The following is a 137,228-nucleotide window of genomic DNA, read 5'->3' on the forward strand; positions in this document are numbered from 1 at the left end:
TAGTGTATCTTACTATTTATCTTATCTTATATTTGATTTAACAAAATATAAGATAATTGATACGATATTTATCATATCCTATTACCAATAAAATATAAGATATAATATATATTATCCCTTATTTTATTATATTTCATATTATATTGATCCCGCCAATTAAGTATAACCTTAAGTTCTAAATTTTCATAATCTCAATGCACATAAAAACCGAATTTTCATTTATCCAAAGCCAATGATATGTGTTGAATTTTAAATCTCAATTGTTGAAAGAGTAAGTTGGATCTATCACAATACAAAAATATGCTTTTTTTTTTGGATATTTATCGAAAAATACTAGTATACATTTTTAAGCTTCATCATTTGTACCTTATTTTTATTTATTTATTTTATTGTATTTTTATATAAATGTAAATTTCATAATGTTGAAATTTCTTATTTTATTAATATATATATATATATATATATATATATATATATATATATATAATATTAAAATATAAACAAATAAATCATACATGGAAAGAAAGAAAACATAACGATATTCATAGATTTCGTAAAAAATAAAAAACATTTCCCCAAGAGCTAATATGAGATAAATATATGTTATTAATTTTCTTAGCTAGCGAAATATAATTTTTAAGTTTTTGATTTTCACGGTCTTAATTAATATAAAAACAAAAGTTTCATTAATCAAAAGCCAATGATATGTCAATTATTGAAAAAGCAAGTTGGGTTCAATTATAACACATAAATATACTTTTTTTTTTTAGTATTTATTGAAAATATATTAGGGATACAAGTATATATTTTTAATTCTTATTATTTTTACCTTATTTTTATTTATTTATATTATTGTATCTAGGTTTTATTCATTTGTATTGATGTAAATTTTATCATAAATATTGAACGTTGGAATTTCTTGTTTTGTTAATGTATATAATATTAAAATATAAATAAACAGGTTAGAAAGCAAATGTGAGGAAATCCATCAGTTGGGTAGGAAAGGGAAAACATTTTTCCGTATTGTAGTGGTGGTTGTGATGATTTCATTTATGAATAAAATGAAAAACCCAATGGTAGATTGATAAAAAAGGAGTAGGTAGAATATTAAAGAATGAGAGCAGAAGAAAGCAGGGGATGAGATGACAGCTACAAGATGGTGGGGTTGAGGATGGGGCACAAAATGACAAGAAACAAACAGCACACATGTGAGGAGCAAAAGAAAAAAAAAAGGAAGGGAACAGAGAGAAAGGGAATGGAATCCCAACACGCAGCGCTCACTCGCTTGAGTGGGAGATAAAGACAATAACCCACAGATTCATATTCTGTGGAGAGTATCTTCCATATCCAAATCATCATCATCTCTTTAAATAACCCCCATTTTCTACCTTCTTCTCTCACCTCCCCACTTCTCCACCTCCCACATTATTCCAATTCACTTTCCTGTTACAATGCCATTCTCCCCTTGATTTTTCTTTCCATTTTTTTCGAGGGTTGTGAAACATTGCTTCTCCAGTTCTTCTCTGTCGGTGAGTTCTGGTTTCTAGCTCTTTTTTGTTTGTTTTTGTTTTGTTTTGTTTTTTTGGGTATTTGATTCGTACAAATGCACAACAAAATGGCATGCATTTGTTTTTTCATGATTTTTTTTTGCGTCATGCTCTCTTTGGTAACTAAGAAAAAGCCAGAAAAGAAAAAAAAAGTTTATCAATGCAACAATTTTATCATAGCTGTCCCATTCACTTTCCTATCACAACACCATTCTCCCATTCGCTTTTCTTTTCCATTTTCTTCGAGGCTTCTTCTTCTCTGTCGGTGGGTTCTGATTTTCAGCTCCTTTTGTTTGTTTTAGCTTTTTTGTTTTGGTGATTGGTTCTCATAAATGCATAACAAAATGAAATATTTTTGTTTTTTCATCGTTTATTTGCATCATGCTCTGTTTGGCAACAAAGAAAGGGCCAGAAAAGAAAACAATGCAGCAATTTTAATCTATTACAATGCTATTCTCCCTTTGATTCTTTTCCATTTTCTTCAAGGGTTGTGCAGCATTGCCTCTCCAGTTCTTCTTTGTCGGTGGGTTCGGAATTCCTATCCCTTTTGTTTGTTTGTAGCTTTGTTTTTTTTTTTTTTTGTTCTGGTATTTGATTCGTACAAATGAAGAACAAAATGGTATTTACTTGTTTTTTCATCAGGCTTTTGCATTATGCTCTGGTTGGTATCTAAGAAGAAGCCGGAAAAAAAAGTTTCTCTATTGTGATCAATGCAACAATTTTATTATAGTTTTCCCTTTCACTTTCCTATTACAATGCCATCCCCCCTTCAAATTTCTTTTCCATTTTTTTCAATACTTGTTTGGCATTGCCTCTCTGGTTCTTCTCTGTCCACAGGTTCTTGATTTTCTGCTTCTTTTGTTTGTTGTCTGTAGATTTTCTTTTGTTTTGTTATGTGATTCATACAAGGGCATGTGTTTGTTTTTCATCATTTATTTGCATTATGCTCCTTTTGGTAACTAAGAAAAAGCCAGAAAAGAAAAACAATGTAGTAATTTTCTCATAGCTTTCATGCACTTGCCTATTACTAATCCCTTCTCACCTCATTCATAAGGAAAATTATTTGGGCCTGGAATTATCTCATCATTATCCCTTGAAGGCTACCAAGTCAGGAGCAGGCTTAGGGAGCCCCATTGGGCCTAGTGCACCTTCGTGGTAAGCAAGGCCTACACTGCTATTGAGTATATGAGATGATTCAAGTGTCTTTGTTTAGCATGTAAATTAGAGACTCATGGCACTGAGATTGGCCAAATATCGTTGAGCTCATTTTGGTTATAATGAGAGGGAGAAGACTACTTAATAGGACACATGTAGCTGTTTAGCGTATTTTTCCAATGAATCACTTGAATGCACTCGTGATGGCATGTTATGGTCCCACATATACATATGGCATCATCTTATTGGTTCATGTACACATGACACCATCTTCTTGGTTTGTGCTATCTCATCAAGTTGGTTCTCATGCAAAATCCCCTATAAATAGACCTTAAGGACCATCATTTGAAAGTACTAAACATTTTGCTCTTTGGAGACTACAGTTAATTGCTTTTCCAATTTGCTCTATTCTCCACTTGAATTAGGACAACTTGCCATTTTGTTGCCCAACCTCCATACAAAATGAATCCAACATAAGCATTGTAAGACTTTAACATATTTCTTTGCCAATGGATTCTTGGTAGTCAGCTGAAGTATGAATTTTATTTTTTTTATTTTTTATTTTTTTTGTCAGAAACAAAAGATATATAATTGTGAAAAAAGTACGAGAGAAGGATGAGAGGTCCTTCCCACAAAATACATAATGTTGATCAAAGTAAGACTAAACACCTCCACTATACAAGGAAAACCATACACAAAGGCATAGGCTACTTAAGGATACATAAATCTCCAAACCAGACTCAATTCCTCTCATCCACCCCCCCTTTAAATTACCAACTGAAAGTCAATTAAGTTGAATAACATTGAGTAGAATGCCTTTAAAGGCAATGGTATAAGAAGTCCATAAGGAGGAATAGAAGTGAAGTAGATCTAACAGCATCTTTTCCGTTCTTCACTTTTCCTCAAAGATCCTAGCATGTTTTTCTCGCCACACAATCCAAAGTATAGTAAGGCAAGTGATTTGCCAAAGGGTCTTGCCTTTAATGGAACTCCTACTACCTCTAATTGAGGTAGTTATCATATCACATATACTTCTGGATGGAACCCAATCCATTTTAGCTAGATTGAAAAACTTGTGCCAAAACCCTAATGTTAAATGATAATGTAGAAAGAGATGGTCAATCAATTTTCCACTTCCCATGCATAAGATGCACCAATGAGACTGAGAAACTTGTAAGGCCTTCTCAACCGTGTCATGTATTTGGTGTTTACCTTTTTGTGTGCCACTAACCAAGCAAAGACCTTGACTTTTGAATGGGCTTTCAATTTCCATAAAAAATTGGCTAGAAAGAATGGGATTGGATAGGGCCAAGAATTTTTTTTTTTATGGAGAATAAACTTGAAGAGGATAAAGACCAAGTTCTTGAATCTGCAACATAAGAAGACAACTTAAACAAGTGCACAGAAGTGAGTGAGGACATGAGTATTTTAAGGTTTTCAATTTCTATATTAGTGAGATTGTGGTGGAAGTTAAGGTTTTAAGAAAGTGAAGAGCAATTACCAAGGATGACTAATATGGTGAGATTTTTCACTGTCATAACCCTATAAAAACATGAAAATTATGAACACAATGATCGATCTCCCCACCACAAATCTGCCCAGAAACGAATTCTCTCATCGTCACCCATTACAAAGTGAGTGTAAAGAAGAGTCGTGGAAAACTTGTGCAATGTCCTTCCAAGGGCATTTATGTGATCATCACAGAATATTGACGTCCTATCCATTAGGATGTGTCTCATAAATGCTTGAAATAACTTGATGCCAAAGGCCGTAACTTTCTTTAGGAAACCTTTAGAGCCACTTCCCTAAGAAAGCATGGCTGCTCATGGAAGTCTTCCCAATCCCCAAACCTCCTAACTCTTTTGGCCTACACACTATGTCCCAACTAATAAGATAATTTTTTTTTACCCTCCCTAGTCCCCGATCAAAGAAAATCCCTTTGCAATTTCTCAATCTTTAGGGTTAATGATGCTGTGATCTTGAAAAAAGATAAGAAATAGCTAGAGAACCTTTTTCCATCCATCCAGTCTTCTCGAGATTTTATCAACCATTAGATCTCAAAATCCGCTTGCCTTCGGATTTCCTCACAAAGGATGAGACCCAAATAAGATAAAGATCATTCTAAAACTTTACAGTCAAGCATTGAAGCCAACTTGGATACTAGATCTTGGTTTATATTAATACCCGAAAGAGCGTTGTTCTCTAAATTGATCTTAAGCCTTGATATTTGCCTAAGAACCAAAAGGATTAGCTTGAGTTTTTGTAGATTTTCTACAGAGGCTTAAAAAAAAAATGGTGATTTGCAAATTGTAAAAGAAACACTCTAGTCCTATCCTTCCTTTGTTTTGATCATCATCCTACTTAGGATGCAATGGTGAAAAGGAAAAGAGAATAAGGGTTTTTTGTTAAAATATATATATACCATGATAGCAACTCTAATAAATTTTACTTCTCTCTTAAATATTTGAATCATATTGGCCTAAGCAAAATATGTGAAATTCTCTCTCAACCCCTAATCTGTTGCGTGACTCTAAATTCTACAAACAACACAAGCACTTTATTATAGAATTCTCTGCTTATATTAAGAAATTCAAACCAGATCCTTGGAATAGTTTCTTTGAATTTCTTAAATTTGGCTGAAAAGGCAAAATGCAGTGTCAATCATAGGAAATAAACATTTATTAATCTAAATTGATGAATTTATGTTTATAATTCTTAATAAATTCTTGATTGTGATTGTACCATATACTAAATTCTGAACTTGCTCTTCTACCAGATTTTTGTGATGGGGAAGTTAGTCAAAAGCTTCTGCTTTCTTGTTTTCTTCGGAGTCCTTGTGGAGGGCTTGAATATATGGCCAATGCCAAATTCAGTAAACCATGGACATCAAATTATGTATCTTAGCAATGATTTTGCGCTGAAGAGTGATGGAAGCAAATATAATGATGCTTCTGGAATATTAAAGGATGCATTCTCAAGGTTACTTGATATTATTGAAGTGGATCATGTCATTGATAGTAATTTTTCTCACTTTGATCCTATGGCCATACTCCATGGAATTCATGTGATTGTTTGGTCACAAAACGATGAGGTATTTCTGTTTTTTCTATTGCTTAAGTTTTCTTTCAGAAATATTTTGGTTTAGAGTATCTCGGATTCTAAAAAAATGAAAAAACTCAAGTAAACTGAGTGCTACTATTACATTAAGCTCATTTGAGGAAAGTTGGTTGTTTTCTTGGTTCTAAACAATGAAAAATTTAAGGCCCAAAATTTTGATTACTTTCCTGCAGTTTCTTAGAAACCAAAAGAAGCAAGGTTTTGCTAACATTTTTGTATTGATATAAATTTTATTGTGAGATCTGCACCTTACTATTTGCTATAAGATCAGGCTATATTTGCTAACTTCGTACTGGTTGATGCTTGGGGGACAAAGATAAACCATTTTCATTGAAAAAACAAGAAGAAAAAATAGCTTTAACTGTGATATTAATTACTCAAGCATTTAGCTCAATTTGAATTGACTTGTATGCGAAGTGAATCCTATATAATTTTTCACAGACAAATGCAATTCTCTGAAATAAGGAAAAAATGTAAAAAGTTTTTAAGGAAATCAAAGTTTTGGTTGTTTAATAAAAAAATAATTCCCATTTGCTAAGAAGGTTTTGTTCTTCTTTCTTTTTCCTATATGACAATCTCTAAATGGAAGTGGAATATTCATGTTGATTTTTTATTTATTCCATAAAGAGGTCTCCAAAAAATTGAAGTTAAATGATGATCTGAAAACAACTTTTGAATAAGCACTTTTTCTTTGTGAATGAAGATAAGAGATTTGGTTTTTAGTTCTTGTACTGCATAGGAGTTTTACTGTTCATATATTTTCAATTTATGCTTACAAAAATTTAAAAATTGACTTGGTATGGGAACTGTAGTGATGTTTTGTACAATCTATTTGATGAGTACTTTTTGAAATGAGGAAATCAAACCCTGAGCTGAAGATTTGGAACAAAAATCTTTTCCTTAAGGAAAATAGTATTGTATGATTTCCTTTTTCATTAGAGCTTTATTTTCATATTGACATGTTTGTCTCTAAAAGTTGTTCAAAGTTTGTTTCAGTTTGCACTATTTTGTTTATTTTACTGAAGAAATGCCAATTCTACCAGTGAAATTTGTTGTGTGCTGTGCAGTTACAATATGGTGTTGATGAGTCATATAAGCTATCTATTCCTTCACATGGGACGCAGGTTTATGCTCATATTGAGGTAAGTGTAAGCCAATGTTGATTGAATCTAATCCCATGACCCTGGTTCCCAAGGCTTAGGGGTAACATGGTCAATAAATTTTTTTATAAGAATTGTTAGATAATGTATAGTTATTTAGGTTATTTACTTTTCCTTTTCCTTTTCTTTCTTTACTGTATTGTGGGTCCCACTAGCATGTATATATATATATACCCAAGTCCAATGTGTATTCTTCTAGTTTTTCAATAACAATAATTAGGGATTCTCCATTTTTTCTCTTTCTCTTCACATGGTATCAGAGCCTAGGAAGAAAAAAAAACCCTAATTATTTCCAGTTTATCTGTGAATCCATTCTGGTAAATCTTTTAGTGACCGTGTTTCATTCCGGTCACCCTTCCCATCTCCTAAAGCTTCCGATCAACCGTATCGCCGTCAGAAAACCCTCACAGCCGGAGACTTTTCTGGCGACTTTTCCGGCGAAGTCCTTTTCCGACACCGACCATACCATCAGGTGCGCAAGGAGGAGATCTTCAACTTTTCTCAAAGCACCGGAGGAAGAATCCCAGCTATGCGCCGGCCACGCTTGTCTCTTTTCCAGCGGCTTGAATCTCCTCCTTTCCGGCCACGTGCTTCCACCTCCAGCCTCACCTGATGCCGTCTAGCCACCCTCCATCTGCGCTTGTGTCATCTGAGCCCTAAAAGTGCATTTTTTTGGGGTTTTTTGTCTCCGCCGGCCCTCTAAACCGCCTTTACGGCGACCTCCGGTGACTTTCTCTCCACCCCAAGCCCTGCACGTGTCTTAGGAAGTCCGCGATAAGCCGTATTAGGGCTCTTTTCGATCTAAACGTATTTCATTCACCAGATAAGTAGATATGGCTACTAAAAGTTCCACTTTTTCCTCTGTCATATCTGGATCTCCTATGATTACTTCGGAGAAATTGGTTGGCAGTGAAAATTATTTGTCCTGGTCTGCCTCTGTGGAGCTTTGGTTTATGGGTCAAGGTTATGAGGATCACCTTGTTACGCAGGAGGCGGATATCCCTGAGGTTGACAGAGTACAATGGAGGAAGATAGATGCATAGTTATGTAGTGTGTTATGACAATCAGTTGATCCTAAGATTCTGCATCATCTTCGGGCCTACAAAACATGCTTTAAATTTTGGAATCAGGCGAAAGGGCTATACACGAATGATATCCAACGTCTTTATAAGGTGGCTTCTTCTATTGTCAATGTCAGACAACAAGACATGGATTTATCTACTTATATTGGCTAGATTGCCTCTCTTAAGGAGGAATTCTTGACCGTGATGCCTCTTACTACTGATGTTGGGGATCAACGCATACAGATTGACAAGTTCTTCATGGTTCTTACGCTTATTGGCCTCCGTCCAGATCTCGAGACCGTCCACGATCAGATTCTTGGCAGTTCGTCCGTTCCATCCTTGGATGATGCGTTTGCTCGCCTCCTCCGTATCTCCTCCGCTCAGACTTTGCCATCTAATAACACTTCAGATTTTTCTGTGTTAGTTTCTCAAACTAACTCTCGAGGAGGACGCAGTGGTAACCGAGGTAGAGGCCAACGTCCTCATTGCACCTATTGCAATAAGCTTGGCCACACTCGTGATCGGTGTTATCAGTTACATGGGCGGCCTCCTCGCACTGCCCACGTGACCCAGTCATCTGATCCTCAGTCGCCTCAGCCTCCCAGTTCCTCCACATCTCGGGGTATTTTCCTCACTGACAGTGAGTATGATGACTATCTCCGCTATTAGGCCACTAAGTCAGCTTCTGTTGCCCAGACTGGTAATGCTTCTGCTTGTCTTACCCACACATCTTCTCTTGAACCTTGGATTCTAGATTCTGGCGCTTCTGATCACATATCTGGTAATAAGGATCTTTTCTCTTCTATTACTACTACCTCTGCCTTACCTACTGTTACTTTAGCTAATGGTTCCCAAACTATGGCTAAAGGTTTTGGTTTCGCTCATCCTCTCCCTTCCCTACCTCTCCATTCTGTCCTTTATGCCCCTGAGTGTCCTTTTAATCTTATTTCCATCAGCAAAATAACTCGCACTCTTAACTGTTCTATCACTTTCTCTGATAAATTTGTGACCTTGCAGGATCGGAGTACGGGGAAGACGATTGGCATAGGACGTGAGTCTCAAGGCCTCTATCACCTCACCTCGCCTTCACCTGCAGTTTGCATTTCCACTGATGCTCCCCTCCTCATCCATAGTCGCCTGGGCCACCCTAGTCTATCCAAGTCCCAAAAAATGGTCCCTAGTTTTTCATCTTTGTCGTCGCTTGCGTGTGAGTCCTGTCAGCTTGGGAAATATACTCGTGTCTCGTTCCCAAAGCGTTTGAATAATCGGGCAAAGTCTCCTTTTGAACTTGTCCACACTGATGTTTGGGGTCCTTGTCGGACCGCGTCTACTTTAGGATTTCAGTATTTTGTCACTTTCATTGATGACTATTCTCGATGTACTTGGTTATTTTTAATGAAAAATCGAGCTGAGTTATTCTCTATTCTCCATAAATTTTATGCTGAAATCCAAACCCAGTTCAATATTTCTATTCGTGTGTTGCGCAGTGACAATGCCAGGGAATATTTTTCTGCACCATTTACTTCATTTATGTCTCAACATGGGATCATTCATCAGTCTTCTTGTGCTCATACTCCTCAACAAAATGGGGTAGCTGAACGTAAGAATCGACATCTTGTTGAGACAGCTCGTACTCTCCTTCTACATAGTCATGTTCCTTTTCGTTTTTGGGGGGACGCTGTTCTTACAGCATGTTATTTAATTAATCGTATGCCCTCATCTTTATTACACGATCAGATTCCTCATTCCCTTCTTTTCCCTGACCAACAACTTTATTTCCTTCCTTCTCGTGTTTTTGGTTGTACTTGCTTTGTTCATATTCTCACTCTTGGACAGGACAAACTTTCTGCCAGAGCCACAAAATGCATTTTTTTGGGATATTCCAGACTTCAAAAGAGTTATCGTTGTTATTCCTCTGAGACTCATCGCTACTTTCTCTTCGCTGAAGTCACTTTCTTTGAGGACTCACCGTTTTTATCCACCTCTGAGTCTTTTCCTGTTTCTGAAGTCTTACCCCTTCCCATTATCTCCCCACCTGATGCAGTGCCTTCTCGCCCACTTCAGGTTTATCATCGCCGTCATCGTGTCCCTGTTCCTCCTTTTTTGGCCGCGGTACCTGTTGACTCACCTCCTATCCCTTCGGCTTCTCCTGCCCCGGCTCTGTCTCCTTCTGCTGACTTACCCATTGCTCTTCGGAAAGGTAATCGATCTACTCGTAATCCTCATCCCATTTACAATTTTTTAAGTTACCATCGATTATCTTCACCCTATTCTGCATTTGTTTCTGCTATATCTTCTGTTTCTCTTCCCAAGAGCACCCCTGAGGCTCTTTCCCATCTAGGCTGATGACAGGCAATGGTAGATGAAATGGCTGCTTTACACTCCAATGACACTTGGGATCTTGTTGTTTTACCCTCTGGTAAATCTACAGTTGGTTGTCGTTGGGTTTACACAGTTAAGGTTGGCCCTGATGGTCAGGTTGATCGCCTTAAGGCCCGCTTGGTTGCTAAAGGCTATACTCAGGTTTATGGTTCTGATTATGGTGACACTTTCTTTTCTGTTGCTAAGATAGCTTCTGTTCGTCTATTGCTCTCCATGGCTGCTATGCGTTTTTGGCCTCTTTATCAGTTAGATATTAAAAATGCTTTCCTTCATGGGGATCTTGCTGAGGAAGTTTATATGGAGCAACCACTTGGTTTTGTTGCTCAGGGGGAGTCTGGTTTAGTGTGCAGGTTACGCCGTTCTCTATATGGCTTGAAACAATCTCTTCGAGCATGGTTTAGCCGTTTTAGTTCTATTGTTCAGGAGTTTGGCATGTTCCGCAGTACAACAGACCATTCCGTTTTCTATCATCATAACTCTTCGGGGCAGTGTATTTATCTGGTAGTTTATGTGGACGACATTGTCATTACAGGCAGTGATCAGAATGGTATTCAGAACCTAAACAACACCTTTTCACCCACTTTCAGACTAAAGACTTGGGGAAACTCAAGTATTTCTTAGGGATTGAGATAGCTCAATCCAGTTCCGGTGTGGTTCTTTCCCAAAGGAAGTATGCTTTAGACATCTTGGAAGAAACCGGTATGTTAGACTATAAACCGGTAGACACTCCTATGGATCCAAATGTCTAACTTATACCAGGACAAGGGGAGCCTTTAGGAGATCCTGGGAGATATCGACGACTTGTAGGTAAACTGAACTACCTCACCATTACTCGTCCAGACATTTCTTTTCCGGTAAGTGTTGTTAGTCAATTCCTACAGTCACCATGTGATAGCCATTGGGATGCTGTAATCCGCATTCTTCGATATATCAAAAGCACACCAGGCCAAGGTGTGTTGTACGAGAACAGATGTCATACCCAAGTTGTTGGTTACACAGATGCAGTTTGGGCTGGCTCACCCACAGATAGACGTTCCATTTTCGGGTATTGTGTTTTTATTGGAGGTAATCTAATATCTTGGAAGAGTAAGAAACAAGATGTAGTGGCCAGATCTAGTGCTGAAGTCGAGTATCGAGCTATGGTTTGGCAACATGTGAACTCATATGGCTGAAACATCTTTTTCGGGAGTTGAGATTTGGAAAGGATGAACAGATGAAGCTCATCTGTGACAACCAAGCCGCTTTGCATATTGCATCCAATCCAGTCTTCCATCAAAGGACCAAATACATTGAAGTTGACTGTCACTTCATTAGAGAGAAGATCGCATCAGGATGTGTGGCGACTAGTTTTGTCAATTCAAATGATCAACTAACATATATTTTTACTAAATCTCTCAGAGGTCCTAGAATTAAATACATTTGTAACAAGTTTGGTGCATATAACATATATGCTCCAGCTTGAGGGGGAGTGTTAGATAATGTATGGTTATTTAGGTTATTTACTTTTCCTTTTCCTTTTCTTTCTTTATTGTATTGTGGGTCCCACTAGCATGTATATATATACCCAAGTCCAATGTGTATTCTTCTAGTTTTTCAATAACAATAATTAGGGATTCTCCCTTTTCTCTCTCTCTCTCTTCACAAGAATATTAGCACATTGTATTTCTTGGTGCCATCATAGAATTCCATTTAGATACTCACTGTATTCAGGCGCATGAATAGTTTCAATTTATGTCATGGGGAGAACAATTCATAACCACTCATAAAAGGCAGATAACAACTAAGCCTGTTTATCTTGGAAGAGAAAGCGGGGGCCACCAGTACAACCCAGGCCTATAAAATATGAAATTCTGAAACATCCTTGTGTTCATGAAAGTTAAAAAAATACTTAAACTAAACCAAACCAACATCATGACCCTAAAGAAATGGCAAATTAAGACAACTCCTTCTAAACTCAATCATGCAAAGTTCCTAATGAGCCCTGTTGCATCAGACATATCAGATTTAAGGTTTGGACTTTGAAATCATCCCTACCATGCCTTTTAAACACTTTAAAAGGATGTTGCAGTTGATCTTGTTGTAATAGAAGAATGTCAAATTGCCTTTGGATGGTAATAGAGGACCCATTGAATACTTTGCACAAGTGTTTTCCTGGGTGCACTCATCAAGCAGTTTATATCATGTTCTTAGGTGATAGTTGTATTAGATTGGCATTGTGAGGTGATTTTTAATTTAATTAATGAGAGTTGTGTAACAAGGAATGAATTGTTAGTGTCTAACATCAAGACAAGGTCCAGTTAACTACATGGAAGAAAATGCAAAATATTTCTTAATTATGATCTGTCAGATTTTATTCGGATCTGTTGATTATTTTATTTTCCTTTGATCAACTCAATTTTATTATGGAAAATTGCAGGCACAGACAGTTTATGGGGTTCTACATGGGCTGCAGGTTAAGTTCTGTCACTTATGTGCAAAAGCTGTTGCTGGATTTGGCTAATGAATGAAAACATAACAAATCTTATGTAGTTGTTTTGCAATAACATTTCAGACTTTTAGTCAATTGTGCCGTTTTAACTTGACAAATAGAGCGATTGAAGTTCATCAAGTACCATGGTATATTATTGATCAGCCAAGATTCTTTTACCGAGGGCTCTTAATTGGTATGATGCATTTTATATTTCCTTGTTTTTCTTTTTTTTTTTTTGATAGGCAACGAGAAGTTATAGTTATATATATAGATATGAAAAAACACAGAAAGGCGCCCATAACAAGGTGCAACAAAGTACAAACTATCCACTGCTACTCATCTTCCCTGGACTAAAGAGAGATAGAAGAATTTAACAGAGAACTTGCCACTCTTGGAACCCTTCCACTCCAAACTATCAAACTCCTCTCTCCTAACTGAACAGGCTTGGAGTTTCTGAAAAAATTCTGTCACTCCTAGTTCTCAATCATGAAACTGTGTACAAAAGCGAGGGCTCCACCGACCATTCTCTCCACTGCTACTCATGCATCTTTGTCTATGGTTAAGGAGAACAAAGACAGAAAAAAATCTTCCAGAGATGAGTCACCACTTCATCTGTCTTTCCAAAACTAACCCTGTGCTTGACGAATTTCCATTTTTTCTAATTGCCTTCCTTACACCCACCCCTTAAGCATCTTTCATTTCCTGTGTTGTTATACGTTATTTAATGAACTTATTGTTGAAACATTTATTTCGTTTCAGGAATTGGTTGCATTTAACAATTTCTGATTAGTCTCTATTAATTATCATATTCCTTCCCAAGCAGGAACAAGTGAACAATAAGAACAACTTCAGTTGCATGCACATCCAGATTTAGTTTGATTGTTTTGTTTCTCTTTTGAGATTTCTTTCACAGTCATTCAGTAGCTGCAGTTTAATAATCTGTGCTGCTTTAATTTAAATTCACCCTTTACTGAATTATTGATGTATATTGGCTGTTCATTCTTATATTTTTCATTCTCTTTATATTTCTTAGGTCTATTGTTAGAATTGTAGGGTGCAAAGTCAGTGTTTATCGTGAGGTCATGAGTTGTTTTATTTTAATAGAAACAACCACCTTCATTTATCTTAAAAAGATAAGTACAAGAAAAAAGAACAATCCTTCCAGGATGTACAAAAAATGTTATAGGGGGAAGAAATAGAAAAAAGAGAAATAAGGCACACTCAAGGGGGAAAAATGTCTCCGACAAAGGAGGCCAAATGCATAGATCATTTTTTGGCTAACTGGTCTGCGACTTGGTTGGCTGACCAGAGAGGTCATGAGTTGTGAAGATGAGTGTACATCACTTTGAATACCGTCTTAAGTCCTTGGTTCTATATGAAGCTTATCTGTCAGAAAAGCAAATGTCAGCATACAACATTTAGGATAGAACATGAACATCTTGAAACATGAAAATTTTTGTCTAAGTCATGAATCAAATTGGTGCAGATACATCTCGACACTATCTGCCGTTGCCAATCATAAAGAACGTCATCGATTCTATGACCTATGCAAAGTTGGTATGCAATGCTTGACTTACTACACACACTTTTTGCTGTTTATTTACTGAAAGTGCTTCTGATCACAATTCAAAATGCCAGTATTGATTAGTTATTGAATGTTTCATGTGATTGATTTTTTTGATAAGTAATGTTTCATGTGATTGATACTAACTAGGTTTATTAGTTTGTAGGCTTTTCTTTAGAAATGAGAATGAGAGAAAAGAAGGGAATAAAGAAAAGGCTTTGAGAATGATTTGGGTTGTATGTCCGGCTTTCTATTTATATTATAAGAAATACAAATAACAAAAAAAAATAAAAAATGGAAAACCTAATTAAACATGAGGTTACCTGTGGGGCCAGCTTTGTGCAGTTACTATTTTATTTTCTTTTTTCTTCTTTTTACAAGAGTAAGAGAGAATTGGCTTTGGCTTGCATGCAATAGCAGGCTGACCCCCAACAACTTTGGTGTCTTTGTGTTGATATAGATGGTAATGACTTCTTGCTATGTTTTTTCATGATTGGTTTTCCTATGACATTTTATGACATGATTAGTAAACTTGTTTGGATAATCTTCCACAAATCTTGTTCTCTTGGTTAAAAACGAAAAATCACTTTTTAATGTAAATAACTAATCCCACGTACTTTGTATACTTCCTGTGTACCTTGATTTGCCATTTCTTTGGCTTGTGTTTATAATATTACATCATTATCTATCAATGTGTGTGTATGTATATATATGTATGTATATATGTATGTATGTATCTATAACTAACTTACCCTATTACACTAACAATGTGAATTTTAACTTTGCATGCTTTTTCCATTGTGATTAGTTAAGTGATTGTTGAATGAATTTCTTTTTTGAAACACAATACTTCATCAAAATTGACCTATATGGATCAATTCGATCTTGGTTTCATGCAGAATGTGTTGCACTGGCACATTGTAGATACACAATCTTTTCCTTTGGAGATACCTTCATTTCCAAAACTATGGAATGGTGCTTATTCCATCTCAGAACGATATACAATGGCCGATGCTGCTGAAATTGTGAGGCAAGTGATTTCTGATTTGTTTGCCAGTACATAGGTATTACTTCTCTATTTAGTTATCGTTTTCCTTAAAAATGTTGTTATCAATTTTTGCAGTTATGCTCAAAGACGAGGAATTAGTGTATTGGCTGAAATTGATGTTCCAGGACATGCTCTCTCATGGTACTAACAACCTGCATCTGTTCTTTTAGCAGATTTTTCATATGTTACCTCCTTTCTCAAATTATTTGATGTGATATAGTTGGCTTATTTCCTTTTAGTTTATTACCAGACATCGTCTCTCCTCTCTTGCTTCCACTTGCCTCCTTCCCTTTTTAGGTCATTGTAGAGAGGTTTTGAACTTCATGCCCTGCATTGCAATAGTAATAAGAGCTTTTCCTCTTCCCACTAAGATAAATTTGTTTAACAGATGATAAGCATGATTCAGATGTAATGCAAGAGTAACTAGAGCTTAGCTCTGTTCATAGTACGCCTATAAAAGGGTGAATGAACCACAATTATGGTCAAATATAACATTAGCCCACATAATTATGAACCTTAATTTGTGGAATCAGTCTAATGTTAGTGGAGTGTTTTCTTTTGAGGCTTCAAGGTAAGTGAATGGGGGAGAAGATGATAAGGTGATCTGGGGATTTAATCACATACAAGGTGATGACACAATGATGGCATTGTGGTGTGTTGGGGGTTTGCAGTGCAGTTTGGCAGGTTTGGTGGAAGTGCAGTGATGCTGGTCTTAAGATAATAGCAAAAATATATTAAAAAGAATATGATGTTGGTGTTGGTAAAACAACTCTAGGACGGTAACTTAGTAATAATATAGATGAGTAAGCATGCAGGTAAGGGGAAATTTCCCTAATTAATGTAAGAGAGATTCAGAGAACTAGAAATGAAATTGCAGGTTTACTAAAATATGGAAATTGTGAAATACAGGATTCATCCCTGCTCCATCCTAAGCAAATTTTCATGAAAGCATTTGCATTGTCTGTTATCAGCATGAGCCAAAAGAATGGCCATGAGAGGTGGTCGGTGCTGGTTTGCAGTGGAGTAAAAAACTTTCGACCTTTCTGTAGAGGAGGTTGGGGGAAAACTGAGAGGTGTTATTGTGGAAAAGGGCAGAGTTTTTTCTGATTGAATTAGGTTCGGGGATTTGAGTTTGCGACTCTTGTTGGAAAGGGTAGAAGATTGTTGCAGGGATGAGGATTTGGAAAGATGGAGCAAAGGTTGGGTGGAGGGGGGTAGGAGGTTCAAGTTGGAATGACGCTCGAATGGGGCAGGGAGGTTTTTACTTTGCTCTGTTGTGGCTTAAGAGGAGAAGAGGTTCTCATTGGTTTTCCCCAAAGGGAGGGGTTTTCATGGGGGTTGGTCAATTCTGGAGGAGAAGTTGCGTTTTTTAGGTGTAGCTCCCTCGACTTAGACCAGGAGAGTGGGCTTCCCTGCTAAGGTGAGGAGCACCTTTAGGAAGGAGACAACCCATGGGTCTTTTGCTGATGCTGTAAGGAAGGCTCATGGAGTGGTAGGCAAAGCGATTTGGGTTCGGATTGGAGAAAGTGTGGTGTGAGGCAAGGAGGAGTCACCACACAGTTGTTTGGTCTATTGGTTTGACGAGAGCTCAGAGCAGCCATATGATTTTTCCTTTTTGAAATGTTATGCGACTGTTCTATGATCTCTGAAAAAGGGGGAGGGTGAGTGGGGGGGCACGAGCGGGACATGAGGATTTCAGGTTTTGGAGGTACCTTGCTCTTGTTTCATTTTGAGATTCTTGCTGAGGCAGAAAGGGTGCTTGCAAGAGAATCTCGAAGGGTTAAGGAGAGAGTGCTGCACTTGGTGAGGTGGGCTCCTGAGGTTGGTTGTTTGGGTAAGGGGGGTCGTGCCAAGGAGATGCGGGCAAGGGTGTTGGGTTTCCTGTTACACCTATGGAGTTGGGTGGTGTTTAAGAAGATTGGGGATGTGGAGGGTTTGTTGTTGTGGATAAAGACACAACTCTAATGACTAATTTGCATTGGGCCAGGATTTTGGTGCATCCTGTTGGGAGTTCTTTACCTAGCTCATTGCAAGTGGTAGTGTGCAACTCCAGCTTCTCTTTACAACTGTAGTGGGAAGCTCTGCCGGGCTTTTCGTTTGTGGAGCCGAGAAGAAGAAACTGTGTGCCCAACAAGCAAGAGGTTGGGGGGAGAAGTGGAGGTTTCCTCATGTGCCGACGAAGCAAGTGGGAAGGGGCTGCAATCCTTGAGTACTGTAGCAGCTGTCGAGTCGCTCTGCTGCAGGTCTAAGGCGGTAGGGAGGGTGTTGCAGGCTTTAATGCAAAAGCTGTTGTAGTAGGTTTGACTTGTTGCAGGCCAAAGTTGGTAGGAGAGGCTATAGTGGACTTTGTAGCAATTTCTGCTGAGTGGGAAGGTGGGGGGTTTCCTAGGATGTGAAAAGAGGGCTACAACTGTTATGGGAGAAAGTGGGGTTGTTGGGCTTGATGTCTTTGTCAAGGCTGGTGGGGAGATACTTGGGCCTTCTTGTTTGGGCAGATAGGGGTTGGTAGAGGCTCGCAGTGGTGTATTTGGGAATGCTTCTTTTTTTCGAATTCAAGAGGGTTGGGTCCACTAAATTTGGGATTGGCCCAAGTTTGTACTAAAGCAAAGGTGGGAAGCAGTGTTTTAAAAACCGGACCGGACCGGCCGGTCCGACTTGTGACCTTTCTGGTCCGGTTCCCACTTTTAAGCCGATTATCAATTGGACCGGTGCTGAACCGGTTGGGCCGATGGTTGAACTGACGAACCGCTTGGGTCGGGCAGTTTTTGGAGAACTGAATGGTTCAACACCACAACCTTTATTTGACTAAGTGGGCCAATTTAGTCCACTCCCCTCACGACCCAACATTGCTGGCCTACCCCTTTTTTTTGGCAAAATGGACTAGATCCTCACCTTGGCCCAACATTCATTGCCCACACCCATCTTGCATAATGGGCCCTTTATCAAGGGCTGAACCATAAGCCCAACAACCACTTTGGCTTGATTGCCCAACATGAGTTACATGGGAAGAGGTTTATAAAGCACTTTATTTTCCCTCTTACTTCCAATGTGGGATAAGGTAAAGGGATTTAAAAGCAAAAATCAACAGGCTGCAGCAAGGGGTTTGAAGCGTGGACCACAAGCTTATAATGAGCATTACTACTCCACTATGCTGCATCCTTTTTTGTGTTAATTTTTAACAAAAAATAACTAAATAGCCTATTTCAAAAAATAATATATATATAAATCACATATGTTTTTTTTTTTTTTTTTCATTTTCAATTTGTTTTCATATTTAAATACGATTTTATTTATTTATTTACCATTTTGAATATATTTTCATATTTAAATATTGTATATATTTTGTTTAATAAATTTAAACCATTAATACATTTATATAAAAATGAATAAATAATATTATAAATATTATTTAATTTTTAATTATATATTTTAAATATTTTATAATTATTTTTAATTTTAATAAAATATATATTTATGACGTCACCGATTCGACCATTGGTCCGACCAGTGAACCGTGAACCGGTAACTTTTTCGGTTCAATACCTGGTTCGGTTCTGAAAACATTGGTGGGAAGGGCCTCAAAGAAGGATGGACCTTTAAGTGGAGCTTTGAAAGACGATGTGGGCTTGTGAAGGCTCAATTCTTCTGCCGAGAAGGTGCAGGAGGGGTGTGTTCTTCTCATGCGAGAGAGAAGAGAAGGGAATAGTTTTGGTGGTTCAGTTGGGAGAAGAGGGTAGGGTACGACCTCGGCTGAGGAGCCCAAAGTCGAGTCACTCATGGTCTTGATGTCCTCTTCTTGCATGAAGGGGGTAGCGAGCCTTTTCTTGTGGATTCATTATCTTCTTGAGTTGTGATTACTAATGAGGCACTTGTGGTGGAGGCGAATAGGCTTACGGGCTCTTCTCCCCTTTCCTTGGGTCTTCAAAGCCTTGGATGTCAGTTGCTAAAGATGGTGCTGCAAGATGGCAGCATGCTGGATCTCTTAAGGAAGGCTGTGAAGGAGCGCTCTGGTATAGAGATGGTTGCTAGGGCAGAGGAGTTGGAACTTTCAAGGGATGTGGAATTCGATGCCTTGGAGAGGGAGAATATTAATAGCCTTCCTAGTGGTTTTGTTGAGTTAAGTAATTGATTGGGGATGCCAATAGCAAGCTTTGAGAAGGAAATTTGTGCTCTAATAAGAAAAATGGAGTTAAGAAAAGGTCGGGGGATGAGGATGTTAGGGGTACGAAGGTCTTCTTCTCGTTTTGAGAGGGAAATCCGAAAGCTAGAGTGTTCCGTTAACTATAATAGCTCTCTGTTCATTGCTAAGGGAAAAAGGGAGTGGTGCTGGGGGTTGAGGGAATAGGGTGCTTCCGGTTGTAGGGTTTTTCTGTTGTTTTTGTTTTTTCTGTTGGTTAGGGCAGCTTGTTGTTAGGGTGGTGGGTATTTCTCTTCTTTTCCTTCTTTGGCTTGCTTTTGGGCCTAATTTGTATACTTTGTGTGTACTTTTTTTTGCCATTTTTCTCGTTTTTGCAAGCTCTTTAATTCATATTTTCTTACCTATCAAAAAAAAAAAAAAAAAAAGGGGTCATCTAGCTGGAGACAGAGCAATTCTTTCTCTATGAAGTTCTTTTACGCTTGCTTAGAGCTTAGGACTTCAGTCCCTTTCCCAAAAACTGTTGTCTAGAACTCTTGGGCTCCACCTAATGTGAGTTTCTTTACCTAGGAAGCTTCATGGGGTCAAGTTTATTTAGTTTACGCAAAAATATGTTCCTTTTACGGTTGAAAAACGTTGATGCTAACAATTTACATTGCGATATTCGTGAGTTACTAAACATCATTGTGTTTCCTTTCCTATGAGTGGTACAAGATCATCTTCTCCATTTTCTTTGATTCACTCTGATATTTGGGGACCATCTAAAATTCCTAATATTTTGGGTGCGAAGTGGTTTGTCGCATTTATTGATGATTGCATAAGGGTAACATGAGTTTTTCTCTTAAAATGAAAATCCAAAGTGAGTGAAGTTTTTCCAAATTTTTTCAAAATGATCAAAAACCAATTTGGGGTATGCATTAAGAGTTTAAGGAGTGATAATGCAGGGGACTATTTTAATCAAACCCTATCAACTTTTCTTCAAAAAGAAGGTATGGTTCATTATTCATCTTATGTAGATACTTCACAACAAAATGGAGTTGATGAATGGAAAAACAAACACTTACTCGAGGTTACACGAGCACTTTTGTTTCAAACACATGTTCCTAAATCTTATTAGGGAGAAGTCGTGTTGATGGCAGCATACTTGATAAACCGAATGCCCTCAAGGATTCTAGGGTTCAATAGTCCTGTGAGTGTTTTTTCCAACGATTTTCCAGATTCTCACATCACTTGTAAGCTTACTCCTAAAGTTTTTGGCTGTGTTAACTTTGTGCATATTCATGCCCATAATCGAGGAAAGCTTGACCAACGTGCCTTGAAGTGCATCTTTGTAGGATATTGCGCCACAAAAAAGGGATATAAATGCTATCACCCATTTTCATGGAAATTCTTTATCTCCATGGATGTTACCTTTGTTGAAAGACAATTTTTTTTCTTCACTCCTTATCTTCAGGGGCAGATGACCACTATAAAAGATAAGGATAAGGATCGGTTTTTGCTTGATCTTTCCCTTCCATCAGGTTCATCAGGTTTTACTACACCCCAACAGCTACTATCCTCCTTTGTGTTACCTGAGTCATTTCCTGCAACTCCAAGCAACAACTAGCCTAAAACAAAGCATGAAATAGATCCTGAAACAGAAATTCTAGCCTCGGTTCCTACTAATGCTCAACCACTCTAAGTGTACTCTATGCAAGTTCAAAAGTCCAATTTGCAACCAGGTATGGAAACACCCCCTACTATAAATGATTTAGATGTTCCCATAGCACTTAGAAAGGGAATTAGAAATTGCACTCAACATCCAATATCCCATTTTGTTTCTTTAGACAAATTATTTCTTCAATATAAGAGTTTTTCCACCCAAGTGAATTCTATTCAAATTCCTTAAACTCATCATAAGGCATTTAGGGATAAGAATTGGAAAAATGCTATGAATAAGGAAATGAAGGTGTTAAATAAAAATCAAACTTGGAAAATAGTGGACCTTTTAAAAGGAAAAAAGATTGTAGAGTGTAAATGGGTGTTTATTGTAAAATATAAAACTAATGGATCTCTAGAAAGATATAAGACAAGATTAGTAGCTAAGGGTTACACTCAAACTTATGGGGTTAATTATCAAGAAACTTTTGCACTTGTGGCAAAAATGAATACCTAACATGTGCTCTTATCTTTGGCAGCTAACTTTTTTTTTTTTTGATAAGTAAACAAGATATGCATTAGAAAAGGCTAAACGCCACAAAGCATACAGGGAGTATACAAAACGGCAAAAGCCTCAAAAAGAGAAAAAGGACCAAAGAGAACTACCTCCCCTTAAGTGGAAGCTATCCACTCCAAAAAACCTATAAGAGAGAAAGACTCCTCACCTAAATACACTTTGATTGGTATTTACAACAAGTTGATGTGAAAAATGCATTTTTACATGGTGATGTGGAAGAAGAAGGGTATATGAAGGCACCATCTTGTTTTGATCAAATTATTTGACATGAATAAAGTTTACAGGTTGAAAAAAAGCTTTGTATGGGTTGAAGTAGTCTCCAAGAGCGTGGTTCGGGAGATTTACTAAAGTAATGTTGAAGATGAAGTATAAACAAAGTCAAGTAGATCACACATTGTTTATTAAACACTTGGTTTCAAGGGGAGTTACAACATTGATTGTGTATGTTAATGACATAACTGTGACAAGTAATGATCCAATGGAAATGCAATTACTTAAAGACCAGTTGGCTAAAGAATTTGAAATAAAAGAACCCGGAAAGCTCAAGTATTTCCTAGGAATTGAAGTAGCTTGATCAAAAGTAGGAATATTTGTGTCACAACAAAGGTACGTACTTGATTTCCTTAAGGAATTCATAATGGTTTTTTTTTTTTTTTTTTTTCTGATGAGTCTCAAGGAATTTGGAATGTTAGGATGCAAGCCTATTGACACACCGATTGAACCAAATCATAAGCTAAGTAAGGCTAGTGATGATACATAGTGGATCGAGGGAGATATCATATGTTGGTTGGCAAGTTAATTTACCTTTCGCATACATGACCAGATATAGCATATGCTGTAAGTATGATAAGCCAATTCATGAAAAACCCAAAGGTTGCTCATTTTCAAGTTGCCTATAGAGTTCTCCAATATCTTGAGAGTACCTTAAGGAAAGGCCTAAGGAAAGGAATTTTGTTTAAAAAAGGTTCAAAGCTAAGCCTCGAAACATGCATAGATGTTGTTGACTAGGTTGGGTCGGTTGTGGATAAAAGGTTAACTTCAGGGTATTGCATGCTACTTAGAGGAAATTTAGTAACTTGGAGAAGTAAGCAGCAGCATGTGGTGACAAGGTCAAGTGCCGAGGCAAAGTTTAGAGCCATGGCTCATGTTATTTGTGAACTTTTGTGGTTGAAAATCATTCTTGATGATCTTAAAATTAAGTGGTAGGGACCAATGAAGCTGTACTATGACAATAAGTTGACCATCATTATTGTTCATAATCCGGTTCAATATGATTGAACTAAAAATGTTGAAGTTGATAGATACTTCATCAAAGAGAAGATTGAGAGTGGGTTGATATGTACACCATATGTCCCAACACATGGACAATTGGCAGATATTTTAACCAAGGGATTGACCAGCTCTTCATTCCAAAAAGTTACAAGCAAGTTGGGAGTGGATAATATCTATTCACCAGCTTGAGGGGAAGTGTTGGAGAATCTATGTGATTCTTTGACTTGCAAAAATCAATGTACAACTGTAAAGATTTTGGTAAAATAGAGTAGTTTCCTAATTGTAACGATTTCCTAATTTTCATGTAATTAGTAAATCTGTCCCTTGATTTTTGAGGATTAATAGGATTATGATAGGAGGTCAAACTCTCCTTAAATAGACTATAGGTAATCTATATATATATTTTCCTTTGTAAAGGATTATTCAATATAGTAGAAAATAATGTTTTTCCTTAGCATCTTTGTTCTTCCTTGTATAACCTTGAAATAATCTAACTGGTCTTTCATCATTTCTTTCCTTAGATTCAAACTTAGCCACCATAGGGTTGGAGTATCTAAAGACTCCCTCTTTCCCAAATCAGTTAAATCCTCCCCTTGACCTGAAATCCATAACCCCTTTCTTCTAATCATAACCTTTCTTCTTCCTTACTACTAATCTCCCCCTGAAGAGGAACTAGAGACACATTTCTAGAAAAATAAGACCCCCTTTTGTAGAATTGAACATCCATGGAGACATAGTCTTATAGTCTTTTTAGGAATTTGAGTAACTAAGAAAGACACATTTAAGAGCACGAGGATCGAACTTACCCCTTTGATGAGAGTGTATATGAGCCTAACATATACAACCAAAAACTTTAGAACAAAGATTCATAGCAGAAGGAGTATAGTGAAATTGTGATAATATTCGTAAAAGAGTTTGGTAATCAATGGCACGAGCAAACATTCGGTTAATGAGAAAGACAACAGTCATGACAGTCTCAGCTTAGAAACGTTTTGAAACATGTATAATAAAGCATAAAGCCTGGGCTACCTCTAGAATGTGGCGGTTTTTACGCTCTACTATGTCGTTCTGTTGTGGCTTGTATGTACACATTGTTTGGTGGGGGATTCCATTTTCTTTGAATAAATTGGCAAAGGACTGATTTACAAACTCATGACCATTGTCAAAGTGAAAAACCTTAACTTGAGTATTAAATTGTGTGGCAATCATTTTGGAAAATTGAGGAATAACATGTAAAACATCATTCTTAGACATAAGCAAATATACCTAGCTCACCTTAGTATAGTCATCAATAAAAGACACAAATTATTTATAACCCGAAGCAGAAGGAGTAGAAAAAGGACTCCAAACTTGTGTAAAAACTCGGGTAAAAGGAATTGAACTTTTATTGAGATTTATTTTGAAAGGTACACAATGATTTTTAGCATAAATGCATTGTTTACACCTTAAACTAGAAACTAAAATATTTCGAAACAACTGAGGAAATAAATGTTCCAAATAAGTGAAAGATGGGTGATCTAATTGGCAATGCCATAAAAGAATCTTTTCTCTATCATACATTTCTCTTGCTACTTGAAAAACACGGTCAGATTCAAATTGTAACTCCCTTACCCCCTCTAAGTAGTAAAGACCTCCCCTCTCCTTACCAATGCCAACCGTCATCTTTGCAAGATTGTCTTGAAATACATAGTGAGTAGAATTGAAGGTTACAAAACAATTAAGATGATTGGTAATCTTGCTAATAAAAAGAGGACTATTAGAGAGACTAGGCGCAAGTATGATAGAGGACATGGAGAGTGTGGGGGAAAGTGAGACATTCTCGACTCCTGAAATAAGTATCAGAGTCCCATTAGCAACCTGAACAGACTTAACAGATGAGGGTATTATAAAGTCAAGTAAGGAAGAATGACTAGTCATATAATTAGTGACCCTTAAATCAACAACCCAAGTGTTAGAATCAGAGACATCAAGATAACTCTTGATTGCATCCCATACCTCCTTAGCCTTTCCACATTGCACAAAGTGTGACATCAGCTGGTTAGTCATGGAATTGATGAGCTAAGACTTGACTAGAATGTCTTCGGCCTCCCATTCATCATAGTTTGGGTCACCCTCTGCAGGTCCAACCTTCCTTCCTTCGATATATCCCTTCTTTTTTTTGCCAACAATATGCATCTCCAAAATTTGAGACTAAACACGATAATTAGTACCGTCCAACTTAATAAAAATTGTTAGAGAGAAAGTCTCATGAATAGTCACGATGAATGTGTTTTTGCAGACATGATATGGAAACGAAGAGGGTGAAAAAAGGAATGTAAAAAGTGTTGGCTAGGCAACAACAAATTCTCTGCTATTGCTCCAATACCAACTTGATAAATTGCTAAATAAATATTTTCATATATCTCAAGAGTATTTATACAAGGTATATAAGGCTATTTTTGGATAGCCAATTATACAAAATAATAGACAACTATACAAAATATTATATAATTGTATGAATCACAACTATACAATCAATTATGACTGTATACACAGCTTTAAATCACAACTAATAACAGCTGTAAATCACAGCTACATAGCTAATCAGAGCTGTATATGCTGACTCACATCTTAGCCTTTCCCTTTTGTATCACCTTCTTTTCCCTATTTATAATATTTTCTATGTGCTTATCAAAAAAGGTTAGCAGCTAAAGATAAAAAAGGTTAAAAAAATATCCATTTTGGTTGTGGGAGCAAAAGTATGCTGCTAGTCAATATTGTAGTCTGTGTAAAGACTTTACCTGCTAATCTGGATTTATATCATAATTCTGTCATCCAACCTATGTTTCATTAGGTCTCACTTATATTCAATTGTTATTTTATTTTTTCCCCAGCACACAGGTCTTGTTGTTTCCCATTAATTTCATCTTTGCTCATTACTGTTTTATAGTAAAGGTGTTTGGCATGCCTTTGAGACCTTTTTGGGAGTAAAAGTTGAAGAGGTTAGGGCAACAAAGAATGCTATCCTGAAATAATGACTAATGAGATACATGTTTGAGATAAGGGTTTTAGTACAAGAACTGATTGGCTGTCAAATTAGTTAATATAACTAGAAAATGTATTTGTTTTTCTCTTCTTTATTCTTCATACACACAAATACTCATATAAAAATAAATACAAGCTCTAGGTTGTGGGTTGATTAACAAGACATCCATCCCTTTGCTAGTTTCTCTTTTCTTCTCTCTTCCTTTCAATCGAATAGACCAATATTTATCAGCATCATGAACCAAGATTGTGAATTGATGATACAATACTCATACATGCTAATGTAATTCCTATCACATAACCTTGTGTCTCTTGGCTATGTTGCACAAGTTTAAGTATGAGTGTTGAGTGTGGGCATGTGTCTAGGTGTCTATCCTTTATACATCCAAATTTTAGGATGTGGGGACTCAGTTAGAATGAATTACACCAGGACATGGCATAATAATAGCAGTTTAAAAAAATCAATTAGAATTTAATCAAATGCAAGGGTATCCTCAAAAAATCTTCTCCCTATTCTCTTTTATTCTCATTTTTTCTTTCTTATTGTTGAATATAATGTATTTATAGTATATAACCTTTCCTTGTTAATATAGGATACATGTATGGTAGTTAGGACTCCTAGCCTTGTATATATATATATTTCTCAATTGTAAGTAGATCATTACATTAATGAGAATTAAGGTTTTTCTTCTTTCTCTCTCTCTCAACATGGTATCAGAGCCAAGGAAGAAAACCTAATTCTTTCTTGTTTCCCGTGTCATCAACTCCGGGAAACCTTCCGGTGACCGTGTTTCATTCCGGTCACCTTCCCCATCTTCCAATACTTTCCGGTCATTTGGATCGTCGACAGAAACTACTCACCGCCGGTGAACTTTTCCGGCGAATTTTCCGGCGAGCTTTTCCGGCGACTTTTCCGGCGACGTATTTTTCCGACACCGACTATACCAGAAGGAGCGCCTGGAGGAGATCTACAACTTTTGTGAAGGCACCGGCACCAAAATCCCATCCACGCGCCGTCCACGCGCAAATTTCCGGCCGGCGACTGAATCTCACGCGCCGGCGCGTGAGGGCGCGTGAGGCCTTTTCCGGCGACGCGCCTCCTCCTCCAGCTTCGCCTGACGCCGACCAGCCTCCCTACCTCCCTGGTTCTCCCATCCGAGCCCTGCACATACCTCTTTTGGGGATTTTTGTCTCCGTCGGCCCTCCAAACAGCCTTTCCGGCGAAGCTCCGACTACTTTTTCTCCACTCCAATCCCTGCACGTGCCTTGGGAAGTGTTCATCTACCTTTCTGGTGGTACCACGCCGCGATCTGAGGCCGTCTCCCTTTTTCGGTGGTGCCACGCCGCAATCTGAAGCCGTATTAGGGCTCTCTTCGATCCAAACATACTTCATTCTTCAGATAAGTAGATATGACTACTAAAAATTCCATTTTTTCCGCTGTTATATCTGGATCTCCTATGATTACTTCGGAGAAATTGGTTGGCAATGACAATTATCTTTCCTGGTCTGCGTCTGTTGAACTTTGGTTTATGGGTCAAGGATATGAGGATCACTTGATTACACAGGAGGCAGATATCCCTGAGGTTGACCGCGTACAGTGGAGGAAGATAGATGCACAGTTATGTAGTGTATTATGGCAATCGGTTGATCCCAAGATTCTTCTTCATCTTCGGGCCTACAAAACTTGTTTTAAATTTTGGACTCAGGCCAAAGGATTATATACGAATGATATCCAGCGTCTTTATAAGGTGGCTTCTGCAATTGTCCATCTCAGCCAACAGGACTTGGATCTATCTACTTATATTGGCCAGATTGCCTCTCTTAAGGAGGAGTTCTTGACTGTGATGCCTCTTACTCCTGATGTTGGGGCTCAACAAACACAGCTTGACAAGTTCTTCATGGTTCTTACTCTTATTGGCCTCCGTCCGGATCTTGAGCCTGTCCGCGATCAGATTCTTGGTAGTTCATCAGTTCCGTCCTTGGATGATGTGTTTGCTCGCCTCCTCCGTATCTCCTCCACTCAGACTTTGCCATTTGATAGCACTTCAGATTCTTCTGTGTTAGTTTCTCAAACTAACTCTCGAGGAGGCCGTAGTGGTACCCGAGGTAGAGGTCAACGTCCTCATTGCACCTATTGCAATAAACTTGGCCACACTCGCGATCGTTGCTATCAGTTACATGGACGACCTCCTCGCACTGCCCATGTGGCCCAGTCCTCTGATTCTCCGCTGCCTCAAGCTCCGAGCTCTTCCGCATCTCAGGCTTCTGTTGCCTCTGTTGCCCAGCCTGGTAATGCCTCTGCCTGCCTTACCCACACATCTTCTCTTGGACCCTGGATTCTAGATTCTGGAGCTTCTGATCACTTATCTGGTAATAAGGATCTTTTCTCCTCTATTACTACTACCTCTGCTTTACCTAATGTTACCTTAGCTAATGGTTCTCAAACTGTGGCTAAAGGTATTGGTTTGGCCCTTCCTCTGCCTTCTCTACCTCTCACTTCTGTCCTTTATACTCCTGAATGTCCTTTTAATCTTATTTCCATCAGCAAAATCACTCGTACTCTTAATTGCTCTATTACCTTTTCTGATAAATTTGTGACCTTGCAGGACCGGAGTACGGGGAAGACGATTGGCATAGGACCTGAGTCTCAAGGCCTCATCACCTCACCTCGGATTCATCTCCTGCAGTTTGCATTTCCACTGATGCTCCTCTCCTCATTCACAATCGTCTGGGCCACCCTAGTCTCTCCAAGTTCCAGAAGATGGTCCCTCGTTTTTCCACTTTATCGTCGCTTCCGTGTGAGTCATGTCAGCTTGGGAAACATACTCGTGTCTCGTTCCCAAAGCGTTTGAATAATCGGGCAAAGTCTCCTTTTGAGCTTGTCCACACTGATGTTTGGGGTCCTTGTCGGACTGCGTCTACTTTAGGATTTCAGTATTTTGTCACTTTCATTGATGATTATTCTCGATGTACTTGGTTATTTTTAATGAAAAATCGAGCTGAGTTATTCTCTATTTTCCAGAAATTTTATGCTGAAATCCAAACCCAGTTCAATGTTTCTATTCGTGTGTTACGCAGTGACAATGCCAGGGAATATTTTTCAGCCCCATTTACTTCGTTTATGTCTCATCATGGGATTCTTCATCAGTCTTCTTGTGCTCATACTCCTCAACAAAATGGGGTAGCTGAACGCAAGAATCGACATCTTGTTGAGACAGCTCGTACTCTCCTCCTCCATAGCAATGTTCCTTTTCGTTTTTGGGGGGACGCTGTTCTTACCGCTTGTTATTTGATTAATCGTATGCCCTCCTCTGTCTTACATGATCAGATTCCTCACTCCCTTCTCTTCCCTGACCAACCACTTTATTTCCTTCCTCCTCGTGTCTTTGGTTGTACTTGCTTTGTTCATATTCTCACTCCTGGACAGGACAAGCTTTCCGCCAAAGCCATGAAGTGTCTCTTCTTGGGATACTCTAGACTTCAGAAGGGTTATCGTTGTTATTCCCTTGAGACTCATCGATACTTTATCTCCGCTGATGTCACCTTCTTTGAGGACTCACCATTCTTTTCCACCACTTCTGAGTCTCTTCCTGTTTCTGAAGTCTTGCCTATTCCCATTGTCTCCCCACCTGATGCTATGCCTCCTCGGCCACTTCAGGTTTATCATCGTCGCCCTCGTGTCGTTGCTCCTCTCCCTTTTGCTGAGGCACCTGCTGACTCACTTCCTATCCTTCGGCTTCACCTACCCCGGCTCTGCCTTCTCCTAATGACTTACCCATTGCTGTTCGGAAAGGTACTCGCTCTACTCGTAATCCTCATCCTATTTACAATTTTTTGAGTTATCATCGATTATCTTCACCCTATTCTGCTTTTGTTTCTGCTATATCCTCTGTTTCTCTTCCAAAGAGCACCCATGAAGCTCTTTCCCATCCAGGCTGGCGACAGGCAATGGTGGATGAAATGGCTGCTCTGCACTCTAATGGCACTTGGGATCTTGTTGTTTTACCCTCGGGTAAATCTACCGTTGGTTGTCGTTGGGTTTACGCAGTTAAGGTTGGTCCTGATGGTCAGGTTGATCGCCTTAAGGCCCGCTTAGTTGCTAAAGGCTATACTCAGGTTTATGGTTCTGATTATGGTGACACATTCTCTCCGGTTGCCAAGATTGCTTCTGTTCGTCTGCTTCTCTCCATGGCTGCCATGTGTTCTTGGCCTCTTTATCAATTGGATATTAAAAATGCTTTCCTTCATGGTGATCTTGCCGAGGAAGTTTATATGGAGCAACCTCCTGGTTTTGTTGCTCAGGGGGAGTCTGGTTTAGTATGCAGGTTACGCCGTTCTCTATATGGCTTGAAACAATCTCCTCGAGCATGGTTTAGCCGTTTTAGTTCTGTTGTTCAAGAGTTTGGCATGCTTCGCAGTACAGCAGACCATTCAGTTTTCTATCATCATAACTCTTTGGGGCAGTGTATTTATCTGGTTGTTTATGTGGACGACATCGTCATTACAGGCAGTGATCAGGATGGTATTCAGAAACTAAAGCAACACCTTTTTACCCACTTTCAGACCAAAGACTTGGGGAAACTCAAGTATTTCTTGGGAATTGAGATAGCTCAATCCAGTTCTGCTGTGGTCCTTTCCCAAAGGAAGTATGCTTTAGACATCCTGGAAGAAACTGGTATGTTAGACTGTAAACCGGTAGACACACCTATGGATCCGAATGTCAAACTTGTACCAGGACAGGGGGAGCCTTTAGGAGACCCCGGGAGATATCGACGGCTCGTAGGTAAATTGAACTATCTCACCATTACTCGTCCAGACATTTCTTTTCCTGTGAGTGTTGTTAGTCAATTCCTACAGTCACCATGTGATAGCCATTGGGATGCTGTAATCCGCATTCTTCGATATATCAAAAGTACACCAGGCCAAGGTGTGTTGTACGAGAACAGAGGTCATACTCAGGTTGTTGGTTACACAGATGCAGATTGGGCTGGCTCACCCACAGATAGACGTTCCACTTCAGGGTACTGTGTTTTTATTGGAGGTAATCTAATATCTTGGAAGAGTAAGAAACAAGATGTAGTGGCCAGATCTAGCGCTGAAGCCGAGTATCGAGCTATGGCTTTGGCAACATGTGAACTCATATGGTTGAGACATCTTCTTCTAGAGTTGAGATTTGGAAAGGATGAACAGATGAAACTCATATGTGATAACCAGGCCGCATTACATATTGCATCCAATCCAGTCTTTCATGAAAGGACCAAACATATTGAAGTTGACTGTCATTTCATTAGAGAGAAGATCGCATCAGGATGTGTTGCTACAAGTTTTGTTAATTCAAATGATCAACTAGCTGACATCTTCACTAAATCTCTCAGAGGTCCTAGGATTAAATATATTTGTAACAAGCTTGGTGCATATGACGTATATGCTCCAGCTTGAGGGGGAGTGTTGAATATAATGTATTTATAGTATATAACCTTTCCTTGTTAATATAGGATACATGTATGGTAGTTAGGACTCCTAGCCTTGTATATATATATATTTCTCAATTGTAAGTAGATCATTACATTAATGAGAATTAAGGTTTTTCTTCTTTCTCTCTCTCTCAACACTTATCACCAAATGTTTTAATAGAAGTTATCAAACTCTCTTTCTTCTATGTAATTACATGCTAAGGAAGTTGAAGGTAAAAAAAAGAAACCAATTGAAATTAAAAAATCATGTTTGAGGTAAGCTAGGAGTACCATTAAGGATCATACACCCATACTCATGTTGTATTGTTTTGACCCTAATACATTTTAAGTTGGAGAGTTGGGTATCATAACTCTTACTCTTAGGTAGGCTTGATCTTTGGAGTATTTGGGTAAAAGCATTGGCTTCCAACACTTTAGTTAGGAGTTATAGCAAGTCTATATTGGGGGGGAATGAGCTAACATTCAACTTTCCATGTCAAACTAATTAATGATTTTGTTTTGTAAAGTATTCTTATTGATTGAAGAGGTTATGTTGATGGCATAGTAAACATATGGCCTTATAACACCTTTGTATATAGCATGGATGCCTGGCCTTTTTAGGTGCTTTCAATATATTTGATCTTTGCCTATAAAAAAAGGGGCACTGTTCAAGTCAATGTATGAAAATGGGAGGTTGAGAATTCTCAACTGATGTCGTGGTTACTCTTTTCTGTGCAAATGGAAATTAGTTGTACCATTATGCTCCTGTGAATTGCTAAGAGGTTTGGATTGCAGTGGCTCAAACATATTCCTGGTGGGCAATACATTGTGTTTGTACGAGTTATGCCCAGATATTAGCAGGTCTATATGGTGTAATAAGTTCTTGTGTGCTTATTTTGCTTAAGTTATTGTAGGAAGACAAATCATTAAATGTCTTGGTATTCTCTTCTCTGTCCTATTTGCTGCCCATCAACTGCAAAAAAAAAAAAAAAAAAGAAAAAGAAAAAAGAAAAAGAAAAAAAAAAGAGCTATACCCTGTTTTTGAGTTTCTGCATGGTTATTGAGTATGAGCAGGCCAAGATCAAATACTAGAGAAGGAACTGCCTTTAAGGCTTTAGTAGGTTTGTCCCTCTCTCCAAGGGAAGGAAAGCCAAAGACAAGATTATGGTGTCATCTCATTCTAGTTATTCTCTTGATTGATCAGCTTTGATGTGTGTTTAATTAAAGGCATGGAGATGCTGGAAGTTGTAACTAAAATGATAAAGAGTATGTGGCTTCTAATAACGATTGAAATAAACCTATGTGGTTTCACCAGTGTGAATGTTATGTCAACCCAACCATATTAAGGTAAAATGTGGGACTTGCATCTAAAGCTTCAACTTCCATGTGCGCATCCACCTACCTGGGGTATTAATCCTTAGGTGCCTATCACTCAAAATGCTTCTTCTCAGCCACTTGCTGTGGACTTGTAGATTGATCAGTCTACTCTATGGTTACTCTCTAAGAAATAATATTGGCAGCCTAGACAGAATCTTGCTCAGCTAGAGATGTCAAGGATTGGTTTTGGAACAAGCTCTAGTCTTAGTGTATTTGTGCATGCTTATACCATATGGAATGCATCATTTTTGTTTTTTTATTTGCTATATGGGTCTTTCACATCTAGAGAAAGAATGTTTTCTTAATGGTTTTTCCATGAAGCTGTCTGAGTAGCTAACGATTCTTATATTATTTAAGGGGGACTGGCTACCCTTCTCTATGGCCATCTAAGGATTGTCAGCAGCCACTTGATGTCAGCAAAGAATTCACCTTTAAAGTAATAGATGGGATTCTTTCAGGTAATTTTACTATTTCTTTTTGGAGTTATGTTACTTTCTATGTCTGAAAGAATGAAAAAATCTAACTTGTTGCTGTACGTTTTCCTCTATCAATAAATTCTCTAATTATAGATATAAAAGGGAAACTGCTAATATCCTTTGAAATTTTCATGTTTCAGATTTCAGTAAGACCTTCAAATATAGATTTGTTCATTTGGGAGGTGATGAGGTTAATACAAGTAAGTGTAATAATTTTAACAATATTTATGTTGTACTACACTTACAATTATCATCATCATCATCAACATCAACAACATCAATTATCTATGAATATATTCTAGTATTCAACTGATCGGATGAGATAGCAGAATGCTTTTTCAAGTACATAGAGGAGGGATCCTGTTCTCTTCTTTCTGAAATCAAAATGATCCTAAGTCAATGTTTTAGTTGATGATGATCCTTGTGTTTGCAACTTAGATTCTTCTTATGAGGATGAATCTCTAAGATATACATCAAGAAAGGGAATTTGTATTAGTTACAATTAGAGTTGAATTAGTATTACTTGGAATTAAATCAGGATTAGTATTAGCTGGAATTAAATTAGTATTAGTATTAGTATTTGTTGGATTCAAATTAGGATTAACTAATTAGGTTATATTAGACAATTAGAATTAGAGTCATAATGAGTTATTATAATCCTAGTAAACTTCGGATTTCTTAGAGAAACCTATAAATAAGGCTAATCGATGTAAATCATGGTGGGAACTTTGCTTTGGAGAGAACGTTTGCGGAAGTGGTGAAGAGGCCGATATGTAGAGATAAAAACTCAGTCAAAGTGGAGGTATGACAGGAGGAAATCCATAGAAATTTGAGGAAATTGGAACATTGCATCATTGGGAGCTGGAACCCTAGGTCAGGTGGAGGAGAGGATTTGGAGAAATTGGGGAGATTATTGGCGAATTCTTGGGAGCTGAAAGGAAAATTAGGGCTGGCAAGATTGGAGAGAAATAGGGTTTTGTTGGAATTTAAACTATTGGATGAAGCCCAATGCGCTCTTTCTTAGGGGAGCGAACGATGGGAGGGCTTCTATTGAGATTTGAGCAATGGAGCCTAAGGACTGGCTGCCGGGAGGAGGAGGAACAAAGTAACGAAGTCTGGGTTAGAATTGTTGGGCTACCAGTCTCGTTGTGGGACCTGACCGTTTTGAGTAGGGTGGGGGATGAGTGTGGTGGCTTCATTGCCATTGACCCTCAGATGGCGAAGCTGGAAGAGCTCCAATGGGCTCGAATCTTGGTAAAGACGGACGAAGAATTTAAGCCGAGCATGCTGGAGATCGGGGTTGAGAAGGAAGTTTACTCCCTTGTCCTCTGGTGGGAGCTTAGACCGTCCGTGAAGAAGGCCAGGGTTGACAGTCGAAAAAGTGGGGAGGTCAGGGGTGATGACTACTCATGCGCCGGCTCACGCGTGGAGGAAGAATCAGTTTTTGAATGGCCTGAGGCGCTGCTTTTGTCAGATGAGGGGATGGGTGTGCAGGAGAGGGGCTTGGGCCGGGAGGTGATAGCAGACTGGGCCCAAGGATCAGTGACCATGGGCTCATTGAAGAGGGCTTGTGGGCCGCGTTTACAAAGTCAATCGATGGGCCTAAAGCTAAAGGGAGTGGTGGCTGAATTTGCTGGGTCAAAGGCTGGACTGTCTAAGAGATCGGCTTTGGATGGGGTTGGCCCAATGCTTGATCTGGATGGGGCTAGACCAGTCAAGCCCATGGCCCAAGCCAAAGTCAGAAGCCCCCAGGAGAAGGACTATCTCCTGGACTGCAGAATAGCTAGCAACGGGAGCCTCTCAGAGGGAGAGCACTTAGTTTACTGGGAGACAGAGGAACTAAGGAAGCAACAAGAGAAAGCTATTCTCTTAGCAACAAACAAGGCTCTGGTAGAGGAAGCCATGAGGTATGCTTCTGGTCTAAAAATAAAGGGGAAAAGGGTTTATGGGTCTTCTCATCTTATCCCTTATTCTTTTGATCGGGCTCTGGAGGGGGAGTCTTACGATCGCTTTGGGGTGCTAGGAGAGATAACTGAAGTTGGGCCCGGAGAGGATGGCAATGGATGCTGGGACTTGGTAGAATTCACTAATGCCAGTAACATGGTTAGGGGGGTGGAGTGGGATTCAGATATGTCAGAGCCTCAAGATATCAGGAGTGAGAAAGAGGATAGATGGGAGGAAAGTAGCTTGGCAAAGTTTAGTTACTTCTTGGGTTTTTCGACAGAGGGTCTGGAAAAGGAAATTCTGAGCTTTCTGATCAAAATAAGAAAGAGACGGGAGAGAATTCATAGCAAAGAGTTGTTGGAGAAGTCAAAATTCGAAAGGGAATTAAAGAGGCTGGAGTGCTCAGTTAATTATGAGAAGGGGAATAAGCAAAAAGGCCCTTCACAGGGCAAAGGGGATTAGATTGCAGTAGATTAATGAAGTTAAAGTTGTTAAGCTGGAATGTGAGGGGGGCAAATGACAGGTCCAAAGGGAAAATTATCAAGACATTCATAAGGAATCAAAAGGTTGACTTACTGTGCATTCAGGAGACAAAAATCCAACCAATGTCGGAGGGTGTGGTGAGAAGTTTAGGTTCGGGGAGATTCTTATATTAGAGGGCTTTGGATGCTGATGGGGCAGCGGGAGGCCTTTTGATTTGTTGGGATAAGAGGTCGTTGGAAATATTGAATTGGGAAGAGGGCCAATTCTCTCTATCATGCAGATTCAGGAATGTGGAAGATGGGGTTGTCTGGGTGTTCACGGGAGTCTATGGTCCTTTCACCAAAGAGGAAAGGGAATGCTTGTGGGAAGAAATTGGGACTATTAGAGGAATTTGGGAAGATCCTTGGTGCTTAGGGGGTGATTTTAATGTTACCCTCTTTCAAAGAGAAAGAAGCAGACAAGGGAGAATAACCCCGACCATGAGGAGGTTTGCTTATATTATTGATGATTTAGGACTGGTGGATCTTCCACTGCAAGGGGGAGTGTTTACTTGGAGCGGGGGCCTTAACAACCAGTCCTGGGCTAGATTGGACAGGTTTCTTGTGTCTCATAGTTGGTTAGATCAGTTTAGTGGTGTGCTTTGTCTTATTTCCGATCACTTCCCTCTTCTCCTGGAGGGTGGCGGGCTAAGAAGAGATCATTCTCCTTTCAGGTTTGAAAACATGTGGCTAAAGGTTGAGGGCTTTTTAGATCTTATCCGAAATTGGTGGAAGGGGATTGAGGTCAGAGGCACTGCTAGCTATAGACTGGCAGCAAAGATGAAGGGAATCAAACAGAAACTAAAAGTTTGGAATAGAGAGGTTTTTGGGAGTCTGGAATGCAATAAAATTTCAGCTTTGTAGCAGGTGGAATTTTGGGACCGGATGGAAAGTGAGAGAAGTTTGTCTTTGGAGGAAACAGAATTAAAAAAGGAAGCAAAGGAAAGCTATAAAAAATGGGTCCTCATGGAAGAAACCCATTGGAGACAACTCTCAAGGGAGATATGGCTTAAGGAAGGGGATAAAAATACGGGCTTTTTCCATCGTATGGCAAATGCCCATCGCAGCAATAACTCCCTGGACAAAATTAAAATTAATGGGGTGTTGCTCTCAGAGGAGCAGGAAGTGAGGGAAGGGGTTGCTAATGCTTATCGGCAGATGCTTTCTGAAGATTTGGGTTGGAAGGCGGATATTGGAAGACTTCAATTAGAACAAATCAGCCAGCAAGAAGCAGAGAATCTAGAGATTACTTTTCTGAAAATGAAGTCCAATCGGCTTTGATGGAGATGAATGAGGATAAAGCCCCTGGACTGGATGGTTTTACTATGGCGTTTTGGCAAAGCTGTTGGGAATTTGTTAAAGAGGAGATTTTGGAAATGTTTAAGGAGTTCCATGAGCAAAGCTCCTTTCTCAAGAGTTCAATAATACTTTCCTGGTTCTGATTCCTAAGAAATGTGGGGCTGTTGATCTTAGGGATTTTAGACCCATTAGCCTTTTGGGGGGCCTGTACAAGCTGTTGGCTAAAATGTTAGCAAACAGACTCAAGAGAGTGTTAGGCAAAGTGGTAGCCCCAACCCAGAATGCCTTTGTGATGGGAAGACAAATTCTTGATGTTTCTTTAATTGCGAATGAGGTGATAGACTCGTGGCAGAAAAGAAAAGAGAAAGGGCTCATATGCAAATTGGATATTGAGAAAGCGTATGACAGCATTAACTGGCAATTCTTGTTGAAGGCCTTACAAAAAATGGGATTTGGATCAAAGTGGTTGGGTTGGATGTGGAGTTGTTTATCTTCAGCCAAGTTCTCAGTACTGGTTAATGGGGTACTAGCTGGCTTCTTCCCGAGTTCTAAGGGGCTTCGCCAAGGAGATCCCCTATCTCCTTATCTTTTTATTTTGGGAATGGAAGTGCTAGATGCTCTAATTAAGAGGGTTGTTACTGGGGGTTTCCTTTCAGGGTGTAGTATTCGGGGTGGTAGAAGACCCAACCTAAAAATATCTCATCTATTCTTTGTTGATGACATAGTTGTGTTCTGTGAGGCTAATAAAGAGCATCTAACTCATTTAAGTTGGATTTTGTTTTGGTTTGAAGCTGCTTTAGGTCTAAGGATTAATTTGGACAAAAGTGAAATCATCCTAGTTGGTGTGGTGGAGGAGATTGATGAGCTGGCAGCGGAATTAGGGTGTAGGGTGGGTTCGTTGCCTTTACAGTATCTGGGCTTGCCATTAGGGGCTCCTAACAAGGCTCCTTCTGTGTGGGATGGGGTGGAAGAGAAAATGAGGAGGAGACTTGCGCTGTGGAAACGACAATATATTTCCAAATGTGGGAGAATCACTCTCAAAAAGAGCACCTTGGCTAGCATGCCAATCTATCATATGTCTCTATTCCGGATGCCTAAGACAGTTACTAGAAGATTAGAAAAAGTACAAAGAGATTTCCTTTGGGGAGGGGGAAACTTGGAAAGGAAAGCTCATCTAGTTAAGTGGGAGGTGGTTTGTGCGGACAAGAATAAGGGAGGGCTAGGCTTAAGGAAGCTAGCGCTCTTGAACAAAGCTTTGCTTGGTAAATGGATTTGGAGGTTTGCTTGTGAAAAAGACAATCTTTGGAAACAAGTGATAATGGCGAAATACGGGCAAGAAGGTCATGGTTGGAGAACAAAGAAGACTTATGGGGTGTTTGAAATAGGGGTGTGGAAGGAAATTTTGAAGGAAACTGATTGGTGTTGGGATAACATGGTGTTCATAACTGGGAAGGGTAGCAAAATCAGTTTTTGGACTGATGTTTGGTGCATTGGTACAGCGCTGTCCCAAAACTTCCCTCATCTATTTGCTCTGGCTTCCCATAGGAATGCTACGGTGGAGGAGATGTGGGATTAGAATTTCGGTCAAGGGGGTTGGAATCTAAGATTTCTGAGGGATTTTAATGATTGGGAGTTGGATATGATAGGGGACTTGCTCTATGTTCTGAGGAGTTACAGGCCCTCTTTGGAGGAAGACTCAGTTTGTTGGAAGGGAGGAAGAAACGAACAGTTTAGGGTCAAAGAAGCGTACAGCTTGTTGGTCAATCCCAATGACATTGTTTTTCCGTCAAGTTGTATTTGGGTGGCTACAGTTCTAACCAAGGTAGCGTTCTTTGCTTGGGAGGCTACGTGGGGGAGGGTACTTACTCTTGATAGGCTCCAGAAAAGAGGATGGTAGCTCCCTAATTGTTGCTTTCTGTGTGGGTGTGAAGAAGAAACTGTAAATCATATTCTTATACACTGTATAGTGGTCAGAGTCTTGTGGAATATTGTCCTTGGGTTATCAGGTGTGCAGTGGGTCTTTCCAGAAACTGTAAAGAAGGTCTTAACTAGCTGGAGGGGCCCTTTTGTGGGGAAGAAAAGGAAAAAGATATGGAAATCCATACCGTTGTGTATTTTTTGGACGGTTTGAAAGGAGATGAATAAACTAGCTTTTAGGGGGGGAGTGTTAGATATTCAAAATCTTAAGAATTCTTTTATTTGTAATTTATGGAGCTGGGCTAGATTGTATATTGGAGAGACACGTCTATCCCTTATAGGGTTCTTTGAGTGGTTAGCTTCCAATTAAGGGGTGGTGAGGCTCTGTTGGTTTTCTCTTTGTTTTGAGAGGTGTTAGTTGCTTTGTATACCCCCTGTATGTTTTGTAACTTTTCGCCTCTGTTTTTATACAAATTGCTTTACTTATAAAAAAAAAAAAGTATTGCAATCCTCAATGGTGAGACTCTATTGATTTTGTTCTTGGTGAGACTCCTAGAAGACCTTAGTGGGACTCTAAGGTTCCATTTCTTTGTCGTATCTTTTTTCTCTCTATTTTATTTTATCTTATTTTCATCTACTATAAATTTTATTCCTTGTTCCTTTCCTTACACCCTAAAAATAAAAATCTTAGCCCACCTATTTGAGTGTAGTCAACCATCCTAGGGTTGTCCTACATTAGTTTTGGTATTAGAGCAAAAGTTCTTGGCATGAAGGCATATGTAATTGAGGAGTGGAGCAATGTATGCAAACATGGTTGAAGGCTACAACTTTTTAATGCAATTGTTGGTGAACATACCAAGGCTAAACGAAGAGGAGGACTAACAATGTACTAGCATCTTTTGAACTCAGTTGCTTGCCAAGGGAGACTATGTACTTTGATTATTGATGGAGGTAGTTGTTTCGATCTAGATTTAGAGGAGCTTGTTGAGAAGCTTAATCTAAAGATAGAAGAACATCCAAATCCTTATCAAATAGCATAGGTAAATGACACATCTAATTTGGTGAGTTCTCGTTGTCTAGTTACATTTAATTTCAATAATAATTTTGAGTTATCAACATGGTATGATGTTTTGCCGATGAAAGTTGCCCATATTGTGCTTGGAACGCCATGACTTTTTGATGAAAGGGTTCAACATAATGGATATGAGAACACTTACACACTTGTGCGCAGTGGGCGTAAGAAGATCCTTCGTCCAATGAAGGAAATTCCACCAATTAAGCAACCAAAGGAAAAATTAGCATCCTTGAAATCAGAAGAGTCATCAAATGAAGAGTGTGGGAAGCAACTCTCCACAAGCTTGTTGATGACATATAATTATTTCGAGAACTATCAACTTGTTTTACAATACTGAGAAGTTTTTCAAAGTTTGATATTTGTTTTGCATGAAGTTGAAGAAATTCAAGAGATCTTGATATTTTGTCTAATCATGGTAATTAGTCGACGAAAGAAAAAAAGGGGTGTAAGACATTGCTTGGAATTTCAATTGATTGTGGAAGATCACTAAAACTCGAGGTCGAGTTTTCTTTCAAGTTGGGGGGAATTGATGAGGATGGATCTTTAAGATATACGTTAAGAAAGGGAATTTGTATTAGTTGTAATTAGAGTTGGATTAGTATTACTTGGAATAAAATTAGGATTAATATTACTTAGGATTAAATTTGTCTTAATATTTGTTGGAGTCAAATTAGGATTAACTAATTAGGTTATAAGACAATTAGAATTAAAGTCATAATAAGTTATTAGAATCCTAGAAGACTTCGGATTTCTTAGAGAAGCCTATAAATAAGGTTAATTTATGTAAATCAAAGTAATGAATTGATTAATGTTATTAATATAATGTTTTTTTTTTTATTGCAAGTGTTGCAATCCTTAATGGTGAGACTCCATTGATTTTGTTCTAGGTGAGACTCCTAGAAGACTTTAGTGAAACTCTAAGTTTTCCATATCTTCTTTCTCTTTATATTTTTTTTAATTTAATTTTCCTCTGCTATGAACTTTATTCCTTATTCCTCTCCTTATACCCTAAAAATAAAAACCCTAGCCTAAGTGTAGGCAACCATCCTAGGGTTGTCTTACATCAACCTATCTTGGATGAAAGGAAACATAGTGTTGGTTAGAGAAACACTCACATGAGGTGTTAGACTTCACAGAAATATCAATGTTAGATTTCTAGAAAAGGGGGTGGTCTTTGCCAAATAGATGCTTTTTGTGTCATGTTGAGGAAGAATCCATAAACCATCTCCTTGTCCATTGTGCAATGACAGGAGTCTTGTGGAAATTGTTGTTTGCTTTTTTTTTAAGGGTGTCTTGGGTGTTTCCATCGTCGGTTAGAGAAACTCTTTTAGGGTGGCATAGGTCGTTTGTGGCCAAGGAGCACAGGAAGGTGTGGACAACGGGACCATTATGTTTGTTTTGGATAGTGTGGAAGGCAAGAAATAGAATTGCCTTTGAATGGGAAGAACTCTCTATCCAAAGTCTAAAATGTTCTCTTGTTTCTTGTCTTTGGTTGAAAGCAAAGGGGTGTTTAGATGATGTTCCTCTAACTCTTTTTAGCTTTCTAGATTGGCTGGGCCCTTGGTGAGGGTGGGGTGGTTTTGTTCCTATGGTGGTGGTTGGTGGTAGCTATATACTTTTTGTATACCTTGGGCTTCTATTCTGGCAGTCCTTTTTAATATAGTTTTCTCTTTATCTATCAAAAAAAAAAAAAAAAAAGATTAGAAAAATCTTACCTATGTGAATATACACATTTGAAACCAGGAATTGCAGTCCTAAAAAGATGCATGTTCCAAAAGTTGTAGTTATGGTTGTTTTATTTTTCTTTTCCTTTTCTTTCCCCTTTTACAAGATAATTGTTTGTTTTTCTCCTAGAAATATTCTTTTCTTCAGATTGTTTTCCTCCATTAAAATAAATTGTTTGAATAAAAATGTTGTATCTCATTTCCATCATTTCTACTATGACCAAAAGCTCCCTTTCATGCTCTAGTAGAAATCGCTAGATGGCTAAGGTCTTTTGAATTGTTGTTCCTGGATAACATAAATGATTTGTTGATGCTGTATAAATATTTCCCCCTTTTCTTTTTTTGATCAGAATCAACATTTTATTTTGTTAATAATGAAACAAACGGTACAAGAAGGATGAGCCATCCTTCAAGAGAAAAATAAAATAATAGAACAACGAAAGAATTAAAAGCTAAAATCCCTACCAAAAAGCTAACAAAAACATTAAGTACCTTGATTTTCCTGTTTATCCAGTGTCTAGTTAGTCAAAAGGAATATCCATTGTGTAAGAACAATCCAACTCTCTAGAAAAATCAATTATTATTATTATTTTGATCAGTAATGATTTTGTGAATCCAACAATCCAGTCTCCAAGGTTCCAGCTTCTGGTGTGAGATCCATGAAATGACTAGAGATAAGTCTCCTTCAACAAAAGAAGTTATGAATACCCGGAGCTCCCTCCCAACAGGATCATTGAAAACTCCCACTCTGCCCTAGTGATTCTGATAGCTCCACCAATCACTATTTGTTCTGGGTTTCCCAACGAGAAACCATTAATTGAGCTTAAGGCAAGCCATTGAAGGGGGTTTCCACTCAGTACACCACTTCTAGAACAACGTAAAAATTCCAATTTGACATAATGACAGGCTTTTCTGGGGATGAATGCATGAAATATCCCAATGTGTCAGTAAAATTCCAAATTTCTCTCCATGTGGTAGTAGTAATGCAAAACAGTATAATGATAGCCTATTCTCTGAACCGAAATCTCATTCAAAAAAGGGAAAAAATAAAATAAAATGAAGGCATTCCTGATGTTTCTAGATTGGCTCAAAAGTAAAGAAGGCAGCTTAGATCCACATGAAAATATACAAGAAGTAAGGTAGACCAGAAGGATAACACACTAAATGTCGAGGTTTCATTGGTTTCTGTCTGAACCTGTACAGTGATGCTTTACTGATAAGCCAGAGTGTCAACATCCACTGTCCAACAATTAAATATAAACGTTGATTCTTTCCTGTCTGCAAACAAATCAGACTTAAAAGCTCCTTTATATCGATGTAGTTCCTTTTCATTTTTTATTCTGTATCACCTATATATGATATCACTACTTATTTTGTTTTAATTTTTGTATTTCATCTTCAAATGCAACCTGATAACTAAGTGAAGAGAATTCTCCTCGAAATTTCTTGCTTAATTTCAGGTTGCTGGACTGAAACTCCTCATATAAGGAAATGGTGAGAAATCCAAAATCTTGCTTATTCTCTCCTCTCTTCTTGTGTAAGTGAAATAAATACTATAATTAGTGCTGAGTTTATCCCCTTGTTTGAACAATTTGCTTGTATTTCTACAACCCTTTCTTAGATGAATATTGGAGTATGATGTGAATGCCACAACATGTGCTTTACATGCAATACACACACACAACACTTTTTCCTTTTTCTTTTGTTGCTCTTTCTTTGTTATGTGTATACAGGTGGGGTGTTGTTAAGGGACATGACTATCAGTGATATATGATATAATTGTATTAGCTGCCTTATAAAACTAACTCTTGGTTTTCCTATACATTTTGAGTAATTATTATAATATTTGGTTTGTAATTACAAGTAATACACCTATTTTTCCTTTAATTTATCTTTTTGATAAATAGTAAATTATATTAGGAAAAGGAACATAAAGGGTTAAACACCTTAGAGTTTTTTATCAAGACAACCAAGAAACGAAGCGCTAGAGAACAGAAGAGAGAAACAACCTTGGTGTGTGATGCACATAAAAAGGACAACCAACAATAATTATCTCTTTCTTAATCATTAGATGACATTCTTTTACTTGTCCCTTCAACAAATCTAGCAATGGTGCTCGCTCAAATAGGTGAGACTTGAATGCTTAAAACTAAGTAATGCTAAGGGCTTGTGTGAAAATGTTGATTCTGTGGCAAGTAAAGGTTGTGAGGTTATATCGATTTATCCCTTTTGTATAAAGCGTCCTTGAAAAGGAAGACAACTTTGCAAAGAAAATATAAGGGTTAACAAGTCTTTAATTTCTCTATTTTAAAGAATTATCTGAAAATTAAAATCCAAGATGGGGTGCCACACACAAAAGAGTAGAGCTTGAAAATAGGGATGTATAGGTTGATCTCCATCCTCATCGAATATCTCAAACTCAACTTTGGTGGATGTTAAACTATAAACTACCAACTTTCCATATAGGCCATAGTTATAGATTGTTCGGATAGAGCCCTTAAAAATATGACATGATGTAATAATAAATGAATTTTATTAATATTTATATTATAATTTTGATTTTCCATTCATTGTACTATTTATGCATTATGTATATTTAGTAAGCAGACTTACATTACTTGTATTATACATGTTTTAGGTGCATTATGAGTAACAAAAAAGATCCAAAGCATAGGTTTCTTGCAAGTTGATAAAATTTTCACAATTGGTTCATGGATTTAGGCAACAATCTATTTGAGGCTGTAATACACTACCTTCTAATTAGAGGGATGACTTGTCTTGGTCATCAGGATGAGTTTCCCATGATGAATGTAGTAGTGTGTATGTTACACTTTGGATAGGACCTATGGTGAGTCATGATATTGACTACTGGGTAGTCATGATTTTTCTAAGAAACTATGGTCCATGAACTTTCAACCTTAAGAGAATATTGATGGTCCATAAACTCTCAACCTTAAGAGAATATTGAAGTAACGCTAAGGTCTTCAACAACTTTGACTTATGGGTGAGGCCTTGAGGTGGTTATATATTCCATACAAATTGAGTTATTATTAATTAAGGTAAGCGGCAACATGTATTCTTAAGATAAACATCTTGATATTTCATGGGTTTGAAACAATGTCTTCTTAGGTGATACTAAGGACATATGATTATGAAATCTGTGGTCGTAGTAATTCATTAAATGGAATTTGACATATGCTTTTAGAGAGTTGAAGTAATATCAGTTGATCACATGATAGGGGGATCTAAGATTTAAGGATGGTAGAGGTAAGCTTGAGAGGTTGAGAACATTCACCTTGTTAGATTATGAATACCGGTTAATAGAGAGCTTGCATGCAGTCGTTAGTAGGTCATAGACCCGAACTTTATATCTTGATTTAATATTATATGATACTGATGTGCATTTGACTATCTGTAGTAGGATATTGAATCGACTTTAGAATTGGATTATGTGGGAGCCAATGTTTTTCTATGCATGTCAGTGGTCCTTGCTTGAGCTCATATTCCTTATGAAACATTATTTGAGAGATGTTTGAATTCTTTATTCGTATGTGTGCAAAAGGGTGTTTTGGTAAATATGTAGGTTTGCACAAAAGACTATGAATGATCTTTCTGGATTGGGTTAATTAATTAATTGGAGCCTAATAAGGTTAATTGTTAGTTACAACCCACTGGACTAGGTTAAGTGATTCAAGCCCAAGATGGAATCAAGTCACTTAAGTCTACAAGGATGTTTATATAAACCCTTTTAAGGGTTTAGGGTTAGACACTTGATTCATTTTTTCTTTCAAAGAGAGATTGCCAGCCTTCATCCCCAAGAGAGAATTCTACCATTCTCAAATGTCAAGGTAAAGGAAAGAGTCATTAAGTAGAAGATTGCAAGGTTTTTGAGATCCGCATCATCCTCGTCATTGAGTGGAACTAATTTGGGAATATTCAAATTATGGGTAATGTTTTTGGAGCACCTAGATCTATAGTTTTGTCTTAGTATTGCTTTTGTTGCTTAGATCTAGTATCTCTAGGAAGATAGTTGATTGCATGTCAACAATCCAAGGTGTAGGCTTTGAGGAAAATGAATTTTTATTAATCCTCTTTTTTGAATAAAACACGAAGGGTACTATATAAGTTTATATAGAAACTCCTTTAATTAGAAAATAGGAACTTCCCCAAAAAATAGAGACTTCTCTAGTTAGAAAATAGGAATTTTCCTAAAAAATAGAGACTCCTCTAACTAGAAAATAGGAACTTTCCCAAAAAATAGAGACTTCTCTAGTTAGAAAATAGGAATTTTCCTAAAAAATAGAGACTCTAATTAGAAATAGGAACTTCCCTAAAAAATAGAATAAGAAACTAATTATAAATAAATCTGAATTTTAAAAATAAATATCAGGATAAAATTTGAATTTATAAATAAATATCAGATTCTATTATTTTTCCTAAAAATAATAACAATATTCCTAGATTCTTGAAACTCCCCCTTAAGTTGGTGCATAGATATCTATCATGTCCAACTTGCTTGTTCGATTCGAAAATTGGTCTTTGAAGTCCCTTAGTTAGGATGCCAACTAGTTGTTGTGTAGTTGGAACAAATGGTGTGCATATAATACTAGCTTTGAATTTTTCCTTTATGAAATGTCTATCAATCTCCATGTGTTTAGTCCTATCATGCTAATTGGATTATGTGCAACACTAATTGTAACTTTGTTATTACAATAAAACTTTGAAGGGTAGATTGTTGGTTATCTCAGCTCTTTTAAGACATGGTTAAGCCACAACACTTCACAAACCCCATGTGCCATCATTCTAAATTCTACCTCCGCATTACTCATGACTACCACACTATGTTTTTTACTCCTCTAAGTAACCAAATTTCCCTAGATAAACGTGCAATACCTTGAGGTTGATCTCCTATCAGTCACTAAACCAGCTTTGTGATGACCCTCCCTTGCAAGCACCATCCCTGCAAGGTAGTGCCTCCTCTCTAGTCTAAGACTGAGATGGAGATACTATCCTATGAAGGGAAATTAACTTGTGACCAAATAAATTGTGTCAAAGCAGCACAAAGGAGCATATTAAAGGAACTATATAATCATTACTCTTCCGAGATACAAAACTTTTAGTACACCAAGGTGGGGCTTAAGGAACCAAAACTTGTACATACCTAAGGAAATGACTATATGCCAGCAGTCTATCCAAAAGAAGCAAAAAGAAAATGGCAACCATGACTATATGCCTTGTTGTCCGTTTGGAACTTGCTTAGTATCTAGTTCTACTAGGTCCTTATTTGAAAAATTTAGAGAACTACAAAGTGAGTATAACTCAGTGAATGATCATATAATGCAGTTTTTAGGATGGTCAGTCCAAGATAGAAAAAAGAGTTTCATCATGCATGGAACACTCAACGTAGATAATATATAGCATAACAATCAAGTAAGCATACAACATTGACAACTCGATGTATCATAAATCAAACACATGCATAATCCACGACTACGGTGCCACTCCAACTCTTGACACATCCCAATATCATGCTATATAACTGCTACAGTGCCCTTTCCTCCATCGACGTATACATATATGCATCCGCAGAGGACATATGTCTCATATATCATTGTGTCTTATAGACATAGTGCCCCTACATCTCTTGACATGCTTCTCATACAAATTGCTCCAATGCCCATTCATCTCTCAGCAGAAAAGTTAACTAAGTCAATAGGTTACGCTGTGCTCTTCCATTTCTATGACACTATATAGGTTTGGGGTATATTACAATCACATCCACAACAATAATGTAAAATACCACAATGATGGTACCTGTGATATTCAATGAATAATGCATACTAGGTAAGCTCCCAGGAAAGACTGGTGGGGTCATAATGGTCTCGCTTAAAACCCAACTTCCTTAGACAGAGCTTCCCTAAACCGTACCCATACCCTCATGATCACTGAACCATCTTAACTATTTATATACATACATATCAAGGAACACATATTTATTATGAACATAACATTTGACTAACACATTTTCAAAGCATATTTCATGATATTTAAAAAAAATGAAAACATATATAACATTTGAAACATGAGATATATAATTCTAAAACCATGTAAAATCATGCATTATAAGATCACTCACCTTTTGGACTGGAATTATCACATTACATCTGTTATGAGAACTCAAGGATCTAACCTTTGGAATAGTACCACTATAAGGGCTTTTTATACTTCTCTAATTTCCTTTCTTAGTAGGTGAATGCCCTGTTTATAGAAACTTAAGTAAGCAAGCTCATAGGTGACTTGTTGCTAGGTGTCGAACAAAGGGAAGTGATTAGTGTTCTCCTTATTCCATGGAGACGACATGTGACACGTGCTTAATCCTTGCAACAAATTGTTGGAGGTGACACATGTCACATGCTTAATCCTTGCAATTGCTTGGCAGGTGCAGCAACTTACTGGAGATGACATGTGACACGTGCTTAATCCTTGTAGATACTAGGCAAGTGCAACAACTTAGACACCTTGTGATTCGTTGCCTACCTTAGACACCTTATGCTTGGTTGCCTACCTTAAACACCTCGAGCTTGGTTGCCTACCTTAGACTTCTCGTGCTTGGTTGTTTGCTTTACTGATGCCTTATTCTTGGTAAGGGATAGGCAAGAAGGTGATGTTCTTGCTTAACAAGGGGGTAATTGAAAGGAAACTTAAAAAATATTGATATTAAAAACTAGGGATGTTACGAACTCGATCTACATCTGTGTATACTTCAACTCCTTGCTGCTGATTTTTCTTAAAAATAGTCCTTTTCATGGTGTATTCTTCAAGTACATTAAAATTCTATGAGCTACTTCGAGATGCACTTTAAAAGGTGAATGCATATATTGACTTACCGCACTAACTGCAAAGGCAATATCTGGTCAAGTATGAGATAGGTAAATCAACTTATCAGCTAATTTTTGGTACCTTGTAGTATCCATTGGAACCCCACTTTCTACCTTTCCAAGTTACATTGGGATCTATAAGGGTATCTAAAGGTCTACAACCACTCATTCCTGTTTCTTTTAGGAAATCAAGAATATGTTTTTGTTGTGAATCAACAATTTTCTACTTTGATCATGCTGCCTCCATTCCAAGAAAATATCTCAGGGCTTCAAGATCTTTAATTTCAAATTCAGCAGCTAGACACTTCTTGAAATGATTCATCTCAACTGTATTATCTCCGCTTATAATAATGTCATCCTCATAAACTATTAAAACTGTAACTTTACCTCTTGGAGAGTATTTTAGAAATAGGGTGTGATCTGTTTGTCCTTGACAAAAGCCTATTTTCTTCATAAAGCGGGTGAACCTCTCAATCCAAGTATGAAGAGATTGCTTAAGGCCATATAATGACTTTTGTAGTTTACAAACCTTTGAGCCAACCCTTTTTTCAAATTTGGGAGGTAGATCCATGTACACCTCCTCCTTTAGGTCTCCATTAAGGAAGACATTTTAACATCCAATTGTTGTAGTGGCTAGTCTAGATTTGTAGGAATTGATAAAGAAACTTTGATTATATTTAATTTTGCAATGGGAGAAAGTTTTCTGAGTATTCAATTCCATATATTTGTGTGAATCCCGTAGCAAAAAGGCACATCTTATATCATTGTAGAAAGCCATCATAATTATATTTGATAGTGAACACCCACTTGCAGTCAATTGTAGTCTTCCCTTTAGGTAGAGTTACCACCTCCTATGTCTTATTCTTCTCAAGGGCCCTCATTTCCTCAAGAACAGTTTTCTTCCACTTTGGAATATTTAGGGCATCCTGTACATTCTTCGGAATTTCTACACTAGAAAGTTGAGAGATAAATGTGACCATGGAAGATGGAAATTTCTTATAAGACACAAAATTGGACATAGAATGTTGAGTACAAGGCCTAACACCTTTTCAAAATGCAATAAGGACATCAAGATCACTAAGAAACTCTACATGTTTAATATTGGAAGAAAAACATGGTTTAGATGGAGGATTACCTTTCTTAAGTGGTGAGATTAATCTGTTCCCGGGACAGATTCATGGCCTTGCTATAAAGTAGGTTCCTCCATCATTTGAATATGGTTTCTCCTTGAGTATACACAAAGCTCATGATTGATTTTACTTGTATTTTCACTGAATTAAGTATTTTCATGATCATGATCATGTATTGGCATTGAGGCAGGTTGTCCAAAATTTTTAATAGCTAAATCATTTGTTTTTAGAGTTTGTCTACTACCAATAGATTCATCAAACACAGGTGGCTGTTTTTCTGGAGTTTCAGATTGTTATTGAACTAATGGTGGCTGAAACAGTGGTTGGTCTAACTCAAACACCTTGTTGGAAAATATGAACAACTTGTATGAAGACTTTCCAGCTAGGAAGGAAATATTTTTGAATTTAGTTGTTCCTTATTAGTTTAGTTGACTGATTCCTTTTTGTTAATAAAGATATCCTAGGATAGAAATACGCTCTTTTTTTTTTTTCTTTTTTCTTTTTTTTTTTGGGTCATTTTTAACCTCTTACAATTTGTATATATTTGGTGTAATTTCATTGAAATAATACGAGATAGAAATTCTCAAAAATCCAAAGTTAACGTGGTATCAGAGTAGGAAAACTCTCTGCCAAGATCCATCTTCCCACCATTGGGCCTTCATTGCTCAGCCATAAGCCTGCCCAGTCTTCATTTTTGAGCAGAAACCCCTTTAATTCCAGACCAACTTTTTTGCTATTGTTTTTTATTTCTCCATACCAGCCTTAATTGCAGGTAACTCAACTTTCTTTCATGCTTATAGGCTTCCAGACAAACTTTTTTTCTTCTCCACACGTCTGAAATTAGTACTCATATAACCAGCCAATTCACAACCCAGAGCACAACTCCCGATGACTATCAGAATATCTCTACTTCCTTCAAGCTCAATGGTGGAAATTATCTGTAGTGGTTTCAATTGGTGAAAACGTATATTAAAGGAAAGGGGAAGCTGAGTCATCTTCTTGTCCTACAATCAACTAGGATGATCCAAATTTTGTCTCTTGGGATGAAGAATATTCTCAGATTATGTCTTGGTTATGAAATTCCATGCAATCGGAAATTAGTCGTATTTGTATGTTTCTCTCCATGGCGAAGGAAATTGGGGATGCAATTCATCAAACCTACTTAAAGGTGCGGGATGCTGCTCAGATTTATCAAGCCTACTCAAGACAAAAATCGATGATGCCAAACAAGGTACCCTATCTATAACTGAGTATTATATTGTTATAAAGGGATTTTTTTTTTTTTGGATAAATAAACCTGAAGTATATTATCAAGAGGCAAACAACCACAAAGCATACAGGATGTATACAAGGTAGCTTAAACCTCTAAGAGCAAGCTTTGAAACAAAAAACCTCACCAGCCCTTAAGTGGAAGCTAACCACTCCAAAAAACCTATAAGAGACGAGGACTCCTCTCCAATATACACTCTAGCCCAACTCCACAAATTACATATAAAAGAATTTTTGAGTTTTTGTACTGCTAAAGAACCCCCTCTAAAACCTAATCTATTCATTTCCTTCCAAACTGTTCAAAAAATACACAACGGAATAAATTTCCAAATATTTTTCCATTTTTTGCCCACAAAGGGCCCCCACTCCAACTAAATAACACCTCTTTTACTATTTCAGGGAACACCCACTGAATGCCAAACAAGGCAAGGACAATCTCCCAAAGGACTTTGATCACTATACAGTGTAAAAGAATATGATTTACAGTTTCTTTTTCACAGCCACACAAAAAGCAACGATTTGGGATCTGCCACCCTCTTTTTTGGAGTCTATCTAGGGTAAGAACCTTCCCCCACGTAGCCTCCCAAGCAAAAAAGGCAACTTTGGTTGGGACTCTATCCACCCAAATGCAATTCTTCGGGAAGGAAATGTCATTGGGAGCAATCAGCAGATTGTACGCTTCCTTAACACCAAACTTTCCATTTCCCCCACCCTTCCAAGTAACTGAATCCTCCTCTAAAGTTAGCTTGTAGCCCCTCAAAATAGTTAGGGTTAATTGGTTAAAGGGGTCAAAATCACCCCCATATTTGCAAATATAACCCACTAGTCAAAAAGCAAAAAAGTTGACCCGATTGAGACAAAAATGCCCTTCTTCTTTTATCTCTCCAACACATACAACTTCTCCTCTTCTCCTTCATTTACAGAACGACTCCTCATATTTTCCAAAAAAATTCTCTCATCATCTTCTTCTACTTCATTATCTTCCTTTGGTGCATAAAACGAAAAGGTCATCTCCTCTTCCGCTTCATTTACAGAACGAGTCCTCATCTTTCATCATCTTCTTCTATTTTATTATCTTCCTTTGATGCACAAAACGAAAATCTCATATTTCCTTCAAAAACCCTAGAAATCCTCTGTTTCATTTCGAATCCTTGGAAAAATTGTTATTTTATTTTTTTCAAGTTATCTCATATTATATCTTCAAGCACGAAGGAAACAATGAGTTAATTGAGAGTGATAGGAGAAAAAGATTTTAAAAAGTGGCGAAAAGCAAAAATGTCAATTGCAAACAGAAGAAAAAAGTGAAGCAAAGGAAAGTGAAGCTATTGAGCAAAAATCCCAACTACTGTGAAACAGTGACTGTGAACTTAACTGTGGTTAAGTTCTTTATTAATGGAACTCAATTACTATTAAGTTCAAGTGAAAATTCGGACTGTGAACTTAATTGTGGTTAAGTTCTTTGTTAATGAAACTCAACTACTGTTAAGTTCAGGTGAAATATCTTACTGTGAACTTAACTATGGTTAAGTTCTTTGTTAATGCAACTCAACTACTGTTAAGTTCAGGTGAAAATTCTGACTGTGAACTTAATTGTGGTTAAGTTTTTTGTTAATGCAACTCAACTACTGTTAGTTCAGATGAAAATTCTTTGAACGAACTTTTTACTTGTTCAGAACTAACAATGAAGTCTCTATTTTTTACCTATAATGTTGAAGTGAGATTTTGAATTTTCAAGAAACAGAAAGAAATAAAATAATAATATAAAAAAAAATTGTTGGTTGCTTACATTTTTTTTTCATATTTTTGTGACCAAAAATGAAGAATAGATGAAACAATGGTAAGAAGTTAAACTTGATCTCCGCAGGAAAAGAGAGAGAAGAGCAACCAATGACCGAATAAAAAAATTAGAACCTAATCTACTATAAAACAAAGGGAAAGGGAAAGTTGTCTTGAAGGGAAAAATGAGGGGGGAAAAGGAAATGAGAAGTTGTATGTGTTGGAGAGAAAAAATAAGAAGGGCATTTTTGTTTCAATCGGGTCAATTTTTTTGCTTTTTGACTGGTGGGTTATATTTGAAATATGGGGGTTATTTTGACCCCTTTAACCAATTAACCCAAATAGTTAACAAATCTCCTACTAAATCCAGCTCCCAATCATTAAAAGCTCTAATGAATCGTAGATTCCATCCTCCCTGACCAAAAGTTGAATCCCACACTTCATCCACCGTTGCATTCCTATGGATAGCTAAAGCATATAATTGGGGAAAGCTTTGGGACTACGTCGCAATGCCACACTAATGATCAGTCCAGAATTTAATTTTAATACCATTACCAAATTTGAACTTTATATTTTCCCAACACCAATTTGTTTCCTTCAAAATCTCCTTCCAAACCCTCACTCCAAATGTCTCATTAGCCTCATTTGTCCTCCAACCAAGGCTCTCTTGCCCATACTTCACCGAAATCACCTTCTTCCAAAGGTTTTCCTTTTCACAGGCAAATCTCCATATCCATTTGCCAAGTAAGACCTTGTTCAAAAGAGCTAGCTTCCTTATGCCTAGACTACCCTTCTCCTTATCCACACACACCACCTCTCATTTAACTAAGTGGGCTTTCCTCTCCAAGTTTCCCCTTCCCCATAGAAAATCTCTTTGTAATTTTTCTAGTCTTCTTGCAACTACCTTGGGCATTCGGAAGAGAGACATCTGGTAGAGGGGCATACTAGCCATCGTGTTATAAAGGGATTATGACTTGAGTTGGATCATCGTCAAAGTTTTAAGATGGAATGCAATAAAGATGCAACAATATACCAAGAGTTTCTTGAGAAAAAGAGACTCTTTGATTTTTTGGCTGGTTTGAATGGTGAATTTGATCAAGTTAGGGTCTGGATTCTTGGGAGAGATCCATTGCTTTCATTGAATGAGACATTTGCTATTGTAAGAGGAGAAGAGGGATGAAGAAATGTAATGCTGAAAACTTTTGATTCTGTGGATGGCTCTGCACTGTCTACATCTAAGTCAAGTGTGAATGGCGGAGTCATGACTACCACTATTGCTGTTGCCAATGCTGCAAATTCAGGAAAGATGGAGGGACGAAAACCAAGTGAAAAGGACTCACTTTGGTGTAGCTACTACCACAAGAATCGTCACACCAGGGAAAACTGCTGGAAGCTACATGGCAAGCCTTCAAATTTCTTTGGAAAAAATAATGGCAATAGGGGAGGAAATTCATGTTACAAGCCCCAAAGTTGTGTTGCTGATATAGAAGCAAAACAGCTGAAAAATATTGCTATCAGAGAAATTTTCAACAACGAGGAGATAACCAGAGGGTTCTAGTCATTTTGCCCAAACAGGTAAGTATTCCCAAGCCCTAAGTGCCTTTAGAAGTCAGTATACAAGCACTTGGATCATAGATTCAGGGGCTTCAAACCATATGACCAGTTTCTCTAAGTCCTCCTCCACTTATTGTCCTTGTCTTGGAAACCAAAAAATAAAGATTGCTGATAGAACTTTAGTTAGTATAGCTGGTCGAGGAAATATTTCGATTTCACCATCCTTAACCTGGAAAAATGTCCTAAATGTTCCCCAATTGTTTGCAAATTTGTAATCAATTCCTCAAATTACCAAAGACCCTAATTGCTCAATGATATTTACATCTTCTAAATGTGTTTTTCAAGACTGTTTTACGGGAAGGATGATTGGGCATGCTAGTGAGAAAGAAGGGTTTTACTTTCTTGAAGCTAAAAGTGACGAGTATGATTCTATCCCTCTATCCTACTTGTCAGAAGAACACGCTATCAATAAGCCTCAAGTTTGGTTATCCCATTTTCGTCTTGGTCATCTATCTTTTTCTTCTTTAAAAAGGATGTTCCCTACTATGTTTGGAAAACTAGATATTCAAAGTTTTCATTGTTATGTGTGTGAATTCACTAAACACCATCATGTGTCATTCCCTTCAAGGACTAATAAATGTTATATTCCATTTAGCCTCATCCACACAGATGTTTGGGGGCTTACTCGAATTTGAAGTATTTATGGGGCAAAATGGTTTGTGTCTTTGATTGATGATTGCACAAGGGTTACATGGGTATTTCTTATGAAACACAAATCTAATGTTAGCACTATGCTTCCCATTTTTCATAAAATGGTAAAAACCTCAATTGAGCCAAATCACAAACTTGATGGAGATAAAGAAGATGTGTCGATAGATTGAGAGAGATATCAACAACTAGTGGGGAAGTTGATCTAATTATTGTATACTTGACCGGACATAGCTTATGCAATGAGTGTGGTGAGTCAGTTCATGCATAATCCCAAGGAGATACATATAGAAGCGATATTCAGAATTCTTCGTTATTTAAAATCAACACCAGATAAAGGCATTCAATTTCGAAAGGCAGAAGGAATCAGACTTGAAAGATATATAGATGCTAGTTGGGCTGGATCAGTTACAGATCGAAGATCAACCTTTGGTTATTGTACTTTCTTAGAAGGTAACTTGGTAACTTAGAGGAGTAAAAAGCAATCAATGGTAGCAAGATCAAGTGCAGAAGTAAAATTTCGATCCGTGGCATATGGAATATGTGAACTTCTTTGGATAAAAATTATACTCGCCGACCTTAGGGTTAGGTGGGAGGGGCCGATGAGACTTTACTATGATAACAAGTCAACCATTAACATAGCTCACAATCTAGTTCAACATGATCGTACTAAGCATGTAGAGGTGGATCAACATTTCATCAAAGAAAAATTGGAAAGTAGGCTAGTTTGCACCCCTTACAGTTCCACAAAAAAACCAATTGGTTGATATATTGACTAAGGGACTTACAACACATTTATTCTGTAACATCACAAGCAAATTGGGGATGAAGAACATTTATTCGTCAGCTTGATGGGGAGTGTTGGAAAATATGAACAACCTGTACGAAGACTTCCTAGCCAGGAAATATTTTTTAATTTAGTTTTTCCATATTAGTTTAGTTGATTGATTCTTTTTTGTAAATAGAGATATCCTAAGATAGAAATAAGCTCTTTTTTTTTTTTTTTTTTCATTTTTGACCTCTTACAATTTGTACATATTTGGTGTAATTCCATTGAAATAATACGAGAGAGAAATTCTCAAAAATCCCAAAGTCAACACACTTCATTAGGAATGAAATTTTGACTTTTATTCTCCCCCTTAGGATGATCATGGCTAAAATAGGGTTTAGTTTCAAAAAAGGTGACATCCATTGTTACAAACATTCTTTTGGAATGGGGATCAAAGCATTTATACCCTTTTTGTGTTGAAAATATTCAACAAATTTGCATTTGGATGCTCTAGAATCAAATTTTCCACGGGTATGATTACAGACATGAATGAATGCAGTGCAATAAAAAAATTCAAAGGTAAATTCATTGAAATTCATGAAGTAGGAAAACACATGTTGAAAAAATCTAGAAGAGTTTGATATTTTAAAACCCTAGTAGGCATCCTATTGATCAAATAGGTGGTGGTTAAAATAGCTTTGTCCTAAAGATATTTTGGAACTTTTGTTGAAAAGATGATTGATCTAATAACTTCTAAATGATGTCTATTGTTTCTTTTTGCAACCCCATTTTATTGAGGTGTATCAACACAAAAACTTTGGTGTATTATGCCATTTTCCAGAAAGTAGATTCCTTGCAATTGATTAAACTATTATGTTCCATTATTAGTTTTGAAAATTTGAATATTTGTTTGAAATTGTGTTTTGACCATTTTGTGAAAAATTTTAAACACTTGTGCTACTTCTAACTTTTCTTTTAGCAAATACACCCAAGAAACCTTTATATGATCATCTATAAAGGTGATAAACCACTTTTTTCTTGAAAAAGTGTCTAGCCTAGAAGGTCCGCAGACATTTTAGGGGCTTTAAGGGTTGTGAAGGAAAAAATACATGATAATGCTTTACAAGTTCACAAATTTCACAATGGAATGAGGATGGATCTTTATTAATAAACAACTTTGGAAATAGATGTTTTAGGTATTGAAAATTGGGATATTCTAACCTAAAATGCCATAACATTGTTTCATTCTCACTAACTAAAACAAATTCAAAACGAGGACTTTGAACTTATCTACTTGGTTCAATTCCATCTTCAAAGAAATAAAGTCTTCCAATTTGTCTAACACTGTCAATCATCTTCTCTTAGTTTAAATCCTAAAATTCACACTAAGATGAGAAAAAAATTAGTTTGACACTTTAAATTAGATGTTAATTTACTAATAGACAATAAATTGCAAGACAAATTAGGAATATGAAGAATATTATGGAGTGTAAGAAGTGGTGAAATTTTGATAGATTTTTTAATTTTAATTTTATTTTTATTTTTATTTTTTTTAACCGAGCAACCTTCCATGCCAAGCCCGAATCTCGAGGTGTTGATCGACTTGCAACAACCAACATCGGGTAAATTCAGGGCATCATCAATGGTAGGATTCGAACCTAGGACCATGTGGCCCTTACTGGGACCACACTTCCCAATGTTCACCTTTTGATAAACTGGGCTACCTAGCGGGTATTTTGATAGATTCTTTTAAGGGGATTGATTTAAAGAGACCTGAGATTGAAGAAGTTTGTATAGATGCTCTATTTGATCCTTAGTAAAAGGAGATGTTTCTAAGGAACGTTTTTGCCCTGTTCATCACTTTTGGCTTGGTAGGCACGACTCACCTCGCTAGGTTTCTTCTTCTAGTTTGATGACTTGTCGTGAATCTTCTAGTAGGTGTCACGAGTGTGGTTGGGTTTCTTATAGCAGTCACAACATGGTCTATCACCTTTTTTAGAATTCAATTTTTCTCCTTGATTAAACCCCTTAGTAATAAGGGCAAAACTATCAAATTCTATTCTAGTCCTTGGCGACTCAAGGTTCATCATAATGGATCTTCTAGACTCTTCTCTTCTAACTTTAGAAAAAACTTCTTGAAGAGATGACAATGGTTTTCTCCCTAGGATTTGATTTCTCACTTCATCAAGGCCTTTGTTGAGTCCCGCCAAGAAAACAAAGACTATCATTCTCTACTCATTTCATGTACCTTGCACTATCCCTGGGGTTTTCCCATTCCTTTTCATAACACAAATCTAACTCTTGCCATAAAATCAACATCTCGTTATAATACTCAATCACACCACGATCCCCTTGTTTGGATTGCACAACTTTGATTTTAAATCAAATATCAAAGCAGAATTATCTAGATTTGAGTTTGTTTCTTGAATTGCCTCAATACTTCGAAGAAACTGAGAATAATACAATTGTATATTCAATCGTATATATTTTACATAATCGGGTCCCTTTTTAACATATACACAGAGAGCAAAATATGAAAAATATAAAAATCAAACCAAACATTTAGCCTAAATATCAGATCTAATTGGGGCCTCAATCTTCTACCACAATATCCTCCAAATCACCCCCCAAATCATACGGGATTTCCACACTCCCCTCAAGTTGGATCATAGACATTAATCATGTCTAACTTGTAAATAAAATCTTCAAAGCTAGATTTCTGTAACCCCTTGGTGTATATATTTGCCAATTGTTCCCTTGTAGGGATATAAGTCGTGCAAATCGTCCCTTTCTCAATTTTCTCCAAAGTGTCTATCCACTTTTATATATTTGGTCTTGTCGTGCTGAACAGGATTATGAGAAATACTAATGGTGGCTTTGTTGTCGCAATAGAGTTTGATGGGGAGCTCTATTGTAATGTGTAGTTCTTCCAACAGTTTCTGCAACCATAGTCCTTCACACATACCTTGTGCAACTACTCTGAATTTAGTCTCAACACTGCTTCTGGCTACTACACTTTGCTTCTTACTTCTCCATGTTACTAGATTTCCCCAGACATAGGTACAGTAGCTGGTAGTAGACCTGCTGTTTTTTGTTGATCCCGCCTAATCTGCATTTGTATAGATCTCTACCTTCTTACTGTCACCCTTCTTAAAGAATAGTCCTCTCCCTGGAGAACCCTTTAGATATTTGAGGATCTTATACACTATTTCCAGGTGACTTTCCTTTGGTGAATGCATGTATTGGCTAACCACGCTTATGGTGAAAACAACGTCTGGTCTAGTGTGAGAAAGGTAGATCAATCTACCTACTAGTCACTGATATCTCTCTCTATCCACGGGTTTTCCGTCGCTTTCCATCCTTTTTCTTGACTTGATAGGGGTATCGCTTGGTTTGTAACCAAGCATGCCAGTCTCAGTTAGCAAGTCAAGTACATACTTTCTTTGGGAGATACTAATTCCCTTCCTTGATCCGACGACCTCCATTCCTAGGAAATACCGCATTTGACTCAGATCTTTTACCTCAAACTCTGTGGCTAAGACCTTCTTCAACCTCTCCACTTCTCCTGTGTTATCTCCAGTGAGAATGATGTCATCAACATGCACAATTAGGATTGTCATCCTTCCATTGTTGGATTGTTTGAAGAACATAGTATGATCCGACTGTCCCTGTTGGTATCCTTGGTTCTTAATCACATTTGCAAATATATCGAACCATGTTCTTGGATATTGCTTGAGACCATACAGAGATTTCTTCAATTTGCATACCCTGGTTTCTTCTTCTTCCTTACAAAACCCTGGTGGTAGCGTCATAAACACTTTTTCTAGCTCACCATTCAGAAAGGCATTCTTGATATCAAACTGATGGAGTGGCCAGTCTAGGTTTGCTGCCAAGGATAAGAGAACTCGTGTAGTGTTCAGCTTTGCCACTGATGCAAATTGTTAGAAAAATTAGGCTAATCCAACTTATGGTAATCACCCTAGAGGGGGGGGGGGGGGGTGAAAATGGTGATGGTCTCTTTTTTGTAAATTTAAAATATGTGAATATAAAAGACAATTATATGCAAGTATATAATAAAACAATATAAAGATAATTGCATATAGAGTAAAAGAATAGGGAAGAGAGAATGCAAACACGAGATTTTATAGTGGTTCGGCGCAACCAAACTTACATCCACTCCTCTAACTTCAATCCTAAGCTTGAGGTTCCACTAATTCAAGGCTTTCAAACCAAGCCTTTAAGTAATACAATTGGATTATGGTTCCAATCCACCATCTTGGATTTTTGGCTTCAATTACCTTTTACACTTCTCAAGAGATACCCCACTCTTGAACAACTTTTCAAATGATACCACACACTTGAAAAACTTCATCTCAAAGATTTACAAATAAATGATCTCACAAAATCCTAGTACAAAAACTTTAAGCTCAAATGATACAAAAAAAATAGGATTGAAAGGTGCACTAACGATATGCAAGTTTTAGAACAACGACGCACTCAAAACACTCTTCTGATGCTCAAATATATTCAAGAAAGGTTTGGGAAGGTTAAACTCTTAAACAATGAAGATTTGGAGCCTTTTTATAGAGGAAAAAAACCAAACTAGCCGTTGGGGGTTTGACTGGTTGAGCTGAGGGTTGACCAATTGACTAACCGTTAGCATTTAACGCTTGACAGATGATCGTGGGACCTCGATCGGTTGAGGTGGGGGTCGACCGGTTCCTCATTTGGTTCAACCGGTTGAGCCGTTTTTCAACTTAAAACTTTTTAAACAAGTTTGAAAAACATTTGACACAAGGTTTTAATTGAAAACATGAAATCATCCAATTTTAAAAATATTTAAAACAAAATAACTCTTGGATGATTTTGGTGCATAAGTAAAGAATTTAATGCATGAAAATCTTAGTGCACCAATAACCTTACAAAGAGATCTTATGAAGCTTTGGTCTTGAAAAACACTTCTCTTTAAGGTGGTCTTGTTCTTCATGATTTCTCCTTGGCTTGATTTGTCTTTGTGATTGCCACTTTGGAATTTGTCTTACCTAATCACACTTGAAATATAATCATTAGTTTTAAACCTTGTTTTGTTATCATCAAAACCGAGATTAACCAAACCTTGGTTTCACACAAATGTCTCGATGTAGTCGATGTCGTAGGTCTGAGTGAACCCCTTTGCAACTAGGCGGACTTTTTATCATTATACTGTGCCATCCGCCTTGTATTTCACTGTGAATACCCATTTATAGCCCACTGGTTTCTTCCCTCTTGGCAAACTCATCACTGCCCAAGTTCCATTTTTCCAATGCCCTTATTTCTTCCATCACTACCTCTCTCCATTTTGGAATCTCCAAGGCTTCTTGAATGTTTTTAGGAATCTGGATTCTGTCAAGGTTAGTTGAAAAGCACAACACTTTGCAAAAAGAACATTATAAGACACAAATTTCAAGATAGGATGGAGAGTACATGAACGAGGTTGCTTCCTAAGAGCAATGGGTAAGTCATCTGTTACCTGATCAGGATTGGAGCCAGACTCCTGAGGGATTGGAACTATCATCGGTTCTAACTCTTTTAGTGCTTCGGAGGTGAGTGTCTCATTGGACTTCAATTTTGGCCTCCTTGAGTAGACGAGTGTTTCCCTATTTGTCTATATTTCTGTATCTCCCCCTGAGTTCAAATGTCCTTTTGTATTAGGCGTAGGGTTAGATATAAGGCATGGAGTGGATTCGAACACAGCGACATCGAGGTAGTCTAAGGTTAAGGGTGGTCTAGCTTCACTCACGGACTCCCCTTGAAGCGAGTAGTAGGGAGTATGCTCAAATAAGGTGACATCTAGGCTAACATATAGTTTCTGTGAAATTGGGTCATAGCATTTGTAGCCCTTTCGTGTGGAAGAGTAGCCAAAAAAGACACATTCAAGTGCTCTAGGATCCAATTTGTTCCGCTTGGGTGCGTAAGTGTGGACAAACATAATGGACCCAAAGACACGAAGTGGAAGATGTGCACCGAGTCTAGAATGGGGAAAAAACTCTTGGAATTTCTGTAGAGGTGTGACAAAAAATAGGACCCGATTAGGCATTCGGTTAATAAGGTATGTGGTTGTCCAAATGGAGTCACCCCAAAATTGTGAGGGCATGTGAGAGGTAAACAGCAAGGCACGAGCAACTTCAAGAATATGTCTATTTTTCCGTTCTGCAACCCCATTTTGCTGAGGGGTGTCAACGCAAGAACTTTGATGGATAATACCATTTTCTTGTAGATAAGTGCCCAAGGAGTGATTGAAATACTTAGTACCATTATCAGTACATAGAATTTGAATTTTGGTATGAAACTAAGTTTGTATCATAGAGTGAAAGTTCATGAAGATTGATCGAACCTCAGTTTTATCAGTCAACAAATATACCTAACACAGGCGAGTGTGATCATCAATAAAAGTAATAAACCATTTTTTATGGGTCCTATTAGGGGTACGTGAGGGTCCCCATAAATCACTATGAATCAGAGTAAATGGTATGGATGGTTTATACTTAGATTTAGGAAAAGATGCACGATGGTGTTTGGCAAGGTCACACACATCACACTGAAAATCCCATGAAGCTTTATTTGAACATAGTGAAGGAAATAAATGTTGCAAGTACTGAAAACTAGGATGACCCATCCTTTTGTGCCATAACAAAAGTTCACTTTCCCAGGACTAGATGTAGAATTACAAACAGTAGGAGGACATTGTCCACTCGCATTAGCTTTGTCGAAGTAATAGAGCCCCTCACGTTCTTTAGCACTGCCAATTATCTTCCCCGATGATAGGTCTTGAAAGACACAATGAGAGGGTAGGAATTTAGCCGAGCAATTAGATTGTTTGGTTAACTGGCTAATAGACAACAAATTGCAAGATAAATTAGGAACGTGTAGGACAGGGTTGAGAGTAATAGACTCAAAAATACGAATACTCCCTTTGCCAACAACTGGGGATAAAGTACCATCTGCAATTTTTACTTTTAAATTACCGGTACAAGGAGAGGATGTAGAAAATAAATGATGAGCATCAGTCATATGATCAGATGCACCAGAGTCAATAATCCAAGGAGTAATATGAGACGTGGTGCTAAGTGCTTCAGAAAGGTACCTTTGTGGGCTAAAGAACTAGATGACAGAGTAGTAGAAGACTGATTTTGCTTGGAAATTAGAAAGAAGCTCATATAATTTTGCAAGTCGGTTGGAATTAAACCCCACACTAGAAGCTGACTAATGATTTTCTGTGGGTGTTTTGTTTGCCTGGGTTTCGGTGGAAGCTTGATGACCATGGGCTTTATTTGGGCTGTTTGGGCTTCCAATCTGCGGGTTTGCCATGTAAAGTCCAACAAGTGTCTTTAGTGTGGCCCATTTTCTTACAATGCTCATAGTAAGTCCTCTTAGACTGTCTTGGGCCAGATCCAGCATGAGGCCCACAGGTTACAAGTGCTGAAGCCTCGGGCCCAGAAGTGATATGTTCTTGTAGCATCATTTTCCTTCTGCTCTCATCACGTTGCACCTTAGAGAAGACCTCTCAGATGGAGGGCAGCAACCAGCGACTAAGAACTCTGCTCCTAACGTCGTCAAGCTCGCGGTTCAATGCCACTAGAAACTCGAAGACTCTCTCGTTCTCCATCTTCTGCTTGAATCACACATATCACCTGTGCACTCCCATTCCTCTTCGCAGCTGAGATCGAGTTCTTGCCACAAACCCAGCACCTCGGTGTAGTATTCTATGACTTCTCGATCTCTTTGCTTCATCTTCCGGAGCCGCGTCTTGAGTTTGAAAAATTGGGAAGCATTCTCGGCATCGGAGTATGTTTCCCATATCGCATCCCACACATCCTTTACCGTCGGGAGGAACATGTACGTTTTGCCAATAGTTGGCTTCATGGAGTTGATCAAGCATGAGGTGATGAACGAGTTTTCGGACCACCATTTCTGGGATGCTGCTGCATTAATCGGAGGTGGTTGTCGAGTCTCACCGGTAAGAAACCCGAGCTTTCCCTTTCCGTCAATAACAAGCTTGATTGTCTATGCCTACTCTCTGTAATTCTTATCGTTCAATTTTTCAACGGTAAGATGGAGTGGGGAGTTGTCGAATGCACCGACCGAGCCCATGGAGGAGATTATCTCCAACTCTCTTTCCTGGGTTGCCGATTGATTGGACTCATGGTTGTCTCCTTTTTGGGCAGCCATGGATTGATTAGGGTTTTAGAGCAATCCGTGCTTTGATACCATGAAGAAACTGAGAATAATACAATTGTATATTCAATCGTATATATTTTACATAATCGGGTCCTTATTTAACATATACACAGAGAGCAAAATATGGAAATATAAAAATCAAACCAAACATGTAGCCTAAATATCAAATCTAATTGGGGCCTCAATCTTCTACCACAATATCCTCCAAATCACCCCCCAAATCATATGGGATTTCCACACACTTCCTTGGTAGTTTTTATGAAGAGATGGGGATTCCCTATTTTTGGCTCCATTGAGTTGATAAGCCAGGTTATCATGGAATTTTCTGATCTTCATGCTGCCAACTTTGGATCACCTGCAATTAGTTTATTCACCTCACCAGTTAGGTGTCCAAGATTTCCTCTTTCATCGATTGCTAGTTTCATAGTCTACACCTATTCTAAATAATTCTTACCATTTAATTTATGAACTGTTAATTGAAGGGTAGAATTAAATGAGGAGATATCGGGTTATGAACTGTTAATTGAAGGGTAGAACTAAATGATGAGATATCAGGTCCATTTAGGGAAGCAACCAGATTTGTCTGGCCATCCCCTGTTGTAATTGAGAAAAATGAATTTTTGTTGGCCCCAGTCATAGTCGTCTTCACTATGGGAATTTTTTGATAAAGAGCCTAAGCTTTGATACCATGTAGGCTTTGAGGAAAATAAATTTTTATTAATTCTCTTTTATGAATAAAATACGAAGGATACAATATAAGTTTATATAGAGACTCCTCTAACTAGAAAATAGAAACTTCCCAAAAAAAAAAAAAAAGACTTCTCTAGCTAGAAAATAGGAACTTCCCTAAAAAATAGAGACTCCTCTAACTATAAAATACGAACTTCCCTAAAAAATAGAATAAGAAACTAACAATAACTAAATCTGAATTTTAAAAATAAATATCAGGGTAAAATCTTAATTTAAAAATAGATATCAAATTTTATCATTTTTCCTAAAAATAACAACAATATTCCTAGATTCTTGACATGGGGCTTGGAGTGGATTTTTCCAGATATTCCAACATAGATTATAGATAAATAGATGAGGACAATTCTCAAGACTTGAACTCAAGACCTCTAGTTAACCATAACTTTGATACCATGTTGAATTACCAACTTTCTTAAAAGCTTAAATTGACTAGACTAACAATGGATATTCATCAATGAACCCTTCCCATCTTGGCGTTCGTGGAGCCTTTGTTATTTGTCCCTTTCTTAGCCAGTAGGCTATGAATTGGAAATCGAGGCTAAGATGTTTCCTTGTTGGAAGGCTTGATGGAGGTGAAGACTACAGGGATTATCAACTTTCTGGTGGAAGGATGCAAGTGTTGTTATCTTATTGGTTTCTTCGAGGAAGAGGGCTATATGGAAATAGGATGCGTGAGTTTGGAATCTTTTTATGAATCCTAGATTCACCAATCAAGTAGTAGATCAGTTGGCCAAAAGTGGAGCTTCATTGCTTAATGCATTTGTTGGGGCTGCCTTGCTCGTTATTTATCAGGGTCTATTGTGTATTTGAGATTTATGATGTTGTAGTCTCACATTTTTGTGGGATGTTAGGATCCTTGCTTGTGTTGAAGGATAGCTCATCCTTACTGTATCCTGTTTTTTATTATTTTTATTATTTTTATTTTTATTTATTTATTTATTTATTTTATTTTGTGTGTGTGTGTTTTAACAATTGTTTGTTTCCTGTACAATATCCTTGGAAAATTTTCATCACCATTTCCTCTAAACTTTTTTGATTCAATTTTCTTGAGCGGGTTTGGAAAAATCATTCCCCACCAAATGCCATACTAACAGTTTGATGTAGGTTAAGACAACATGGTCTGGATACGTCTGGCGCTTATCAGTACTTTGTCTTGCGAGCGCAGAAAATAGCTTTATCCCATGGATATGAAATAATTAACTGGTATGAATCTTGGATATGATTTTTTATAACCCCTTGTCTGCATGGGCTTTACATCTTATCCATGAATGTGAAAAATAACAGGGAAGAGACCTTCAATGACTTTGGAAGTAAATTAAGCCGAAAGACTGTGGTGCACAACTGGTATGACCTTATTGTTACTTGCATAATATGCATTTTTCCTTATGGAATAAATTTTATTTTTTGTCACAAATATGCATTGCATTGGTGCAGCTTTATTTGAATTAGTGAATAAATTTATCATGATTTGGATATCTTTTTAATTTTTTAACTGTGGTAATCTTTTTTTTTTTTAAATAAGGGCCTCCTCTGAAATTGTGTTTCATAAAAAGGACAAAAACACATTTTCAGAGTCAGAAGAGCATGCAAACGCATTTAGCATTAATGATCTGGAAGCTGTGAAAATAGTAAATATCGTAAGAATGTGTTCTTGAGATATTTTCAATCAGCAATTACAATTAGTTTATATTACTAATCATATTCACTGAATATACTTATGTGAACATAGAGATACGCCAAATTCAGTTCCCTTCCATGTCCAACATAATATTTTGCCCAATTTCACCCACCACAAACACATCAGTGACTGATATTACACATCAGAAACAACCTCATGAAAGCTGTTCAAACTGTAACACGAGCTACAATCAAACATAAGCATAAACTAGACTGCATCTTTTGTCCAATTTTTAGCACTACAAATGTGTCAAACCTATTTAATACTGCACAGAGCAAGCATGCAGCAAACTTATCAACCTGTTCCATGTAAAAATTCCAACATGAAACATAAATTGGTAAACATCTCTGTCAATTTCAGCCACCTCAAGTGCATTAACGTGCTTAATATTACAATATCACAGAGACACATCCAACCTGCTCAACCTATTTAATGTTGCACATAAGCATAAACATGAAGTGGAGGACATCTCTACCTTCCTCTAGCTATGGAAAATACACATATCCCTGTTTCACATTGCCCATCTGACATGAACATAGGTAATATTGACATTAATTAACCTAAACAATATCATCCATTACGATGTTCCACATTCAACCTTCAATATTCAAAGGCAACCATAACAGTTATAAACTGTCTCATGTTTATAAAATCATGGAGGTTGCGAATCATTAATATATTAAGGAGTCACACTGAGTTACTCATAAATACGATCCAGAAAGCTTCTTGTGTTTAGGAGGCTACTCCTGTCTAAGAACTATGTTCCTCTGCCCATTCTGTCATATTCCTTGAAATAGAAATTACTTCTTTTTTTTTTTACTCAAAGTTCATAGAAAGTCGGAGGGTTGATATATTTCTGCTTGTTAAAGTAAGCTTGATTGTATTGCTCTTCAATTGATCAGTGGCAGTACAGTTAAAATACATAAAATCCTTTCAGTTCCCTGTTTAATAAGAAAAACATTTTATTGCAATATGGTTATGAACCAAATTGCTTTCAGTTATCCTTGTTACTAAGAAATTTATCCAATTTATAGCATTCTTATTTGTTATGGAACCATGCCTAGACTCCAAATATTATCACTGAATCATTCAGCATCTTATGTAAATGACCATTCTAATTCCTCGCTATATTATGTAAGAAACTAAAAGAGAAGACTGGTTACAGTCCTGAAATTCTCCTCTTCCAGCTTAGTATGAACTTATAATCTGATGTATTATTGTCTTCAGAAACTTTCAACGTTAAGTAGCACAATCTTTTTATAAAAAGTTAATTGAAGTATTATGGTCTGTGGTACTAATTTCAAAAAGGCAAAGACTTATGACAGATCATGAAATGATGCAGCATCTATGCCTTTACTATATTTTCCTTATATCCCAGGGTTTCAGGTAAGGCTAATTTCTTGCTTAGAATCTTTCTCTGGCAGGCTTGGGGGTGGTGTTGCTGAGAAAGTGGTTGCTGCTGGGCTAAGATGCATTGTAAGCAACCAGGACAAGTGGTATTTGGATCACTTGGATGCCCCATGGGAGGGTTTTTATATGAATGAACCACTCACAAATATCACAAATCACCAGCAACAAAAGTTAGTTCTTGGGGGTGAGGTATGCATGTGGGGTGAACACATTGATGCCTCAGATATTGAACAAACCATATGGCCACGTGCTGCCGCAGCTGCAGGTACTTATCATTTTATTTTAAGGTTAAAATCCATTGCTCATTATTTTATTTGTACCATATTTAGAATACCAAAAAATTCTGGCCCAACATTCATGGGAAGAACATCAAATAAAAGTTGTCTCCCTTTCAGCATTGCCTCAATAATCGGACTCAGTTATTGCTTAACCCTGCAAAAGCCATAATCTGGTACTTGGGGTGCCTTCTTGTGTTCTGCCATTCAGTTTGTATTTAGGGCCATGTTTTATTTTTGAGCCTTGTTAATCATCTCTAGTCTTGTTAATGTTACCTTGCTCGGTCTTTCTGGACTTTTCTGCCTTAAACTTTTGTTTTTATAGGCAAAAGGACATGATTAAAATGAAAAGCACCCCTTTGGGTATACTCTTGATTTATTTTCTTTACTCACACCTTTCTTTTATCTTTTTGTTTTTATGTTTCCAATGGATATAGAGCGACTGTGGAGCGCTTATGACAATCTAGCTAAGGATCCAAGCCAAGTTTTTGGGAGGTTGGCACACTTCAGGTGTTTGCTGAATCAAAGAGGAGTTGCTGCTGCTCCATTGGTTGGACCTGGTAGAGTTGCTCCTGAAGAGCCAGGCTCTTGCTATAAGCAGTAGCAAAAATGAATCATGAAATAATGGACTCTCCTCCTATAAAAAATAATGGACTCTCTTGATAAAATCAGGCTGGTGCACTGAATTTGAATAACGACTATAATCTGTTGAATAACCAATTGGCCATGTCGTTTGCCATGTAAACAACCCAAGTTTAGAGTTTATTTAATAAAGCAAATGGTTGGTTTCTCTTAAATTTCTCCTTCAAAATGCTGGAATTATATTTTTCCTCCAAGAAACAGAAACCATGGCTGGAGCATGCAAGAAAAAGAATGTGTGAACTGGAGTCTACCCCCATGGTTGTCAAAGAACAAACTCCTAATTTTGACGACAGTGGATCTGAGAATGAAAACCAGCTTAATGTAGGCCAAGGTGGTTAAATATGGTACTGACCTGACTTGCAGTAGATGAGCGTATGGCTAACAGGTCAAACCTGGCCTCTGTGTGTGCATGATATCACTAAAAAGGTGTTATGCAATAATGTTTTTTGACTCCAAGGAAGTCCCACAAGATTAAACATATTGATTGTCTTTGTACAACCAAGAGACTGAAGGCCACAACTTCAGGGTGCTTGTATGTAATGAACATCTCCGGCTATAAACATCATCAGACAATAGCTGGCATCTCAAGGCTTCCAAGGCGCTGGAGGTGGTGGGCTTGGTGGATAGAATGGTGGAACTGCTGAGAATATGGTGTTCTTGTCAATGCTCATGCCTCCGCTGCTAGTCAAGGACACAAGTGCAGCAACCAGCCCAGCATTTCCAGCTAATGTTGGCTCTGTGTAGTTGTAATTGGTGCGGATATCTTGGAAATTGTCTGTCCGAATAGGCCCTCCAACCATGGCTCCTGTGATGTTGTGAGGATTTGGGTTGCGACTATCACGCCACTTCCATCCACCTGTGCATGAGTACTTCTTGTTGTCATTGGGTATGGATGCTCCACGGTGATGCACATGTTTGGGGAATTTGGTTCCATAGCCCACCAAGTAGCTCATTTTCATGGGGTTTTCGCCTAGAATGTACTTGATCTGCTTGAATGCAATGTGAAAGAAACAAGCTAAGAAAAAGGGCATGTTAACATTAAATGAAGAGTACAAGAAAAGCAGCAAACCTGAGAGGTGGCAAAACTGCGTAGCGTTTCTGCTCTAATGAAATTGGGGCCACAGTACCAGCCTGGAATACTGGTTGCATTCATGTAATCAACAAAAAGAGATGCCAAGAAGGCAGCATTGGCCACATACTGTAGAGATTGTGGCTTCCCATGGTTCAATTGAATCAATCCTCCTGAATGTTTCCACAAACCACATGTCTCAGTAAAGTAATTTCATGAACAAAGTCATAAAGAAGTGAACTCTCATACCTTTAGTCCAATTGAAGACATGGAACTGTTGAAGATAGGAACACATGGTAAGACCAGTCACATTGTGATAGCTCTTCAACATGTCCTCATAAGGGTAGCCTGGGCTCAAGAATATCCTGAGTCTCGTCAACAGCAGCATGGCGGCTGGTAACTTGTTGTCCCAACTGGGCACACTCAAGTCTGGAATCATGTAAAATGCCTTGGAGTTCTTGGGCAGTCCTGAGTTGGTTGCCAGGGAGATGTAGCTTTTGTTTCCTGTGGCATAGAACAACCATGCAGCACCCCACATGTACTCATCAAAGTAGCCAGTGGAGTTGTAGAATGGTTCTATGTAAGGGTTCCCACGACAGTATGGCGTCCGTTTGCCAAAGTCCCTGGCAAAGGTAAAGAGTGTTTCAGCACCTTTGATGAGCTTTTTGGAGTAGGCTGTATTGTCCTGAAACACTATAGATGCGGCTGCCAGGGCTGCTGCCATTTCCCCAGCAAGGTCAGGCCCTGAGTTTGCAGTCTGGACTGGTCTATCATAGTCCATGTCCTCTGGTTTCATCCAGCAGTAATGATCATCTGGTTTTGAAGAATTAGCTACCGAGGCTCCAACCTAGCAATTGATGATCATCAAGGGCAAACAAATCAGGTGTTTGATGACTTCATTGATCCAGAGTACGTCATTAGTCCTAACTGTTAATCAGCTTACCTGGCTATAAATTTTGTCAATGTGGGAGGCAGAGGAATTGAAGGTCAAGAGTAAGTAATCAGTCCCCCACTTAATGAGGTCTCGAACATGGTTGTACTCATCAATGGCCTCATACTTGTGTCTGTATTCGATCACACTCCAACTCAGCATTGTCATAGCATATGCCATGGGGAAATGGAACTTGATATTGTCTCCAGCATCGTAGTAACCTCCAACAAGCCCACCCTTCACGTCAGTCAAATCTTTCCCATCCTCTAGCCCTGAATTCCCCCTCCATGCAATACCATTGCTCTTAGGCAGTTTCCCAGCTGCAGCCACACACCCAGTTCATTTCAGTACAATTATTCATCCATCATTTTGTGAATATGTTTCTGTCTATATAAATGACCACCACCCAGAAAAAGAAACAAATGTATAGGGAAGATGATTAACATAAAAAAATAAACTGCATGTTAGGCAAGGCAATAAGCATGTCCGTGATGATGAAGACATCAATCGCATATTTGGATTACTGCCTAATCACATGTTTTTATTCTATTGCTACAAAGTCAATATCCCATTTTTTGGTTTATATATATATATATGATTGACGAATTCAAAGGGTTGAGCAGACTAGATAGACCGCCAGGGTTGTCCTACCTAACCAGCAACATCTAAAGCCAGACCTTCTAACAAACAGAATCCATAGCTGGAGGCCTCTCAACAAACTTGTTAATCATACCAAAGGATAAACACAGAAACTTAAGTTTCCACCTACATGTTTTTGTCAATCGACTGTTAATTGTCTTTGTCCTTTGGCATACAGGGTGGCTCGTCTCTTCCAAAACTCAAGTTAATTAGCCGATATATTGACTGATCTTGAATATTTTAACAGAAAATAAATGGAGGCATCCTGCATCAAAGCAATCATGTTTGATGACTACCATAGAATTTGGCATAAGATTTAAACCCATGATGCCATTTGCATATCAAACTGACAACCTTCACACAGTTTAATCTACTTGAAATTCATTTCAAGCTTGATGATGATCCTTGTAATGTTTTACTTGTGTATTTGTTTTTTCTCATCACAGGCCAAGATAATATTTCAGTGGCCTAATAAATGGCAAAATCCTTGTCATTATATACAGCTAGGTACATGGCAACAAATAGCTACAGACATTTCAGTCAATATATCACAAATTGACAAGAGAATGAGGCTGGAGAGCAAGACAGATATGAATGGTGAGGGGGGCAAGGGCAAAATATGAACATAAGAGACATGAAATGCAGATATACTTAAGTTAAAAATAGAAAGATGATGCGACAGTTTGTAGGGTCTCATTGGTTCCAATTTTCCTAAAAGATAAACGGTGGAATTTGAATCCACACCAATGGACCCACACGGCGATTTTCCAACGGGTCATGGAAAAAAAGTGCAATGCAAGACCCTTCACACCAATTTATGGGTCATTGGAATTTTGATGGTGAAGAATAAACATAGGGAATAGAAAAGGGTGAGGGGGGTGTTTTGACTCATTCAATGAAATTGTGCAGAGAAAAGAGGAATTGGGAGAGACTTACACTTTTGGGCATTGAAGAAGAGGAGAGCTTTGTGGAGAGCAAGAGTGTAATTGTCTGGAGGAGGAGGATGGGACTTGTGCTGGGGCAAGGATTTGACAATGATGATGGGCAGTGCAATCACAACGAAAGAAATAACAAGAGACCAGATGGTATACTTCAAGGCCTTGTGGCTGCACATGATGCACCCCAAGTCCACATATTTCTTTTTGCTGTTGCCTTGATGAGGACCCAACAGCCAGCTTTGTTGGGTCTCATCCAGATGACGATGCTGATGCAGATGCTGCTGCCTCTCCCATTCCATGTTTCTGCTCCTCTCATCGTCTGTGCCTGAGTCCCCATTAATCTCCAATGACCCTCCCCAGTGATTTGCTGAGTGCATCTTTTTGTTTTGTTTTTTTTTTCTCTACCCCCTAAAATCAACTCATCAACTCTCTGGTTTTATACCAAAAAAGCAATGAGAATTGGGAGCCAACAACACCCCAGACTGAAACCAACAATTCAATGAAACCCCACAACCTGACCAGGAATGAGAGAGAGAGAGAGGAGGGGTTTTGATGGGATACCAAAGACCAAAGACCAAAAACCAAAGCAGAGAGGAAGAATTATTTGCACAAGTGTGTATATATAGTAAGTGGAGACCAAAAAAGTGGACAGGGAGGAAGAACTATATATACATGTGTCTATATATGACCAACCAGACCTGCAGAGCAAGCACCAATATTTGCAGAAACACTGTCTTGGTTTCCTCCCCTTTCTCTCTCTGCTGGATGTTTCATGCTTGGATACTATAAATAATATATGAGAGAGAGAGAGAGAGAGAGAGAGAGAGAGAGAGAGAGAGAGGAGGAAGAGGGAGGGAAAGAGAAAAGGTTGACTTAAATGAGAGAGATGGTTTTCCTTCTCATCTGATGGTTTTGGGAAAATGAAAACTGTATAATAAGGAAAATATACAAAAATGGTATAATACTCAAATGCCAAATTAAACTGCTTTTGGGAGTGATAAATACATCACAGTAGAGGCCTGGCTGGCTACAAGAGTTTTTAGGATATCATCCTTTCAATGAAATTTGTTATATGTGTAGGGTTTTAGCAATGAGATAAATAATGGCCTAATGGGGTTTAGTTGGTAATTCAGAAATCAAATACAGTGTGACAACATGTGATTTAGCAGGGGTCGTGAAGGCCTCAAAACTTCAACCAGCTGGCAGGGATTGGCCAGCTTGATTTCCCATCTCTCTCTCCCTCTCTCTCTCTCCCTCTCTCTCTCTCCCCTCTTCCCGTAAAGGATACGCTACCGTGTTCTATGCCATTCTTTGGTTTTCATTTTCCACTTGTGCTTTGAAAGAGGAGGTGAGGAGCCTGGGGACTCAAGTAACATCTACAGCTACCTTTAGGTCTTACTTGGGGAAGCTTCCTAAGCCTTAAAATTTTAATCTGGATATTTGAGGAGTCACTTGAGGCAGTTGGGAACTTGGGAGTGATCGGAGCGATGGGGAAGTGCTTCCTATTCATTGAAAGCATTTTCTTACAAAAATTAGGTATTTGGAATTAAAATCACTTTTCAAAATTTAGAAAATCATGTGAAATCATTTTTAAACACTCATTTAATTTGTGATTCTACTAAAATATCAAAAACATTATTAAGAGCTTTTTATTTATTTATTTATTTATTTATTTACATCAAGACATTTCTTGATTCAATCAAAATCACAATACCTATATTTTAATGAATCTTAAGACTTTAAAATATATTCACATTGTTAAAAGAAATCAATAGATTTATAAATAATGTCCAAAACATTTTTTCTTAATCAATATATAATATCATAATCATTTCCATAAATGCTCAATATCCTCATTATATCCAATAATTTTTTTAAAAAAAATCATCTATTAATTAAGTGACTGTGGTGTTTGTTTTTTTACTCAATTCTAAATAGAACCTTAATACTTAATAACGTTAAATATTAGATTGTTTATTTTTTTAGTATTTTATTTCTATTAAGTATTAAAAAGTAAAGAAAAACTAATATATTATTTTTTCTATTTAGAAAAAATTAAATATTTTGACTTTTTCTACTCAATAAAAAATTTATAATAAATCATAAAAAAAAATAAACAACCTAAATTTTAAAAACAAATTATTTAAAAAAAAAAAAAAAAAAAACACCCTCTCATTACCCAATTTTATAAAATTTACAAAAACCGATTGACTTGGGCAACCTGGCCCAAGGTAACATGCACACAAACCATGAGAGGAGACCAAACAAGTCCTTCAAGGTTTGTCCATCTCAAAAAATAGAACCAACCCATCACCCAAAAGTCATCATCCTCTTCTAGAATGGTGGTGGCTATTGTCATTATTAATTAATTACCCATGAGGAAGTTGAAGATGAAGATGAGGTGCACATTCCTATTAACCAAACACCCTCTTGGTGGAATCTTCATCCTTGTACAAGGACAGCCCACCGAGCCATTGCGGTTCACTATTGTATTATTATTATTTTTTCTTTTCAGACTACACCAAATGGAAGTGATGTCTTCATTTTTTTTTCATATAGAGACTGAGTCATTAGTGCTTTAATTTAAAAGCATTGACCAAGTTTTTTTAATTAAATGATGGCAGAAAAATGATGGCAGAAAAATGAAGAGAGGGGAGAGTTCGTTGGAACTGACTAAAGAGAAAAAGTCTAAGCTCCTTTGGCAATATTTTCAACACCCATATGTTGTTGATGATGAGGAGAGTGACGCTAGCAATCAACATTCTGCTTATTCATTCTACAAAACTAAGAGTTTTTTAATGGAAGTATTTTTTTTTTTTTAAAAAACGTTACAAGTGATTTTTCAAAACACCTGAAATTTTTTTAAAAAGAAGCAATATTTTAAGGTTAAAAACGTTTTTCAAAAACACTGTCAAATGAACAACCTTAACTTCATTTTAAAGATAAAACTCAATTCTATTTTAAAGGTGATTATATTATATTTATTATTTTAAAATGATGTAATAAAATGTTTTTATGGTTAATCAATTAATTTCTAATATAAAATATATTCACTTAGAATCATCTATAATATAATAAATAAACAAAATACTTTTTTATTCATTTCATTTTTCTATATTTTCTCCATATTAATTCATTTCTTTATTCTTGAGATTAATAAATTGAGAAAGGGTCAATTTTATAACTACTTTGCATTCACTAATACTTTCAATTGAAAACAAAAATTCATTTATTTATTTTTAATTAATCATTTTATTTTTGATAAAGTTCATGTTTAAAGCCTATAATTGAAATTACTATTTAAGGAAAAAAATTATATAATAAATATCCAAAATTTAAAAATAAAAACCTAAAAAGAACTGAAAAAATGAAAGGCAAAAAGTACTCTAAAGAAAGTAAATGAGATATTAAAAAAATATATAAAAAGGAATTAAGTTATTGCAAACAAAATTATCAAACAAACAAACAATAATTATTTGAATTAATTGGTTAAAATAGATAAAATAGTTATCTAAAATTGAATTTTTAATGACCCTTTTAATCAAATAACCCTAATTATTTGTTGCTTAGCTTGTAAGTGTGATTCTCCTTCCACGAATCTTGAAAAAGAAAAAAATGTTATTCGCAACATCCATTTTACTAAATGTAACAATTTTTTGTCATATTTTTTTTTTTCATATATACAATTTTTAATAAAGAACTCTCTCTAACCTTCTCTCAACATATTAAACCTAAAAATAAAAAATATATTTTTAAAAAAACCATTTCAATTCAATATTGTTTATTTTAAAATTTTAATAATAATTTTTATTTAAAAAAATTGAGTTATGAATTTCACATTAAAACATTGAATATAATAAAATCATTTTACATAATATACTATTAGTAAAAAAATCATTTTATAATTTATTATTTAAAGAAATTATTTTGTTTTAAAATATAATAAGAATATGAAAAAAATAAAAGAAATGAAAAGAAAAAAAAAAGTTTACGTGGGGTGCGGGGTTGGGTGGGTAGAGATGAAAAGGAAGATAAAAATAAAAGAAAAATAATGTTATAATGTGGGGTGGGGTTGGGAAAAAAAAGGGTGCAATTAGGACGTGAGGTTAGGAAGGAGAGAGGGGGGAAGAAATAAGAGATGGTAGTTTAGGAATGTAAAATGCTGCATTAGTAAAAGAGATGATTGTCTTTTGGACCAAACTGAATCCAAAAATTAATATTTGACCCATAAAAGTTATATAATTAATAGGAATGATATAAAATATGAAGAGATCAATATACCCTTAAAAACTATTTTCTACTATAATGTTTGAGAAACTTTTTTATCTTAATTTTTTTTAATAATTATTCTGAAAATTTATTATTTTTAGAAAACCAATTTTTTTAAAAATATATTATAAAAATATATCATTTAAAAAAATAATTTTGACATATTTTCAGTTAATTTTTATATACACAATTTTAAAATTTTATATTTTTTAAGAGGTTTGATTTTTAAATAATAATAATTTATTTTTATTTTTTGAAAAATGGTGTATGTTTTTCCAAATCACTAAATTATATTAAATTTTATTGAGGTTTGTAAAATGAATAAAATTTAAATTAATGTTTTTTTATTCTTTTTTTTTCATAGTCAATAAAAGTCATTTTTGGAAAGATAAAAACTTCATATCCTTTTTCTCAATTTTCACACTTTCTCTAGGTCTTGAACTTAAATAGAGAACTTATATGGATCAAAGTTTAATTTTTTGATCCAACTAGGTCCAAAACACAATTGTCTCTTAGTAAAAATGGTGTTGCAAATAGCAATTGGGAAAAAAAAAAAGATAATGATTTTTTTTAAGGAAAAAATACATTGATGTGAATTAAACTTAAATAGATATTAATATAAAAGGAAAATGTACAAAAATCAAACATTTTTTATTTATCAAAAGCATAATTTAAAAAAGTAAAAGTTAAAAAATACATTCAATATTTAAAAAATAAAAATAAAAAAGAAAACAGTGAAGGTCCTGGAAATGTCCATGTCTTTTGGCATATTAATTTCATACATTTTCATGACTACATTTAGCATTTAAAACAAAAAACAAAAAAACGAAAAGGTTGAAGGTCTTGGAAATGTCGACATCTTTTACCAGATGAATTCTACGGGCATTATCAATTTTCTTCGACCACCGGTACTTTTTGGACTTTAGCTTGTCATAAGTCCCAATATTAATAGTGGAAAGAGTTTGCAAAGATATCTTTATTAAATGCATCCTTACAAAGCTTTATATTCTTTGTAAGTGTCTTAAAGTGCTTAGCTAAGTCCAATTCAAAGTTTTTAATTAACTCCCTATAATAATTTAGGATAGAAAACCCACAATCTAACTGCTTAATTTAAAGTCATAAGAAGGAGGTGAATTCATATATCGTACTCATTTCAAATTCCTTTTATTTCCTTAACAAATCCCAAGACAATGTTTTCTTAAGTTCAATCAAAGATTATGTTGTCTACATGTATCTTTGCTACTAAGAACTTATTCTCTAACGTAAGGATAAAGAGTCTCGTATGCTTCCATTTCCACATAAGTCCTTATGACGGGTGAGGAATTTGCCCGGAATACCATAAACTATATAAGGACTTTTTCAACCTATAAATATGATCAAGAAATTTTGAATTTTCAAAGCCCTTGGTTGCTCCACATATAACTCTTCTCATAACACTTTAGAAACGCTATCAAATTGGCATTCCGTCATATCATCTACATATTTAATCTAGTCTTAGCAGCCTATAAATAGGGTTATAGTCCAAACTTTTCTTCATCCTATCTCAAAGCTCATCCCCTTTCTTCTTGTCTTCTTTTATGAGGTCTTGTGAGCTTTCTTTTGATTTTACTTTAAATTGGTTTTGTTTCATTCTTCTATCACTCTTATTGAATTTTGTGTTTGGTTCTCATAAAATTTGAGGGGAAATGTGAGATAAAGAAAATAAAGAAGAAAAGTGGAGGGAAAGAAAAAATGAAAGAAAATAAAAAAATAAATTTTTTTATATGTTTCATCATATTCATTTCACTTCATTTCATCCGGTATATAATTTTAAAATGTATAAATTTTTAACTAATTTTAATTATATTTAATTTTTTAAAAAAATTATTTTTTGATAAGTAAGCACAAATTGTATTAAAGGGCAAATTGCCACAAAGCATACTGGGAGTATACAAACGTAGCCACACCCCAAAAAACAGAAGAAACAAGCAGCCTCATCGGCCCTTAAGTAGCCGCTAGCCACTCCAAAAAGATTAAAAGCGAAGAGGACTTCTCTCCCATGTACACTCTAGCCCAACTCCACAAGTTACAAATAAAATAATTTTTAAGTTTCTGTATGTCTAAAGAGCCCCCCCTAAAGGCTAATCTATTTCTCTCCTTCCAAACCGTCCAAAAAATACACACCGGTATGAAATTCCAGATTTTTTTCCTCTTTTTCCCCACAAAGGAGCCCCTCCAACTAAGTAACACCTCTATGACCGTCTCTGGGAACACCCAATGAACCCCAAACAAAGCAAGGATAATATCCCAGAGTAGCCTAGCCACTATACAGTGTAAAAGAATGTGATTTACATTTTCCTCTTCACAATCACACAAAAAACAGCAATTAGGAAACTGCCACCCTCGTCTTTGGAGCCTATCCAAAGTAAGGATCTTCCCCCATGTAGCTTCCCAAGCAAAAAAGGCAGCTTTAGTAGGGACCTTGTCCACCCAAATGCATCTAACCGGGAAGGTGAGGGTATTAGGAGCAGCCAGCAGATTGTAAGCATGTCTGACTCCAAAAATACCTTGACCTCCACCTCTCCAAACCACCGAGTCCTCTTCTTGGGAGATCTTGACATCCCTCAGCATGTTAAACAAAGCTCCTATTAAATCCAGCTCCCAATCATTAGAATCCCTAGCAAATCTGAGATTCCAACCCCCTTGATCGAGGCTAGAGTCCCAAACCTCGTTGATTGTTGCATTCTTATGCATCGCCAAGGCAAATAACTGAGGAAAAATTCTGGACAGCGCCTCATTACCACACCAGTGGTCAGTCCAAAATTTTACCTTAGTCCCCTTGCCCACCTTAAACCTTATGTTATCCCAACACCAATTTGTCTCCTTCAAAATCTCCTTCCAAACCCCTACTCCAAACGCCCTACGAGCTTCATTTGTCCGCCAACCAAGGCCTTCTTGACCGTATTTCACCCCAATCACTTTCTTCCAAAGAATGTCCTCTTCAAAGGCAAACCTCCAAATCCACTTACTCAATAAGGATTTATTAAGGAGATCAATCTTCCGTATACCAAGCCCTTCATTCTCCTTTTGAGTGCACACCACCTCCCAATTGATTAGGTAGATCTTCTTTTCCATTCTCCCCCCTCCCCAAAGAAAGTCTCTTTGTAACTTTTCAAGCCTTTTCGCCACTAGCTTGGGCATTCGGAAAATGGACAATTGATAAATAGGAATGCTAGCCAAGGTGCTCTTGATGAGGGTGATTCTCCCGCCCTTAGAAATGTATTGTCTTTTCCAGAGGACTAGTCTTCTCCTCATTCTTTCTTCCACCCCATCCCACATAGATATGGCCCTATGATGTGCTCCAAGGGGGAGCCCCAGATAAACTGAAGGAAGAACTCCCACTTTGCACCCAAGCTCCACTGTCATTTCCTCAATTCCTTCAACCTCCCCAATAGGGATTAATTCGCTTTTAGTTAGGTTTATTCTTAGCCCAGAAGCCGCCTCAAACCAAGCCAAAATCCAGCTTAAAGAGGTTAGATACTATTTATTAGCTTCACAAAAGATGATTGTGTCATCCGCAAAGAGTAGATGAGAGACATCCATCTTCAGCCTCCCTCTACCCCGAAGGCTACAACCTGAGATGAACCCCCCCCCCCCCCCCCAACAGCCCTTCTTATGAGTGCACTTAACACTTCCATACCCAGGACAAAAAGATAGGGAGATAGAGGATCTCCTTGACACAACCCCTTAGAACTCGAGAAAAAACCTGCTGGCGCCCTATTAACCAGGATAGAAAATTTGGCAGTTGAAATGCACCACCAAATCCACTCCATCCACCGAGTCCCAAATCCCATATTTTGTAAGACTTTCATAAGGAAATTCCAATTAATGCTATCATAGGCTTTTTCAATGTCCAATTTTCATATCAGCCCCTTCTCCTTACACTTATGCCAGAAGTCGATCACCTCATTAGCTATAAGAGAGGCATCCAAAATTTGTCTCCCCTTCACAAAGGCGTTCTGGTCCATTGAAACCACATTTCCTAAGACCTTCTTCAATCTATTTTCCACCACCTTGGCCAAGAGTTTGTATAGTCCCCTTAATAGGCTGATGGGCTGAAAATCCCCAAGATCTTCCGCTCCCCCTTTCTTAGGAATAAGGACCAAGAAAGTGGTGTTGAGACATTTGGCAAAAGATTTTTTCACAAAGAACTTCTTGAACAGATCCACAATTTGCTCCTTCACAAAGTCCCAATAGGTTTGCCAAAAAGCCCCTGTAGACCCGTCTGGCCCAGGAGCTTTGTCGCCATTCATGTCCAACAAAGTAGAGTGGATCTCTTCCACAGTGAAAGGCACCTCCAAGCCTTCAGCTTCATTGGAGTTTAGGCTTGGGAGGTGCAGCCTCTCAATATCCGCTTTCCAACCTGACTCTTCAGTGAGAAGTTGCTGAAAATTTTGCACAATCCTCTCCCTTACCTCCTGCTCCTCAACCCTCCACACCCCGTTGATTTTGATTCTGTCCAGGGAGTTGTTTCTACGGTGAGCATTGGCCATCCGGTGGAAGAATCCTGTATTTTTGTCCCCTTCCTTCAACCACAACTCCCTCGACACTTGTCTCCAGTGGGGTTCTTCTGGAAGAAACCCACTTCTTGAAGGTTTCCTTAGCTTCCTTTTTCATCTCCGTTTCACTTACTGAGAGGCTCATTTCACTTTCCACCCTATCCCAGAACTCGACCTGCTGGAGAGCCAAGTTTTTGTTAACTTCTAGTCTTCCAAACACCTCCCTATTCTAGTCTTTGATTTTCTGTTTTAGCACCTTCAACTTAGAGGCCAATCTAAAACTGGCCTTCCCACTCACCACAGTCCCCTGCCACCATTCTTGAAGAAGGTCCTTAAAACCATCTACTTTCAGCCACATGTTTTCAAACCTAAATGGAGAGGGACCTCGTCTTAATCCTCCACCCTTCAACATGATGGGAAAGTGGTCAGAAGTGGGCCTCGGTAGCCTGCATTGAACAACCCCACATAATTTATCTAGCCAGTTCTGGGTCACAAGGTATCTATCTAGTCTAGCCCAAGATTGGTTGTTCCTACCCCCACTCCAGGAAAACACACCACCTTGTAGTGGAAGATCTAGAAGCTCTAAATCATCTACAATTTGGGCAAACCTTCTCATTGCACCACTTATCATTCCTTGACTGCTCATTTCTCTTTGGGAAAGGATGACATTAAAATTGCCCCCTATACACCACGGGTCACTCAAGATGCCTCTAATTACCCCTAACTCTTCCCAAAAAGCTTCCCTATCCTCCCTAGAGAACGACCCATAAACTCCTGTGAAAATCCAGACGAACCCATCTTCCACATTCCTGAGCCTACAGGAGATAGAGAAATGCCCCACCTCCATCTCAATCACTTTCAAGGTTCTTTTATCCCAACAAATCAACACACCACCCGCAGAACCATGAGCATCCATGGCACCCCAGTCTAGGAACCTCCCAGAGCCTAGGCTCCTCACCACTCCCTTAGACATTGATTGAATTTGTCTTCTGAAGACAAAACAAGTCCACCCTTTGACTCCTAATCATGGCCTTAATCACCTTTCTTTTGGAGCTATCATTAGCTCCCCACACGTTCCAAATTAGTAGCCTTAACTTCATTAAACTTCCAACATCTGGTCCCCTCTTTCTTGCGTACCACTCTTCAGCTTCTTCCCCCTCTCGTAATTAATGGAGCATTTTAATCTTTTCAACTCTTGTTCAAATTTCAATTTGTCCAGAAGAACTTTACTATGGACTCTTTCCCTCATTTTTCTAATCTTAACCAAAAAGTCCAAAATATCCTTTTCCAAGCCTTTTGTCGAAAACCCCAGAAATTTGTTGAATCTGGCCAATTCACTATCTTCCCAATTGACCTCTTCTCATCCTTTATCTTCCTGTGGCACTGTACAAACCAAACATAGCTCCCCTCCACCTTCTCCATTGCTGCCATTGTTAGCCTCCATCAACTCCCAGCTAGTTACTGCCCCTTGCTCTATGAACCCCAGTCCATTGACAATGCAGCACTGAGATTCTCTCTGGGCTACCTCCCAACCAGCCCCAGAGAAGTCGTAATACTCCCCCAAAGGAGTCCAACCAAAAAAAGAAGAAGGGGAAGAAAAGGCAACAGGGACCAACAATCCACAAGGACTAGATGCGTTTCCATACCTCTGAGCTTCTTCCAATAAGGCACCGTCAGTCTTCAGAGTCTCCACAAGACATGGTTTCTCCTCCTCCTGCTTACTCTTCAACCAGAAGGAGGAGATGCCCGCATCTGGACCTTTCAGAAGACGTGGGCCAGTCCAAACCAAGGGGCGGGCCTCACTAGAAGGGCCTAAGCCCTTAGTACCAGGCAAGAGCGGACCTCGACAATCCAACCCAGACACCATTAACGGCTCTTTGGCCTTGGCCCATCCCAAATCCTTCTTAGACAGCGGCCCAGATATGGACGACCCAGTAAAAAACAGCCCAGCCGACCCAGCGCGTGACGACCCAGCCTCGAGACCAGTTAGATTAGGCCCAAGAGGCCTAGAGGCCAGGTCAGTGCTCCAAGGAGATTGGACGGGGCCCATCTCATTCGGCCCACCCAAGCGGAGATCCACAGGTTGCCCCGACTCATAAGACTGTCCCTGCGTCCCATCTACCAGCTGCAGCAGTGCCTTGAGCCTAGTGACACCCCCCATCTCCATCACGCGCTTACTCGCGCGTGCACGAGCCTCACCCCCAACCTCGACTGCTGCTGTATTCTTTACCCCTTTCAACCTTGCCAGCCCTACCTTCAAAACAGGCCTAACCTCCCACCAGAGGGTTAACGTGTAGCACAAATCTTCAATCCATACTTCCACCACATTGGGTAGCTCTTCCCCGTTCATCTTTACCAGGATCCGTGCCCACTGTAGCTCTTCTAGCTTCTCTGTTTGAGAATCGATTGCAAGAAAACCCCCACACTCCTCCCCTATCCTTCTCAGGATGGTCTGATCCCATAAAGAGACAGGAAGACCCACGATTCGCACCCATGCCTCACGTCTTTTTTCCCCTTCCGACATGCACCCCGTCTCAGGCCTCCATTTTTCCAGGCGAAGAAAAATCCCCCTTACCGTAATGCTTCTGAGGCTTAAGACGCTCTCTGCTTTTTCCAATATTTCAAATTCTAGCAGAATCTTTTCCCTCTCCAGTTTTGCAATACCTAAATTGCCCTTCAGATCCCAAGCTTTCGCCAAAAGAGTCCCCCAGGTCTTCAGGTCATCCCCTCTCCCTGATTTAGGGTTCCAGGACCCAACCAAACAATGACCCAATTTGTCCAAATTTCGACTTATCTCCTTCTCTCTAACCGCCACCTTGATCACTGCTCGATCTTTGCTCATCAGCTGTTTGATCACCTCCACAAAGGTTTTCGTCATAATAGGCTTCAGCAGCATCACTTCGTTCTTCTGGCCCTCATTCCCTTTCTTATCAATACCCAGACGCCTTAGCGTATCTACCATTGAAGTCCAGCCCCCCACTGCTCCTCTCCCTTTGGGGATAAAAATACTGGAATTTTTGCTCTCTAGGTCCACAACTCCTAATCTGATGAAGCACCCGCCTTTGTTTTCATCACGCACCATGGAATAGGCCCTTCCATTTTCCTTCCAGTTTCTTTTCCATTTCCCAACACTCGTGTCCTTACTGCAATGGACCAGACCTTAAAAAAAAAACCCTAGGCTCTCTGTTCCCATCCGTATCCACAACGAGATCCCTCTTTTCCTCTCCAAAATCACAACTTGCATTTTGCCCTTCTTTTTTTCTACCTCAACCTCAAAAGTTTTCGATTCCACACTAAATCTGCTCTTCTTTAAGCTGTCCCGATGCCCTAGGGGGACAGTTCCCTCTAGACTCTCACTCCGGCGCGAGCGCCCTCGTTCTTCTCCCTCACTCCCATTCAGCCGTAGAAACCCTCTCTCTCCTCCATCGATTTCCCTCAGACGCAAGGGCCCTCGTTCTTCTTCGTCGCTTTCCCTTGGTCGCAGACACCCTCGCTCTCCTCCATCGCACTCAGTCTCCCTCACTCTAGCTTTCTCTTTCTCTCTCATTCTCTCAATTTAAAAAAAATTATAGTGAAACCAAACATGAAAAAACCATTTTTCTTTACATTTTTTTTTCCTTATTACTTTCGGGAACCAAACATAACCGGGAGGAACAAAGTATGAACCAAACATAACCTCGAGGAACAAAGTATCACAGTTATTTCTGTTGTGTCAAATAACACACATCTTCAAACATATCATTTTTTATATTTTCTTAGAAGAGGCTTACCAGTGCATGCGGTTTCAAAACTCAACCCAATATCATTTCACTCTCATTCCGGTTTCGCAAAACCTAACCCTAACCCTAAAATCGTCATCGGCAGTCTCGGAGTGAAGAATTTGAATGGCAGTGACCAACCGGTCCCCATAAACCTAACTTAGATTCTCCTTCAATCCATAATCACGTAAGACGATCTTTATTGCCAACTCCTCTTGTTTTTTTCTCTGAAATTTTTTTTGGTTTCCAAGATATTTCTTCTCTGAAAATGGCGAGAAATGTCTTTCTTTCCCTCATTGTGTTGCTAAAATCATTTTGTCCTTATGTTGAAGGCTTAATTGAGTTGAAAAATTTAACAAATAAATGTTTTCTTTTGGCACATTTGACAATTGAAGTAGGCTGTTTTGGTTTTCGATTAATGCAGTTCCGGGGGTGACATCAATTGGATAATTCACGCAGTTGGCGAATTGGTTGTGTAGATAGGGTCGGGATAATTGTTCCGGGGAAGTGGTTGAGAAGGGTGCTGAGGAAGTGGTCTGATTTTGGATTAGAACAGCTTGATTTATCAAAATTTCATTAATTGAGGTGATTTTTGGAGGTGAGTTGAGTGAGGAAGTTGGGGAAATTGATCAAGTTTGTGAGATGCGTTGTATTGTTTCAGGTTGTGGATGATACCAAAGTGCTCTGAGAATTGGGGAAGAAGATGGGAAAAATTTGGTGATTGATATTATGTTAGGAAAAACCAATTTGTTTGCTTTGGGGTTGTTTGCTTTTATTTATGGAATTGAATATAGGCATAAATTTGATCCATGCTTCGTGCTTGTTATGTTTGAGATCCTGAGAAAATCAAGTTGTGTAGCAACTGAGCCCATATATTTCCTTGTACATTCTGAAAAAAATATGTGGATTTGTTTCTTTCTGTCTCTATTACAGGGGTGGTTTGATCTGACTTTTGTATATATGGTTCAGTCTTAGGAGAAAGATGCATGATTTGAAATTATTGAAATAAATCTACCCTTTTTGAAAGATTGATATGTGATTTGTGATTATTTTCCCTTAATTTCCTGTTATACCAAACGTGTATATATTAGCAAGGAAGAGTTTGTATTGCTTAACTTGTTTCATTCTTTTGAAAAAAATCAGAACAGGAGAGATGACTTGTTTCCAGTTTTTAAGAACAAAGAAATTGGTCGTGTTTCCAACAGCTACCTCATCTATTTATCTTAAATTGTGATTATCTTTTCAATATTTACTGAAACTTTGATCAGGGTATGCCTTGGTGGCTATCAAGAGGAGTATTTTTTTTTTTTTTTGATAAGTAAAAGAAGTATATTAAATGAAAAGAGGAAACACCAAAAATCGGTGCCCTCTAAGTATACAGGGAGTATACACACCACCTTCCCTAACTAGGAGCCTATCCAGTTTACAAAACTTACAAGAGAAGAATGACTCTCTGCTAGGGAACCCCTGACCCAAAACCAAAGATTACATACAAAAGAATATTTCAACCTTTGAAGCGAAAGATTCTCATCCCCAAACGCTAACCTATTTCTCTCCTTCCAAACTGACCAAAAAATACATAAAGACGCCATTTGCCAAGCCTTCTTGCGTCTTTTTCCCACAAACCCTCCATTCCACCCAAGAAGGGTTGTCTTCACTGTACACGAGAGAGTCCAAGATATTCCAAAAAGAGAGAAAAGGAGGTTCCATAGGACCCTCGTCTTGACACAATGCAGTAGGAGATGATCCACTATTTCTTCTTCAGATAGACAGAGAAAGCACCTATTTGCCAAAGAGAACCCCCTCCTTTGAAGTTGCTCCTATGTTAAAACTTTACCCCAAGAAGCCTCCCAAGCAAAGAAAGCTACCTTGGGAGGCACTCTTGCCCTCCAAATTCTTTCACTAGGGAACAAAGAAAGGCCCCCCGGCTCCATCATAGAATAAAGGGATCTAACTGAGAAAGCCCCATCATTTGAAGCTGTCCATATCACTCTTTGTTCCTCCTCCCTTTGAACCCTGAAAGCTTGGATCTTCTGCAACAACCGCTCCACCAAATCAATCTCCCAATCATTAAACGCCCTTGCAAAGAGAGGAGTCCAACCAATCCCATCACCAACAGGATTCCACACCTCCGAAACCCAAGCATTCTTCGACATGGACATGGAAAAAAGAGATGGGAAGGACTCACAAAGAGGCCCATCACCACACCACTTGTCTTTCCAAAATTTCACTCTTTGCCCATTACCCAAATGGAAAGCTACCCTGCCATCTAACAGCCCCCACTTCTTCCTAATTGCTTTCCAAAGCCCAACTCCGTTTCTTCCCATCACATCCCGAGTACACCAGCCCCCCTCCTCTACGCCATACTTGAGGCTAATTACACTCCTCCACAACGCATCTCTCTCATTAGCAAACCTCCAATTCCACTTACCCAAAAGGGCGTTATTCATCAAAGAGGAGTATTAAACCCATAATTTAAAAAATATGTATTGATTATTAATTTAGGATGTGAGAATTAGTTTTTGAAATTAAATATCATTTTATCATTGGTTTATTGTATTGATTTTTCTGTATTAATTGATTTGGTTTCTGATGTTGGTTTTATTTGTTCTATACCATTCATTTTTTTTAAGTGTTAAGTTCTGTACAATTGCTTTATCTTATTAATCATTTGATGTTGCTTGTGATAGGTGTAAGCATACACAAAAATAAATGGGAGATTCAGATGATGGTATAAAGTCAGAGAGAACAGTTTTTGTGACAGTGGGAACCACCTGTTTTGATGCTCTTGTTAAAGCAGTAGACACTCAAGAATTTAAGAAAGAGTTGTCTGCAAGAGGATATACCCACCTTCTCATTCAAATGGGCCGTGGATCCTACTGCCCCAAAAAGGTATTTTTGAACTTTGGTTTTGTCACTTCTTTTTTGTTTCATTTAAATTAACTACAAAATAATGATTCCAAAGGGAGAAAAGGTAAAATTAAAAATTGTGGTGTAAATTTGCTTGATTGTGGTGCTATGAATTTGAACTTAAATGATTTGTACTACCTAGAGAAAACTAGGAAAGGTGTAATGGTAGGCATGCAAGTTGAAACTCTTAAGTATCAACTAAGAATAATTTTCTGAGGGTGAACATTATGTAAAAATGAAAAAGCAGCTTTTTATTGCTTTATTGTTTGCCCAAAAAAAAAAATGAAAAAGAGGCTTTTTATTAGTTTATTGTTTGCCTATAAAAAAAATGAAAAAGAGGTTAAGAGGGATAAGTTTTCAAAGGCTTATTGCTGGTTGGTTAATGAAGATGTTTTAAAAATGTAAAATAAACTGAGAGACATGTTTTAAAAATTTAAAATAAACCGAGAAACTGATATAGGAGAAGTATGATTTTTTGAGTCTTATGAAGAAACCGTGCTAGGGGTACAAACCTAGAGGTTATTGATGATTCTCGTCATTAGAAAGAACACCTCAGTAACTGCTTGGATAATGCAAGTTATTGTAAAAGTATGAAATTCATTATTATTTATGAACTCTAGGATGATGGTATCCCTGCACCACTAGATTGTTTTTAGAACTCAAGCTTGAAATTCAACACTCAACAGATTCAGCAATGGAAGTAAGTGATGAACTTGTGCTTGAGAAGGTCAATGAAAACTTAGGTTAAATGAACTTGGAAACAGCTTAAAAAGTACCGACTGACTGCAAGTTTGAAGAAGAAGAAGAAGAAGATTCTTTTGGTTGTTCACATGTACCTTTGATGGGACTCGTAGTTGTTATCCAATCTTTATATTGCTGTGAACCTTCAAACCTGTGGCCACATCAATGTGGTAACCCTAATCTTTATATTGCTGTGAACCTTCAAACCTATGGCCACATCAATGTGGTTGGTGCATTCAAAGATAGGAGTGATAATTACTTAAACTGACTGCTCCAAATTAAATTAAGATATTTATGTCAGGAAATCTGAAGCAATTGTTTTGAAAGCTACTCTTCCCTTGCTTAAATTACACTTCTCATCAGTTTCTTTACAATGCAGTCTACAGGAGAGGATGGGTCACTAGTTGTAGACTATTTCACTTTTTCATCGAGCATTGCAGACAATCTGAGATCAGCATCTCTTGTGATCAGTCATGCAGGTAAGCTCTTGGTCTCAGTAATACTGTTTGCGATCAATCTGACACAGGACATCTAGTCCCAAGAGAGCAGTCAAGTCAATAGGGTGATTAAAAAAAAGAAGAAGAAGAAGAAGAAGAAAAGGAAACTTTGTAGTACCTAGGAAGCTTGAGAATACTTAGTTATGTCAGTTTTTAGTTTTTTTTTTTTTCAATTTTTTTAGTGGAAATTGCTGAGACATTAATGGGATAGTAAAGATTAATGGAAGTGGAAGATGTAGGAAAGAGATCTTTTTCATGTCATTTTCAATCTGGATAATTTTCATAAGAAAGAAGTTTTTTTTTTTTTCCCTGGGTTAGATGTGTTTCCACCCCCCCTCCCTCCTTTCTCGCATCACAAAAAAAAAAAAAAAAAAAAAAAAAAAAAAAATCTGAGAACATGTGGAAATTGTTGTGTTTTTAGTTTCCTCTTGTTGGATAATACTGTCATTGTCTTTGTTATACTACTGCCAATTTTTGTAAATGCTCAGCAATCAGATTATCTAATCAATTAAGCTCCACTTGCACAATACCCTAACTGAAAAACATGAATCCTGAATGTGATGCTACCAATTATCATTCTCATCCGCATCTCTATCTGCCATTAATCATACTAGTTCAATTAATGGGAATTCACAAACTAAAAAGAAAATGAGGAGTAGTATGTGGGAAGAGTGTATTAATTGTTATTGATATCTTATTGTGCATCTCATTTTGATAAGGGAAAGAAATACAGTGCTTGCTGATGTTTCCTATATAATTTTTGAAGAATTTATTAGGTCAAATTCTTGGGCTAAATGATTTACCATGCAGAACTGATTCAACATGCAAACATGTTTTGTGAGAAACTGGAACTAGAATATAATCCTTAAGGGAACTCAAGGAGGTAAATTTCCATGAGAATGTGTCCACCCTCTTACTAAAAATTTTAGTTTGGAACACATGGCGCAATTCATTCAAGTGATCATATCTCTTTTCCTTCTATATATGTGATTTCTTCAACTTTCATTTCTATAGTCGTAGTTGGCCCATTTTTTGGTAGATCTTCATCACTGAACTCTGTTATTTGATCATTTATGTTAGATGAGAGTTACAGGGATGGCTTATGCTTAAGCCTATATTGCAGAATATCAACCCTTCAAACCTTGGAAGAACTCATTGCTACATAAATATATGATTTTCTTGTTCTTTGTTTACTTTATTCCCTTTAATCCTTTCCTCTTTTTGTATTTATTAAAATGAATCAAACTTCTTTCACACAACAGAAAGTTTTATTAGCAAACCTTTCATTTGCATGAAAGAGTGAATTTGTTACTATGATCTCTATGGTCTCTAGTAAGTTTTATTCCTGGAACATCTTAATGCCATCGCTTCCCAATTCCCTGAATCTTTCTGCTGTCTGGTAGCTCCTAGATCATGAATTATTATGACAGCAAACCTTGCCTGCAGTTGGTAATTGACTACCGCATCAATTAATCCTGTCATGTTGCTGTATCAGTTATGCATCAACATGCCTCGAGAATTTCTTGCTACAGAGATGGAAAAAATCTTTGAGTTCTGCTGATGTTAGAGTTTAAAACTTGGCTAAATGAAGTATAGTTCTTCATCCTTTCAAAAACCCCCCACAACCCCTCAAATAGATGTCAAACTCTGTCATGCTTCCACCATGAGATAAAATACATATGGCGTGCTGAACTCATGACCTTTTGTGATTTGTATTTCACTGTGAACTTTAACTTTCTTAATTGCTATTTGTCTTGCTGGCAAATTATACTGCTCTCCTGCAACAGAGTTCAGTTTTAAAACCAGGGTAGGCACCTATCTATCAAGGACTTTAAGCTAATGGGGTGGTGGGTAAGAGTGGAAAACAATACCAGCTCCTATTTTCTCTTGTTTGATGAGAAAAGGAACTAGTGCAAGTTCCTTCAAATTTTCTAATCTTAATGTTCATTGACTCGGATGCTATAAGATATTACATCTGCTTCCATTAATTTGGATTAGCTATTCATGCGCAAAAAATAGAGAAAAAAAAAAAGGGAATAATGAAAGTTGGAAAGAGATTGCATGACTGGTTTTGATTGTTGTGCAGGGTCCGGGAGCATATTTGAGACATTGCGTTTGAGAAAGCCTTTGATTGTGGTGGTGAATGAGGATTTGATGGACAATCATCAGAGTGAGCTAGCAGAAGAACTAGCAGAGCGGAAGCATTTATTCTGTGCTCACCCTCAAACACTCTTTCAGACTGTTGCAAGTATGAACCTGGAATCCCTCCTTCCATACCATCCAGGTGATGCAGCACCAGTTGCTAAGCTTATAAATAGGTTTCTAGGTTTCCCAGATGACTAATGAACGGTGGGATATTATTTTTCTCAACCGAGTTAATCAAGGTTTACACTTGGGGAACTATCTTGTCCCCTGTTGTATGTTTTGAGTGAGCATTGATTTAAAGCACATGGACCTCAGATAGAAATTTAAAAGATTGACTTCATTTTACGTAGCATTTTTGTACAAAAGACTGCATTTCATTATCTGTATAAAAATCCTACCAAGGAAAGGGGCTATTCAGAAAAATGGAAATCATGGGCAATGCAACATCAAAAGTATTTCAGTTTCATTAAATCCTGATATTGGTTCCATGCCATCATTTGAAGTACTGATTCTCATTTGTTTTTGATGTTGTATCTTCAAATGCCCTGTAAAATGTAATTGTGCTAGTCAATCACTATGACCTATCTACTCTCAGCTCAGGTCTCCGGAGATTTAAGTAATGAATTACTTCATCTGGGATTGTACAGAACAGTGCAGAATATAGAAGGTCCTGACAAGATGTGCTTGAACATTGTTCTTGTCCAGGTTAAGCTTCATTGTTTACTTGTTGGAGCAGGTTTCCCAGGTATGGCATTTGGGCTTCGCTCAGCTGTGTTCATGAATGGTCCTGGTTACTAGCTTGTGAATGTGGTTATTGTGATTTGTGACAAAAATGCACATAGGTGATGTTAGGTTGTGTTGGTTGCTCATCCTATAAACAGAGCTGGTTGTGGTAGGGTTGGAGCCTTGGCACCCAAGTGCTACATTAGACATCATGACAGTGTATCCGACACTTTTGAGTCTTGCGAACTCAGGAACCCTGTAGAAAATGCATAAAGAAAGACCGAGTTTTTTTCTTTAATTTAAAAATAATTTGTAAAAATAAGTTTTAAAACCACGTGTATAAATTATTAAATTTAAAAAATATACTTAATTTATTTAATGACTTAAATTAAGTTATTAGGTTAAATTGTAATTAAATATATATGTTTATGAAGGAGATAAAAATGTGTATAATTAATGGGAATAGAAGAGGGGATGGTACGAAATATATAAATGGAAAAATAATCCAGGATTTTATGAAAGAGAAACTTCACATATGGGTTACAAGATTAGTCAACCCACACTCTTATAAAAGAAGAAAACAAAACTAGCACACTTGCCCACTAATTTCCTTTCAATTCCAAATCACAAAGATGGCTTAAATGGTGCGTATATCATCATTATCATCAAAGGTCTAGACTTGTCCGCATAATTGGGAGACTTGGGTCGTATTTTGTTTGTTGGGCTTTGTCGAGGATGCCTTGAATATTGGATGTAGAGGTGGATCCAATATTCCAATGTACAAGAATGTTAAATTATCTTTTATCATCATTCTCAAATGCCATTAATTTTTTGAAATAAAATAAATATATATATATATATATATATAGATATATATTTGGGTAGTGGGCCGAACATGGGCTGAATCACCTCAATGACCAAGAGTTAAGTGAAGGCGGGCCTTGTTCTGAAATGGCCCAGTGTTTGGAATGATTGGAGGCTTGGGACAAACGTTTCAGAAATGCAGATCTGAAGTCTCCTCGCCTTCTCCTCCTCCTCCTTCCAACCTGCGAGAGAGACACCGACCACATGCACAAATTCACTGTTTATCTATGTTATACTGTGTGAATGTAATGTGTTTATCTTCTGTTTGCCACTTTGCACCACTCTTTACCAAGTGAATTGTTGACCAGAGGGTTGGAGGATCAGGGCGTGATGGTGGCCACAAGTGGCTCCGGCGCAGAAGAGCGCGGTGGGATGGCGGTGGGCAGCAGGGACGCCGAGTCTCTATTCAGATCGAAACCCATTTCAGAAATCCGCAATGTGGAGGCCACCACCAGGAAGCAGATCCAGGAGAAGAAGGAGGAGCTCCGGCAACTTGTGGGCAACAGGTACCGGGACCTCATCGACTCCGCCGACTCCATCCTCCTTATGAAATCCTCTTGCCACTCCATCTCCTCCAACATCTCCTCCATCTACTCCGCCATTTCCTCCCTCTCCGCCTCCCACACCCCCCATTTGTCCTCCCCCAACCCTTCCCGACTCACCATCTACGCCCTCGCTTCTCGAATCAAGTACCTCGTCGACACCCCCGAGAACATCTGGGGTTGTCTGGATGAATCCATGTTTCTCGAAGCTGCCTCCCGCTATGTCCGCGCCAACCATGTCCAGACCACCCTCATCGACAACGCCGACGGCCACCGTCGCAAGATCTTGGCCAATTTTCCTCTTCTCCAGCATCAGCTCCAGATTGTGGAGAGCTTCAAGGCCCAGATTTCGCAGCGCGGTCGGGAGAGATTGTTGGATTGTGGACTCGGCATCAATGCCTATGCGGATGCCCTTGCTGCCGTGGCCGTCATCGATGACCTCAATCCTAACCAGGTTTTGGCTTTGTTTTTGGATACCAGGAGATCCTGGATCTCTCAGAAATTAGCTGCTGCTAATTCTACTGTTGTAGTTTCTGTATTCTGTCAGGTCTTGAAAATAATTCAGGTTAGTATAGCCCAAGTTGGGGAGTTGTTTTTGCAAGTGTTGAATGATATGCCTTTGTTTTACAAGGTTGTATTGGGTTCACCTCCCGCATCTCAATTGTTCGGTGGAATACCCAACCCGGACGAGGAGGTGAAGCTTTGGAAATCCTTCAGGGATAAGTTAGAATCTGAAATGGTAATGTTAGATAAGGAGTTCATCGCTGAAACTTGTTCTAATTGGTTGAAAATTTGTGGAGAGGAGATTGTGAATAAGATAAACGGGAGGTATTTGATAGATGCCATTGTTAGTGGCCAAGAGCTTGCTTCAGCTGAAAAGTTGGTGAGGGAAACAATGGACAGTAAGCAAGTGTTGGAGGGGAGTTTAGAGTGGCTGAAGAGTGTTTTTGGTTCTGAAATTGAGTTGCCTTGGAGCAGAACCCGGGAGCTTGTTCTGGGAGATTCTTCTGATCTGTGGGATGGGATATTTGAAGATGCTTTTGTTAGGAGGATGAAAACCATTGTAGACTCAGGATTTGAGGACTTGACCAGAGTTGTGAATGTGAAAAATTCGATCCATGCAATTGCTGGCATTGCTGCTGACCAAACTGATTTCCAGGCTTATTCGAATAGATCTCTGATGGATGGTGGGGTTTGGTTTATGGACCCAAACATTAAAAAGAATAGCCTGGTCTCTGGTTCCAAAACATCTACAGAGGAGAATGATTTCCGCACTTGTCTCAATGCATACTTTGGTCCTGAAGTTAGCCGAATTAGAGATGCTGTAGACAGCCGCTGTCAGAGTGTCCTTGAGGATCTGTTGTGTTTCTTAGAATCTCCTAAGGCAGCTTTAAGGTTACAAGATCTTGCACCATATGTACAAAACAAGTGTTATGAAAGCATGTCAACCATACTGATGGAACTCAAGAATGAGCTTGACCAGTTATATGCTGCCATGAACAATGGCAACAGGGAAGATAAGACTGTGCCACCAGCTGCAATTGTTGAAAGGTCTCTTTTCATTGGGAGACTCTTGTTTGCATTCCAAAACCACTCAAGACATGTCCCAGTGATACTTGGTACCCCAAGGTTATGGGTGAATGAGAGTACAAAAGCAGTTTTTGATAGTTTGCCATCCCTATCCATACTGAGACATTCTAGACTGTCAATTGATTCTCCAATGTGTGATAGCCCAAGGCAAACGCTTGCTAGTTCTAGAAGACAAACTTCACTGGCCGCTGCCGCATTGCGTGGGGCTAATGATAGCTCAAGCCCAAAACTTGAGGAGCTTCGTAGAATTACACAAGATCTCTGCATTAGAGCTTACAGCCTGTGGATATTGTGGGTATCTGATGAACTTTCAGTTATCCTTTTACAGGATCTCAATCGAGATGATGGATTATCAGCAACAACTCCCTTGAGAGTAAGCAGCCTTTGTTGGTTACCTTTACTATACATTTTTTTTTAATAATTCTTTAAAATAATCCTGTTGTTCTTGTAAGATTGATCTCCGGTTGTAACTTGTAAAATAACTTAAATTTGAGGTGAATGTTTTGCATCTCTGCTCCCTAGGAATGTGTACTTAGACATTACCTTCAAAATGTTGAAATCCTGGTGCAGCAAAAACCTTTTGACACTATTCTGTTATATAAGGTCCTGTAAAAATCAATTTACCAGGTTGATATTTATTTTGGCTTTTAAAATGGGTGAAAACAGATAATATGGATGACACAAATCAAAGGAAATGAATTCTATATATATATTCTTTCTTGTTGCCTATCAGGAAATAAAAAATAAATAAAAAATAAAAAGAAACAAAGAATAAAGCAGAGATGGGAAGTGGATGAAAACTTGGAATAGAAACCTTAAAAGATTCTGAAGGAGTCAATGAAACTCAAAATGAGGTGGCAAAAGCAATGTTTCACTCTTTATTTAGGGGTGAAATGAGTTTAGATAGATAAGTAGGAAGTTTTACTTTTAATAGCATTAAAGAGAGCAGCTGCTGGTAGTTTATAAAATAATTGTACTTAGTATATTTGTTGACCTTCTTCTTCTGACCTATGTAATTGATGATGCAGAATGTAGGTAACTGAAATTTATATACCCAACATTTATACTTGGCTGTATGTGTGTGTGCTTGTGTAGCTGCATGCTTCTGTCCTATGTTCTCAGGATCTGTCATGTCTGCACATCTGTTGTATCTGTATCGTCCATGTTTCATGGCTAGTATTAATGTATCATGAATGTATAGATGATCAAATTTCTCATGCAGTCTGCAAAGAAAAACCCAACTCACAGCTTTAGCCTTTTGTTATATACATCGTAGGAGCAAATTGTTTTGTCAATCTTTTCAACAACTACTTTCCAAAAAATTTTTTGAAGGAGAGTTTGAATGTCAAGTGAGTTCCTTCAAAAATATACACTCTTCTTGTGAGAAAACTGAGATGTAAACTTCACTTAGTTCTGGCTTACCCCATTTGCCTGCTAAACATCTAATATCACAACTGAACTTATGCTCATTATTTCAAAACAAATCTGTGCATTCCAGCTGGAAGTCAAATCCATTTCTTTTGCTTTAGGAAACATATTTATTGTCCATATAAATATAAAATAACCTGGATAAATATATGGGTTTGTCATGTTCGCTCTCCTTTTTTTCTGATGATATGCTGGCATGGTGTTTCTGAGTATATGATGCTTGGTTGTCTTCTGAATATTGTACAGGGTTGGGAAGAGACTGTAGTCAAGCAAGATCAGCCAAATGAGAGCCAATCAGAGATGAAAATATCGCTTCCATCTATGCCTTCTCTCTATATTACCTCATTTCTATTCCGAGCATGTGAAGAAATTCATCGAGTTGGTGGTCATGTCCTTGACAAGCCAATTCTGCAAAAATTTGCCTCAAGATTATTGGAAAAGGCATGCAACTTACTTGGGCATTTGATTTTACTCAATATTCTATATACTCTACCAAAATGCTTCTTTTTTTCCTTTAATTTTTTAATAACATGTTGCATTTGAAGATCTATTTTGACACTGTGTTACATCAAACCATCAGTCGTAGTTATTTTGTTTTACATGCTGATTAATGAGGTATAGATATGGAAGTTGAATCTGGGGAAAAAAAAAAAGTGAACTCTTTGCTGCTGGAAAAAAGGTCTTGGGGCCTTATGACCTTTGTTTGCATGGAAGTGCAAGGGGGAACAATATTCAACAAAAATAGTTTTTTAATTTTAGAATTTCATAATTTTAGTTGGAGGTATTATTTATTATTTATTATTTATTTATTTATTTTACTATAATTGGTTTTAGTAGTTTACCTTTTAATCAAGTTTCTATGTGTTTGAATTTCTAATTTGATTAGGAAAAGGAGTCACATTCCTACCAAGGAATAGCCTTATAAGGAAAAGGATTTCCATGAGTCTACATAAACCTATGTAGTCTTTCAATTTCAATAGGGTACATTCATCAAATCCCATTATGAATGGTTTAGAGTCCTGTACATTGTTGGAGTTCATTGGTAGTCCAAACTTTAGATAGCTAGTGCAGCTCTACTGGTGTTTCGGGTGGCAAGTTTAATGCTCCTCTTTTGTGTGCCTCTTGTGTACCCCTTGTGTGCATAGAGTACACCCCATTTTTGTTAGGTGCTTTTCTATCATAGTTTGTGTTGGCCAATAAAAATAGTTTAATAAATAGAATTTATTAAGAATTTAGTAGCAATGTAGTTTCTTAAAGGTGTGATTTCCTGGGAATCTTGGTGTGATTGCCAAGAATTTATTTTTTCTTTCTTTTCTTTCACCTAAGTGTGATTGTGTTTTCCTAGGAACCTTGGTGTGATTGCCAATGATTCATCTTTTATTTTCTTTCCTTTTCTTTTGCCTTCTTTGATCTCTCATCTCATTATACAATCAAGTGCTAGTGCTGGAAATCTAAAAATCCTCCATCAAAGTGCATATGATATCGTCCTTTAAGAGAGTTCTGGCTCAGGTGAGTTTGGGTCTAATACAGAAATATTATAGACATTAAGAGATGTTGGAGAAATGAAAACAAGCATCATGAGTTTTAGCTAAAGTTTGGAAACAGATAAAGACTCTTGGAAACATAAAATTCTCCTATGACATGTCTTCAGTAAGGATTAGTACTTTAGCCATGCATATTAATGTTAACAATCAAGACTGTCCCACCATTTGATATGTCCTTAGTACAATAAGTATTCAATTGACCATCTTACTGGTTTACCTAAAGATTCATTTCTAATGAAAAAGAAAAAGAGAATGATGTCTGATAAAAAAAAAGAAGGAATGATGGTTAAAAACCTGAGTATTTTTAGGTTTTTAAGGTTTTTAACCATCATCATCCAAAAAAAAAAAAGCCTGAGTATGCTTTGAAAGTTAATTAGGCAATGAGATTGTTAACATTAAGAAGCTTGAGTTAGTGAGGCTAGGTCCTTGTTTTTAATGCTATCATGAAGGGGACTAGAAGCAATCTGAGGGACTAGAAGCAAAGCTAACTTGACACAAGATGAGGCTTAAAGCAAAAGCATTCTGTAAGGCCTTGTTTATTCAATATATTAATATAAATACAACTAGTTGACCACCTATGTTGTAGAAGTTTATATTCACCATTCATTCTTAATCTTTTTTTCTCCTTTTTTATTTGAAACAAATTATTCATTTAAGGAGGGATCAATAATCTTCAAAGACAAATTGCAATGAGAACAACCTAAGAGGTAGGAACAAAACCAAGCCACCTACCAAGGGCCTTTCGAAAATAAATATTGGAACCATCCCCAACTAAATGATGAATATGCTATGGAAGATTAAGGAAGTCTAGGAAGTAGCTTTCCTCAAGCTACAGTATTGCCACTTAACTACAATGTTGCTGCCCCTTCCTTCAAACTATAAGCTGTAGATACTTTTAATAACCTTCATAAAGAGTCACACTCTCTAGAAAACTGCCATAACCACTACCTAAAAAGGTTTTATTTCTCGGATAATTTTCCTAAATGATTTCCACCCTATCATATGATCTCTCATCCCTTCAACAAACTCATCCTTAAAAAAATTCTCATTGGATCCTACCAATGATAAAGGTGACTTCCACTAGAATGTTGAACATTGATAAATAGTTTGTAGATTATGAGGCAAGCAAAATTTAAACAAGTGTAATTCATTCTTCGCATTTTTGAGATGCAAAATTTTTCCTAAATAATAACTAATACATGAGATTGGGTGTCAAATTTTATTAATTTCAATTTTGGAATCTCAGTGCTAACTATTGTGGTTATGGTAAATGTAAGTTGTAATTTAGGCATTGCTTATAAAGTGGTCATGGAGGTTTACGGTTGAATAGCATACCTTGTGGAGGAGGGTCATTATGAGCAAGTGTGGGGAAGAAGGCTAGGTCTTAAGGGAGGGGTGAGGGATTGAACTTTGGGAGACCATCAAAAGAGTTGACAAGATTTCCAACTAGATGCTAGTATCCTAGGGATGGTCTCTAAATAAAGTTTTTTGGAGGTGGGGCTTTGGAGAAAAAGATGCATTTAGTGAAATGGTTGATTGTTTGTAGGAAGAGAAGAAAGGGGGTTTCTTTGCTTAATAAGGCTATCTAGAGAAAATGGTGTTGGTTTCCTGTATGCCTTGGGTTGTCCTTCGGGCTTCCTTTTTCTAATTTATATTTTCTCTTCTGTGTTTACCCATCAAAAAAAAGAAATGGTGTTGGAGCTTAGGGTTGGGCTTACTTGGTGAGAAGTCAAGTTGAGTTTTCAAGTTGTATTTTTGTATATTCTTTTTATTCTTTTTGTGTAAATCTGCTTGTAAAGTAGAGGTTTGCATGGGTGTTTTGATCAGGTTTGTATTTCATGGGGAGGATTTCTCATCCTTCTTATGTTTTATTATCTTTAATTAATACAAATTTTGTTTCCAATCTAAAAAAAAAAAAAAGGGTGTAGGAGATATGCTTTGAAAGTAAAAGCCTTTTTGAAAAAGTTCACCTAGAGAAAATATGGAGGGGATGAAAGGGATGAAGGGTGTTAGAGTTCTTGCAAGGTAAGGGAAGGGTATGAGATTAGAGTATTACAAAACATCAAAAAGGGATGGGCCCTAGTTAGCAGTGGAGCATCCTTTGAGGTGGGAAATGAGAGGAGGGTGAAGTTTTAGAAGAATAGGTGGTGAGAGGACATACCGTTATGTATGTCTTTCCCCTTCTTATACGCCTTAGCATCATCAAAAATGGCTAGGTGCTGAATGTTTAGGATGATTTGTGTAAAGGGGGGGTTGGCACTGGAATCTTTGTTTTTATAGGAGCTAGATGACATAGAGACATTTTTCTCAAGGTTGGAAGGAGGGTCCATGAAAATGGGAGAGAAGGATAGAGTGTTATGGATGGACTATAAGAATGGGTTCTTCTCTATCAAATCTTTATATTTTGTTTTGGAGCTGGGGCATGTAATTCCTTTCTTGGTGACCCTTATTTGTTACTGAAGAGGTGTCCATTAGTCTCTTTCAAAGGTTAGGTTTTTTTCACTTAGGAGATAGTGTGGGAGAGAATCCTTATGCCATGAAATGGTAGTGGTCCTTCACTTGTTGGTGTGCCTTTGCAACCATTGTAGTGAGATACTGAATCACATCCTTATTCATTATGAGTTGGTTTATAGTCTGTTGTCCTTGTTCTCTTTTTTCAGTGTCTCATTGGTGCTTCATTATTGGTAGAGGACTTGCTTTTGGGTTAGCATGGACACTTTCTTGGAAGGAGCCAAAAAGAGATTTGGTAGGTTGTTCCTTTAATCTCAGAGACACTGGGGCACCATAGGATTGAGAAGTGCAGTTTGTTTGAGGGTAATGAGGACCTGGATAGGAAGAGTGGATACAATTAAACAGAAGGGATCCAACAGAGGGTTGTTATTGGTGAAATCTTTTTATTGGCCACTGATGAAGTTCAGATGTCGGTTTGCTCCCCTGGAAGGAGCTGTGGCACATTGTGGCCCATCTAAAGGTTGGGTTCTTGTTGGGACAGTGGTTCAGGTGAGCATTCCTATTATTGACCAATTGCAAGGGGGTAACTTCATTCCTTATCACTGTTGTATGTCTAAGGGGCTGGATGATTAGTTGATCATAACCTAGTATGTCGAGTCTGATGTTGCTTGATTGTTGTAGTTCCCCATTCTAAACCTTTTCTTGTGGTGGGTGATTTCAAGGTCATTCAAAGAATTACTTGCAGGATGACACTAGAGGGCGAAACAAATTTATTTTTCTTATTCATTTTTTTCTTTTGAGTAACTTTTTCGCAAGGATGGGGGAGCATGACATTAGTGGACCTTGGACATGATTTAAGTCATGGTAGATTTCTTCTCTTTTGTTCTTTTGCTGCCATTTTTTGGGGGGTTTTCCAATATATGCTGCATGTACTAGATTGATAATTCTTGTCCTTGCATTATACTTTTCAATCTCCTTCAATGGTTTCTGATTTAAAAATATCTTTGTTTTGTTGCTTCTGTTTCCTCATGTGACTTCCTGAACGTAAATAAGTATGCTTTCTTTGATCAGATAAAATGATTCAAACTCTGGAATTATGTGCTTTAAAAACAGAAGTTGCAATCACCTAATTTTTACTAGGAATTGGGAAAATCATCTCTCAACTCATAAAGGGAGATCCAATCATATGATTGGTTAGAAGGCCATGTCCCTACATTGAAGTTCTTTGCCATCTCCATCATCATTACCATCATCAGTTTCATTATAATTGTTTTTGTCATCATTGTTATACTTTCTCCTTATTATAATTAAAAAGAAGGAAAATAAAGGGGAAAACATAATTACTATGCTGTTTAGTATTCAGAGTTACTTGCCTTCAGTGGGATATTCTATGAATAAAGTTTTGGAACTCTACTTGAATCTGAATTGTGCCTTTTTTTAATCCTAGGTGTTATTGTTCATCTATTAGATCCATTTGTTTTAGTGTGCAATATCTTGCATATATGTCTTTTTTTTTTTCTTAATATATTTGTTAGTGATTCTCTTTTTGTCCATCTGTTTTCTCAATGATAACTCATTATGTTAGGATAAATTTGGTAAAAATTTTCTGGTCCCAATTCAATATTATTTTTATCTTGTTTTTATATGTTGACTATAATGTATTGTAGGTCATTGGTATTTATGGGGACTTCCTCTCTGCCAATGATGCTGGTGGATCTCAAGTGTCAGAGAAAGGGGTTCTGCAAGTTTTGCTAGATTTAAGATTTGTTGCCGATGTTCTTTGTGGGGGTGATCTCAATGTGAGTGATGATTTATCAAAAAGTTCAAAGGTGAAGTTTCCCTTCAGGCGGAAGCAGGATAAAAAACAGACCAAGTCAATCATTAGAGAGCGAGTTGATGGGTTGGTAAATCATTTTTCACAAAGAATGGATCCCATAGACTGGCTTACGTAAGTTCTTTTATGAGTATTCTTCATTAAAAGTTTGAAGTTTTGAAAGTCTTATTTTATTTTAATTTTTATTTATACTGTTCCTGTGTTTTTAAATTTGTAATCATTATTAGAGAAGTTAGGAACGGAGGACGGAGATATGTTGCCCCCCAGGGGCAGCTCATCTGGTAGATATTCTCACTCCCATAGAGAAGTCTCAGGTCAGGTCCCAGGCTTACCTAATATGCCGTTCTAGAGGGACGGGTTGTGTATCTTTGGTTTTCCTAGGTTCTGCCAAGTGGTGTTAGTGGGTTTCCATGTCATTTTTTTGAAAAAAAAAGGATGTAGCATTACTTTAGTCTTTCTCCATCACATGGCTTTCTTTCAAAGAATGGAACTATGGCTCCATTTACCATTGTACCCATATAATGGCTGCCTCCTCTTTCATTACCAATTTTTGTTCCTCCTCCTTCCATCTGAAACGCCACCTGCTCCAACCCCTTTATAGTCATTGCACATTAGTCGCCATCATTTCCCAACAAAGCCGGATTTGATGTTTTGTTAGAAAACTGGAAACTGAGAATTGCATTGGTTCTATTCCTGCTATCTTACGCTTCAAGGAGAATATCACTGCTGTATGAATGAAGGGTTGCCCATTATGATATTATCTCTAACCCCCTCAATCATTTGCATGATACCACAATCATTGCAGATTTACCTCCACATCTTCCCTGCCATCTTTGTGCTCCCAAACTAACCATGATAGCGGTAAATCACACCTATGCCTCTGCCTGAACTAACCAATCTCAACTGTATTTGCAACACTAGATCACCTCGACACCATGAAAACCACTGTGGCATCAACATTTTAGTTAATTATCATCTCTAGTGCAGGCATATCATTAGAGAACTGTATTTAATGTGAGTAAGCTTGTTGGTGATTATCTTGTTTCGCTCCCATTAGAGATGGAGATTAGAGCAGGGAAGATATAAAATTTAGGGGGTCCATTTCTTTTCCGCTTATATTATGTTGATATAATTAGAAAAATAGCTGATTCAAAGGTCTAAATTCATTCAACTGTGCCCATGTCTGTCTAATTAAAGATTGGCATAGTGCTGTCTCAGTCCTTAAGGCAAGCAAGATTGACACACATTTTTACAAAGTAAATATATTGATGGGCAAATAGAGATATATTAAACAACACCTAGCGATAAGGGAGGGTACTCATGATTTTTATAAATCATTAAATATTAATAGATCATTTCACAAGGCAGAAGAAATGAGAAGAGGACTTTAAAATTTTGCATTTCCACCCTTTGGTTTGTCCATAGAGGAGAGTAAAGAAGAGAAATGGGTAAGTGGAGAAAAAGTTGGGTGATTTGGAGAGGAAACAGGAAAATGAACATAATCTTTTCATGGAAGTCACAACTGTTTTACAAAATGGCTTGGATAGAGGACATCCTTCCATGTTCCTATCATTCCCTCCACTTTTCATATTAAACAAACGGAAGGACATGGTCCAGCTTTTTCTCTTCTTCTAAGTGAGAAGCTAAGGGTTTGTTTGACAACAATTTTTTAAAAAGTTCTGAAAAAACACTTTTTTTTTATAGGTGGTTCTTAAAAAACAGTTTTAAATTATTTTCATGAACAAAATTATGTGTTGAACTCTAATATTAAAAACAGTTTTCCCAGCTTATTCTCCATGAAGGTACTGTACACTATATGTACAATGCAAAATTTCCCAAAGTATTCTGTTTATTTTTTAGTTGTTCTTTAGAATACTCTATAAAAAAACAATTGAAAACACCTTGAGTTTATTCTTAAAAAACTTGTTTTCAAAAACAAATTCTCAAAAAAAAAAATTTTGCTGTTAAAATTTTGTCAAACATGTTTTCTAAATTAAAAAATTAATTAATTAATTAAAAAAAAAAACTGTTTTCTTTTCTAAAGATCAGAAATTTGTTTTCAAGAACAGTTTCTAAATGGGCCATAATTCTCCTTTTCTTTTATAGGCTTTCAAAATTATTTCGTTTGTAGGTTTCAATTGGTGTTCTTTGAAACAAAAGGCATCTCAGTCTAATGGGGAAACTTTTTCAGAAAGTTTTAAATGCATGGACTATTAGCATCTGATATTTCATTTTGACTCGTTTAGTTGTTTATTTAGTTATACTGTTTCTTGGGCAATATATCCCTTTGGTGAGACCAACCAACAGTAGGTCTTGTTCACAAATATGTATCTTATGTCTTGAGGCTTCTGTTTTGGTGTGTCTGTTTTTTTTCTTTCTTTTCTAAATCATTCAAATTAAATAGTCATTTTTTAATGTGATGGTACATGGTGATTTATGTTAATAAATTTCAGGTATGAGCCTTACCTCTGGGAGAACGAGAGGCAAGCATACCTCCGGCATGCTGTACTTTTTGGATTCTTTGTGCAACTTAATCGGATGTATACCGATACTGTGCAGAAAGTGCCTACTAATTCAGAATCAAATATAATGAGATGCTCCACGGTTCCTCGCTTCAAATATCTTCCCATCAGGTATGATTATTGCATTTAGAAGTTTGGGGAATTCAATTTAGAGCCAAGACACTTTGGCAAATTGCTTGCCTCACTTTGTTGTGGATTGTGTGACAAGAGAGAAACGCTAGGATTTTTGAGGATAAGAGGAGATCGGAAGGGATGTTATGGGATTTACTTCATTTCTATTCCTCTTGATGAGCCTCTTGTAATGCTGCTTTTAGAGGAGTTCCTCTTAGTGTTTTACAACTCAACTAGATTGTGGTTTGTGATCAATAATTTGAGATAGTTGGGGATTATCTTTGTATATAGTTGATCAGATTCTGTTTTTTGTGGGAAGGACCTCTCATCCTTCTCTTGTATCTTTTCTACCATTAATACATATTTCTTCGTTTCTGATAAAAAAAAATATTTATCTTCCCATCAGGTTGATATGCTTCCTCTTTTAACTGCTTGGCTGTTGATATTTTGTTTCTTATTGTTTTTGTTTATCCTGTCTCAGTATGGACCTGCTCATTTGGGTGTCTCTTTTACTGAATGTGAACTCAGGGCCTAAAATTTCTTATTCACACTCGCTGATCTAATTCTGATTCTTAGTTGTTTGGCACTGCTCAAGGTTTTTTGAGAATTCCGTCCACCCAGCGAATTCATTAATTCTTACTTTCAACATTATGTTGGTTTGCCAGTGCTCCAGCTTTATCTTCAAGAGGGACAACAAAGACATCTATTCCAACATCATCTGATGATGCTTCTTCAAGAAGTCCCTGGAAAGCTTATGCGAATGGGGAGCTTTCTCAGAAGATTGATTTTGATGACACCTCAAGTTTTGGGGTAGCAACACCATTATTGAAGTCTTTCATGCAGGTAAGGCAATGGTACTGGAAATGTGATATATTGACTGTTTAATAGAACCGGACTTCTATCTCATAGAGAATTAGAGACAGTTTCATTTGTTAAGTTTTTTGTAAATAGAACTGAGACTAATATTTTACTGTAGAAAATATGTCCTGTTCAGTCCCTTGCTTTTTAAGCACCAAAGGAGCCAGCAGCGTGTCAACCTCTTAAACATATAGTGAACAGCCATCAAAGAACTCAAATCAGTTGAGGCCCATCTGATTAAAATAAAGAAATAAATAAAAATCCAGTTATTAAGGCCCTTGTTTGGATTGGCCTTTCAGAGGTCTTCATATGTGTTTAGTGATTTAAGTAAAGCCACTCTGACTTCAACAAAAAAAGTAAGGAAAATATTGCTTCTTGTAAAAGCCTCTTTTTTAGCTCATGTAGGAGGAAGTTGTTTCCTGTTCAATAGTGCTTTCTTGATACCAAAACTGATCGTTTGCAATTGTGGCACTCTTGAGCTTTGGCTAAAGCCGAAAGCAATAGCTATCTCAAGTGAGGTCTAAATAAATTAAAAGAAATGAAATTTGAGCTTGATTTAACTGAGTTGTCCTATGTTCTAAAAGCTGGTTGATCATGTTTAGCTGGCATGATTAAGCAATATTTTATTGAGCACCAAATATCCTATCCAGTTTCTCATTACTATGAAAGTCTGCAATCTCTTTTGAAACTACTCCCCTGAAGATTGACTTTAATGACCACTAATGGTAGTGGTAGCGTCTGCATCTCAGTCAACATTCTTCAAGGATCATATCTGTAGACAGTTCATTATCAGATTTTAATGAACATAATCTTCCTTTGAGTTTGCCACCATAATTTGGAACCTTTGATCTAAATATTTGTTTCTAGTAATGTGCAAATATGCCAAAAGTCAAAGCATGTATGGTATGATGCTTGCATGGATGTTGTTTGTTTTTCTCTTTCTTGCTAGAATATCTGAAAAGGCAAGGTTTTTACAGCTTTGTACATTAACTTCCCAGTTTTGAGGCTATAAAATTCCTTCCTCCATTTGTCTAGGTTGGCAGCAGGTTTGGAGAAAGCACGCTGAAACTGGGATCCATATGGACAGATGGACAAGTGGGCAAATTCAAGGACAAATCTGCAGCTGCCATGTCAACATTTGGTGACATTCTGCCTGTCCAAGCTGCAGGACTTCTTTCGTCCCTGACGGCCACAAGATCAGACTCCCGATTTCCCACTGAAAGATTTTGAGCCTCCCTTTTCAACAAGGATGCATCATTTCACTTATAAGAAACACTTGTGAAGCGACTGAAATGTTGATAGGTTTTGATGTTGAAATATGAAAGCTACAGTCTCACTCCAAGAGGTTAGGAGTATTTTAAGGCATCACCAACGATGTTGGAGAGATGAAAGGGGAACATGGGGATTGAAATTGTTTACAAATAACACAGAAAATGAGTAGAGAAAATCAAACTGAGTGAAGAAGGGAACAGGCAGGGGAGGCGCTTATGTGCATCAATCTGTATTCTTAAGGGACTAATAAAAGGTTGTAGTATGAAGATAGATTTTGGCTGGTGTAAAGTTTTTCTTTGAGCATTGTGGAAATGTATGAAGAAAATGAGTTTGAAGAAATGAATATATGGCATTAGCAGACTCAACCCAACTACTTGGGGTTGAGTACATGAAATCCCTTATTTTGTGACTTTGTTCATATCATCTGTTAAATCATTGCTTATTTGTTCCTTTTCTCAAGTCTTAATTTTTGTTGTTTCATGCCATACTCTCTCATATTATAATTTCTTATGGTATGCAGATGGAAAATGGGTATGATTGGATCCATCCAACTTCATTTTACCACCACTTGAAACCAGAAATTTGAATCACAGACAATAGTAATTTTAACTTCAAACATAAGAAACTAAAATAAAAATGTTGTGTGAAGTTTCCAGCCACACCTAATAAAAGAAGTAGAAGTAATTACTACTTAAGTCAAATTATAAGCATGGTGTCATTAAATTTTTATAATTTATATTTAAGAGTAGTTAAAAATTATTTATTAAGGGTAAGAATAATTTATAACAATTTTAAAATTTTAAAATTTTAAAATTTTCAACATTAAAAGAAAAAAAATGTTTTTAAAGTGTTAATTAAGCTTCTTTACCATATATTTTGATAGTGATATAAAAGGACCTTTTTTTATTAGCATCACTAAAATAAAACATTGGTGTTAGTACCAAAAACCATTAAGAATCAACTTTTCAGGATGTCATAAGCAGTTAATAAGACTTGTTTGGAAAAACCACTACTAAAAGCAGGAATACTAAGCATAAAATTGTTCATTTCAATGAATATTCTCTTCTTTTTGGTTTTGGTATACTTGTTATGTAATAGATATATATGTCTTATGTTATGCCTAATAATTTCAATTCCACAACAACGAGGAGAGAGAATTATCATCCTTGAATGGCTACCCAATGCTAATCGCAAGCATAGATAAAGAATGACAACGGGACGGGTCGCCTCCATCCTAACCTCGTCCTATTATTTAAAATAATTCTCATCCCTGTTTCATTTAAAAAATTAAATGGGGCGGGACGAATATGAGAATTTCTCATACCCATCCTGCGCCCACCCTATTTAACTTTTTTTTTTTAAATTACTTTTAAAATTTTTAATTACATTAAAATAAATATATTTTATAAATAATTAAATTATTATATATTTTTATAACTTATTTTATTATTATCTATATATTAAAAATAGTAAAATAAAATTTAATTTAATTTAATTTTATATATAATTGGGGTGGGATAAGGCAATACTCAAACTCGTCCCAAACCCGTTTAATTAAAATTTAAACCGGTCTCATTAAGGGCGGGGTGGGTACCCGAAAAAACCCGTCCCATTGCCATCCCTAAGTATGGATCACTTCATATTAGTTTAGAAGGTCATGCACGTGATGATCAAATCTAGATATTAATCACAAATTTGTACCGTGCATTTTCTTAGCATTCACAAGTATATTAATTAAAAAACTATGCTATAAAGACAAAAATAGTTCAAAATATGAGTAGAACAATAATTCTCTTTGTTGATATTGAATTTAAACATGCCCTCATATACAAATTGTTTTCCATTCAGAGGCCATGCGGTTAGGAAATATAAATTTGTTATTCTCAAACATTAGATTGAACAGCATGCACAATTCATCCTGATTTTAGATACATGCATGATGTTGCACACTACTCAAAGACAGGGTGGTTGGTGAGTCCCCCATGTACCAATTGTTTCCATTTTCAAGTGGGTCATGAGCTTTGAAGAGATTCTTTTCGTTTTGGACATATCTTAGATATAATAGTCGCAAATTTGGAAGTTCATCACTTTTGTTTGGGCATTCTCATTTGAAATTGTAATGGGATAGTTTGTTAAAAGATGACATGTACCATTCTTCTCACTATTGTCAATTTTGATGGAATTTTACTTACTCCTTTGATTGCCATTTTAAGCTATACTTGGTTCCATAAAATTTTGGGGAAAATACGATGGAAAGAAAATATAAAAAAAGATGAAGGAAAATAAAAAATAGGTTTAAACTCAATAAATTATTTTTATATGTTTTTTGAAACTCATTTCATTTATTTATCTTTATTATATAAAGATTAAATAATTTAAATATATATATTTTTTGAGGAATTTTATTTATATTTGATTTTCTTTTGTATATTTTATCATGAAACCAAACATAAAAAGACCATTTTCCTTAACATTTTTTTTCTTTCCTAGAACCAAACATGGCCTAAGGGTTATTCTCATATATATATATATATATATATATATATATATATATATATATATATATATATATATATATATATAATTTAAATTTTTATTAACTTATTTTCCATGTTTTTAAATATGTTTTGAAAATAACTTTTATATGTAGTATTTTATTTTTAATTATTCTTCATATTTGTGTAATTATTTTTTAAAACTACTCTAAAAAATGTGAAAACAATTAAAAGATTTTCTTTGAAAATACTTTATTCATTAAATCCATCAAAATTGCATGTGCATTAGTCAAACCAAAGGGCATCACTAGAAATTCAGAGTGCCTATATCTAGTACGAAAAGCAGTGTTCCATACATCCTCACCTTTGGCTCTAAGTTGATGATAACCAAATAACAAATCTATCTTAGAGAAAACACTAGCACTCTACAATTAATCAAACGGATCATCAATCTTGGGCAATTGATATTTGTTCTTAATGGTCACCTTGTTCAATTCCCTATAATCAATCAATATATAATCTCAATGTCACATCTTTCTTTTTAACAAAAATAATTGCCCTCTCCCCCACCCTTACCCCCAAAGGTGATGCACTAGGCCTAGTAAAGCCTTTGTTAAGCATTTCTTGGTGTTGTGATTTTAGGTCTCTAAGTTCTTAAGGTATCATACGATAAGGTACCTTTGAAATTAGAGTTGTCCATGGTACCAACTCAATAGTGAACTCTATCTCTCCCTCCGGTAGAAGTCCAAGCAAATATTTAGGAAAAACATTAGGAAAATCTTGTACTATAAGAATATCATCCAATCTTACATCATTCCAATTGCTCACGATATAAGCCAAATACCCTTGACACCATTCCTTAAGTGACCGAACTTCTCTGTTGTACCAAAATACTTAGTTTTTTTACGTAGCAACTTTGGTCAAGAAAAACTAAAGAAAGAGTCACTACAGCTTTTGGAGTACTCTAGGTATTGTCCTTAAGGATTGGCTTATAGAAATTGTCAATACTAAAATAAATGAATTTCTTTTGTTTAAATCTTAAAGTGAAAAATAGTATGTGAATAATGTGAAACTAAGTAAAAAAATTAAATTAATAATAAAATGAATATTGGTTTTAAATTCAATTTATTCAAGTTTGGGGTTTTCCAAAATCCAACCTAGGATATAGGAATTAGAGAAAACAAAGGTCTTTTAACTAATATGATCTTAGGGTTTTGGGATCCTTGGCCACTCGCGATCAAGTTGAGTTCTATAACTCAAAATTGCATCCAAAACCTAATTTTTCCTTTTTAAAACAAATTCCTAAAACTATCAAATGAATGAGATTGATTACTAATTTAAGATTTGGATTTTTAACTTTTCCTACTCCTTATAGCTTTGTTTTGGGGCAAATAACGATAGGAAAGACGATGATAACTAATGATTAAGAATTACCAAGAATCACTAGTATCGGATAATAACCTACCGTACCATTCCCTAAACTAACTCACAAGAATAGGATAAAAAAATTTGATAAATTGTTACCCAACCAATAATTAATCTCATTGTTATAATAATTTACCCATTGTCCCTATAGGTTTCCTAGCCCTTAGGTTTTCATGCTTCAAGTCCCAAGTTTGATTCTTAGCCTCTCATGGGGGTGATGTCACATTCACAATCCATAATAGTGTAAAAATCCATAATTTGAATCAAAAGAAACTAAAAACAATATATTTAATAAAGAAGAAAAAAAAAACAAAACAAAGTTCTCGTCTTCTTCCACCTTCGATGTCAAACTCTCCGGAAGAAAAATCCAAGATTACTAAACCTAGAACTAAGAGATTTTATATAATATTATTAATTACCTAACATGTGGCACACTCTCTTTGGCCACTTATTCCAATATAATTACCTAAAAATGACTAAAAAATAATAAAATTATGATTTTTAGTCATGTGGGGCCCATTTAGGGTGGATGGAGTGCCCTAAATGAAAGTCCCAAGGTAGAGGAGGTGAAACATCAAAGTGGCAGTGGGTGAATTTGAAATTGGGATCATTTCAAATTCATAAGTTGAATTTCGAAATCATTTTGAAATGGTCCTTCTATTTTGCGCAATTATTTTCAAATGGATATAACTTCTTCATTTTAGCTTTGATTTATACACCATTTAAAGCATTAGACTCCTGACTTCTCGAACTTCGAAATGATATATAGTATACCTAAAATGGACTTTGGAAAGTACTCCAAATTTATCCTTAAAGTTAAAGTAAATGTTGTCACCAGATTTTGAGTTTTAAATTTACATGCAGTTGAATCTTGCTTCATGCCTCATTTCTCATGTTTTCTTGCCTTCTTTCTTACTCCATAATGGTCATTTCTCATCTTCAAAACTCATGATATCCTTGTCTGGCCTTTCCTCATGGTCCATAAGTCTTGACTCGCTTATTTCCCCATTTGACCCTTTTTTGATCTTTCAAAATCTAAAGTGATTCAACTTGCACCATTTTCTTCCCTTGAACCTGAGATAAACCTCTAAAATACAAGTTAAACTCATGGCTAGGGACTTAACATCGATTTAGGTCAAGTTGGGTGAATTGAGTGTCCTTTGGTGCACAAATCATATTGAATATGTGTCATTAGAGCACATATTTTGGCTTAAATCATTGAGCAAGGATTGGGCTTTCATAGTTGAAATCAATTGCATTGGTATATCAACAGAATTACCCTTAAAAGTTAGGTTGACTTAGAATTTTAAAGTCACCTTCTTATTAAAACAATCAACTAAAGCATGGTAAGTTGCTAACCAATCCATCCTCGCTATAATGCCAAAATCTTTTAAATTACAAAAAAAAAAAAAAAAAAAAAAAAGGTTCTATAGGCAATTTTCTATCCCTAATCATAATAGAGTCATCCTTGAGAGCCTTAGTAGCCAAAAGTGACTTCCTAACTGGTATGGAAACAAACATATCAAACTCTAACAAGCCAATAAGTAAGTCCAACAAATCAACAAGTGATACAGAAACAAATGAGTGTGTAGCTCCTACATTAATAAGAACTCTAATTGACTAAGAATGGAACTAAACAATGCTTGTGACAACATCTAAGAAGCTTGAGCATCTTGGTATGACATTTAATCTCCCTAGGCCTTGGGCTTCAGTTTTTTAAGCCTAAGATCCTTTCTTATTGGAAAATCATAAATTAAAAAGTCATGTTAGTCACAACTAAAACATGTATCAGTTTATTTGTAGCATATGGTATTTGTTGGGAACCCTAAATTACTTTGTTCTCATGCCTTGGATTGCATAGGGTGCATGGAAATTTACCCTAAGCCCTCTATATCACAACGAATAAACATATATGCAAAAACAATATGGATACCATAAAAAACATAGATTTAAAGAATAATGTCACATACCTTTGATTTAGATGTTCTTGAATCGATTCCAATTGATGTAGATTACTCCAAAGTCGTAAAGTATCTTGTAACACCATGATCTTCCATCCAATGACTCTTTCTTGTGTCTAGGCATTGAGATGATGGAAATTTCAATGATAAAGGCTAGGGTTTTCTCTATAGACTGAAGAGAATAATGACAAGACATAGAAACCCTATCCCCTAAAGGCATATTTATAGGCTTCCTATTGGGCTTAAGTGACTTAAGTCCCCTATGGGCTTAAGTCATTTAATCTAGTCCAAAAAGGTTGTTAATTGATTAATTAACCATACAAAGCCCTAATTAATCGATTAGCCCAATCTAGAAATACCGTTCACTTATCCCTGTGCAACCTTGCGTGATTACCAAAACACTTTTATACACAAAAGTGAACTAAAAACCTATCCAACCCTTATAAACCATGTCAACACGGAATATGAGCACAAAGCGGGAACCATTGGGACCCATAAGAGTATTGACTCCCTCATAATCAAATTCTAAAATTGACTCAACATGTCGCCACTAAGAGTTAATTGCACTTCAGTATCTCATGTATATTATAAATAAACACCAACTATTTGGGTCTGTGACCTAATATCCACTACATGCAAACTCCTCATGAACTGGTGTCTGTAATCAAACAAGGTAGTGTTATCACTTATCAAAATTGTTGATTCTGACCCAACTGGAGTCAAGTTCGTCTAGCTTGATGGAAGTCAGACAACCTTCCTCCCTTTTTTGTGTCTCTCAGAGAATCCGCCTAGCAATAATGGAATTGGGTGGACTCTTTTCCTGCACAGAAAGGATGTCTGGACAGGTGGTCCGGGCATGCCCCTCCAAAGATTAAGTCAGGTAAGAATAGCTCAAGTTACTTAGTGGGAAAGAGTTAGTGTGCGTATGTGTGCATACCTCATTTATGCTTTTTGGAGGGCTTATATAGGGTTGATGAGACTGCCACTATAGTGTTGACTAGGCACTTTGACTTTCTTTTGTAATGACCAGGGCAATTATCACAGTTTTTGGTGGCTGGCAAGTGTCATCAGCTGACGTGCCACAATCTTGGACTATGTAGTTGTCTATCCTCTCAACATGTTGATGGTTTGGGTCTGTGTGCACAATCAAGTGACATGGACTTGTGGGCTAAATGGAGTCCCATTGGTCATTCACATGTTAGGCATGAATGATCACGCATGTTAGTAGGTCTTGAAAACTTGACTGGACAGTCCTTTTCATTTGAGGGATCCAGACTCCCCTTATCGTCCGGTCCTGTAGTGGAAAGGGGTCTTCTCACTCCTGGTGCCAAATGGAACTAATCTTAGTTTCGACAAAACGATCCGGATGGGTTGTATACCTGTGCTAAACGGTCAAGGTGTTCGGGTTGAGAAAGGGGCATATGGAGAGGAGCCCCCTACAAAGATTACATCTCAAATCCTTGAGTTACAAATCTCACTTATTATATGATCAATGGACATTCTCTAACTCCAAGGAGTATATGTCAAATTTCATTAGAGGAATTACTATGGTCATAGATTTCATGATCACATGTCCTTTGGATCACTCAAGGGAATACACTATCTCAATCTCATGAGATATCATGGTGTCTCTATTGAGAATACCTATTACCACCAACCTCCATCAACAGTGACCCAGAGTATGTGACCACTTTAGGGTCTCACTCATAAATCAAAGTCTCCTATTGATTTTGGCACAGACTCAATATTCTCTCAAGGTTGATCATGCAATATAGTATCTTGGTGAATCATGACAATTGATAGCATTATGTCATGATTCATCATAGGTCCTATCCAATGTGTATCACATACACTAGTGCACTCACCATAGGAAACTCATGCCAACGGTCAAGACAAACTATCTCTCCAATTAGGAGGCGGTGCACTATAATCTATACCGGATTGCCCAAATCCATGAACCAACTATGGTCAACTTATCTACTTACAAAGAACTTATAACTTGTATCTTTTGTACAACTCTTAATGCACCCAAGTCATGTACAATGTAAAAGACATGAGTTGAATGTTCAAATCACTATAAATACACCAAAGGAATAATAAGGGGATAGTTAAGTCTAACTTTGTTGTATCATGTATTGCTTTTAGGGACTCAATCCCAATAGTATCACCATGTCTCTTACCATACTTAGTGTAAGGTACATTCGATTCTTGGTTTGTCCTTTGAGCTGGCTTAACACCTTCATACTCTGACTAATCAGATTTTTTCTAACTTCCCTGTACATTATCAAATTTACTTCTTTTACGTTGCTACTCCCTATATTGCTAAAGTTCATTTCTACTCCTCTCAACTATAAATGGATTTAGACCATCTTGAAAGCAAAATGCCTTACACCACACAATAGATATATGATCTAGAGAAAAACAAGAGAGTTGAGTGAACTTGGTCTCATACTCGGATACTAACTTATCAACTTGCACCAAAGGGAGAGCTAAGTAAACTTGGCCCCATACTTGGCTACTAACTTTTTAGCTTGCAGCAAATGCATAAACTCATGTTACTTTTGGCATTAAACACTCTTTAGAAAGTACTTTTCGAAAAAGACTTCATTTCTTAAATTTATTCCAATTTAATGATTCTCGACTCCCAAAAATCATTTTCTTCATTCTCCATTAGTGTTCTACATCTCCTCCTAACATAAAGGTAGTGAACATCACTTTCTATGTCTTAAAGAAACCAACCTCAAAATAATTTAGAAATTTGTTATGACAACAAGACGAGTTCGGGACAGGTTGCCTTCATCACAACCTCGTCCCCGTTTATTCAAAATAATTCTCATCCCGTTTCATTTAAAAAATTAAATGGGGCGGGGAGAGTATGAGAAGCCATGCCTTGTTTAACTTTTTTTTTTTTTTTTGAATTTTTCTTTAAAATTAGTTTTAAAAATTTTAATTACATTAAAATAAATATATTTTATAAATAATTAAATTATTATATTTTTTATAACTTATTTTATTTAAAAAATATATTTTATTATTATCTATATATTAAAAATAGTAAAATAAAAATTAAATTAATTTAATTTTATATATAATTGAGGCGGGATAAGGTAATACCCGAACCTGCTCCATGTTTTAAAAAAATTCTCAAATTCGTTTAATTAAAATTTAAACCCGTCTTATTAGGAGTGGGGCGGGTACCCAAAAAAACTCATCTCATTGCCATCCCTAAGCATGACTCACTTCATATTAGTTTAGAAGGTTATGTACGTGATGATCAAATCTAGATATTAATCACAAATTTGTACATTGCATTCTCTTACTATTCACATGTATATTAATTAAAAAACTATGCTATAAAGACAAAAAGAGTTCAAAATATGAGTAGAACAATAATTCTCTTTATTGATATTGGATTTAAACATGCCCTCGTATACAAATCGTTTTCCATTCAGAGGCCATGCTGTTAGGAAATATAAATTTGTTATTCTCAAACATTAGATTGAACAGCATGCACGATTCATCCTGATTTTGGATACATGCATGATGTTGCTCACTACTCAAAGACAGGGTGGTTGGTGAGTCCCCCGTGTACCAAATGTTTCCATTTTCAAGTGGGTCATGAGCTTTGAAGAGATTCTTTTCGTTTTGGACATATCTTAGATATAATAGTCGCAAATTTGGAAGTTCATCACTTTTGTTTGGGCATTCTCATTTGAAATTGTAATGGGATAGTTTGTTAAAAGATGACATGTACCATTCTTCTCACTATTATCAATTTTGATGGAATTTTACTTCCTCATTTGATTGCCATTTTAAGCTATGTTTGGTTCCATAAAATTTCGGGCAAAATACGATGGAAAGAAAATATAAAGAAAAAATAGAAAAAAAATTTAAACTTAATAAATTATTTTTATATGTTTCTTGAAACTCATTTCACTTATTTCTCTTCATTATATAAAGATTTGTCCCTTAAAATAAGAGTTGTCTCTTGTACCAACTCAATATTGAACTTTATCTCTCCCTCTTGTAGAAGTCTAAGCAAATCCTTAGGAAAAACATTAGGAAATCTTGTACTATAAGAATATCATCCAATCTTACCTCATTCCAATTGCTCACGATATAAGCCAAATACTCTTGACACCATTCCTTAAGTGATTGAACTTCTTTGTTGTACCAAAATACTTAATAGCAATTTTGGTCAAGCAAAACTAAAGAAATAGTCACTACAACTTTTGTAGTACTCCAGGTATCGTCCTTAAGGATTGACTTATGAAAATTGTCAATACTAGAATAAATGAATTGTTTTTGTTTAAATCCTAAAGTGAAAAACAGTATGTGAATAATGTGAAACTACGTAAAAGAAATTAAATTAATAACAAAATGAATATTAATTTTAAATTTGATTGATTCAAGTTTGGGGCTTTCCACAATCCAACCTAGGGTATAGGAATTAGAGAAAACAAGGGTCTTTTAAGTAATATGATCTTAGGGTTTTGGGATCCTTGGCCGCTTGCGATCAAGTTGAGTTCTATAACTCAAAATTGCATCCAAAACCTAATTTTTTTCTTTTTAAAACAGATTCCTAAAACTATCAAATGAATGAGATTGATTACTAGTTTAAGATTTGGATTTTTAACCCTTCCTACTCTTTATAGCTTTGTTTTGGGGCAAATAACGATAGAAAATACGAGGATAACTAATGATCAAGAATTACCAAGAATCACTAGTATCGGGTAATAACCTACCATATCATTCCCTAAACTAACTCACAAAGATAAGATAAAAAAAAATTGATAAATTGTCACCCAACCAATAATTAATTTCATTGTTATAATAATTTACTTTCCTAGCCCTAAGGTTTTCACACTTCAAGTCCCAAGTTAGTTTCTTAGTCTCTCATGGGGATGATGTCACATTCACAATCTATAATAGGGTAAAAATCTATAATTTGAATCAAAATAAACTAAAAACAATATATTTAATAAATAAGAAGAAAAAAAAAAAACCAAAGTTTTCGCCTTCTTCCACCTTAAATGTCAAACTCTCCGGAAGAAAAATCCAAGATTACTAAACCTAGAATTAAGAGAGTTTATATAATATTGTCAATTACCTAACATGTAGCACACTCTCTTTAGCCACTTATTTCAATATAATTACCTAAAAATGACTAAAATAATAATAAAATGGTGATTTCTAGTCATGTGGGACCCACTTAGAGTGAATTGAGTGCCCTAGATGAAATTCCCGAGGTAAAGGAGGCGAAACATCAAAGTGGCAGTGGGTAAATTTGAAATTGGAGTCATTTTGAATTCATAAGTTGAATTTCGAAATCATTTCAAAATGGTCCTTCAACTTTGCACAATTGTATTCAAATGGCTATAACTTCTTCATTTTAGCTTTGATTTATACACCATTTAAATTGTTAGACTCCTGACTTCCCGAGCTTCAAAACAATATATAGTATACCTAAAATGGACTTCAAAAAGTACTCCAAATTTATCCTCAAAGTCATAATACATGTTGTCACCAAATTTTGAGTTCTAAATTTCCATGCAGCTGAATCTTGCTTCATGTCTCATTTCCTATGTTTTCTTGCCTTCTTTCTTACTCCATAATGGTCATTTCTCATCTTCCAAACTCAGGATATCCTTGTCTTGTCTTTCCTCATGGTCCATAAGTCTTGACTCGCTTATTTCCCTATTTAATCCTTTCTTGATCTTTCAAAATTTAAAGTGATTCAACTTGTACCATTTTCTTCCCTTGAACCTGAGATAAATCTCTAAAATACAAGTTAAACTCATGGCTAGGGACTTAGCATCGATTTAGGTCAAGTTGGGAGAATTGAGTGTCATTTGGTGCACAAATCATATCGAATATGTACCATTAGAACACATATTTTGGCTTCAATCATTGAGGAAAGATTGGGCTTTCATAATTGAAATCAATTACATTGATATATCAACAGAATTACCCTTAAAAGTTAGGTTGACTTAGAATTTGAAATTCGCCTTCTTATTAAAACAATCAACTAAGGCATGGTAAGTTGTTAACCAATCCATCCTCACTATAATGCCAAAATCTTTGAAATTCAAAAGAATTATTTCTATAGGCAATTCTCTATCCCCAATCATAATAGAGTCATCCTTGAAAGCCTTAGTAGCCAAAAGTGACTTCCTAACTCTTATGGAAACAAACATATCAAACTCTAACAAGCCAATAAGTAAGTCCAACAAATCAACAAGTGATGCAGAAACAAATGAGTGTGTAGCTCCTAGGTTAATAAGAACTCTAATTGACTAAGAATGGAACTGAACAATGCTTGTGACAACATCTAAGAAGTTTGAGCATCCTGGTATGTCATTGCAAATACTCTCCATAGGCCTTGGGCTTCAATTTTTCAAGCTTGGTGATTCTTTCTTATTGGAAAATCATAAATTAAAAAGTCATGTTGGTTACAACCAAAACATGCACCAGTTTATTTGTAGCATATGGTATCTATTAGGAACCCTGAATTACTTTGTTATCATGCCTTGGATTGCATAGGGTGCATGAAAATTTACCCTAAGCCCTTTAAATCTATCGCAACGAATAAACATGTATGCAAAAACAATATGAATACCATAGGAAACATAGATTTAGAGAATAATGTCACATACATTTGATTTAGATGTTCTTGGATCGATTCCAATTGATGTAGATTACTCCAAAGTCGTAAAGTATCTTGTAACACCATGATCTTCCACCCAATGACTCTTTCTTATGTCTAGGCATTGAGATGATGAAAATTTCAAGGATAGAGGCTAAGGTTTTTTCTATAGACTGAAGGGAAGAATGACAAGACATAGAAACCCTAACCCCTAAAGGCGTATTTATAGGATTCCTACTGAGCTTAAGTGACTTAAGTCCACCATGGGCTTAGGACATTTAATCTAGTCCAAAAAGGTTGTTAATTGATTAATTAACCATACAAAGCCCTAATTAATCAATTAACCCAATCCATAAATACCACTCACTTATCTTTGTGCAACCTTGCGTAATTACCAAAACACCTTTATACATAAAAGTGAACTAAAAACCTATCCAACCCTCATAAACCATGTCAACACGGAATATGAGCTTAGAGCTGGGACCCATAAGAGTACTAGCTTCCTTATAATCAAATTCTAAAATTGACTCAACATCCCACTACTAAGAGTCAATTGCACTTCAATATCTTATGTATATTATAACTAGACACCAAGTATTTGGTTCTATGACCTAATATCCACTACATGCAAACTTTCTATGAACTGGTGTCTGTAATCTAACAAGGTAGTATTATCACTTATCAAGATTACCTCTCAAATTCTTGAGTTACAGATCTCACTTATTATATGATCAATTGACATACTCTAACCCCAATGAGTATATGTCAAATCCCATTAGAGGAATTACTATGGTCACAAATTTCATTTTAGATCACTTAAGAGGATACACTATCTCAATTTCACAAGATATTATGGTGTCTCTATTGAGAATGCCTATTACCACCAGTCTCCATCAACAGTGACCCAATCCATAGGGGTATATGACCACTTTAGGGTCTCACCCATAAATCAAAACCTCTGATTGATTTTGGCACAAACTCAATATTCTCTCAAGGTTGAGAGTTCATGCAACATAGTAGTTTGGTGAATCATGACAATTGATAGAGTTGTATCATGATTCATCATAGGTCCTATCCAGTGTGTATCACATACACTAGTGCACTCACCATGGGAAACTCATCCCAACAACCAAGACAAACTATCCTTCTAATTAGGAGGTGGTGCACTATAGTCTATACCGAATTGTCCAAATCCATGAACCAACTATGGTCAACTTATCTACTTACAAGGAACTTATAACTTGTATCTTTTTTACAACTCTTAATGCACACAAGTCATGTACAATGTAAAATACATGAGTTGAATATTCATATCACTATCAATACACCAAAGGAATAACAAGGGAATAGTTAAGTCTAACTTTGTTATATCATGTATTGCTTTTAGGGACTCAATCCCAACAGTATCACCGTGTCTCTTACCATATTTAGTGCAAGGTCCAATCGATACTTGGTTTGTCCTTTAAGTTGGCTTATTACCTTTATACCTTGACTAATCAGATCTTTTCTAAGACTAATTTCCATGTACATTATCAAATTTACTTCTCTTACATTGTTGCTCCCTATATCGTTAAAGTTCATTTCTACTTCTCTCAACTATAAATGGATTTAGACCATCTTGAAAGCAAAATGCCTTACACTTCACAATAGATATATGATCTAGAGAAAAACAAGAGAGTTGAGTGAACTTGGCCTCAGACTCGGGTACTAACTTATCAACTTGCACCAACAGGAGACTTAAGTAAACTTGGCCCCATACTCGACTACTAACTTGTTAGCTTGCACCAAATGCATAAACTCATTTTACTTTTGGCATCAAACACTCTTTAGAAAGTACTTTTCAAAAAAGACTTCATTTCCTTAAATTTATCCTAATTTAATGATTCTCGGCTTCCAAAAATCATTTTCTACATTCTCCATTAATGTTCTACCTCTCCTCCTAACATAAAGGTGGTGAACATTACTTTCTGTCTTAAAACAACCAACCTCAAAGTACCTATCTAAGTCAAGAATTTAAGACTTTGCCACTTTTAGGTTTGGCTTTCCTTTAAAAGAAGGAAGACTCAACTTCTTAAACTACTCAAAAGTACTCCCACTAGAAATAAAGGATTGACCTTATGTTTGTGTCCTAGTAGCTTGGGCTTAAGCCTGAGCTTGAGCCTGAATTTCTGCAGTACGAGTTTAAAGCTCAATCAATCTCTTTAAGTTACCCATAGCTTGGCTCAAGGTTCATAGTGGAGCATTTACATTTTCAATTGTCCTAAAGAGTACATTATCCTTCAATGTTTGACTAAGATGAGATGAAATAGTATGCTCGAGACCCATAATAACATATTCATCTCAAGACTCGAGGAGTTTGGCAACAAAAGGAATACAAAAAGGGTTATTAGAATAAATAATAATTGAATTACTAAAGGAAACTAAAATTTTCAAAAATAAAAATAAAGATTCTCATCACACATAATCTAACCCAACCATAATTATGTTAAGAAGTGTACATGACCATATCTTATAGCTTTGATACTATTCTCTAACAACCCAAACTCGAAGGTCAAGACACCACAGTCATTTTATATGCGAAGCTCGGAGGCTTGATATGAGAATGACCTAGCAAGCTAGATTGATTAGTATCATGCTAATCACAAAACCTATCTGAAGTAGTAATGAAGCTAACCAAAAAGTCTTAATAGAACACGGTCTTTTCATATAGAAATCCATAAATCAAACTATGATAACTTTCCCAAAAAGTAGCAATAAAATAAACCACTATTATCCAATCAAATTAGTCTCATAACTAAAGAAATAAAGGAAATTCTTGAGCCATTTCTACCTATGTCATTTCTTACCAAATCAAGTGTACTTGAAAGCATTTAGTAAAAGAAGTGAGCTCAAAAGCCCAATAAGGGGTAGATATCAAGTACATTTATTTTTCAAAAATGAAATAGGGAATGTTTGTAACATGAATTCAATCATACAAAATAAATTTGTATTACATGTGTTATTTTTATAAAAGTCTGAGATCGATTTTTTCAATAAACATGCATATATTAAAAAAAAAAATTGTTATTAATAGAAGTGTCCATCATTATAGGACTTACAAAAATGACTAGCCTTAGATGTTCCTTACATGTTAGTGGGCGAGAGTAGAGTCAATCTAAAGGTATATCATAGGTTAGTAACTACCATACTAACTAGGTTTTCAAATCATCATTATCCTCATTAAGGCCAACATTTTTTTCCTTGTTAACTATGGTCAAATAATTAGAATGCATATATAAGGCAACATATAGACAAAAAATAATAATAATTTTCAATTTTAGTACTTCAAGTTTGTCTAAACATTTTTCAAAATTTATGAATAATATACTTGATCATTTGTAACAAAAACATATTTTCACAAAACCCCCTTACAAGTTTGATAATCCCAAAGGAACAAAATTGCAAAAATTTCCTATGAATCACTTGAGATTAAAGGAACCTATCAAACTAAAGCTCTAATAATTATTATACTATAAGTATACATTTATTTATGAACCCTATGCCAAAATTAGGTGAATTGATTCATCTATGGAAATATCTAATCTCCAATACTTAAGTTGACTTGACTTTGTTTTCCTAAAAAATTCTTCAAATTTCTTTCCTAAGGAATTTTAGTCTAATGTTTATTCTAGCATCCAACCATCCAAAATATATTTAATCTTTTAGTAAGATTATTTTTCTTATACACCAAAGATAAGTATCCACAAAAGAAAATCTATTATGCACGAAATAGAACGAATGCTCATGCTAAGATCCCCTTTGCTCAATACCACATCAAAAATACATCTGCAACGTATAGCTCTTTTTTAAAAAATATTTACTACTTCCTAATGACATCTTATTATTTTCTAGCCTTCAAACATACTAAAGAAATTCTCATAATCACATTGTATTATTTTCAAAGTTTCCCCACAATAGAAATGATTTAATTTTTTTATTTAAAATATAGTTAAACATATTTTAATAAAAGTAGTTTTAATTTTTAAATAAATTAATATACATATATTAAAATAATTTTTTCTAAAAAAATTAATAAATATTATCTATAATCATACCTATCTCAATTACATTTACAAAATAACTTTAATATGTTTATTTTATTATTTTTTAAAAGTTTTTTCAAGTATTTCCATAAATTTTGAACAATTTCCACTATACCAATATTTTTATCAAGATATTCACCGATATCTCGATATATTCGTAAAATGGATATATTCATATTTACCTATATTTTCATCCTTGATTAGAAGTTGAAAGTTATATATAGAGAGTGAGAGATTGAATTTATATAAATAAATGATATATTTATATTATTGGATGAATGGAATAAATGGAATAAAATTTGAAATTTGCTTCTTCTTTTTTTTTTTTCTTTTACAATCTTCCCTTCAGTTCCTATATCCTATTATGAATGTTTTTAAAACATTGCTTTCGAAGAAAATGTCAATAGAATATCAGCTTAAAAAATAATTGTGAAAAATATATGCAATTGATTTCAAAATCATTAAGGTTATATTTGTTCCCAAAAAATTTTAAGAAATAAAAAAATATTAAAGAAAATGATTTTCTTCTATTTAGTTTTATTATAAAAAAAATATCAAAGGAAAACAAATATAATTAAAATTAATTAGAAATTTATGTATTTAAAATCATTTAATCTTTATATAAATGAAAAAAATAAGTTAAATGAGTTTAAAGAAATATATAAAAATAATTTATTAACTTTGAATCTATATTTTATTTTCCTTCATTTTTTTTGTATTTCACTTTTTCTGCTTATTTTCTTTCCTCTACATTTTCCCTCAAATTATTCTTGAAACAAACATAGTCTCAAAGTCAATGTATGGTTAAGAAATCCTTCTAAAAATAAATAAAATTGTATGGTTTAAAAATAAAAATTAACATATGAAATATCTTGCCAATTGTAACATTCTTCCTTTTCGTGGGAGCTGCTAGCCCAAATTCATCTCCCCATTTGCTGTCAAATTTGACTTCATGAAAAGAAATTTGGGATTTTAATAAAGAAATAAAATATCATTTTCTTAAGAAATATTATAAAAATATGTCTGTCTTCGAATTATTTTCAAATTTACAATACTTTTTATATTATTATAGGAAATTGTCTCCACAAAGAGACAACTTCTAATTAGATTTTTTTAAAGTATTGAATATTTAAATATGTATTTTTTTTTTTTTTTCAAAATCCCAAAGAAATTCGGTTAATAAATCCTTATAAGAACAAAACTTCTTAAATATGAAATTTCTTAACATGCATTGAGGGGTACATTTTCTATTTCTTATTTTTAAAAATAAAAACCCTTATATAAAATATATAAATTCTTATAAAAAAAAATATAAACATATCTTAACTTGAAAATTTTTAAAATTTTAGAAAATTAAAAATAATTTTCTTGAGTTGTTAAAAACTAATAATAACAATTTTGTTATTAATTAAGCCAGGTAATAATAATTTAATTTATAGTTTTATAAAAGAAGAACTAGTCACATTTAGTTAAAAATAAAATAAAATAAAATAAAATGACAATTCGAGATGTTTTTTGTGGCACCCAAGAGTGAAGATGGAGGAGGGTAGGTAGGAGGAAAGTATGAAGTTTATAGAGGTGCAGATATGGGGTAGAAGTTTAAAATGAAGTTGGGAGGAGGAATCCAAATGAAACTGCAATCAATTAATGGAGTGGGGCTGATGGAATGATTGAATGTTTAGCAGTAGCTGAGTGATCTTAAGAAGGTTGATGAAGCTGTTTAGGATGTGTTGAATTTTGGAGATGGAAATGAGTTAAGGAAGCATTGATTATGAAAAAGAGGAGAGAGAGGAGTGAGGAGGGGACAGAAGCAATAGTCAAATACCTGAAACTCTGAAAAAAAAGAAGAATGCTATTTGCTATTATTCCTAATTCCTATTTGCTACGAGTAGGGAGTGAGTGGTGTAGAAGGATGGGTCATGTCACAAACATCAACAGAACATGGCATAACAATATATCATATAATAGCATGCTCTCAAAGACTTAGAAACATCTCCCACTCTCAGTGTTGGTGTTCGTGACTTTTGTGACTTGTGACTTGTGACTTAGCAGTGAGCAGTGAGCAGTGTGCACTCTCACTGCGCAGAGAGAAGACCTCACGCCCTCACGCCCTCACGCCCCCACACCCTCACGCCCTGTTTGCTTTGCTTTCTCCGCGACTCCTTAGGCTCTGCTCTTGGGGGGAATTCCCCCATTCCCCACGATTTATTCTTTAATAATATATGTCCATATTCATTTCTACTCTATTATATTAAAGAAAGGAAAAGAAAAAGAAAAAAACACACACATGACACTCTCTCTCTCTCTCTCTCTCTCTCCCCTAAATTAAACCCTCTCTTTGCTCTTCCACAACGCCTTCTCATCATCATCATCTTTATATGCTCGTTCCCTGCTCTTTGTTTTCCGGCGAACAAGTAGAAGCGATAAGAGTGCGCCAAAGAAAAGCGAGTCAAATCTGCATGACCCGTCGATATTGCGAGGCATAGATCAGGAGGAGAGGAGGAGAGGAGGAGACTCATAAACTGTTGTACACAGGCAGTTTGCAGTTCTCAGTTGCCAGTTGCCGTTGAAGAAAGACTGATAAATAAAGAGATATAGATCGAGGTCTGAGGATCAAGGAAAAAGTGGAGAGGAGAGTGTGAAAAAGCTTCAAGGCTTTTGTAAGTATGATCCCCATGTTCTTTTTCATCTCATTGATCCCATCATTCATCAATAGTAGTAAAACCAAGGAACCCAAGAAAGAAAATAAAAAAAGAAAAAAGGAAAAGAAAGGTTTGACTGAAGAAATCGAGGCCACGCATCACTACACCTTATATATTTTTAATTAAACTCCACACGAGTATCAACAGGTAGTAGGGACTAGGGGGAGAGCAGTCTCCTTTTATCTCAAGATCTCTCTCTCTCTCTCTCTCTCTCTCTCTCCCTCTCTCTTTCACACACAGCCTCCTCCTCAGTTCTTCTCTTTTTTCTCCTTTGTTTTTTATAATAAATTTATTGGTTGAGTTCATCCCGAGATCTTATAATACAATTAACCCCCTCAAAAGTCTCGTCTTTACAGGAAAATGAAGTAATCTCTATGAAATTCAAGCAAGATCTGCTTCGAAACTCTTCATCGAATAAAACGCTACTTCACGAGATCCAATCCACCTTCAACCATCGCCGAATCAACCTTCCTTTGCTGGTTAGGGTTTCTGGCTGGCTACAGAATATGGAAATGGAAAATATAGAGATATATATATACACATGTATACATATATTTTCCTTTTCTTCTTTTATTCTAGCTTTGCTTACGCGTATTAATTCATAATTTCCTGACTTCCCTTTTACAGTTCATATCTCTTGACCTCCAGCCACTCCAAGAATCTTCAACCCCAAGCCTAAGATACTAATAAACGCAAAAAAGGGAAGAGAAATCTACACCGTATCCTCCAAAGGTAAGCATTCAAATTTTCTCATATTTTGGAATTTTAGACGGTCTTCATTTTACGACCTTAATGAATTGTTCTTAGAAAAAAGGAAAAGGAAAATGAAAAAGAAAACGTAGATCTTAGAGAATCCAAGCTTCATTAGGGAGTTTTGACCTTTATTATCTCCAAAACTTGTGCGGCATGCTTGCCCCATTGTTGCACAAGAAACGACTTTATAGCTCTCCGTTCTCCCTTATAATTATCCTACGAGCCTTTTTGTTTTTGTTTGTATTCTTATGATCCTCTCTCCCACCCAAGAAAAAGAAAAAAATGGCTCCACGTTTTGGACTTGATAAACCTAAATCAAGCTCGGGATTTTCATGTGTCCATCATGGTTTCTCTTCTCTTACAGTTGTTTTTTGAATATTATCTCTTTTGATTTTGAAGATAATCTCCTCTGGGGTGTGTTTCCTTTCAATATTTTCAGTGCAGAAAAGGAGTGAAAATTCAAAGTTGAAGCATAATTTGTAGGAATGGCATCATCGTCGAATTCCCCATGTGCAGCATGTAAGTTTCTCCGGCGAAAGTGTCAGCCGGAGTGTGTGTTTGCGCCATACTTCCCACCGGATCAACCTCAGAAGTTTGCCAACGTGCACAAAGTGTTTGGTGCCAGCAACGTGACGAAGCTTCTCAACGAACTGCACCCACACCAGCGCGAAGACGCCGTCAACTCCCTGGCTTATGAGGCTGACATGCGGCTCCGAGACCCAGTTTACGGCTGCGTGGGCGTCATCTCTGTCCTCCAACACCAACTCCGCCAACTCCAGATGGATCTCAGCTGTGCCAAATCTGAGCTCTCCAAGTACCAGAACTTGGGAATCACCAGTCACGGCCTCATTGCGGCAGCAGCGGCCGCAGCCACGGCCACGGCCACCACCCACAATCACCACCACCATCCACAGAACCTGGGAATCAACCTCATTGGTGGTGGCCGGGATCATCACTACCATCACCAGTTCTTCCCAAGGGAGCAACAACAGATGATCAGGACCTTTGATGCTACCAACAACTACGATGCAAGCCTTCTGGCCATGAACGTTTCCGCAAGCATTGGACAACTCAGTCAGTTTCACCAACCGAGGGCTGCTGGAGGCGACGATCGCCGGAGCATTGATCCCTCTTAGGGTTTTCCAGAAAAAAACTTACTCCAAATCCCATTAATGTCTGTTGGTAATTACCCCTACCCATCCTTCTATTATCATCTTTATTTATTATTATTACTCTCTTTATCCATCTCTTGTTATGAACCCTATGATAGACTACGAGGGTTGATGATGATGATGATGAAGCCCAACGCTTACGGCAACGGAGCGAGCTTCTGAGATTAGGGTTTGAAGAGATAAATTGAATTTAGATGCAGTAGGCATTTTGCTACTTTTTTTTTTTTTTTTCTTTTTCCTATTTAGTCAAACTGATAATAATGATCCATGTATAGTATCGTATGAAATACAGACACAATTCCCACTGTTGACCAAATATTCTACACACGCCAGAAGAAAATGAAAAAGAAATGGCTGTCAAATATTGTCCAAGAACATATATAAATATATAACAAGTTTTATGGGGCTCACAGTGGAAACTGTTTGGCTGAGTGTCCTGACTCCTCACTTTTTCTCATGATACAGCCTACAATGCGCACGGTTGCGTGAGACAGTCATCTCATGTATTTCGAATTTGACATCATCCCCTGTACTTCCTTTGGGATTTTATCATTTTGGTGTTGGTGTATATATGACCCTATAGCTACCTTCAGCCTTGCAGCTTGCCATCCTCTCTGATTGACACAAATGCATAACATCTATCTTTCTTCTACTTCTCTCAGTTTGTATGCAATTTTACAACACCAATTTATTAACATTTTCCTCTGGGTTTTGACATGCAGGTTGTGAACAAGATTCAGCATTTTAAGTCGAGAGAGAGAGAGAGCGAGCGAGCTTAGTGTTGACTTCATCTTAATACCCTTTCATAGACAATTTTGTTATATTTAGTGTACTGCCTCTTAATCTTTCTCAATATATTAATTATCTTCATCTCGTCTTGTCATTTGCCCAAAAAGAATATATATATAAATATTCTTGTCTTGCCAAAATTGTACTGAGTACTTACTCTTCCAGTCACAGTAACACCCATGGTTAGGGACGACCTCTCAAAATGTGCCATGCCCAGATTAATAATTTTTTTCTGTTTACACAGTTAAACAGACCTACATTATTAATTTTCAATATTGTGAAACATGGAAAATACATAAGATAGTAATTAGACATGAACAGTTCTCTATCTACTGATAAACCTAAAACATATATAGATTAAATGTTATAGTCTAAAATCTTAACTTGTATCATATGGAAAGATGTTTCTTCTTCCAGCCTGTGGCGACATGCATGCAGAGAGGTTCATTGTGATCTTCCCATGGTGATCATTCATGATATTCGAGATTATTTTCATTACTGTTTGATAAGAATAAAAGTGGAATATTGTGTTGAAGAGGTCATAGACTATTAAAAAATACATATAAAAGCTAAGGAATAAATACTTAATGCATTAAGATTTGAGGGGTGATCAGGTTGGGAATGAGATTTGATTGAAGGGAAGCATTTGTTATTCTCAGGAATAGATAGTTAATGCTAGAGCCAAAATAGTTAGGATGGCAGGGTGACTGTTAAGCATAAAGACCAATTATACAAGAAGGAGGGCATTTCCGAAACAAAACAGAAGACAACTCAATAAGACAAAAAGACTTGGTGAGAGGTGGGTGGGAAATAAAGAAAGGCAACCCCCCAAAAAGTTGCCCTCACTCTGGCAGAAGCATGAAAGGCCGTTGCAGAGGAAATGTCGAGAGGAGGAGACATTTAATACTCTTTTACTGTAATGCGAAAAAAGAAATTGGAAACTCAAAATCCAACGCCATGCCATAGAGGAGCTGCTGCTGCCGCTGCTGCTGCTACTGCTGCTGCTGCACAGAAAAGATGGGAGAGAAGATGAGGTGAAGCCTCACCCCCTAAAAGAAAGAAAGAAGGAAAGAAAAACTTGTGATTTCTCATTTCAAACGTAGTCAAAAACATTGCATGACAATGATGACGTACTTGAGCAATGATGTTCTAGCTTTAAATGCTTCGCCAGTGTCTCTCTCATTCATCAGGTACTGCTGACGCATGGGGGCCGCATGCGCATGTATGTTGCTACTATGTATATATGCATCCAAATTAACCCCCAATGCCAATGCCCCCCATATGCTGTGCGGATCAGATCAGTGGATCTCATCTACTCATATCCAACAATCATGACCCATGCCATCTATCTCCATCCACACTCTCCACTCTCCACTCTCCGCTCTCAGCTCTCCACTTCACTCCCAGTCCACACCCTACATCAACTAAATCTCCTATCATAATACCCTATATTATTTTGTTGACCCTTTAACCCAAGCCAACCATTTTCAACTAGGCCCTTCCTTACAGTTTCTTTCCCTTGTTTTTCTTTTTTTTTCAAATTTTTATTCTAATTCTGTCCAATCCCAAGGAATACCAAAACCCTTGAATTCAGGGGAAACTCTAAATTTCACATGAAATATAGAAATTCCTCCAAAGCCCCAGTCTAGTATTAAATGGGAAGTCAATGATCTGATTTCTAAAAGTACTAATTCTAATTAAAAGTAATTTCTTAATTTTTATATTGGACACACTTGTTTTATAATGGGTCTTAATTGGATGCATTGGAGAGCACTATTGAAGTATTCATGCATGATAATGAATGAGGTTGCAATAATTGACGGCAATTTATTTTTTTGGAGCCAATCATTCATTATGAAAATGTATCTTTTAGTGTTGATTTCCATTTCTTTAAATAGGATGCCCACCTCTCCTCAATTTCAAGGACATTTATCTTCATTTGGCTTGCCCATCCAATCATTCAATCAAAACGCAGCATAGTTTCACGCCTCGGATGCTGAAACCATCACCCTTCTATCCCCCCCCATGATTTATGGTTCCCAACCCATTCATTTCCGTAGAACATATATGTATATATCCTCCTTAAATATGCAATATTTTCCAATTTTCAACTTCATTTTCAAATTTGTACCAAATGAACAAATCCCTCCTAAATAAAACTTATTAAATGAAGAGCTGAATTAGAGGTAGTGATAATCCCAATAATGAGGGGCATGAAACATATGAATATGATGGTTCAAGGATATAAAGATTTTTGAAAGGAAGTCAAGTCAGCTCCACATGGTCAGAGAAATAAAAAGGACAAAAAGGTTGGGGGGAGGAGGCTGAAGAGTAGAGTTGTAGGAAGGACTAAAGAGGATGAAAATGAGAAGGCGGGATGAAGGAAGGAAGAGAGGAGAGAACTCTGAGAGAGAGAGAGAGAGAGAGGAGGTGACATGAAGTGAAAGGGACGGTTTTAAAGGTAGGGGGATATCCCGACACGAGCACGCGTTACGGAGCAAGGCGGTAAAAGCTAAAGGAGTAAGCATTTATTTCGGGTTGTCCCTCTGACCCCACATTCAATCCGGCCCCCTACTACCCTCTCTCTCAGCCTCTCACCACCATTTACTCATGCCGATGCCGATGCCGATGCCAATGCCAATGCAAATAAACCCCCCTCTTTCACCATGCTACCTCGCATTTATTGGACAGTGCCAACACCATGACCACCCCCCCTCCCCCTCTCCCATTCGACTTGACTAATCTTCTTTTTTCCCTTTTCTTATGCCTTCTCCTTTCTCTGTCCCTGTGTTCAACTGTTATTATTATACAAAAATTGAAACTAAGGCATTAAAGGAGTTTAATCTGTACTGATCATCAGCAGTCGCAGAGGCTTGACTATTCCTTCTCTCTTCTATTCTTTCTTCTCCTTCTTCTTGGAGTTTGACAAACACGCTTTCCTAGCTACCCATGCAGCAAAAATATGAGAGAGAGAGAGTGGGGGAGAGCCAGTCCAAGTCTATAAATAAATAAATATGAAGACAAAGAAGAGAGAAGGAGAACATTTCAGGAACATCTGTTACATCTCTTTCTCCCTTCCTTAATTACATGCCTTTTGTCTCCCTCTCTTTCTATACCTTTCTCCATTCCCCACCACCAACCCCATCACCCTATCAACTCCTCAATGCTACTGTCTATGCTGTGGGCTGTGGGCTGTGGGTTTCCCATTTGCCCCCACTTGTATCTTACACACATTTTGGTATTTCCATTTCATATTATTATTATTTTTATCATACCCATCTGTAAAAGTCAACTTTTCTCCGCTTGCATTTATCTTAGCATAAATTTGACTTCAACATTACTGACGACTTCATCTCAATTCTCATGGTAGATGTAAAAGTGTCGTTCACATTCCAGATCACTTAAAAGGTATTTAAAATCTATTAAAGTTTCACCTAAAAATATGAAAAGGGGAAAAAACCATATTTATTAAATTAAGTTTATTCATGTAATTGATAAGCTTTAGGCCATGTTTAATTTCTAAAAAACAAATTGAGGGGAAATAAAGAAGAAAAAAAAAATATATATATATATATATATAAAGTGGAAAAGTAAAACAAAACAAACAAATATATATTTGTTTGTTTTGTTTTATATATATATATAAAATTATTTGAAACTTATTTCATTTATTTTTCTCCTTTGGTATAAAATTAAATATTAAAAAAATGATAAATTTCTTACTATTTTTAATTATTTGTTTTGTTTTCTATTATTCATTATAAATGAGAAAACCATTTCCTTTTCTTTCCTTAATATTAGGAACTAAATATAGCCTTTAATTTATAATAGGACAAAAAACTTAGTGACTCCTTAATGATAATAATTGACTCCTTAATGATAATAAATTATGGATTGACTTTAACCTTCATATTTAAGTGTGATAAGTAATGACTAATAAATTATGGATCGACTTTAACTTTCATATTTAAGTGTGATAAGTAACAACATGTACCCTACCATGTGGTCCTGTGACTTTAAAACGCATAAAAGGAACCCTTATATGAATTTAGGGACTTTCTTTTATATTGAATGTGAGACATCACAAATATCTCATATCTAATGTGTGTCCCACATAATTATAGGGTCAAGCAGATAAATATCTTTTACAGGTCAAACAAATCCTCATACCAACGAGGAATTCGCTTTCATATAATTAATAACGACTTACATCCAACCATATAGATATTGTTTGTTTTGGGTCTAAGAACCCTTACGAATTTAAAATGTGTTTATAGGATGAGAGGAGTTCATACTTGCGTCAGAAACTTTCTCCACATTAAAAAAAATAAAAAAGAGACTTGATCAAATTTAATTTAATGTAAACTAATACGATTGACTTCAAATATTATCTTAAAAATCTTTTCAAAATTGGAGAATCTTTCTAAATGAAACCTTCCTTGATTAATGTTATTCATGATTAAAAGGTTTCTAAAATCCTAAGCACTTTGTTTAACCTATTTTCCTCAATATTTTTAACTAAAAAATCAAAATTTTCTCAAATCTTGGAAAATCAGGTCAATACATCAACCTATAGGTCACCCAATTGAGGAACATATTGACTTATTAAGAAAAAAGTCAACCGATTAAGGGGGTTTGAGCTTCCAATCTTGGTAGTGGCCGCCAATCAAGGTTTTCAACGTCAACCGATCAATTGATAAATCAATTAGTTGAGGTTTTTACCTTAAATGGCGATTTGTTGTACTTGCCTACCACTAACAGTCATGAAACCGATTGACCGCCCAAGCTGAATGGCTGATGTAAACAAGGCCTAACGACTAGTTTCCCATCCTCCTCTTTATTTTTATTTTTATTTTTATAAGTAAAAACAATTGTATTAAGAAAACCTAAAATACACCTAACAATATACACAAAGTATACATGGCAACAAAGCCAAAGGGAGAAGAAAAGAGCAAAAAAATGCATTACTTATAACTCAATCAATCCATAAAATCGAAAATGGACCATGAAGTACAATCTACATGCACCATAACCCAATCCGAAAATGTGTATAAAAAAAACCGTAAAATAACTTGATCCGCTAATTCATTTATCGAAGAAAAAATGGTTCCAAATCTTTCAAGCCTTAAGAGGTGTTTTTCAATGCACCTTTTTTAGAACTTTGCATATCAATTTAGTGCATCTTAATCCTAATTTCAATTATATTATTTAAACTAAAAACTATAACTAGGAAATTTGTCTTTGAAATATCAATATCTTGTAAACTTAGTGACGGATTGTTTCAAGTGTAAAGTATCATTTTGAATTTATTAAGTATAGGGTATCATTTGAAGAAATAATTCAAGTGAGGCATGAATGTTGCCTAAGTGTAAGATATCATTTGAAGAAAATTATAACAGCCCATTAAAATCGGTTAATCAACTGCAAAAATTGAAGGTTTCTTTGTATAATACCCGATTCCTCACCCCCTTTTTTGGTGTTTACTTAATATAAGATGAGTATAAACGTATTATACAATAGGGATTGTTAAGAGGCAACATGATCTAATTAATCAAGCACAATTCTTAAATATGATTTGAAGATGGCATCAAGCTAATTAACTAGTTTAGGTTATGCTTAATTCGTTGATCTCTTATATGACTTATTCATTATTATGTCATAATTATCATTGGAACTTTTAATTCATGTGGTCATATATTTAATGTCTTTTCAAAAATAAATTTTATTATTAATAAATTACATTTCGCACAATAAATTTGATTATAATGTTTTACAAATTTAAAGTCTTAATTCAGTACTAAATCTTATGAGCTCCCAATGCGAAATATATTTTCGAAAATGCATTTGTTAAATGAAATGGACGAATTATTCTCATTATTATGAAGAATTTTTCTTCCAAGCCTTAATTTTAATATTTGATTATGGTGAGAATACAAAATAATTAATAAAAGTTCGTAGATTTATCTTTTGTATTTTGCTCGGTAAAATTAAAGTTGTATATAAATAAATAAATAAATAAAAACAAACCCTTCGATTCCTATTTTAAAAAATAAAATATTTATCGCAATAATTGAAAATCAAATACATGTATCTTGCTGGGAAGTGTTTATAAGAAATATATGTGATTATAATATTAGAGATATCGAATGGAGTGAGAACTAAGAAGGCTTATGGTTTATGGTGTAAATATAAAAAGTGAGATCTAAACCCAATGATTGTATCTAGTTTTTGTTTTCTATAATATTTTATAGTATAATAGAATGATCCATAACATATAACGAGATTATGGTGCATGACAAACCCTTGTGCACTAAAAAAACTACCACACACAAAAAGAGCATAGCTCACAAGGAAGCCTAAGTGTCGAGTAAGGATTTGGTTTTAACGAGTTTCCTAGATCCGGATTTGGTTTTAACGAGTTTCCTAGATCATAAAAAGATAGAAAATTGACTTGATGAAAATTCAAAGTGGAAAATATTGGAAAATGTTTTAAATTCCTAATTTATATATATATATTTGTAAAAAAATATTATATATATAGAATATTTCTTATATTGGTATGCGACGGTAATATTAAATTTTCTTATAAAATAAGAAAATGTTGTAAGATGGAGATAGGTTTATGAAAACTATATGCAATAGATATAGATGTGAAGAAGTACACAGTGAGGAAATATGAAATGCTTTGAGGCTGAATGGTTATAGATTGTTTGTGTTCTCTGTAAATATTACTTATATTAGTGAGAAGCCTACATGTCCCAAGAGGAAAGGTTCCGCAAAGCCTCCTGGATTGGGTCCCAGTTCAACCCAGACTGATGGGCCTCTGGCTGAGTTGGGCCTCCTGTATATATACATACATATATATATATATATATATATATGAAAACATACTCACATTAAAATACAACACCATGATTCTTTAAAGCAAACAATCATCAGACCCAGTAAAAACATGTTTCATAATTATTTAAATCTTCAAGAAAAATCCCATATTTTGATTTTTTTTTTTTTTTTTTTTGTTTCATTATTGGCTACTATTCTCATTTTTAGACTTTTCCTTTTTAATTATGTTTGATTCAAAAGTATTACCCAAAAAAAAATTAAATATATTTTCTTATATTTGATTTACTATGAAAAATATAAAATAAAATATAATTAAAATTAGTTAGAAACTTATATATTTTTAAATTATTTGTTTTTTATATAAAAGAGTTAAAACAAATTAAATGAATTTAAAATAATATATAAAGACTATTTATTACGAACTAAGATTCCTTTTTATGTAATGTAAAAGGATTTGATGTTGTATTATCTACTTTAATTTTTATTCTTTTTTTTTCTTTCTATTTTATTTTTCTCTAATTTTTATTTAAAATTCCAGGAATCAAACATAAGAATCATTTTCCTACAAGTTCAATAAAATTGTTTATGGATGATTGGAGTAGCAATGGTTGGATAGCAAAGTATACGAGGAACTAAAGATGGTAGAAACTAGTCCCTTATTAGAACATCACCAACCATTGCACTAAATTTGATTTATTCTACCTTTGTCTCCAAAAAATTGAGGAAAGAAAAATGAAAAAGAAATCTTGACCTTTCATCATTTAGAAACTATCAAAACAATTTCTTTTATAATTGAACATAATACAAGGTTTTGACATTTCCAAAGAATCAAAACTACCTAATCCTAAGATTTTAATTTATATTTTGTCCAATATTTTTGTCAATATTATATATATATATATATACTAAAAGAAATATGTTTTTCAAAAGGTACCACTCTATATAAGTAAGAATGTGTTTGACAGTGATTTTGAAAAGTGTTTCTAGTTTTTCTGACACTTGAAAATTTTTATTTTTCAAGTATTAGAAATAGTAGAAACACTTTTCATAATCACTATCAAACACACTCTAAATATGTAATGAAGTGATGCAATCCAAATTAAATGGTTAGAATATCTAAATGGTGCAATATAAATGAAGGGTAAATGGAAATCTATAAATAGGGCAAAGGGTAGACGTTCTACTCATTC

General features: G+C 36.5%; 5 protein-coding genes across 20 annotated transcripts; 4 read left to right on the plus strand and 1 right to left on the minus strand.

Moving 5' to 3' along the window:
• Positions 1 to 1,262: 1,262 nt before the first annotated feature.
• LOC117918598 (beta-hexosaminidase 3) lies at positions 1,263 to 69,151 on the plus strand. 7 transcript variants are annotated; one of them, XM_034835358.1, is made up of 17 exons: positions 1,263 to 1,529; positions 2,034 to 2,070; positions 2,602 to 2,702; positions 5,479 to 5,793; positions 6,887 to 6,961; positions 12,842 to 12,877; positions 12,977 to 13,088; positions 14,382 to 14,452; positions 15,359 to 15,489; positions 15,583 to 15,648; positions 33,342 to 33,442; positions 33,601 to 33,660; positions 43,401 to 43,434; positions 66,096 to 66,194; positions 66,276 to 66,335; positions 68,094 to 68,344; positions 68,792 to 69,151. In XM_034835358.1, exons 4-17 carry the CDS (start codon positions 5,488 to 5,490, stop codon positions 68,956 to 68,958), a joined length of 1,569 nt encoding a protein of 522 aa, XP_034691249.1. In that variant the 5' UTR covers positions 1,263 to 1,529; positions 2,034 to 2,070; positions 2,602 to 2,702; positions 5,479 to 5,487; the 3' UTR covers positions 68,959 to 69,151. The 7 variants fall into 7 exon arrangements, with proteins under 7 accessions (XP_034691249.1, XP_034691250.1, XP_034691248.1 ...); XM_034835359.1 differs by lacking the exon at positions 2,602 to 2,702; XM_034835357.1 differs by lacking the exon at positions 2,034 to 2,070.
• Positions 69,152 to 69,359: 208 nt separating this feature from the next.
• On the minus strand, positions 69,360 to 73,380 carry LOC117918597 (endoglucanase 12). Of its 2 annotated transcripts, none has more exons than XM_034835352.1 (5): positions 73,272 to 73,380; positions 71,009 to 71,316; positions 70,315 to 70,912; positions 70,066 to 70,238; positions 69,360 to 69,982 (listed from the first exon to the last, which is right to left on the minus strand). In XM_034835352.1, the coding sequence occupies exons 1-5, from the start codon at positions 73,345 to 73,347 to the stop codon at positions 69,581 to 69,583; spliced, it is 1,557 nt and encodes a 518-aa protein (XP_034691243.1). In that variant the 5' UTR covers positions 73,348 to 73,380; the 3' UTR covers positions 69,360 to 69,580. The 2 variants fall into 2 exon arrangements, with proteins under 2 accessions (XP_034691243.1, XP_034691242.1); XM_034835351.1 differs by lacking the exon at positions 73,272 to 73,380 and adding an exon at positions 72,572 to 73,265.
• An 11,732-nt stretch (positions 73,381 to 85,112) lies between these two features.
• On the plus strand, positions 85,113 to 91,854 carry LOC117917298 (UDP-N-acetylglucosamine transferase subunit ALG13 homolog). 3 transcript variants are annotated; one of them, XM_034833522.1, is made up of 5 exons: positions 85,113 to 85,325; positions 85,563 to 85,736; positions 87,829 to 88,030; positions 89,169 to 89,268; positions 91,373 to 91,854. In XM_034833522.1, exons 3-5 carry the CDS (start codon positions 87,851 to 87,853, stop codon positions 91,627 to 91,629), a joined length of 537 nt encoding a protein of 178 aa, XP_034689413.1. In that variant the 5' UTR covers positions 85,113 to 85,325; positions 85,563 to 85,736; positions 87,829 to 87,850; the 3' UTR covers positions 91,630 to 91,854. The 3 variants fall into 3 exon arrangements, with proteins under 3 accessions (XP_034689413.1, XP_034689412.1, XP_034689415.1); XM_034833521.1 differs by lacking the exon at positions 85,563 to 85,736 and having other exon boundaries at positions 85,116 to 85,325; XM_034833524.1 differs by lacking the exons at positions 85,113 to 85,325; positions 85,563 to 85,736 and adding an exon at positions 85,749 to 85,855.
• Positions 91,855 to 93,132: 1,278 nt separating this feature from the next.
• On the plus strand, positions 93,133 to 107,588 carry LOC117917475 (conserved oligomeric Golgi complex subunit 1). 2 transcript variants are annotated; one of them, XM_034833770.1, is made up of 6 exons: positions 93,135 to 95,523; positions 96,825 to 97,019; positions 102,241 to 102,521; positions 104,861 to 105,040; positions 105,706 to 105,883; positions 106,934 to 107,588. In XM_034833770.1, the coding sequence occupies exons 1-6, from the start codon at positions 93,349 to 93,351 to the stop codon at positions 107,126 to 107,128; spliced, it is 3,204 nt and encodes a 1,067-aa protein (XP_034689661.1). In that variant the 5' UTR covers positions 93,135 to 93,348; the 3' UTR covers positions 107,129 to 107,588. The 2 variants fall into 2 exon arrangements, with proteins under 2 accessions (XP_034689662.1, XP_034689661.1); XM_034833771.1 differs by lacking the exons at positions 105,706 to 105,883; positions 106,934 to 107,588 and adding an exon at positions 105,522 to 105,686 and having other exon boundaries at positions 93,133 to 95,523.
• Positions 107,589 to 125,854: 18,266 nt separating this feature from the next.
• On the plus strand, positions 125,855 to 129,301 carry LOC117917798 (protein ASYMMETRIC LEAVES 2). Of its 6 annotated transcripts, none has more exons than XM_034834187.1 (5): positions 125,856 to 126,443; positions 126,824 to 126,960; positions 127,109 to 127,213; positions 127,674 to 128,416; positions 129,129 to 129,301. In XM_034834187.1, exon 4 carries the CDS (start codon positions 127,720 to 127,722, stop codon positions 128,368 to 128,370), a length of 651 nt encoding a protein of 216 aa, XP_034690078.1. In that variant the 5' UTR covers positions 125,856 to 126,443; positions 126,824 to 126,960; positions 127,109 to 127,213; positions 127,674 to 127,719; the 3' UTR covers positions 128,371 to 128,416; positions 129,129 to 129,301. The 6 variants fall into 6 exon arrangements, with proteins under 6 accessions (XP_034690080.1, XP_034690078.1, XP_034690079.1 ...); XM_034834188.1 differs by having other exon boundaries at positions 126,838 to 126,960; XM_034834186.1 differs by having other exon boundaries at positions 125,856 to 126,439.
• Positions 129,302 to 137,228: the final 7,927 nt, after the last annotated feature.

The sequence above is a fragment of the Vitis riparia genome, chromosome 7 (genome assembly GCF_004353265.1).
Source record: "Vitis riparia cultivar Riparia Gloire de Montpellier isolate 1030 chromosome 7, EGFV_Vit.rip_1.0, whole genome shotgun sequence".
Lineage (NCBI taxonomy): Eukaryota > Viridiplantae > Streptophyta > Magnoliopsida > Vitales > Vitaceae > Vitis > Vitis riparia.

What these genes read in the sequence shown, in the direction of transcription:
- LOC117918598 (XM_034835353.1), top strand. Translation starts at nt 1,655, where the DNA reads ATGCTCTCTTTGGTAACTAAGAAAAAGCCAGAAAAGAAAAAAAAAGTT. An exon ending in GGGTTCTACATGGGCTGCAG is followed by an intron (nt 12,878 to 12,976) that starts GTTAAGTTCTGT and finishes ATAACATTTCAG; the next exon opens with ACTTTTAGTCAATTGTGCCG. An exon ending in AATAGATGGGATTCTTTCAG is followed by an intron (nt 33,443 to 33,600) that starts GTAATTTTACTA and finishes TTCATGTTTCAG; the next exon opens with ATTTCAGTAAGACCTTCAAA.
- LOC117918597 (XM_034835351.1), bottom strand. Translation starts at nt 72,950, where the DNA reads ATGCACTCAGCAAATCACTGGGGAGGGTCATTGGAGATTAATGGGGAC. An exon ending in TTGACAAAATTTATAGCCAG is followed by an intron (nt 70,913 to 71,008) that starts GTAAGCTGATTA and finishes ATCAATTGCTAG; the next exon opens with GTTGGAGCCTCGGTAGCTAA. An exon ending in TGTCTTCAATTGGACTAAAG is followed by an intron (nt 70,239 to 70,314) that starts GTATGAGAGTTC and finishes GGAAACATTCAG; the next exon opens with GAGGATTGATTCAATTGAAC.
- LOC117917475 (XM_034833770.1), top strand. Translation starts at nt 93,349, where the DNA reads ATGGTGGCCACAAGTGGCTCCGGCGCAGAAGAGCGCGGTGGGATGGCG. An exon ending in GATCCCATAGACTGGCTTAC is followed by an intron (nt 102,522 to 104,860) that starts GTAAGTTCTTTT and finishes AATAAATTTCAG; the next exon opens with GTATGAGCCTTACCTCTGGG. An exon ending in TTCAAATATCTTCCCATCAG is followed by an intron (nt 105,041 to 105,705) that starts GTATGATTATTG and finishes TTGGTTTGCCAG; the next exon opens with TGCTCCAGCTTTATCTTCAA.
- LOC117917298 (XM_034833522.1), top strand. Translation starts at nt 87,851, where the DNA reads ATGGGAGATTCAGATGATGGTATAAAGTCAGAGAGAACAGTTTTTGTG. An exon ending in GATCCTACTGCCCCAAAAAG is followed by an intron (nt 88,031 to 89,168) that starts GTATTTTTGAAC and finishes TTTACAATGCAG; the next exon opens with TCTACAGGAGAGGATGGGTC. An exon ending in TCTTGTGATCAGTCATGCAG is followed by an intron (nt 89,269 to 91,372) that starts GTAAGCTCTTGG and finishes ATTGTTGTGCAG; the next exon opens with GGTCCGGGAGCATATTTGAG.
- LOC117917798 (XM_034834189.1), top strand. Translation starts at nt 127,720, where the DNA reads ATGGCATCATCGTCGAATTCCCCATGTGCAGCATGTAAGTTTCTCCGG.